The 120046-nt window shown below is 32.0% G+C and overlaps 5 protein-coding genes and 1 long non-coding RNA gene across 6 annotated transcripts; 3 read left to right on the forward strand and 3 right to left on the reverse strand.

Moving 5' to 3' along the window:
- Positions 1–2671: 2671 nt before the first annotated feature.
- Positions 2672–4468, reverse strand: LOC133193826 (uncharacterized). Its single transcript, XR_009722016.1, has 2 exons — positions 4376–4468; positions 2672–3560 (listed from the first exon to the last, which is right to left on the reverse strand). It is a non-coding gene; the product is annotated as an uncharacterized LOC133193826 (long non-coding RNA).
- Positions 4469–32798: 28330 nt separating this feature from the next.
- Positions 32799–54294, forward strand: LOC133193573 (uncharacterized). Its single transcript, XM_061329535.1, has 7 exons — positions 32799–33069; positions 40317–40386; positions 48472–48652; positions 49009–49226; positions 49578–49694; positions 52979–53047; positions 54016–54294. The coding sequence occupies exons 1-7, from the start codon at positions 33034–33036 to the stop codon at positions 54261–54263; spliced, it is 939 nt and encodes a 312-aa protein (XP_061185519.1). The 5' UTR covers positions 32799–33033; the 3' UTR covers positions 54264–54294.
- A 9036-nt stretch (positions 54295–63330) lies between these two features.
- On the forward strand, positions 63331–65386 carry LOC133193827 (uncharacterized). Its single transcript, XM_061329756.1, has 2 exons — positions 63331–63426; positions 64134–65386. Exons 1-2 carry the CDS (start codon positions 63375–63377, stop codon positions 65144–65146), a joined length of 1065 nt encoding a protein of 354 aa, XP_061185740.1. The 5' UTR covers positions 63331–63374; the 3' UTR covers positions 65147–65386.
- A 1750-nt stretch (positions 65387–67136) lies between these two features.
- LOC133193828 (uncharacterized) lies at positions 67137–77157 on the reverse strand. The gene is made up of 8 exons (XM_061329757.1): positions 77084–77157; positions 76617–76704; positions 74095–74370; positions 72976–73157; positions 72026–72172; positions 69128–69230; positions 68196–68530; positions 67137–67752 (listed from the first exon to the last, which is right to left on the reverse strand). Exons 1-8 carry the CDS (start codon positions 77147–77149, stop codon positions 67729–67731), a joined length of 1221 nt encoding a protein of 406 aa, XP_061185741.1. The 5' UTR covers positions 77150–77157; the 3' UTR covers positions 67137–67728.
- Positions 77158–77415: 258 nt separating this feature from the next.
- On the forward strand, positions 77416–95377 carry LOC133193829 (transmembrane channel-like protein 3). The gene is made up of 18 exons (XM_061329758.1): positions 77416–77558; positions 77987–78106; positions 79376–79563; positions 79705–79783; positions 80589–80661; positions 81887–82059; positions 82502–82638; positions 83091–83238; positions 83560–83654; positions 84042–84123; positions 86999–87085; positions 89729–89854; positions 90679–90753; positions 92183–92296; positions 93059–93264; positions 93774–93941; positions 94781–94859; positions 95035–95377. The coding sequence occupies exons 2-18, from the start codon at positions 78071–78073 to the stop codon at positions 95092–95094; spliced, it is 1926 nt and encodes a 641-aa protein (XP_061185742.1). The 5' UTR covers positions 77416–77558; positions 77987–78070; the 3' UTR covers positions 95095–95377.
- Positions 95378–95838: 461 nt separating this feature from the next.
- Positions 95839–99011, reverse strand: LOC133194188 (uncharacterized). Its single transcript, XM_061330190.1, has one exon. It carries the CDS (start codon positions 98797–98799, stop codon positions 96370–96372), a length of 2430 nt encoding a protein of 809 aa, XP_061186174.1. The 5' UTR covers positions 98800–99011; the 3' UTR covers positions 95839–96369.
- Between the last annotated feature and the right edge of the window lie 21035 nt (positions 99012–120046).

Below are 120046 nucleotides of genomic sequence, written 5' to 3' on the forward strand. Positions count from 1 at the left end.
CTCCCCCATGAATTAGAATCTGGCACTTCCTTTGATAGTTTTGTTGTTGTTTTCTGATTTCTTTTTTTTAAGAGTGAGAAAGAGAGAGAGAGAGAGAGCTGTTGCAGCTGGGAAAAACAACTACAAGAAATTATGTCTTGAAAATATATCTATAATTACTCATTCTCCTCGCTCTCCATATGTGGATGAAAAGTATTATATGTTATAGGTTAATATTATTGTTTATTCAAAAGAGAATACTATTGGTCTGAAAATGCTTTCAAAAAAGTTGTATATTTACAGATAATATTAGATTTGTTTTGTTCTGAGCATAATTATGAAATATTTAAATCATACTTTTGAAGTTCCCATTACATTAATCCGAAATATGATATCATTTTACAAAAAGAAATAAAAAACAATCAAATTCTCTACATATAAAATTGATCTGGAAATAGGAAATATGCGATTATAGAAATCATATTTTTAGCCCTCGCTGCTTTTTGATACTGTTATGTAAATAGAAAAGCGGAAATTCAATGTCAGCATGTGATGTCAACATGAGGTTTCCTAAAAGACTATCAAATCATGTAATTAAGGTCTATGCATTTGTTAAAAAGAAAAAAAAAACAAAACCAAAACAAACAAAGAGAACCAACTATATAAGTTGTTTTTTTTTTTTTTTTTTTTTTTTTTTTTTTTTTTTTTTTTTTTTTTTTAAAAGCAAACTTATAACAGTCTATTTTTTTCTATGACGTCATTGAAACAATGAGGAAACAGCAATATTTACTAGAATCCACTACTTCCACTTGGAGTACTTCCTGTTTATCTTAAACAATGCAAGCTGTGTAGAAAGTAGGAAATACTTCATGTATGTATATGAGAATTGAGTAATCCTCTTTCCCTCGAATCACATGCACATGTTCCATTTTCACACTCATAGTAAATTACTTATTTAAAATTTTATCTTTTAGTTTTGGCAAGAACACATGACTTCAACAACAACTTAAAAAATAGGAATGATAACTAGAAACTTTACTATTAGCATACATTATTAACATATGTATGTCAACCCGCACTGATTTTCTTCTGTTTATTCCAAAAATGACCCAAGCGGTTGCACAATTGGAAATGCAAGAGGCCAATGGGCCACAACACTCATCTGAGTCTATATATTCCAATGTAAAACTTTGATCCCCCATTAATTGTGGCCCCACCCTATGATTTGAACAAACTTGAACCTACACTACCTGAGGATACTTTCATATCAGTATGACTAATCATTGCTTTGCTGTTCTTGAGAAGACTATTTTTCCCATAAATGCCTTTGTTAAACTTTGATCCCCCATTGTAGCCTTTACTCCCGGGGGTCGTCATTTGAACAAACAAATTTGCATTACCTGAGGATGCTTCCATATCAGTGTGACTTATCATGGCTTTGCTGTTCTAGAGAAGATTTTTTTTTTATCGTACATATTCATAATTAAAACTTTGATCCACCATTCTGGCCCCTACATGTACCAACCCCCTGGGGTCATGATTTGAACAAACTTGAATCTGCACTACTTGAGGATGCCTATATATATCAATATATATCAATATGACTTACATGTATCATGATTTTGTTGTTTTTTTCTATATATTCCTATGTAAAATTTTGACCCCCTATTGGGTCCCATCCTACCCCCTTTAGGTTATAATTTGAACAAACTTGAATATAAACTATGCAAGGAAGGTTTCACGTAAATTTCAATTTTTTATTTCTTGAAAAGATGTTTTTAAAAGATGCTAACAATTCTCACTAATTCTTAATCTCTGTATCTCCCCTTGAAAGAGGGCGTTGCCCTTCATTTGAACAAACTTGAATCCCCTTCACCCAAAGATGCTTTTTGTTTAGAGGAATAAAGTTTTGTTGTAAATAATATATTTTTACAGTGATTCAAATAATTATAATTATTAGATCTGCGTGTGGTCTTCGTTTGATTGTGTGATTTTTAAGAGCTGTTTGTCAGAAGAGAAGAGCAAAAACTTAAGATTATATCAGTACATTTCGGAAATTTCCAAAATTCTATTATTACACACATGTAAAAGGAAAAGATAATGAACAGTGATCAATCTAAAAAAAATCAACAAACAATACAAATATGTGAAGAGGGAAAAACACGGACCTTTGGAAGTTCCAGAGGTAGGCTCAGGTGCCTAGAAGGAGTAAGCATCCTCTGTTGACCGGTCAAACCCGCCATGAGTCCTATGTATTGATCAGGTAGACGGAACTATCCGTAGTCAATTCAGTACAAAACAAAGACCTAACAATTGGTACGAAACAAGTCAGCCAAAATACCAACCAATGATAGGTTATATTTGCTAACAAGGGCATTACAACGACCATAAATTTACGAAATGCTGACTTTAAACGAGGCCTTTGAAATCCCTGTAGTATCAACTAATCAGAGAGTAACCTGCCTCGCTTTAAAAATTGATCGTACTCAGAGCAAGCTCTTGAGTAGGAACAAGTTGGTAGACATAAACACCATAAACAGTTGATAGTGGAACATTACTACATGTACTTAAATTAGGAACGTTGACGATGGAAAGGTACATGTATATACTCAGAAATCAACTCGTAAAAAAACTTAATTTAATAAAAACTGAAAGTTTAAACAATATTTTCATTAATTAACAAGTCAAAAAATGTGTTTTAAATATTTATTAGAATAAAATCTCTCCCAATGGCTTTCATGAAAGTTTCGAGATCACCATAGGAAATTCGGGTTGTGAATCGACCATCAAGAGGATGAAAGTTCAAGGAAGATTCTTGTCTCAGACTTTCCGCAAAGACGACCTTCACATTTTCTGTTGAATTAAAAAGCAAAGAAAAAGGGGTCACAAAATTGACTTTCAAAATGTTTTTCAATTCTCTTTGGCTGGCAAAAGAGAAATTGCGGTAGGCGTTAACTTGTTTCTTCAGAAGTTTTAAATCTAAAACTGAATCTTCTTTATAAATGACAAGATAGAACACCCCTTTTCTGTCCTTTAAGAAAAGATTTTTACAGTAAGTTGTAAAAAATTCATCATCTCTTTCCGCTTGTTCCCGATATCTCACAGTTTCAATGGTGATACCCAAACCTTCCAAAAAGCGAAGTAATTGCACAGCATGGGGATTTCTTATTTTCGGTGCTAATGTGAAACGTCCGTCTCGGACAAGATGTGAAAATGGCGTTACCCCGGGCACGAGAGCCCGGGAGTATGCCTTCAAGACCGGCGTCGCCATTTTTGCTGGTGTATGTTGGCAGGAAGTTAATTCCTGCCATATTGTGAGGAAAAAAAAAATCCGCTGATCAACGGGAATTTCGATCTTTTTCTGGGAATTCTCTCACATCCCCCTTCAGACGTTTCTTTTTCCTCCTCATATTTCTCTGGGAATATCTAGCCTTGAAGTAATAAGGTAATCACCTTCTCTCTGGTCTTCTCTTACTTTCATTACATACTCTTTACCAACATCTTCAAGGTTCCCCTATCCTTCTCTTCAAACTTTTCAAAGATCCCTATTCCATTTGGAAATTATTTATCTTTTAATATTCCTGAAAGCATAAAATAATACTCATATATCAAAAAATATTTTAAAAAGCCAGTTGATATATGCTGCTATGCATGTAGCCATAAACAAGATATAGGCCTATCACTTAAAAAATATGAAAGAAAAGTTACTCCACGATAAAATACAATAAATATGCTGAATTTAAGGGTCCTTGACTGTAACCCCCCCCCCCCCCCGCCTCCCAACTTGCGCACAAACAATCACTCTTTGTATAAACTTTACTTATACAACACCCTTGCTATAAATCAATAAAAATGTTAACTGACATAAAAAAAATAAGAAAACAGATATATATCCTTTTGATTCGGTAGAATTCGATCGATATGCTTTCTCTATATCTCTAGGGATTAACCTCATTAAAAAGGTTATATATATTTGTATAATAAATACATTATTTTATTCTTTCCACTTAGACTATATGATTTAAGGACCTCTATATATACATGTACTATTGAAAAAAAGTTTTTTTGGACACTGAGAAAATATATCGTTTAAAGGTGTAAATATTGGGTTTATCAATTTCATTTTCAACATATATACACACTTAGCAAAAAATGTTCAAAGAGAATGAAGCACTGCACTGTTGCTTATACTCAAATGGGGGAAAATACACGTTAATCAAAGCATACAATGAATTAATAAATGTTAAGAATGCTCGAGTTTGATTACAAATAAAATAATTTAGTACACATGATTCAAGATCTAAGGGTGTATCCTTCTAACACCACAAAAAGAAATCTGTAGTTTGTAGAGGGTCCTTAAATAATAAATCTATTGTACATTTAGTACATGCCTTACCTTTTAAAAACTTATACGTATACGTCTTGCGTGTATATGTTTATTTGGACATTTCTGGAGTGTTTATTCCATGACGCCCAGCAGTTCCCATGCACACTAGTATTTTTAATTTAATAATGAGCTATCCTGTTCTAGGGTATTAATATACTACAGTACACGTCATGTTTTATTTATAGATAATGCTTTCAAGCGATTGCATCAGAAAGTAGAACGGATTAAAAGAAAGACAACTCTAATTCAAAAACGGTACCCCCCAAAAAAATCAAAGTACTGAAAGTACTGATACGCGTTCTTAGCTAATGGGTATTGATTTAGTGGTGAATAAAATGAAATGTTTATTTAGAAACAGAAATTTAAATTTCCATTTGATTTCTGATGTCAATTTTATGACATGATGCAATGTATTTTAAATTAATTATTCCAATTAACAAATAATACTCCGTGATATTATAAGAAAACAATATCTCTTTCTATTTATTGTATAATTATACAAGTTATACATTTATTGAGCATTGTAGTCTTATTTGAACAAATGAAATGCACTTGCACAACTATCATATGTATATTAAAACCACAGTTTTTTTTTTATATTCCTTAGTGTGTATCACAGGCACTTGTTTCGGTAATAAATTTTTAACCCATAGTATAATAATAACACAAGGTATCTAACTCCGAATTACACGGAGTACCCCCCTCCCCTAGAATCGCACTCATTTACACTTTCAGAGGAAATACACTGACAAACTGTTTACACCTATGTTTTCTACGATAATTTATCTACACAACCATATATGACACGCTTGTCTTTATTTTCTTTAGTCTCCGTAAACAGCGTCAAAACTCTGCTCGTCGAGTGGAAAAGTCGAATTCAACCATGAAATGGTATGTGCTAATCCCGCACAGAGATGTTGATTGGCTAAAAATCTGTTTCTAAAATTACATCGGATATAAACATCGTAATGTTTTCAGGGAAAATCAGACGTAAACAAGTTCTATTTACTCATGCAATATTTAAACACTGGAATTGAATTTTTAAACCCACTCATTTTTTTGATTTTGTTCTCATGTGCGGGATTAGCACATACCATTTCATGGTTGAATTCGACTTTTCCACTCGACGAGTTTTGACGCTGTTTACGGAGACTAAAGAAAATAAAGACAAGCGTGTCATATATGGTTGTGTATATAAATTATCGTAGAAAACATAGGTATAAACAGTTTGTCAGTGTATTTCCTCTGAAAGTGTAAATGAGTGCGATTCTGGGGGAGGGGGGTACTCCGTGTAATTCGGAGTTAGATACCTTGTGTTATTATTATACTATGGGTTAAAAATTTATTACCGAAACAAGTGCCTGTGGTGTGTATGCAGCAAGTATTCCTTTTACAATTTTTTATGATCGATTACTAGTATTATTCCTCGTATAAAAATGTCAATTTTCAAATCATTATTCAGGTCCTCCAGTTTGAAGTGTAGTAAGCCAATAAACAGTACAAGAGAATGACTTTTTTGTCCGTAAATATTTCATAATTGATAGTAGCATTTTCAAATATAGAAACAAATTAAAACAAAAATGTAATCTTAACACCAGAAGTTTTACACAGGATCCAGGTTTCAGATTGACAAATACAGTGTAAATGCTACACTAATGAAAGTAATGATACAATCATGAAACACAGGGTCAAACTAATATAATCAACACAACTGTTGCAGATTTTAAAGTCCTGTGACATTAAAACATTATCAACTTCGTAGATTCAAAATCAGTTTAAGTTATAACAAATAGGTTATTCTAAAAGTCATTGTTATGGACCTTATACCATGGTTTAAAAGGACCAGGGAGCTAACTAATCTGACACCATTAGTAAAAGTAATCAAACGTTGGAGGTTAATGATTAAACCTGTATTTCTAAATGAGAAAGTGATGATGATAATCCTACAAATTCTAAACAGTCTATATCTGTTGATACATGTATTTTAAACCTCGAATATATCACACCGCCAAAACACTAAAATAGTGTCAAGTGATTTGAGATACGTGGCTGATGAGATTCATTTTCTTTCAATAGAAAAACACAATAAGCTGATATTAAATAAATTTTTACCAAAGAATATTTATATAAGAGAAAAATCCTTATTACAAAGATGGACATTCTTTATATCACATTTGAAATCAAGGGGTGGTTGTCCCCCAGCATATAAAACACTGACAGCTGAATCCTTCAATACATCTATGTTTGAAATTCCAGTACATCAACAAAAGGTTTTTACATATCAACATTGTCACTGAAACTTGTCAACATTTAATAGTAGGCAATTTTTTAACAAAGCCTCTTTTTTTTCATGTAAGCATTTTGCATAGACAAATATTAATTTATTTACTTTAAAATATATTCAAAGTTCATAATCATTTTAAATCATTTGTTACCAGTAGATTATGTATGCATGAAATAATTGTTTTACCAAAATGAACCAAACACTTTGAATTAGTTGCTAATTCTAAGAGAAAATTGAGTTATTCCCCTGTTAAATATGCCACTAACATTTAATACTGTGGTATGGACCATGTGGCAGTGCCTCTTCGGGTGTTAGTGATAAGATTAATTAATGTAAATATGTTGCTATTTAAACAATAAAATGATTTCTTTGGTTGTTTTTATGGGAAATAATGTCGCAGCTGTTGCAGAAAAAAAAATACGTAACCCGAGTAAGCGGGTTTATTTGAATTTTTTCTGCAATAGCTGCGACGTTAATTTCCGTACTAACAAACAAAGAAAGACATTATATTGTTTATATTTATAGCTTTAAAAAAACATTCAAAGTAAATTAGATAGGTTAAATATTGTATTATAGATGTGTATGTCATTGTATGCATAATTGATGGAACAGCCGTTGCTTAAGAAATCTATGCAGGTGACTTGCTAAGTGTTGTTTATGGACTGATTAACGGCAATGGTTTTTATAAGAAATAAAGGAAACAATATTCAGTGGATGTAAATATGTAGAAAATAAATAGATAAAATGTTTCTTTTTCAGAATATACTTTGTTGTCTTAAATTATAGTTTTAAACAATGTTCTCCAAAGAAAAAAAGACGATAACATAAAACTGCAAGTATTCTTTTTATGAGATTTACATTAATGGGTTTTTTTATGTTCGAGAATCTTATGTCTTGTGATTAATGTACATGTGTATATACAGCAGATCGAATTGTTTCAAAATTAATTGATGAATGATATAGATTCAAAGAGTGCGCAAGTATCAGTTGTACAATAAGTTTATTTAATGACGTACAAAATGGATTGGAATATTACTATGGGTAATTTGTAAAAAAAAAAAAGCTGACTTTGCTCAGTACAGTTCTTATAAGGTACACCGACAGTGATGGAAATAAGTTTTGCCTATTTTACCAGGTCAACCGGAACCACAGCCTTAATACATGTAGTAAGAGTGGAGTTCTTTAAATAAACAAATAGCTTTTTGGGTAAATAGACTCTGTATAGTCTTGGAGAGAAAATTTTGTACAAAGCCGAGCCATTAGCAGTGAGGAGAAGATGACGCTGTTATTGCTGTAACATGCAACACGTATACTCGATCAGTATAAGTATATCCATAAACTCACAGACTTAACTTAATTATCTATCAGAATTACATATAACTATGAATAAATGTAATTACCTTGATGTGTCTCCTTTATCTCTCCAAGTATGCTTCAGTTAAAGTCTTTTTCTTTTGAAATATTAGGCTGTCGATTTTCCGTGCCAATGTGCATTCATTGTTGTTTACAAACAAAACAGCGTGGTGCGTAGGAAGATGAAAAGTAGTTCAGTCTATTTGCAGATTTTAATCTCAAATCTTTTTCTTCAGCATATTTATGTGGTTCATTTAATAAATCATATGTATGAAAAAAAAATGAAATTTAAAAAAAAATTGACTCACATATGCGTATACAGAAATATGAGAAGTGACGAAATACACTTCTGTTTCTTCAGCGGTTTAAAGTGCACTATATTTTTTGTCGGATCGACATAATAAAGAAATTCGATAAAAATGATATTGTGTATACCTAATGTGAATTTCCTTTTTGAAAAGAAACGGTGTAATGTGTAGAAAAAATATATTCGTTTTCATTTATGTTGAATTTTTCAAACTCAAAGATAAATTATTGTAGAAGGAACTAAATAAATGAGCTGTGTTCTTTGGTTGCAATGCAGGAAAGGCTGAGTACATATGCAAGAGCGTGACTGAGTTGACGTTCCATCAACTCGTTAAAATCAGTGAATACTTAGTCCTGTACCAGTTCTAAATTATATATATATATATATATATATATATATATATATATATATATATATATATATATATATATATATATATATATATATATATATATATATATATATATATATAAAATCATAAAAGAAAAAGAAAATGCTCAGTTTCCAAATTTCACGTTATATATATACATGTATATATATATGTATATATATATATATATATATGCTAAGATATTCCTGAACTGCTACGCAAAATAAAAAATCAAACAGAAAGAAACATATTGTCATCTTGTCAAGTACGCATGTCTTTGTCGTTTTCCTGTTCTCATAAATGTTTTAATTGTCGAAGGACTACACATGCAGTCATTCTACGAAAACGAGACCAAATAACAATTCTTTTATACGTTGCACTAAAACATCGCATTTTTAATTCAAAAGATCGATTTCAACACTAAGACTAAACATACAAACAGTCATGGTTTTCTAAATACCTGACATGAACATAATACAATATTAAAATTTAAATCATAATGTCATTCTGGCATTTTTTCTACATCAAACAGAATTATTTTCCTTTAGTGGGGCTTCAGTTATCTAAAACGATGCTAGGCCATGGATTTACTTAGTTTAAAATTAAAACGCAAGATTATTTTCATTAGTATCGTTGGATACCCACGGCTGATCATCAACTGGGCGATGATTCGTAGGTGTTCGACGATGGTTTATCAGGTTAATCACTTATACAACACTTTTGGATGCAAAACGAGCTTATTTTAAAAATGAATTCTGTATAAAGTGGTTAATTGTAATTGATGACGAAAACAATACATGTATCTAACAGTGTATAAAAATGTAATTGTATTTGAGTATAGAGGTGTTTGAATAAAAGCACAATTCTTCCCCTGAAAGTCAAAAATGCTGTTTTATGTTAAATAACTAATTACTATGTATTAATATTTCAATAATTTATACAGAACTACCATAAAAGAGATAAATGGAAATTATCGATATCCTGTTTCCAAGTCCGACCTGTTTCAGTAGGATTGTACGATGTTTCATATGTTAAGCAGTTTCTATTTCAAAACAATCATCTCGAGGAAAATTCTCTAGTGTTCTAAAATAAAGATTTTAATCCTTCCCTCTTTTTCCTTTGCATTGAAAAATAGTGAGCAAGCTCTTTAGCTAGGAAGCTGACCATTACGAGTTTAATATCAAGTTTTTTCACAATGTCGTTTAAAAAAATATTTATAGATTGTTATTTTTCTAGTGACAGTTATTTTTAACATCCGGGGTTGGGGGCGATCAAGGAATGAAAAGAGACAGATTCAATAAAAACACTAACGTTACCCCTTTAGGCTGTGTTCATAGGCACTTGTTTCTGTAATAGATTTAATGAATTAGTACAGAAGCAAGTGTACATGTCTTTGACATATTTCTGGAAATGCTTCTATAGTGTGTCAAATATCACATGTGGTTCATAATTATTAATCATTTGCTTCAACAGTACCTCTTCTTTACTATTAATGATTTTCTATGCCCTTAATTGTAGAATTTCACACAATGCGAAAACTGTGTGATAACATCATATATTCTGTTTAAATGTAGTTTATCGTTCAATTGAAAAGAAACCGAAGTTGTTGAAGTACATTTTTGTTTTATTTTAATGTAGCATATTTATGTCATTTATTAGTCAACTTACTACAGCTTGAGTTACTCTGACGTTTTGTCAGTGTATATATAATTGTTTTTGTTTGTTTGTTTTTTTTTCAATGTTTTTTGTTCAATTAATTTGGCAAGTATAAAATTTTGTACTTTCACTTTGATTGTCTAGCAAATAAACTGATTACTTGCATTTTACTTGCATTTTGTGGAATTTTAATCCCCTTTGGCTGTAGGTGACCTGTTTATTAATATCGATCAATTTTTGTTTCAAATATCTTTTTTGAGATTCCAGAATTTTATTGTATTTTATTTTGATGTGGACAATTTTTGCTTCAAAAGGATAACCAGCCCACACACACATGCTTCATAGAATTCTGATCTAAAAGCATAAAATTCTTTCCGACATAATCTCTGTACAAAATATGTCTACAGATGGACAGACAGCTGGACAGATAGAACAACAGACGTCATATTAATTCTAATATACCCCCAAAATGAATATTTTGTCAAAAATAATTATATCAAAATAACAGGCTGTCATGGAAGTAGATGCATTAGATTATAATGGGGATACTGAATTTTATCCTCAAACATGGCTGTAATGGTAATATTCTCTATATAGTATTAGTTACCGGATTGGGAATTCCCTCGATTATCAGATAATTTCAAGAATTTTAACTTCTTGTTTGCAGGAAAAGATTTATTTGGTCAATTGAGGACATGTGTTGATCCAGGAATATTCTAAGTGATGCAGGCTACAGGGTGAATTAATTAACTAAAGTAGTTGATCAAATTTAAAAAAATGACTGACATCTTTATTATACTATTTGGATGCAGAGGTTAGTTTGATAATGAACAAGAAGTCTGTCAGCCAGTGTTCTCTAGTAAAATCCCCGCTCTAATGTGAATATACGCTCTCATGAATCCCACCATATGGCATGACTAATCAAAGAGTGTGTTAAAATTTCAAGAACCCGCAATGAGTAGTTGCTGAGAAAACTGCGACGAAAATTTGGTACGGACAGACGCATGGATAAATAGGAAGTTGATATAGGATTTGTAAAAAAAAAAAAATCCATGTCTAGACAAAGAGTGTGCTTAGATTTCAAGCATATGTGATGAGTAGTTGCTAAAAAAAAAACTGCGACGAAAATTAGTAACGGACAGACACACGGACAGTGAGACACACAGTCATACAAAACAATAGAAAAGGGTAAAACAGTACACCTCCCTCTCCTTCGGAGCGGGGGTATAAAAATAGACAAATAAGTGTAAAGTCTTCATAAAGATAAAACAAATACACAATATTGATCTATCCTCTGTCCGAATATAAGACATGCACGATTAAGATTACATACATGTACATGTAATTCCGTGAACATGATACTGATGCATGTATCGGCCTTTCAAAGATAAATTCTCAGAAAAAAAAAATATGGAGTGGAAAGTCCGACACTGTGCACATTGTACAGTTCTTGCTGAGATATTGATAATATCTCTTCAACTTAGATGAAACTGAAAATTTAATTCATTAATTATTTACAGTGTAGGTTGTAAAAAAAATATAAAACATGTATCGTCGGAATTAAGAGATTAACTTGCTGAATTTGATAATTTGTGACAGATGGTAAGCCGAAAAACACAATGTTTTAATTTTATATGAGAAACAAATATCATGGATACACAGATATCCCAATGACAGATACAATGTCATACTGCTTCTATTTATAATAATGACATTTGTACATTTCTGTATTTAAAAAAATCTCCATCCTTGACCCATATTAGTAGCAAAGCCTTCAATAACCGTTTTTATTGATCATTTGTAAATTAAACGCAATTTCCCCAATTGAAATGGTTGTCACAACAAATCTGACATGATAAATCGTCCACAATTTACTGTTGTTTAATAGTTTAGTCAATTTTTTAATTGACATTTTCCCTATAATTATAAATGAATATATATATATATATATGATGTGTTTGTGAAACAGTGATGTCCACGTATGGCAGCTTATGTCGAAGGTTAAAGTTTCTCAAATGCAAGTCAAACTCTAAGGTCAAGGTCAAGAGATCAAAAATGTTATTACCCCCCTAAAAAAGGACTTGTGTGTTATGGATATACCTGGTTAATATGAAAGCCCAAGCACCTACCATTCAAAAGTTATGGTCAAGGTTAATGTTTTCTGAAAGTGGGTCAAACTCCAAGGTCAAAGTCAAAGGGTCAAAATTGATGGTTCGCAGGGGAAGACCTTGACATAAGTAAAACTAGATGAAATCCCGCGCAAGCGCGGGGAATTGAATTTATACCACAACCGACAGAAAAAAATCTAATAATACATATATTGTAGTTTCTACTGACAGCCTACAGGCTTATAGTAGGAAGAAATACTTCGTTCAAAATCCCGCATGAAGTAGAAGTACGTCTCCAACACCCCCCCAACCCCCCAACCCCCCCTTGTAAAACTTAAATAACAATATCATTAATTGACGTTTATTGTGAAACCTGTTTTATACTACGTTATGGATATTGTATATACTATGTAATGGATATTGTACTTCAGATGTTCTTATTTCATTTCCGTCAAGAATAAAAGCAGTGAATATGCACATTTTACCGAGAAATAGATTTTTTTTTGTTTGGTAAATATTCACAGGTACTCAAGGGGCTTGGTTTATAAATACGTATGTACCTTATTGATATGTAAAAACTGCACCTTTCTTCTTTTTGTGTACATATCAATAAGGTACATACATATTTATAATCCAAGACCCAAGAACCTGTGTAAAAATTAGCTTTTATATAACGCCCTGTGAATGCACTGGCGGACTTAGAGGGGGCCCATCCCCCCTCCCGTTTTGTGTCCAAAATATACATAAAATTTAATAAATCAATTTTTTTGGTGTGTCCGTGGGCACCTACCCCAACCCCAAATTGCCCCCCCCCCCTTTCAAGATTCCAATATCCGCCACTGGAATAGGCCGAGTATTTGATACAAAAGACTGTATTAAAAAAAGAAATGTATTGATTAAAGCACAAAATTTTACAGCATAACTGTATTTGAATAATGCCTTATTCATTAATATTCTCTTTTCATGTAGGCAAGTTTATTACGTAGTACAGATTGTACTTCCGTTGTATCCGTTGCGACGATGCTCTCAGTGAGGAATATATACAAATTTTACCGATAAATTTATTAGGAAAACCTACTACATATATGTAATAGTCTTTCGATATATAAATATATTCGCAGCTTACAGTGTTATCAATGATTTACCACTGTTTCAATGACCATTCACACAAAAGTTTTTTTTATGTTAAAGCAGATATAATCGCCTCGTTTTTCTTTTAAACATCGGGCTCGATGCTATATGGTGTTCTAGAAGTTTCCGTCAATATTACGATCGGTGAATGACGAAAATAGTTTGCAGATTTTCCTTTTTAATCAGTTATCACAACTTATTTCTTTTATATCATTTAAATCAAGTTTTGACTGAATAATTAAGTAATGACTTTTAATGAAATAAATAAACGATTGCTTGTTGTCAGTTTCATTAAAAAATTGCCAGTAACTTAGATCCGCCAACCGGAAACGCCACCGTTCTCACGTTTTTGCTATTTCATGGCTGTTTATAGAAAATAAAAGTAGACTTTTAATTTAATGTACGATACTTACAATGCAAGTGAAATCTAAATATAGTTTACGGACATCATCTTGTATCGTGTGTATTCTTAGAGGAGTAAGTAAGAACTCTGGTTCACCCGTTTCGGAGTTTATTTGCAAAATTTATTAATTTATAAGTATAGATATGAAAGCCCTAGCACCAACTGCTCAAAAGTTATGGCGAAGGTTTAAGTTTTTCAAAAGTACGTCAAACTCCAAGGTCAAGGTCAAAAGTTAACAATTTTGGTATCTAAAGGAAGGTCTTTTCACAAGGAATATAGCTGTGAAATTTGAAAGTCCTAGTACTATTTGCTCAAAAGTTATGGCAAAGTTTATAGTTTTTTAACAGTGGATGGCTCTAAAACTCGGGTCAAGGTCAAAAATATTACACCCATGGAAAGGTCGTGTCACGATAAATTCACAGGTGAAATATGAAAGCCCTATTACTGTTCAAAAAGTGTGGCCAACGTTAAAGTAGGGTATTTTTTGCAAAAGTGGGTCAAACTCCCAGGTCAAGGTCAAGAGATCAAATATGTTGGTACCCAAAGGAAGGTCTTGTCACAAGGAAAACACATGTGAAATTATATGAAAGCCATAGCTCCAACCAATCAAAAGTTATAGGCAAGGTTAAAGTTTTTGCGGACAAACAGACAGCTAGACAGATGGACAGGCAAAAACTATATTCTTCCGAATCTTCGATTACAGGGGCATAAAAAAAAACTTGCTTGCTTTTACTTTCTTTCATGGTTTAATGTGAGCTCAATGTAAAATTCAAAGATGATAACAGACTGATAAATAGAAAACAGTTACTGTCGGAGAGTATAATGTCTCAACTTTTAACATTTCATCTCGTATAGCACAACATATCACAGATGACGCACAGTATTATACGGAAAGGAAAAAGACTTGATGTGATTTATTGATAATTTTTAAAATGTATTTTCCTAAATTTCAATGTGAACGAGTTTGATTGTATTTTATTTACACTAAGCATTTTTGATATGGACACAAAACAATACCCTGGACGATATTTGTTCATTCAGTGTTCAGAAAAAAAGTATTGATTTTATCATTGTCTATAAAGTTTAATAACTAGTTAATGGTACCTGGTAATTCATAATGTATGTTGTGAATAAAACACCAGTTGGAAAATAATTCAATCTTAAGATTCATCCATTGTCAGTTACTAAATATGATTATACCGTAGTTCTTTAATTTTGAAGAACTTAGCCTTATTGAGATTCATGACGTCTACGAGGTTTGTTGTTATTTTGCTATGGATTCATGCGAAGACAAATTTTATTTAATTATATCATAGATTTTTTAAGTAAAACATTGGTTTTTACTGGAATTCTGGGAATGAGATAATTAAATTACAGGAATAAATACCATATGAATAAAAATGATATAATTTTTCTACGTGACGGAATAGTTTTTCAGTGGAAGTAATAAATTGCAGAAATAGAAAAGTACCACCAGAAATCAGGAAGTTGTTTTTATTGATTTAGTGTGAAGAACCACATTTTCAATGTAACGAATTTGCAACGAGCTGCAACCATTCATCCATGTATTAGAAAAAAAAACTTTATTTGCTTTGATAAAAATGGATTGAAATCCTTTTTAATTTTTCTCTTGTTAACCAATTCAAACATGGACGAGTATACCAGAACTGATGGCAACAAAAATAAAATCATCACTAAAGGGAAAACCTAGAACTTCAAAGGCTCTTAGAAATGGAATCGTTGAAGAACTTTCACGGTTGCATGCAGTATCGAACGTAAAAAGCTCATCAATTGTCTTATATGTCTTTTGATATCTTTCCTCCCCTTTCTTGCATGGTTGTCAAAATATGTATGTTTCGCTCGATCTATGTTTGCAAAGAAGGAAGTAGAAAAAAACATTTCATTTCCCACAAAAATTGTGTGTGCGAGAGAGAGAGAGAGAGAGAGAGAGAGAGAGAGAGAGAGAGAGGAAATGGCGTGTCATGCGAGATTGAACTTGTATCAAGTTAAAGTTCACAATTTCAGCTTCAGATAACATCTAAGGTCTCGCATTATATTTTGTTTAGAACAATTTTCCGATAGTGTGCCTAGCTGAAGAGATGGGATATTTACGATTTTAATGTTAACATGCTCTAAAATGGACTACATGAACAACATACGTAACAGTGAAACAGTTCGACAAGTTACTATTCATCGATAGGATTAAAATATAGATCTGAGAGTAAACTGATACATTGTATAAGGTAATTCTAATTGATAAGTATTTACATCCACTGATTATTTTCTCCTTCATTTTTTTTAAAAAAAAGAAAATCATTGTTGTTTATCTTTGGCAAATCAAACGTTGCAATATTCGATCTTTTCCATTTGTATTGTAAAATTTTATATTTGTATTGTATAATTCTTATTTGTATTCTATAATTTTCCATTTGTATTCTATAATTTTTTCATTTGAATTATATATATATATATATATATATATATATATATATATATATATATATATATATATATATATATATATATATATATATATATATATATATATATATATATATATATTATATATATTATTTGTATTCTATACATGTATTTTCCCTTTATATCGTAAAAAAATTGTATAATTTCTTATTTGCAGTGTAAAATTTCTTATTTTTGTTTTGTTTTTTTTTTATTTCGTTACGAAGGATTTCATTGGTCAAGATTTAGCCTGTATTGTGTAGAAAATGAGCGAGATGTTCCGGGTGCTCAAAGCAAACTGGGCTTCTGTAACTGCGTGCATGTCAGAGGACGGCCATTTAGATGAAAAGACAACCTTGGCAGATGGCAAATAAATAATCTGCCCGTAGAAATGTTGTCTGAGAAAATAAATAAATTGAACTTGACTGGTGATACCTCATCCCCCCTATCCCCACCCCACCCTCCACCCCCTTGAGAAATTGAGTTTTCGGGTTTGGGCAGATATTCTTCTTCTTCTCCTTGTCTCTGATCATCTTGGCCATAAATATTCTCTCCTGCAAGAGCATGAAAATAGATAATCTGATTCGACAAATTTGAAAGCCCCCCTCCGAGAATTAAATGACCGCCCCTTAGCATCCACGCAAATAGAGAAGCCCAGTTCACCTGAAACATCTCTCTTGTTTTATCACTATACTACAAAAAGGCTAAAGCTTGACCAATGAAATCCTTCGAAACGAAAAAAATAAACAATCCCTCGGATACGATACAAATAAAAAAAATTATCGCATACAAATCATAAATTATACAATACAAATGAAAATTTTTACCTCACCTGAGCCAAAGACTCAAGTGAGCTTTTCTGATCGAAATTTGTCCGTTGTCTGTCTTCGTTGTTGTCGTCATCGTCGTTGTTGTCGTAAACTTTTCACAATTTCATCTACTCCAGAACTACTGGGCCAATTTCAACCAAATTGGCACATAGTATCCTTGGGTAAGGGGGATTCAAGTTTGTTCATATGAAGGGCCACACCCTCTTCCAAGGGGAGCTAATTATAAATTAGTGAAAAATTAACGGCATCTTTTAAAAATCTTCTTCTCAAGAACCACTGGGCCAGGAAAGATGAAACTCATGTGGAATCATCCTCAGGTAGTGTAGATTCAAATTTGTTCAATCATGGCCCCCGGGGGTAGGATGGGGCGATAATGGACGATCAAAGTTTTACATAGGAATATATAGCAAAAATCTTTAAAAATCTTCTCAAGAACCACTGGGCCAGGAAAGATGAAACTCAAGTTGAATTATCCTCTGGTAGTGTAGATTCAAGCTTAAGGTTCTTCAAATCATGACCCCCAGGGGTAGGGTGGGACCACAATAGACCACAATGGACGATCAAAGTTTTACATAGGAATATATAGCAAAAATCTGTAAAAATCTTCTTCTCAAGAACAGAAAAACCATGATTGGTTATATTTATATGGAAGCATCCTCAAGTGGTGTAGATTCAACTTTGTTCAAATCATGACCCTGGGGTTAGGATGGGGCTACAATGGAGGATCAAAGTTTTACATAGGAATATATAGAAAAAAATCTTCTCAAGAACAGCAAAGCCATGATTGGTCATTAAATATTCGGAGGTATCCTAAGGTAGTGTAGATTCATGTTTTAAAAAATCATGTGCCTCTGGGGATAGGGTGGGGCCACAATTGATGATTAAAGTTATGCATAGGAATAAATAGGATTAAAAAATCTTCTTGTCAAGAACAGCAAAGCTATGATTGTTCATAATTATATGGAAGCATCATCGCATAGTGTAGAGTGTAGATTCAAATTTGTTCAAACCATGACCCCCGGGGGTAGGGTGGGACCATAATGAAAGTTCAAACTTGTAGGAAAAAAGTAACAGACAAAGAAATATGTAAGCATCTTTAGTTAGTGTAGATTCAATTTTGTTCAAATCATACCCCCCGGTCAGTTTACAGGGGTAGGTCGGGAACATTTATGCATTAAAGCTTTTTAATACTGAACTGATTTTTGCTTTTTTCTTAGTGGCAGTGCTCAGGGGAGCGATATGACCCATGGACCTCTTGTTACAATACAAATAGAACATATAGAATAAATACAAAAAAATGTTATACAAAACAAATGGAAAACTACAACTCCAGTGAAAAATTATAGAATACAAATGGAAAATTATACAATACAAATGGAAAATTATACAATACAAATGGAAAAGATCGAATATTGCGACGTTTGACATGTCATGTTTATCAGCCAGTAAACACCACTAAGCATTTCACCCGTACAGATTTCATGAGCAGTGGCTCTTCCATCAATGAAACGTACAATGACGTTCTTATCAATAATACAATTATATTTAATCTACTTATAACTACTTTACATGATTATTTATACAGATATAAATATAAACAACAAAATGTCTTTCTTTAGTTGTTAATAGGGAAATTAACGTTGCAGCTGTTGCAGAGAAACATTACATATCCCTCCTACACGGATTATGCATTTTTTTCTGCAACAGCTGCGGCATTTATTCCCCTATTTACAGCCAAAGAAAGCATTTTATTGTTTAAAACGAGTAAATTAGTATTTCTAAAACTTTGGTCAGCTTGCACTTAATTGTTTCATGTTCAACATCTTTTTCCTTTTATAGTTCTGAGGAAATTGGTCGAAGAATAAATATATTAGGATATAGATAGCAACGTTCTGAAATGCCTCAGAAAACCAAACGTAGTTTAATTCTTTGTTGCTAAAGATTCAAATACTACATATTTCAAATTTTACCATTACAAGAAAGTTCTTTGCGTTCATCCAAAAAATGGTTCATTTGAGATAAAATGAATATGTTTAAAAATAACAAACTGCATCAAACTTTGTCAAGATATTTTCTTGTGTTGAGTTCGATTTCAGAATCGGCTAAATAAAAACAAAATATGTAGTGCAACTCTTATTAAAGCTCAAAAGTCCATTGGAACAATGTATATTTGGAGCAGAGGAAACACGAACCTCTAAAGCATCAAAGGTGGGATCAGATGCCAAAGAGGAGTAAACATCCCCTATCCACCGATCACACCCGCCGTGTGCTCCTTGTCATGATCGGGAAAACGGAAAAATCCGTATACAGCTCAATGATCAAAATGGAAATAAATGAAAAGAAAGTTATCGGAAATGGAGTAAGGATGTTGAAATGAAAAAAACTTACAACATATTATATGAAAAATGGTCTTTATTTTAAAGCCAAAAGCTTTATTAAATCAAATAATTACGTATATTGAACACCCAATTTTACGTTAACGCCCCCGAAATCTACCTGGTTCAAGATCAATAATATACCGCCTGTCAATCATAAATAAAACAATAGCTACTGATCTGATTGACAGGCCAGCTACTTGTGCTAACTGATGTTCTGAGATTGAATGTTTCAATAGCAATTACCTGACCACGCGACAATCTCTTTCATGTGCCCCGCTTGATTTGTCGCTTGGGTCCACAGAAACTCAATTCGCCGACATCTAGAAACAATATAACGCCCCTCCCCCCAAATGAATCAACAAAATGGAATAAAATAATTGAAAGAAGATAATTTAGACACTGATGGCATGAATCAAGTTTGAAAATTATGAAGATTCCTTTATCACAAGTTTTATCTGTGAATGCAGATGTTTAAAAAATCACAAATTATAGTACATACACATACGTAAATATTGTTTTCGTGTACAATAGATTGGGGTTTATTTTTTAAATTTAATCTTTGGATGGCATTTATTTTTAAAGAAATTTGGATTACAAAAATTTTCAATAATTCTTCACCACGTAGTGGAAAAAATGTCAAAATCATAGTTCGAATTTCTTCTAAATTCCTTATTGGTAAATGAACATCATGGGCACCAGTGTCGGCCAGGGAAATTAATAATTTCTAGATGAGAAATGGAACTTTTTAGTCAATATTTACACGTACAATGTACTTTGTAATTATTTTTCACTGTCAATTCAGAAAAAAGTCATTGGTATGATTGCTTTGTAGCTTACACTCGAGATATTTTTAAAAAAAAGGATATTTCTTTATAAATGATACTTTTTTTTTTATCAAGAAATAATATCGATAAAAATGTTGACATTATCAATTTTATGCAAAAGTATTATTTGGTTTCACCACTGTTTCACTCAGAATTAGACAAGAAACGTGTGTAATATTGACCATGATCCCCATAAACTGATAAAGACTTCCTGCCTGTATAATGCAATGTGTATATGAATTTTTGGCATCTTGAGTATTAGGGTACTCCAGGTAAATAACATCTGTAATAATAAGACCACTCCCTCTTCTCAGGTAACCGTACGGTAAAAAAATTGGGTCTTTAATGGAGGATTTTTATTGTAATACAAAATAAAAAAAAAAAAAAACTTTTACAAATATTACCTTGATTGAGCCCACATTTGTAAACGTATTAGCCAACAAAGTTCTTCAAAGTCGATTAATGGATCTTTTTAGCGCATATTTAAAACGAAAAATAGGGTTTTGCAGAAAATGCATATTGAATTTTACTTCAGATTTTAAATATCTTTCAGAGTTAATGATTAAGATGCTCTTTACACTATTTGTTGTACATCAACATAATTTTTATCATTTTTCACATGTTAATCAAAGAAAACTTACCCTTTTATGAAAATCATTTAAATCATTCAAATGAAAACAAATGAATAAAATTTATAATTAAAAAAATCTGCATTAAGCAACAAAATGAACTAAACTTTTCCAAAAAGATTTAAATAAATAAATAAATAATAAAAATAAACAAATAAATAAATGTAAATAAAATAGACTTTTTGACTGAATACGGATGTGTTTTTCTTTTTTCAGTCACATGTGTGTACATTTGTCAAGAAATGTACCGGTATGTTCGTGTCGTCATCCTTCTGATTCAGTATAAAACCAAACACCTGTAAGGCAACGAGTAAAATAGAGGATGTACGCTGTATGGCCGTAATCTCTTAGGTGTGACTTTGAGTCAAGGTCACATCTTTAGGTCAGTTCAAGATGTTAATATTTGTTGCGTTTCTTGGCAAATAACAGAGGGAGTGACAGACAGATTAACAAATACTGTATACAGGGAAATTTTCGCTGCTGTTTACTTTCGCCCTCCTTGCAACTGGGCGAATTTAGAACGGGGCGAATTTAAAGAAAACGGCATTATTTCTTGAACAGAACTGTGTCTGGGCGAATTCAAAACGGTGCAAATTTGTTTGCAGATGTGAAAGGGCGAAAATGGGGCGAAAATAGCCCTGTATACAATCTATGTTAAAACCAATATATCCCCTTTAGTTTGGCGAAACATGATGGAGGGTAAAAAAAATTATGGTTTTCGTTAAATTCACGAACAGCATATATGCAAAACAATGTTTTTATTGCAGATTGGGAGTACATTTGTTAAACAACAGTATTCTAATGTTTAATCGTTAGAGGATATCAGATTCATACAATAGAATCCATTTGCAAATTGTATTGATTTTTCACTATTTACGGTGAATTTAATGTTCTAACGATGACATCATAATATCACGTGACATAAATAATTGATATTATTGCGTCCTCGAACGCGGAACAATTAGAAACATGATGGTTATTTATTCAATTTCTCATTTGCAATCTGAACTTGTTTTCTAAGCCCAAACATAAATAAGTTTAAATAACAAAGGGATACTTTTTGCTTATCTTCTCTATAATCTATAATTCAAATTTAAATAATTTGATGAACTTGTCAGCAAATACAATCTATCATAAAGTCAAATGCTGTCCGAAGTTTTTCATACTAATTGTTAGGGCATTATTTATGCTCTGAATTTTCTACGGATTTTGCGCTATTTTTCCGAACATGACATGGAACACACGGCGGGTGTGAACGGTCGGCAGGGGATGATCACTCCTCCATGGCATCGGATCCCACCTTTGATGTTTTAAAGGTCCGTGTTTGTTCTGCTCTTGATTTGTATTGTTAAATGGACTTTTGAGTTTGAATATTGTTCGTTATTATCTCATATATTTCAATAAAGAGCACCCAATGTTTCAAAAGAAGCAAAATATATAATCCATAGAAATATAACTTGAAAGTGTTGTGACGTAGAAGAATTATGTAAATTATGATATCTCTTTTGTCCCCCGCTTTCGCGAAAGCGAGGGGACATTAAATCTCATTCGTCTGTCATTGTTTGTCTGTCAGTTTGTTCGTCTGTAACAAAAACTTAAACCTTGGTCATAACTTTTGAATGAAAAGAGATAGGGCTTTCATATTTCACACGTACATTACCTGTGACAAGACCTTTCTAAATATACTTTGATTTTTGACCCCTTGAGCTCTGACATAGAAGTTTGACCTACTCTTAAAAACCTTAACATTACTTTGAAATGGTCATAACTTTTGAATGAGGAAGGATTGGACTTTGATATTACATATGTATATTACCTGTGACAAGACCTTTCTAAATGTACTATGACTTTACCCCGTGACCTTTACCTAAAGTTTGACCTATTTTTCAAAAATTTAATCTTTGGTGGTAACTTGTGATTAAAATGAGATAGGGCTTTCATATTTGACATATACATTACCTGTGACAAGACCTTTCAAAATATGCTATGATTTTTGACCCCGTGACCTTGACCTTGAATATTGACCTACTTTAAAAAAAATAAACATTACTTTAAATTTGTTATAAAATTTGAATGAGAAAAGGTAGGGCTTTATATTACGCAAGTACATTGCCCGTGACAAGACCTTTCTAAATGTACTATGGTTTTTGACTTTGACCTTGAAGTTTGACCTTCTTTTTAAAGATTTAATCTTTCCTTATAACTTTTGATTAAGAAGAGATAGGACTTTCATATTTACTATGTATATTACCTGTGGCAAGACCTCTCCAAATACACTATGATATATGACCCCTTGACTTTGACCTTGAAGTTTGACCAAGACAGTAAATATATGCCATAAATAATGGCACTGGATCCACTAAGACACCGAAAATGGGGGGACCACAATCCTTTGAATTTGTATGTTAATTTAAAAAAAAATGACGATTGATAGCATAGCTGAATCAAAAGTTGATAAATGCCAGGACAAATATCTTCGGAAGAGATAAAGGTTTATTCTCCATTACTATTAGTGAAAATTATTGTAGAAATAATAATGTAAAATTGGTGCAAGTTTCGTTACCAGAACAATGAATACATAGTCTCGCGATTACCTCGAAGTTATCTTACTTACTGTCTCTGTTTTGCGACGGAGTCGAGGCTCTATATCTTGCAAGATAACCGGGGCATAATATTCTTTTTACAGTAGTAACAAACGATTGCTTCAAACAATAATTATGCCAGAAGTGCAATGTATTGCCGAGAGTTCGAGAGCTAAATGGGGGGGGGGGGTGTCTAATTCTGAATGGTTTTTTTTTTATCAGTTTCCAAAAGTAACGATTTTCAGGACGAAATGACTGAATTTAATTAAAAGAATCAGCTAAAGGTCAAGAACTAGTGAATGAAATGTGCCTACATATTTCTCAAATTAGAAAAACGAGTTTTATTAATATTTCCTACACATACAGCTTGGTAAATTAATGTGTATCGGGACATAATTTTTTTTAATTCAACGAAAAAACATATTTTAAGTTGTCATTTTCAATGAAAAATGAAGAAAGTAAGATATAAATTTCGGAGTTTTTTCCCATCTCAGAAAAGAGGAAATGTCTCAGAAAACTTTTGGTATCTTTTTGACCTCTACTTAAAAATGATATTAAACTGAATGAAAGTATCGGGATTACTTTTCACAAATTTCAAATTGAACTCTGTAAAAATGCTTCATTTTCTACAAAATTCTAACAGTAAAGTACAGGAAAAGGTAAGTTTAAATTGATTAATATGACGTCATAATGGATCTAGCACCAAAACGACAGTCTAAACTCATTTACAAGATCTTGACCTTAATGAAAAGTATCATAAAAAATACAACGCATGAGGACTAGCTCCTCTAAAAATTTATTAGCGTGGTTCGGCAAATATTCTGCAGGAGATTTCAGCAGGAATTCTTTCTTATTTGTCCTTATAAAATCTTCAATGATCGATTTCGCACTGTATTCAATAGCAAAATGCCCCCAGCCAACAGACGTTTCCTACATCCACCGCGAAAGAGTTCCGTTAAGTAATCATGATATCAAATATTAAAGGTTGGTCGAGTGAAAAAAAAATAAGACAAGTTCTATCAACATTATTAGATATTTTTGTCTACACTGTAAAAAAATTGCTTTTCATAAGAAAAAAAATCACTAGAAATCTTAACAAAACATTGACTTTTACAACGTCACCTAGGGTGTAAATGGTCGACAAGGGATGCTTACTACTCCTTTGCACCCTATTCCAACTCTTGTGTTTCAGGATTCGTGTTTGTTCTGTTTCAAATCTGTTTGTTTAATTTGATTTTTTGAGCTAGATGACTATTCATTGACATTATTTTCACGTTTTGTTCTGAAATGGATCTGTTCTACAAATGTCCGACTGATTATTTATCGAGGTAATGTAGGTCACATGCCAAGAACTACGTCACATGAATGATATCTCATCCAGATAATATAGGTCATGTTCTTTTTCAGTCATTCAGGTATTATAACTCACGTATAGAAACCTGACTGATAGTATAAAACCTTTTTTCTTAACCTCTGTGTAGGATATTACAGCTACTCGGTTAGGGACAAAACTCCTGAAGGACAAAATACTTTCATTTTGTTGGTAGATCCATTATACTATAACTTGCTTTTCTCATGTATTTCACAGCTATACATGTAATAAATCTGATTTAAATCAGAGTTTTGTTACACTCCAAAAATCTGATAGTACCTGTACAAAGTCGCTATTCATTTCATACAGAAACCTATCTGCATTTCACTCACTTCAACTTTCGCCATGTTCATAATATAACCAAACTCTTTATATATCGCGATTAGAAGAGGTAAATTTTCATTGGATTGCATAGGTCGTCAACTTCGTACAAATATCACTCTGACGTGACCATCAATGGGATGTCTTTAGATCTTTGTATGTACAGCGACTATCAGAATTTTGGAGTCTAACCAGATCTGATTTTAAACAGTTTGTACAGGTAACTGAATTATTTAGAAAATAATACATTTACAGGACATTTGTTTGAAATAATGTCAAAGGTAATCCCGAAAACCATTTTCAATATATTATTTGTAAAGAGCTCACTAAACATATAAATTACAGTTTTCTAAGAGACTGTAGGTATTCTGGACACATTTTCTTTATCTAATATGGAAAAGAATTCCTGAGTATATTTATTTTTCACCGAAAATGAGAGTTTTAAGTATGTTTTTTGTAGTGTTTGCCTTAATATCTTCCCCGATATACTATTTTATCAAGCTACAGTTATAAAACATCATTAAAGCAAATCATTTCTCAATTTTGAGAAATCTGTAGGCATCTTTAATTGAATTTATCTTAAGCTGAACTGTTTGAAGCTGATCATTCTTCTGGAAAATCTCAATTACTTGCAGCACACAATCTACCTTAGCATCAACAGTCAATACATTATTTAATTCTTTTTAATCACTTTTCAGTTTTAAATACTTTTAACATGCCAATCAATTTGACTTTAAGTTACTGATTCCAAAACTTCATAAAATTCCTTACAAACAAAGGTATATTGCAGGATCTAGTAAATGTTCATCCAAGCCGTTACTAATGTTCCTCAACAAAACATAAACTGTTGTGAAGAAGAAAGTTCAGAAGTGTTGTGCAACAACATATTGAAGTTTTGTAAATCAAATATGGCTTCTAAAGTAAACTAGACAAATCTTTTGAAAAATTTTGAAATCTCAGAACTTTTCAAACATCAATAGCGTCAAATTTTTTTTATCTTTCTACGTTTTATATCACCATTTTCACGACAAAAAAGAGCAGACTTTTTGACATCAAACACAACTGCTTCCTCAGTACAGATGGAACTCGTAAAGTGTCATACCTAGTGATTTCTCACAAAAACAAGTTGGTGAAACAAGTATATTAACAGTTTGGTTTAAAGTCATCATTTTGCAAGTTCTTTTGTCGATACAATGGCCCTTTCAGCAATTACGACCTATCATTTAGTCGAACGCTGACTTCGTTTTTCATACTAATTTTAGGCCATTATTTACACATTGAATTGTCTACGGATTTGCCCGTTTTCCCGATCATGATTAGGAGCAATCGGCGGGTGTGAGGGTTGGACAAGGTATGCTTGCTCCTCCAAGATACCTGATCCCAGCTCTGTTGTTGTTAGAGGTCCATGTTTGCTGTACTCCAAATGTTATTGTTTTAATGGGTTTTGAGCTTGATTACTCTTCGTTATTCTCGTAGTTCATAATAAATATGCTGGGATTCCTCATTGACAACATCTGTGTAGTATTTGGATTTGTTGAAATTTCAATGAGAACTTACTGTGCTCCTTTATTAGATGACCTGTTTTTATATTCCTGTGAAGCAGAATTTATTCTAAAATTTTTATATGAAAAGAAAAAAAATCCTCCTGCCTTGACCTTCAACTCGACATTCAGATGTATTGACGACGTTTTATCAGTTTACAATAATAATTACTTTCATTCATATGCCGACTCGATATATCCAAATGAACTCTAAAACTCCGCAGTTTTAGAATCTGTTTCATATTTGGATGTTTTACCTACTATAGACAATCATTACCAACTAATAACTAAATTGTACGACAAACTTATTTTTAATCAATGTTGCTACATGTAAATTTATTTACATAGCTGGGGCTTTGTTTTTCTTCACATTTGACATAATCTGAAATATATTTGTTATCCTCATAAAAGCTGATTAATTTACTAAACAGCAATTCGAACAGAGAGAGCACTGAGTGTATGACTTCTGCATGGCGACCATAATCTCATTTAAATAAAGGTTTCACAGAGCTCTCCTGAACAAACATTTTCTAGAATGGTTCTGTCATGCAAGATAAGGCGGTTCCTTCAGGATATATCATCCCTTTGCACAAACAAAAAGCAATGTTATGCATGTTCTCCGTTTTTATTACTAATATTGTAATCAATGAACCCTAATTTGTTTGAAATTTAGAGTACAAGATCAAACATATATAGACAGGTACTGATGGTGAATGAGTGCATATGACTACAAGTAATTATTTCTGTCTTTTATGTGGTATTTGTGGTTCTGCAAATTTGATTTAGACAAATTTGAATGGAAACGTAACAATGGAATGAACTTAAAGTCAATATATTAAGCGTAATTTACGTAGGAAGGAATATATTCTTTATTTTTAAAGTACTATGTTTAGTCTATAGAGTTATGTTTCTACTTCATATGCAGTCACCCGCTTGCCGCAGTGGTTAGAGCGTTTGCTCTAGAGTCACGGAGGATTTCATCCTTACTTACTTGTCTAAATTTGCAGCCCTTCACTGGCAAGTGGTGACGTCTCAATATGTAAGAAAAATTCTCAAACAAACAAACATACAAACAAAACAAACAAAAACTTCATCTGCAAATAGGCGTTCGGTTCGTGATCGGGAGCCTAGGGTTCGATTCTCTTTCGCCGCGCCGCGTCAAACCTAAGAAGTAAGCATAGTTTGTGGCTGTTCCTTTGCCAAGTGCCCGGGACTAGACGTGAAAGTCACGCGTCTTTCGGATGAGACCTTAAGGGATGAAGGACACATGGTCACATGACTTGGTTTTACTACGTCATAGTCTCTTGTAAACATTAACAAATAATGAAAAAGATTGATCCACTTCTCTGTTTCCCTACACTGAGCGTACAGCAAGTCGGTGACGTCATTCATTACACGATCTGATCATGGTCCTTCTTCCCCTTAAAAACCAAGGTCTTGTGTCTGGAAGGCCTTCACTGCTCAATGGCCCTGAGTGCCTGGTATAGGTCTCAATTTCAAGCCCTTCACTTGTACATGGTGACGTCTTTATATGAGTGAATGAGTTCTCGAATGGGAAGTAAAACAACATACAATCAATCATCTGCAAATATTTTCCAATATTTTAATATTTTAAACAGCAAAAAACTAAATTTGTTGAATTATAAATATTTACAGAAATATATTTCAACTCTTCATGACGTCTACATTTATCGATTTGACAGATTTGCCTCATTTCAGTCGTATTTGAATAGAAACCTATAGCCAATTCCAGAAAATTTAAAATGAGTTATAAATATAAATCCACACGTAGTCGTATATAAAAAAAAAATCACAACACCGAAATAAACTCTACCGGTTTCATTTTCAATCTTCAGGAGTTTGATCAAACTCCTGAAGATTGAAAATGAAACTGGTAGAGTTTATTTCGGTGTTGTGATTTTTTTAAAGATATATATAAATATATATTTCATTGTGATATAAAAAAAAAGGTTTTAATTTTTTTCAAAGAACAATTTTGCTCATTAATATCCATTTTATAACTCAGAAATTTTTAGAAATAGAAGTTTCAATAAATTTTCATCTTGCAACGAGGACTTGTGTCAAAACCGGCTATTGATAAAGCATACCCGTGGATAAAGCATAGGTTTTATAAATTTAAGTATTTTATTTATATACTTATATTATAAACAAAGTACCAGTTAGTGCAAGCATGAATTCTAAACATGAAAAGCTTTTTATCCTTGTTTGAAATTGGACATGGAAATTGCTCTAAACACAAGGTCAATCACAAGGTCAATTCATACTTGAGCTGAATCTACATTTTTTGTAGAAAAGTAAATCAGCTGACCAGGTTTCAATTAAGTCAAAGATAAGACACCGATCTCGTCATATATTGCTCACTCCTCCATGGCACCTGATCCCACCTCTGATGTTTTTGGAGGTCCATGTTTGCTCTGCTCCCGATTTATATTGTTTTAATGGACTTTGAGCTTGAATACAGTGCGTTATCTCCACATTTCATAATTTAAGAAACACCTGATATAAATCATTCTTAACCTTTCTATACCGTTGTATTTCCTTTAAACGTGGGGAATTTATTATCGTGTACACATAATTTTGCGAGAGGCACCACTACATGTAGTTTATAATGCTGAAATACATCTTGATCAACAGTCCACTCGCGAAATTATGTTTTTTGGAGTCATTTTGTAAAATAAAGTACTCACGTAAAATAAGGAATCTACAGTAGATATTAGAACATATAAAGCTGATGACGTCATGCAGGTCCGTTTTCTGATGACCATATACAGTAAAACACGCTTATAGCGAACACGCTTTAAATGAATTGATGCCAACAGCGAAGTGATTTTTATTCCCCCTTGCCCTTGGTACTTCTTTATAAACGCTTTTTACTGTAACGTGTTTTGGAGAGAATGTCTTGCTATATAATGGCAATGATATCAAAGTATGAGCCACTTAGGGTAACGTTTGTTACATGAGAATGATTATTTCGATTTCGCTGTTCGAGTACAATGAATCATGATATCTCTCGTAGACTTTTTAAATCGTTGCAGTTTTAATTTTTTTTAGGAATATTTTTATTTGGAGAATTATTAAGAATGAACCAGTTACACAATGTAATAACACTGAAAATATAAAAAAGAGAAAAAAACAACACTTTATCAATAACTAAGAATTAGAGAAAACATGTAAAAGTATTTAAATTTTATCTGAGGTCACAATGGCCTCTTAGTGTACGTTAGGAGCTGTTTTTGTTTCTATTATAAAGAAAAAACTATTCTATTTACATTCTAGGAGTGTATTTTGTTTTGAAACATTTGATCGAGAATGTCGTAACAGAAAACCAGAACCGTGAAATCAACATGCATTTGAAAGAGGTATCGATTTTTCAATGTTTCCTTCGCAATGTATATTCGTAATGATAATGGCTTGAATGAGGAATTAAATTTATTTTATTGAAGGCATAACAATAAAAGAAGTTGGTTATGGGCTATTGTTCTTCCAATATTGTGTGTTATACTGTCTTCTTTACATTCAGAACAATAGCATTGATGGCTATTTCGTAATATAGAAGGTTTGTTTTTTATACGATAAAATCGATCTTTCTAATCTTGAAATAGTAGTGTATTAATAGCCAAAAAAGTCATTGATAAAAGATGTCATTCAATCTCTTTTTATCACTTTAAATCACACTTAAACTTTTAAGCCCCTGGACTTTTTTCATCACATAAAATTTTATTATATGTTTTAAAGAAAAATAGGTAAAAGACACTTATAATGTTTAAGGTTATCACTAGTAATTGTAATATTGAGAGGTTTTAAGAATGACTTTTATCAATGAAATATGGAGATAACAAGCAGAATTTACGCTCAAAGTCTATTTAGACAATACAAATCGCGAACAGAGCAAACACGGACCTCGAAATACATCGGAGGTGGGATCAAGTGCCATGGAGGAGTGAGCATCCAATGCCAACCGGTCACACCCACCGTGTGCTCCTTCAAATGATTGGGAAAAAATGAAGTATCACGTTTATCATAAAGCTTTATTGTTAGGTTACCATTAATGTCTTTTTCTAACAAAATATCCAAATATCGAATGCATTTTTAATATGTTCAAATACAAAAAGGAAAGTGACCCAATACCCTTTGAAGATAATGCCATTTTGTGTATATTTAGTGACTGGAATAGGAAACTCCATACCTCTTCATAAAGAATCTTTCCAAATGTGCATTTTAGATGTAATGAACGTTAAGGGAATTGCTATCCTACACCTAAAGCAGAACACAAATGAAAGCAAGGCTCAATATAACAGAATATTTAAGAGATAGGAAATGTCACTATTGAATTATTTAAAAGTCAATATAAATGTTGCCCACGGGATTTCTTGTATTGAATTCGTATTAAACATTCAGCAGCATATATATCTCATATTCAACAAATGTCTGTTGCAGAAACGGTAAATCATGTAAAATTTAACTGATATTTTAGAAAAAAAAAGGTTAATAAAGAAACGCACATTAGGTCATCGCTGCCAAAGTTTGAACCCATGACCTTCTAATCAAGACGGAATGATTGTAATCGGTTAAAAATCTGTAGTCGATTAGCCGGAAAAATTAAAATATCTGTAAATTTGAACAATTCTGATTTTAAATAAATGAGTATTATGAAGTAATAATGCGCGCCTTAGCTATTCTCTTCTTTGCATTTATCTATTAAATTATATTATTTAGCAAACACTGTAAATTGAGCGACAATTTAGAATGACATCTGATATGATTTTTTGACTTTTTACACTGCAGGCATGTTTTATGAATTTCTCATTTTTGAAACTGAAATTATATATATATATATATATATATATATATATATATATATATATATATATATATATATATATATATATATATATATATATATATATATATATATATATATATATATATATATATATATATTAGTTAAACCCTATAGTTATATAGTTATATCCCCACTAATTATGTTAACTAAATGAAATGAGCAAAGCTCCAAACAATCACGTGATACATCCAAAATACAAGAATCAAATATGCATCAATCGTTCTTAATTTTCAAAGTTTAGATACTTTTATTATCATGTAAGAGATAAAGGTAATTCAAAACATAAAATATTTCACAGCAATCTTTATCTTAGACTTATTCAATAGAATACGTTAAAACAACCATCCTAACTAAATTTGTTTTTTTAATCAATGGCTAACATTTGTGTGCTATTTTTTCTGTTAAACAAACATGCAATGCGGAGAGACGCCCTTTTTCCATTAAAATTTCTATTCAATTTGAAATATCAAGAACTAAGTTTAACATTGATTTTTTGACAACTTCACAATCCATGCGATGCATTAACAGATGTTGACAAAATGAGAACTATTAGTTAAATAAGGTACACATAGAACTTTATTATAAATTTTCCAATAGATCATTCATATTCTTTTTTAAACAAATATTTCAAATACCGTAGCTTATGTACATTATTTTAATAGCGTTCGTGAGTAAAAACAAAGTTAAATACATTCCGAATAGAAAAACAGTTTTTTTAAGCTTAGGAGAAATATTGTTCAAAATATTTCAGTTTTTTAATCATATTTTTCGTTGCGGTGCTATAGTACATTTTTTTATTTTTAGCTTTGTTATCTTTTAAATTTAATATTTTATTATTCAGTGAAACATGAAACTTAATTCAAACTGCAAGCTTTACCAACTATTCATTGTTTGACAAATAACTAATTAACACAACAACATTTCATTGATTATCCGTAAGTAATGCATTTTATATTACATTACTAACCATTCTCAATCAAACTATTGGACATGCTGAAAGCAACTCGCTCATGTGAAAATTCACAGACGTATACAGACAGGAACTAAATGGGAATTATTTGAAATATCGACACTCGATGCATGAAATGGTGGTCTGTCTTGTATTTCTTGACGGTACAGACAAACAAATCAAATATTAAAATGCAGGATCAAGCACCGTTACAGTTTCCATTGGAGAAGTGGTGCAAAGGATGGGAACATCTTTTTTCCTAAAAAATACATTTCGTTTAAAGGGAAAAATATTCGTTTTTCTTAATGTATTATTTTGTAGCGGTTAGAACTTATGAGAAGGTAAGAGAAGATTAATTCGTTTATTATATAATAATATAATCATCTTTTAATATGTGTTGCTTTTTATAACTTCTAATTAAATACAAATGCCTGTAGAAAAAAATGAATGAAATCAGCAAACGTTACATTGGACATGCATTCAAAAGAATACTCATGGCACAATTATGTAGAATGTTGATATAATAAAAAAGAAGCAATTTACACAATATTATAAATCATTTCCTTGGCAAAATTAATCAGGAGTCAAAAAGGGAAGCGAGCATAGATATATATAGCTTGGTTAATTTTTATGATGAATTTTTTTAAAAAATAGGTCTAAATCCATATGTACATTTTAAAAAAAAAAATCAATAAAAGGGTTAACAACATCACTTGGAAATTAAGTGGGTTGGTCAAGTGATCAAATCCCGACTTCCTAAATAGACTAAATCATATACCATATCTACTCATTTCCTAGGAAAGTTTTTAATCCTATGGGTTTTCCTTTCAAATTTACTCCTGTGACTTACACAAATATTACAATATTGCAATCGTAAATAAAGATCGCTCTAATAGCCGTAATAAATTAAAACGAAAGGGTTGAAGATGCAAATCGGTTTGGAAAGGTGTTATTGATAACGCTTTGAAGTTTGAATGGATAATGATGTGCTGCAATGATATGGATATTTCGTGATGTTCAATGCTGATGAGAATGTTACTGAGTGACTGAGTTTCTTCCCGCGGGAAGCAGTGTTTATTGCACGAAAAGGCACAAAGTACATGAGATTGGAAGACCAAATAATTGGAGAATTTTTGTTGAGAAAGGTATGGAGACAAATGATTATCTTAATAAACATGACTAAATTTATGCATAACTTTGTTTCATTTAAAGCAATATGAGTTGCAACTTAGATATCAGAAATTGTTGTTGCAAAATTGTAATTAACTGTTTCCATGACAGAAAAAAAAGAATGTTTATGAACCTGTTGTTCATATCTTCGATAGAAGAACTGTTTATAAGCTTTGATTGAAGCAAAATTACATTATTGTCATCCTGTACAATATTGATTTCTTACGTAATACTATATAATTGATTGTACAAAATCCTTTATTCTAAAACAATTGTTACTTTATATCTGTCTTATTGATCAAAAACGTAAAAATTACATACAAATTTATCATAACAAATTCTAACAGCAAAACAAGATTCTCAAACATGCAGCTCATATTGCTTTAAAGATATTTATACCTTTGTTTCCAGTTAACCCTCAAGATCTGGACCCAAAACATGGAATAGGAATGGACTTTCGTCAATAGCCTGGTAGAAGTCAACTAGGTACATGGTGAATTCGTTTGGTACCTGAAAAAGGTGAACTCGGCATTCGGTTAACTCGGCATCTGATGAATAAGAATGTTTTTTTTATTCACACTTAAAAAAGGTTCAATGATAAAAGAAAGAATAAACAGAGTTATCAAATAAGTAAAATTAACCAGAAATGTACTCGGTAAAAATTATATTATATTATTATATTATATTATATTATATTATATTATATTATATTATATTATATTATATTATATTATATTATATTATATTATATTAGTGTTGTCATCGAGTACCCGGTTAACCGGTTAATCGTCGAACGAGGCGATTATCGGTCAGTAAAACTGCTTCTCGGTTACTCGGATATGTTGAATTTATAAAGTAAATCAGTAAAAATAATGTAGTTTTGTTTATTAAGTCCCCATTTTATTTACCGTTATTTAACGTTAGTCTCGACCTAGCGCTTTACAAATGCAATTGATTTGTTTTGATTAGTATTTTACAGTTTATCTAATTGATGGCTTTGATTGCCAAGGTGTTAACAAGAAGGCTTGATTTAATTATAATTACCTCACATTATCCTGTGCTGGTCTGCAGTATAAGATTAAAGAAAATGCCACCACAGGCATCGAAAGCATGGAAACATTTTTAATAGAATGGCTGAATTTAAATCTGTAAGGTGTAAATTATGTGATATGGAATTAACATACACGGGTGGGACAACTAAAGTGCTTAACCACCTCAGACCGAAGTTTAACCGTGAAACCAGCGATATATAAAAACAGTGCGACATTTAACTCCGAACACGACATTGTCCAGACATTTTACTACCATTTCTAATTGTGATGTCCAAAAATAAATTATAGCACTTGGCAGGATTTCTTAGCAGTATCTACGGGTCTCATGTTGAACACTCAAATATTTTTTTTTAAAAGATATGAAGTCCTAAAAGTCAGAATCCCATGGGAAAATGGTGGGATTTTTAGTCCTAACAACTATCCCACTTTCTCACTTGGGAGAAAAAGTGTCAGATGGGATATTTTCTCCCTTTGGGATTTTTTTCTCCCATAAATTTGCTCAAATGGGATAAATCCCACGAATTTTGACAATGAGTCATTTTCTCCAATACATTGTTAAACATGGGGTATATTCCGTATATTATGATGAGTGAGATATAATTTATTTTTTGAACATCACAATTAGAAATGGTAGTAAAAAGTGTCCGGAGTTCAATGTCGCACTGTTTAAAGCGCAAAGCAGCCAACGATTACGTGGTGTTCGAGGACAAATTTACTGAGAAGAGAGTGTGTATTCGTAATATTATAAATAAAGTTCATGTGCAGTGCATTTGTGGTTTGTATATTCTGATATACAAATGATAAGGTAACTATAGAAATCGTTACGACATTACATACAATATATATCACAACTGAGTATGTACCGCGAACAAGAATGCGAAAAACTATCCGAATAACTGGTTACTCGATCGGAAAAGTAAGCGAGTAACCGGTTACTAAAAATTGTCCGATTTGAGAAAGAAAAATAAAAATAGAGCCATTAAGTAAAATTAACTAAAAAGCGCGCAGTCTGCAAATTCCACTTTTCTACAGTAAATTGTATGTTTATACATTTACAATGCAATAGAAACAGGTTTTACCTCCGGTTGGGTTGAACCCCGGATCTCTGGCACCATGTAGTGTTCTGCCAATCGAGGTGAAGGGTTTATCCGCTAGATTTCTATATTGTTCCCCTCCATAAAAATGAAAGTCTTCATTCTTTTAGGAGTGAAAGCGCCTATAGGATGAAGTTCAGGGGACATTTACTTTCACTCCTCAGAGAATACCCGGTTCCCAAAGCAGGAGCCAATTGTAACCGTTATCGAAGTAAATTAGGGTCTAGAAAGATGTATCTGAAGTACACAAGTTAGGATGGTGTGACAGTTATGTAAAGGCTAAGGATGAGACTCCATTAACACTTAAGCAAATTAATTAAATTAATAAGAATAAATTATTTCCAACTCAAATTGTTTCATTGTATCAGTGATACTTGTTGTCAGTAAAGAATTGCGTATTGATACATGTATAAACAATGTATATACAAGACAACATTCAAAATGTTAAAAATTACAGTAAAACACGTTTAACGAAGTGGCGGGATGGACGATTTTGATTCCTTATAAAAGTAATTCGTTATATACGATAAGTTAACAATATATTTTAAAGATATGTTGAATGAAAATCACCTCGCTATAAGCGTCAAATTATTATAAGCGTGATCATTATAAGCGTGTTTTATTGTACTATAATTCAGTATTTTATTTTTTAATAAAATCCCCAGGATACATTTTTTAAAAAGCATGCAGGTTCCAGGGCCACAAAAGTAATACAAGCCTTTCTTTGATCGGAGTCTCAATTTTCGTATAATGTTCCTTTAGTCATTGTCATGTAGACAGAGTGAGCTTGTCCAAATTTGAAGATCAACTCCGGATCCGGAACGAAAACTAATAAGTTAAACACGAATAAAAGTGAAAGATAACAGTTAGAAGGATAAAAAATCTAAAATTCTTTTCATCTATAAAATTATTAATTATTTAATTAGTTTACGTGCCGAGTTAACGAGATGCTGAGTATAATAGGTACCGAGCTAATTAAATTAGCAATAAAATTCACTTTGCTGGTGTAATCATATGCCAACTGTTGTCTAATAATCCAATAGGCTAGATCATGTACTTTAAGAAATTTGTGGTTTTATGCATTATTATCTTCAAACAGAATTGTAAAAATTTGCTGTGAGGAATAAAAGAATATATATATATAAATACCATTCAGAAATTAGGATAACAAAGATAAAATAAGAAAACTTTGAAGCTTTTTATTGTCTTTGAACATACTATATGCACTTTCAAAATATGTGAAGCAAAGTTGTTTGAATACATGTAAACGTTGTTTAGTACCTAGTATATGCATATAAAATGTTCCTCAGATTTGACTTAATAAAGAAATCTGTGATTTCTTTAGAGTTTTATTTCCATGAATCATTTAAAAAACTCAGATGAAAGAAGTACATGTATCATCAAAAGTAGATGTATTCTTGCATTATTGGTTAACGCTAGATGGTACAATATGCAGTAGGCGAACACTAGAAATCTTTCCAAAGTGTGCGACTACGTAGGGTGAATATGTGCGGATTTATTCACTCGTACATGGAATATTCGACATGTGATAAAATATACGGAAATAAATGCCCATTGTAAATTACCAGTGAAATAAATATTATTTAAGAATATTTCATTTATTTCCGTATATTTCACAAGTCGTCACGGTAACCTATATGACGTGAACTATATGTCGTTCTTAACAACAAAGATGCAAACACTACTTTGACACAATTTTTGTTTCTATCGAAGGTTCTTATTCTTTAGTTCTTGGAAAGTGCTGCTAGAATCGTGTGGTAAACGTGAATTGCTGAAAATGTTTCGATCATATGTACAAAATGTAAAAAAAAAACTTGGTAAGGTTTCATCTGAAAGTGTGGAATAATTTTTTCTGTGATATGAGTATAGGATTCTAGCAGCACTTTTCGTAGTGTTGAACTTTTCACTTTTTCATTCAGCCATCTTTTTCTATTTTTAGACGTCACTTGATGACGTTGTAGTGGAGTGCCTCACTCATTGATGTCTATAAAATGGATAATGATAGTAAATGTTTCTCCGACTTTTCCGATTTAACAATATTACAATTGACAAAAAAGTGTAATAGGCGAATTCTGATCTGCGTGCTGCTTTAACATACCTGCTCGGGACCTCTTTTTTTTTTTTTTTTTTTTAGGTCTCATCAAAAAGACTCGTGACTTTTCACATGTTATGCCGCGCGCTTGGAGAAAGAACAGCCACTTCCTACTTTTATGTCTTTGGTTTGACGGTGCACGACGAACAAGAATCGAATCTGGGCCTTCTGATCTCAAAGCGAACGCCCATTAGAATCGAAGAAGAAAGCTCAGAAATAAAGTCTAATATCTCCAACTTTTAGTTTGTAAAAAAGTCAGGGTCGCTTCTCGCATTTTATATATATATTTTTTGCTATTATATACCCTTTTTCATGAAAACTTTGAAGAGTTACTAGTGTAATTTAAGCCCTTTCTGTTACAAGCCGTCAGGCTTTGCTATGATAACAATACTATACATGCTTTCTCGTTAAAAAAAAAATAAGAAGATAATATACGACCTTTTAGTAGAGGAAAGACAGATAAATTACTAAAAATAATAACTAAAAAAAATCCCAAGCAACTGTATAACTGCCAGTTGTAAAAGTTTGCTTTGAATGACGATAAAAAATTAGGTTTAGGAATGCTTAAAGAAAATGCTTACGTTTGGTATTTGTATTCATTTCATTTTTTACGGCTGTATTTCTCAAATAATTGTACTAATATTTCTACTGTTTTCAATAAGTGCTTAGAATGAAATGATACGAGGGCCCGGATTTGTTCGAAAGAGAATTAGTTTCATTAACAAATCAATGAATGATACCATATTGCCGTTTATCTGAAGCAGTTCCTAAATAATTTAAATCCATTATTTAAAGCCAACTGTAATCATATTAGTGTTAAAGTTTAACTGTTTCATGGTTTCTCCAACATTGTAATATACGGATCGATAAATACAGTACATTAAACATATATAATTACAAGCAATGACATGTCTATTTTGTAATACTATGTTTATCGGATACAATCATTGCAGATTAAAAATTAACAAAGTTCAGTCAATGGATTTTTCCTGCAATGTAACAGCAGTAAAAAGCGTTTTTATCGTTTGAAAATCCAAAACACAATTATATGAAATTTTTATTTACTGAAAGTATGAAGGTACAATTTGCTTCGTGCACGAATATGTATATAGGCACAAGGAAAAGATGACTAACTTCATAGGAGAAAACACAATGAGAACAAAAATCGAATCGCTTACGCAAACAGTTTTATTGTTCACAATTATTCGACAATGATTGAAATGCAATAAATTAACGCAATGATATAGTTAATTGCACATCCCTGTCAGTTTTTATAAAGATGCACTTAGCGAAAACATTATAATCGATTGCAGGTATTTGTTCAGTCAGATCTTCAATTTACAAAAAAAAGGGAAACCTTGACTTTAATCAATACTTATAGGGAAAAGAAAGAGAAAAAAAAATCATAAATTAGAAACATATAAATCGAGCACTTTGCATTTTGAAAATGTGTACAGTGAATTCATTTAAAGCTAAGTATATATCAGTTTTTAAAATTTGACATTCTCTTGGAGATAATTATATATGCTTGAAGGACATAAAGTGCAGAGCATATTAAAATGAAACAATGTTCATTATACTCTGTCTGACTCAATATATGAATTAATGCACTATTTCATCCATGAACAAACCGTTTATATAGCTATGAGTAGGGAATAGATAAATGTAATCCTACTTTTGCAATCTACTGTTTTATAAGACTGTCCTAAACTCATACTGTTAAGAATGATTTGTTCTCAAGAGATAAAGAACTAATCATGAATCATTTTAGAATTATAAAACACCCATAGCACTAATCATTCAAATCAGGTACAATTTGAAGACTCTCTCATTTTTGAGGAATGAAAAAGGTGAAGATAACTTTAAAACCAAAAATTAAAAAAAAAAAACAAAAAAAAAAACTCATAAGTACTTTAAACAAAAGGAATCATGAATAGGGCAAAAAGATATTCCTGGAAACACCAAAGGTGGGATCAGGTGCCTAGGAGGAGTAAGCATCCCCTATATGTACTGGTCAAACCCACAGTGAGCCTTCTGTAAGTTCAAATAAATGTTTCAAAATGAAACATGGAGATGAAGTTTTATTAAATAATCAACAATGCTTAAAATCTTCCTGTTTTAAACATATTAAATCATATCCATATTACTATTTTTTTCAGATGAGGAGTCTATTTTTTGTTTGGCTTTCAATTCTTATGTTCGGACCAATCCCATTATTCAGTTTACAAGGTGAGTCTGGGACAAAAGTTATAGATTATTTTTACTCCATGCTACTCTTTATAGTGTTATTTCAGAACAACTTTTGTTTTATATGAAAATGCTCAAATTCGAGGACTAAAATTATATGAGAAAGATTGACTTTATGTTATTGTTTTACGTCCAATTCGAATTTTTTTCGTTCAGAAATAAGCGTCACCATACACTGTTGAAAGGCTTAAAATTTAGACCTATACTCTGCACTCTGGGCCATTTATTTTTTTTATCTCGCCAACGCCTACCGTGTCAATGGGCTTAGATTTTTAAGGTCTCATTCGAAAGACCCGTGTCTTTCACTTCTTATGCCGGGCTCTTGGCGGAGAAACAGACACTACTTATGTTTACGTCTTACGTTTGACGAGGCGTTGCAATAAGGGAATAACCAGGGGCCCGTTTCATCAAAAGTCGTAAATTTAAGACCTAACATGGGTGTACTTCCGGGGCTTACGCCAAAATTTAGTCGGGCGTAATTTGCGTTTCACGAAGTAGCGTAAGACTAGTCGTAAACAATACGCTTAGTCTCAGGACTAAGTCCTTGACAACGCTGCATTGCACATGCGCAAAAAACATAAACGTACGCATTGTCTACAATTCAACATACAGTGTTGTTCTATATACATTGTACACAATACGGTCACATGTACATTAGCTTAAATGAAAAATTACATGAACTTTTAGGGACCTTATAGAAAACATGCATTTTAAATCTACTTATTATAAAATATTAACTATTTACAACATACCATGTATGATTAAACTCCAAAATTAAAGGTCTAAGGAACGAAATAATATATTTAAAATATTTATTTTGGAATATTTGCATCCCCCCCGGCTCATTCCTCGATTTTGATACAGGTAGAGAGAGAGCAAGAGAGATTCCGTTACAATTGTACGTACTTGTAAATATATGTAACTGGGCGTATGATTGAGAATCGATAGAATAATACAAATATGTATCATCAGGAAAAAATAAAGACTTTTTTAAAATTTCTTCTATGACATAACCCTGTACACCATTCCGTTTGTTCCTAAAAATAGTAGTATTTCTTTTTTAAAATGTAGATTCTTTTTATTTTTCCCGATAAAGAAAGGCAAGTACCATGGATATTCATTTTGAAATTTTCAGAAATTTATCATTCATTGTTTCAACATGAATATATTGTCATACATGGGAGTAATAATTGTAAAATTACAGTCACTTCCGAGTCAAGTTTCTCTGACAGCTGATTCTCAGAATCTACCGAGTGACTTTGTTGACCCCTAGTCCCTTAAGTAAAATCCTCTCTAATTTGTATTCAATATCAGGAAAAATTGACTTTCAAGCAACTGGAATCATTTTCGTCTTTTGAACGTTAACAACTTTTTCTGGACGCAGGTGCGGGTCCGTGATTTTTTTCGAAGGAGAGGGGGGAGGGGCACAGTCATCAGTAAACAGAAATTCCATCTGAGAAACTTGTTGACAAGCTAAATATCGTAATTTTCTTTCCCAAACCCGAAAATCTTATTGCGGGGGGGGGGGGGCTTCAATTCCTAAACTTCATGAATATGCCTGGTCTTCCTACCAATGTACGAACTAAAAATTAAACAGTGGTCCAAGGTCATTTCATTTCACACTTACATTACCTTAGATTTGTACGTATATAAATAACTCTGCAAATTGCCGCGAAGAGGACTGGACCCTCCCTGAACCCCCTCTTAATCCACGCGTGTAAACGTGGAGTAAATAAGATATGGAGTTTTCGAGCACGATAAGTTTTTTGAAAATTAAGCCTACTTGGTTTAAGATAAGTTAATAAATTGGGTTTTTTTTAATTATAGATATTAACCATGCAAAGCTATTATAGAAGATAACTGTGCCTTTGTGGTAAAATTACTTTTTTCCAAAAAAAAATATATGTTGGGAAAAATGGCTTTTTTTCAAAATAAACATTTTTAGGTTTCTTTTCAGTGAATGACACAAAATGTATACCGTGTAGTGGATTTACAATACATCCTCATACTCAAAATACAACAATCAAATGCGTATAAATGCAGGGTTGTCAAAACTTAAGAGATAGTTTAAAATAAATCCCTATCTTTTACGAAGAAATTTATTAAAGTAATCATGTAAATACTGGATGTCAACTACCTCCCCGAGTGGGTGTACCCCCCTCCCCCATTTCCGCTCCCCGAAATCTTCATAGTTTGTGATATTAAATTATGCGTCATTTGTATCAAAAAGACTTCTTAAAACGTTTTCAAATCAGTAAAGTCACAGATGTTGAAATACTCATAGATGTGGATATATAAGTTTTTATTTCAGTTTGGATAAATTTTGTAAAATTAATTGCTGATTCATTTAGTGAAAGTTTGTTGATGTATATCATTTGAAACTCACAATATACCATTTTTGGTGTATTTTGGTCTGTAAACATATGTCCCCTCCCCCTGAAACAGCAAAAACTTTTACATGAATTTACTAAATAACAATTTATAAAACCTGGAAAAAAATTGTTGTTTCATGGAGGAGGGGTATAAAAATGTTGGGGTTTTTTTTGTTTGTTTGTTTTTTTTTTTTTTGGTCCATTGATATCTACAGTGAAATTCTTTGAGTTTTACCAAAAATTTGTTTATCACCCTCTCTTTTGATAAATAATTTAAAATAAATTAATAAAAGTATCTAAAACATTCGTGAAATAGCATATCTTTTTGAACGCTGACCTTGAGGAAGGCGGCAAAACAATGCTTAAGAAAATGGTGATTATTCTGATGATTTTTTTTACAAACCATTCTCTACAAAAAAAAAATCATATTACTTTAAACAGTAATGAATGTGATAAGAAAACCTCAAATATATCCGTATTGTATTGAGTCAACCACATGTAGGATTTCTTTGAAAACCATACAATCAACATCTGACTAAAGTAAAACGTAAATAAAAAATGCCGAGTTTACCATGTAAGACGTGTGTAGTGGAAGAAGGTTGCTTTTTATTCACAGACAGTAATGCCTTTTAATTGATTTCCAATGTTTGCAGAACTAAATTAAATGTCAACAAATATCATAAAAGATTAATAATAAGAATAAAGTCTTAAGTGGATTATCGATTATTAATTAAAGATATCAAATCTTTGATACATAGACGTGAAATTGATTAGACCTCTATTTTACCAAGAAACACGATCCTTAAGATTAGACTACCACAGTCATTGTTTTAAAATAAATAAACATTTACAAACATACTAATAATGAAAAAACCGTCTATTCATTATAATTAAAACGTCTATAGAACTATGTATTATAAACACCTACTTGTCACAAATACTTCTTTAAGTCTGTATAATATATACGTCTATAAGGCGATTTGGTGTAAACTTCTAAAAGTTTATATATATTTTAACCTTCTTTAAGTCTATATACATTTATAAACAGCTATAAGTCTATAAATTATAAAATTCACAGTTGTTTACCTACTAGAAAATCTGTAAGAAATGTCAGTAATAGTGTTGAAAAAAATAAAACAATCATTTATCCTTTTCAATTTTTCACCTTGAAAACATGACACAGTTTTGCCAGGCAATATTAGAATATCAGTAACACTGGAATATCGATAGAAATGCAAATACAAAATTTATACTGAAGTTTTGTTCCTATTTACAAACAGATAAAGAAATGGACAATTTTCGTCATTAATATTCTGTATAATTTTGTTGTAATGGAAAACCACTACATAATTAAAACAAGTGAAAATGATGCAAAGCATCAATTCGGCCACAAACATGTTTATTTCCATATGATTCTTTTTGTTTGTTTGTATGTTGTTTAACGTCCCTCTCGAGAATTTTTCACTCATATGGAGACGCCACCACTTGCCGGTGGAGAGCTGTGCATTTTTAAATACTTTAATTTTCAATGAATTGTAAAAGTTCTATCAATCAAAAATAAATTAATTCATAGACATTGAAATCAGCGATTAAGAATAGGATTATATCATCATCAAATTATCTATTCCTAGATGAGTGTCTCAATGATTTCTGACAAAAAAGACGTGCTAAAATTTCACGTGTTGATTCAATCCCTGAATCTTTGTCACGTGATAATGTTCGTTGAAATAGGCATTTATAACAATAAATGCGAAGTGTAAAAATATATTGTGTCATTTGCAACTGTCGTGCACTTTCCTACTTTTTTCCAATATTTATTAATCAATTTGCCACCGTCAACTGATATCCGGAAAAAAGTATGTTCTTTGTTTATATCTTAAACACTCTCATGTTGGGGAGCAGTTCATGTAACAACTCTCTATAAAACTATAAATTAATAAATATCTGATGAGAAATGAAAAACCAATTGAAACATAAATACAACCATATAGAATTATTAATTTTTAGCAAATTTTAGAAACTTTTATTAATGATTTTTATGAAAGTTATTATTGAGAAATATTCCATCGAACAATGAAAAAAACAACGACTCATTTCTCCATGTGCACATTCTAACACAACCACAAATAGATCGGCCACTCCTGCAGCCGATAACAATCCATTTACATAATGAAGACGGAGAAGTCTTTATGGTCAATCTAGTTCATGCATCAAAGAATAATAAATTACATCAAACGGGTATCACAATACATTAATAAATATGATGTATTATTCTGCTTCAAAGATTTTTATAAGGGACATTTAATTCAAAATTTAATATGGTATAATTGCTAGTCTAACTTCATACATTGATCACACTGATTTTTGAACATTATCAGCTTATTGTTTTTAAACGGGTTAAGCTTAAACCTTCGTGTACTTTGACCGTCGTCTAAATTCCTTTGAAAGACCACCTGTAGGTTCATCGATTTGTTAAATTTGTTATTATATTTGTTATTATAATAACATTTCTGTACACTATGTAGAATGTCTTGATCCGATTGCTGAAGCAATATTGACTTTATTATTATCTCAAACTACCCCTTCCCATAAAACCTATTACTCGATAAACTATCCTTAAGTGTGCACTAAGCCAGAGGAATACCAATACTGTCATGTTGCTATCTTCTGCTCATCAAAAATTCAGTTTCAATTTCTCGGAGACTTCCCTATTATAAAGAAGTAGATTTCAGGCACGCGGAGCTAGAAGTGCATATCTACATATACATATAAATATATAAATAAAATTAATAAATAAAAAGCAAAAACTAATGTTTTTGAATTTTGAAATATTTGTAGGCCATATCGATTAATTATGCTCAGATACGTTCAGCTAGTATATCATTAAAGCAAGGTTAAAAAAATGTGGATGGTCTACTGTCTCTAACGGAAGACCCTTCAATTATTCTATTGTTTCTTTATTATATATATATATATATATATATATATATATATATATACACACACACACACACACACACACAATTAATGAACATTTCAATATCGTATTTAATCAAAAATTGGACGGAAGACCTACTCGTTGCCATTAACGAGATCTCAACTAGTCATTTTTTTTTGGATTTATTTACAAATTTTTTTGCAGGAAATTTCTCGAGATGGTTTTATTGATTTGCTTCAAATTTTCAGGGGCATTACATTATTATCTGCAGTTTGTACTGATATTTTAATTTTTGAAAATTCACTTCCAGTCGTAAATTATCTCCCTTTTATTGCTTTTCAGATGACCTTTTTGTCTGCACAAAACTGATAAAGATTGAGAACTGAATTTTCAGCAATGATAGAAGACATGTTGTTGTTGTACTTCTAGGTTTTCAAATTTTCCGGAAGTATCAAATATGGAAGCCTGATAGGGGTTGAAATTCATGACACGGGATATGAGTGAATTTTGAAAATATTTCTTATTAGAACTTTTCAATTACGAGTATTTTGTTAAAACATATTGAACAAATATTGTGCAAAATCACAAATTAAATCTTTCATGCGATATCTAGAAAAAGAGACTGAACCCTCAAATAAGGGATTCAGTGGGCCCAAAATATCTAAAACTCTTTAGCGCTCAATTTTTTGTAAGGAATTAAGAATCAAAAATGTTTATCTTTACAATCTGCAACTCTATATTATAATTTCTATCCTATGTTACTTAATTAGAGACCATAAGGGGCCAGAAAGCTAATCTTTGACATTTTACATCTCGAAAAGGGAAATATTTTGATTAACGACATTGAACAAATGATGTTTAAATTAAATAATGTTTTTATCAATATGCGGCCTCTTAAGTTTTGCAAAACGATCCCATTAAGGACTTAAAGGTCATGAACCTAAATATTTCTCTTCTACATATCTTGAAAACGAAGGGCCAAAAGACATAAAACTATACAGTACAGGGAATCAACTTTGTTAAATAAATCAGCATCAGCGTAAGAAAATAAGCATGAGCATCCAGCTAGCATCAGGATCAGTATTTAAAAAACATCAAGGATCAGCGTCAACAAGCAAAGGATAGAACTAGCATAACTAGCATTGGTCTACTTAAAATCAGTATTAGCCTACTAGCATCAGAAAAATCAATGTCTTTTTTGAAATGAAAACAGAGAAAGAAAACTTATATTTATTCAAAATATTGACATTTAATGAAATATCATGACAAAATAGTTATATAAAAGCATTTTTATTTATTTAAATTGCAATGCTGTAATTCAGTTCTCTACTTCCGATATGATGATACTACTTTCAGTGGCGTTGACGTAATTATAAAGCAGCAAAAAGGTAGCATCAGCATAATGATAAATAACATTTAACCAGCAAGCAAAGGAGGCATTAAAATCAGCAAGCAAAAGATTTTAAAATTACATTCCTGCACTGTAACTCTTTAAATCCCTGTAGCAAAAATGTTTATCGCAAGGATTTGCAATGATGCAGTATAGAATTTTTATCATGTGGTACGTAATTAGAGGTTAGAGGCCATAAGGGGCAATAATGCTAAATCTTGGACAATTATATATGGAAAAGGAGAATTATTTTGAGAAGCAATATTGAACAAAAGATGTACAAAATCATGTTCTTAGCAATAAAGCCTTTTATTTTTTTGAAAAAGGCCAGATTAAGGACTGGCCCCTAAATATTTATATTCTGTATATCTCGAAAACAAAAACAAATATCTGAATAGTTGTTGAACAGAAAATGTTTAAAATCTTGATACATTTCATTTGCTTTCAAGAAAGAGGGGATGATCCTTCACAATAAGGGCCCAGAGGGGTCGACAGAATCTAAGACTCTAGTTCTTTTGTAAAATAAACAGTGAGGAAGAAATGTTTATTTGAAAGATCTTTTATGCAACTATTGATAGTTTGAATTAATGTTACCTTATTACGTGTCTTCATGGGCCACAAATTAAGTCTAAACTAATATTTTTTATCCTTTAGTTCTCGTAAACTCGTAATATTTTGAAAAGCATATTTGTCATGAACCAAAAAAAGGACCAAAAATTGTTCAGAAAACACCGGACATTATTATTCATAAACAAATATCTCAGTCAAATTCATATCTAATTTTATCAAAATTGGAAGGAAGAACCACACGCAACGAGATCTTATCTAGTAATTATTTTTGTGTTTACTGTCTTCTTGTTACCATGAAAACTAAAGATATGAAAAAGAAATGAGCGTCATTAGTTGAAATATAACTATGTTTACCTTGGATTATAAAATAAGTCTATCTAAAAACAAAAAGAACAACCAAAACAACAACAACAACAAAAAGTATATATATATAGTATATATAACTTAAATGTAAATATAATGTCAACCCTGATTTGTATTGAATGCTTCAAAAATGTGATTTAATATTCAATTCTTATAAGTTCTATTTCTCGACAAATTGTATTCCATAATGAATTTAAAGTAGATAATTTCTTTATACACGAGGGAATACTTCATTCTTCATGTAATTTATCGACCGTATATTCAGCTGGAGTTTTCTTCCTTTCGTTTTGAGTTACAAATGTTTAACTTATAATATCATAGTCATTTTGTTTCATGAAAGAATTTTATGTATTCTATGAAATAAAATATTTTCTTTCCGGAACATGAGACGGGATCTTAACATTAGCTAAAGTTGATGTTGTGATTTTTTTTAGTCAAAGATCCGAAATGTAGATACAGAGTACAACTTCCGGTTGCATCCTGGCACACAGCATATGACGCATGCGCCAAAAATAACAGAACGTTAGTTACAATAACATCGTTAACTGAGATGTATCTGATGGACTTGGTCCTACAAGAGGTTGATTCATTGTTTGTAAATTCATTAAGTTACAGGTATGTTTATCTGTTAAAAATCTTGTGTAAATGAAGAATTTTTTAACTCAATATGCTTTATTTAAAGAATAAATCATTATGTCAGGCAATTATTTTCACATTGAATTATGTACGGATTTTCCGTTTACCTAATCTTGACAAGGAGCACACGGCATGTGTGGCTGGTCGACAGAGAATACTCACTCCTCCAAGACGCCTGATCCCACCTATGGTTCCTGAGGTCCATGTTGGCTTTCCTAGCAACATGTAGTGTTTAAATGGACTTCTGAGTTCGTTATCTTCAAATCCCACATGCTACAGTTTAAAACATTTTAATGTTGCTTAACAAAATATTAATGTACATGTTTTAATTTCAGCCACTCAACTGGAGTGTGGATTAAAGCATTCCTCAGGTCCTCAAACAATGAAAGCATGTTAGAAAATTGTAAATCTTTTGATCCTCAACTTCCCGTAAAGATAAGAGATTCAGGTCCGAATGACATGTTCTGTCTTTACTACAATAAAACAGAGCAGACCTTTATCACTGATGATTGTTCTGAAGAAAAGATGTTCATCTGCGAAAGCAATGATGAAGGTATGCTTAAGAAATCCTTTTATACACTACCACTAAAAGTTAAACTCTTTCAAGGTAAAAGAGTAAACCTAATACAACTGTTTTATATTTGACTTTTTAATTGGATAATACACCGATGTTTAAGACAGTTAAACGAGCATTAATGACAAATGCAAATGACAACGCAGACGCAAAACGCAAATGACAAATGAGAAGACAGCTATTCCCTCATTCCTTATATTGTAACAAATTTTTAATTATTCTCCTTTTTATCCATCTTCTATGTCACTCGGTGAAAGAGGTATTGAATCAAAATATAGCTGTTTTAGACTTTTCTTTTTTGATTTAGTTTATCCGCATTTTGTATTGTAGAAATTGAGGCATGTATGACGGAATCTGCAAAATCAACGCTGAAAGATGGAAGTCCATTTAATTTCTGCAATAATGGAATACATAATAGTGCAACTTCCGAACTTTGTGAATCAATATGTAGGGAGAATAAAGCATGCTACACGTTTACATATATTTCGAATACCTGCATAGTCTACCGTTTAATGGACGATGCATCTTGTTCGATGGGTCGACGTCCCCCTACAACACTCAAACATAAAAGTAAATGCTTTGGTGTTCTATCTATTAAAATGTTTGATTAATAATACTCTATTGTGTTAAATATTCTGCATGAGGCTTTTTCATTCATACAAGACAGGAATACATGTGCGACTTTGACACCCATCCCCATGAATTTATGAAATGTAACCAAGGTAATATTTTTTCATGTCAGATTCTGAAATGTCTCTCGCCTCAGTTTACAATCTGTTCACTTACAATAGCGAGTTATCGGCAAAGGAACAAAAGCTATTTATTTTAAGGATGTCCCTCTGCAGCCATGAATATTTTCTCTTGAAATGATTATTTATTTAAATATCTCAAAATAAAGCTTGAAATCCAAATCGTTACGTGCAACAAATCTCATTTCATGGTTCTCTCTATGACCCAGGGTAGTATAAAGAACTTCAATTTCTTAAAACTCTTTTTATTTACTAATGCCTACCAGGTATTTTACTGAAATAAAATTGGAAGTGTTCTGTGTTATCTTGCACTTATATCAAATGCTATTTACACAACGTATGATTTATAAAATGTAATAAATATTAGAACTTAAATTGAACATAATTATCAAAACATCCTTCTCTATAGATGCAGCGATAACTCTTGTTTTGTGTCAAGAAAGATAATTTTTGATTAACTTTCAACTCTTAAAAGCAAAATTGATATATCTGCTCACAGTTCCTCATAACATTTGGATAATGTAATTTCCCCTGTATAATATAATAAATTGGAATAAAGAACACTGAAAAAGAATTGCATGGTTAAAAACACATAGGCTGCGAATTTAACTAAATTTCTGTGAGTATTTTCGGTTAAAGTCGTACACAACGTACACGTACAAGTGCCTTGCAGCATAACTTACCCACTGATAATTTTTTGAGATATTCTTGATTCAATATTATGGTACCATTAGATGTTCTTATACAAAAAAATCAGCATTCATTACCATAGATTTTGAATAGATATTGAGTGATAAAATTCCTCGTGTTATTCAAAAAAAAATTAACAGAACTATAGTTTTAGCTGTTTTTTTCCCCTCACCATTTCATGCTAAATGGTGCATAGCATGATTAAGTACATGTACATGTATTATAAAATTTGCACTAAAGGTCCATAAATTATTGAAACTCTTAAGTCATACAGGTGATAAGTAAAAGAATGAGATTCAAAACAATGTACCATAGCTTTAACTGCTGTTTTTCTAATCCTGGGGGATGGAAAACCTCAGTGTCTTCAATAAAATGAATAATGAAATTTTCCGGTTAAGTAACCAGCCACATTTTTCAGAGAATGAAATTTATTCCATCTCAGTCTACAATAAATTTCAGTTTAATTCTTTTCTTTAAAAATTACCTAGAATTTTTCAACTGGACATACCACCGACCAGAATTCATTCATCCATGTAGAACCCTGTCTTTTTTTTTGGGGGGGGGGGGGTTGAGTCCAAATTATTTTGCATTCAAATGCTTAGTCTAAAATTCTTCAAAAAAGCCGCTAAATCCAAGATTGTGAAATTGTGCATGCTGTTGACATCATCACTGATGTATCTTGACATTATGTGTCAAAGGTCTTCACCACTGAGTCGAACTACTTGTTTTCTCGACAGAAGAATTTATCCAGTCAAGAATTTTCATCTTTAGGAAAACGCTTTTCACGTTAGACATTTTGGTGTCACTATAAAAGAATTATTAACTGCCATTAGCACCTCTATTTAAATAAGGGACACATTGTTCTAGTTTCTTAAAAGGAAAAAAAAGTTAAAGAAAACGAATGGCGATCAATTAAATAAGCAAACCGAGAACAGGGCAAAAATATGGACTCCCTGAAATATGGACCAGGAGCCTAGGAGGAGTAACCACCCTCCGTCGACGGATCTCACCAGCCGTGATCCCCCAGTGTTGATAACGTTAACTGAGTACACCTCAGTCACAACTAGTTTGAAAACAGTGCTTTAAAAATTGAAGCATTTTAGTAAAAATTGGCCCAACAATAATATGCAAATATGAGAAATACTGAATTTAAACGAAACTGTTGAAACCCCTGTAGCATCAAGGTACTTGGCAGTAGTCTATATTGTTTTAAGATTGATCGTACACAGAACATGCTTCTGCGCAACGAATTGGTTGGGAGATATAGAAATCAATAGCATATGATAATGTAATATTGGAACATAAATATAGGAAGTTAGCAATGGGAAACTTTATATATCCCGTTTAATTAGTCGTTAGTTTGTGTTATGTCTATATTTAGTAAAAATACATAAGTATGTAATAGCTGTAGCAAATTCTGTGGTGACTTTCATTTTGATTTCCCTGGGATAAATCGATATATGAATGGAAAGAATGTTGGTAATTGATATCCTCGATATACCTGTATCTAAATGTCGAATTTAGAAGCACACATGATATTTCTTTTCTCGTATAGGAATTTGTCAATAAATGCTGGGTCAAAAAAAAAAAAAAAAAAATAAATAAATAAAGAAAAACTATAAGGGATCGCAACTTTTGCTCTAAGAAATTCCAACAGCTTGTCGGAAGACATGGTCTCCAAAGAGTACCTTGTTATTGTAAATGAGGAATGTTTTTTTTAATATTTAAGTACTTATATGTAGAATTTTCTACAGTACCTTTATAAATGACTTATCACAACAAATGGAAATTTCCGAGTTCCATTTTCATTGAAGAAGCAGTTTGTATGATGTCAAAAGCCTAGTCTTGAATTTATCGAGGAATGGTTGTATGAAGTACAAAAAGTCATCTTTTGATGCTCTTGATATGGAGAAATATTACGACTGTAGATTTTTCTAAACGTTTTTTTTGGAGTTTTTGAGAATACCAATTGATTTACACAGATTTTTGAGTAGGGTATAGTTCAATATGTCTGCAGTTCCTCCTTCGCAGCAGTATTTTGATGAGGAGTAAATTTATGAGCTTTCTGCAATGCATCTCGTTTCTAATGGTTTTAATGAAGCCATGGAATCAGTATTCCTATCTTTAAAAATCAAATATCCTCAAGCATCCCCTCAAAATTTCAATTATATGTCTTAAATCCTAGATTCATCCTACATTCATTTAATTAAGCTTTTTTCTCACCATGTTTTTTTTCTCAAAACAGCAAAGCAGAATTATTTACCACAGTAATATTTTTATCAATAATTGCAGGTTTCTTTGTACATAGTGCTGACAGTTATACAGTATCATCCACAAAACCCCTCTCCGAATGGTGTCCAGGTAAGTATATATATCTCATGTTACAAGAGTTAAACATGTTAAAATAATCCCCAAACACCCTTGAATAAGAATATTCTTGTACCATTGTCTGTTCCTCTAACGCTGTTGATACAAAATATAAAAAACTATGCTTTTTAATGTAATGTTTGAATGAATAGTTCTTAAAAACAATGTATACAATAATACAATAAAACAACTTGAAAACATGCAGCTTAAAATAACATCCATATTCCATGTTAATATCGGAAAATTTCATTCTACACTAGGAAAAAATAAAAGCTTTTTCCTACTATGTATGTTCACCCCTAGCAATGTTTTATTTCAATGTCAATTTAAGATGTTAGCCAGTTCTATATCATATAAATATTTTTCATTTCCCTTAAGTCTGGAATCAAAGGGAATTTCTATCTTTGTCTGTTCTCAAATGGTGATCTTCGTTTTAAATGATATTGAAACTATTCTTAATTTAATCTCTTTCAAGCTGTAATGTTAAATAAACTATCATTAATTTTTAAAATGAAGGTACAAAGATTTAAACTTAAAATGTACGATGAATTATGGAGATAATGAACAGTATTCAAGCCCAGAGTCCATTAAAAATATACCAACCGGGAGCAGAGCAAACACGGACCCCCAAAAACATCGGAGGTAGGATCAGGTGCCATAGGGGAGTGAGCATCCCCTGCTGACCGGTAACACCACCACGTGCTACTTGTCATGGCATATTGGTCTCAAAGAAAAAAAAACTTTTAGAATAAATAATTATGATTTGTCAGACTCGCATATGTTTGCAGGCATCACGAAAAATGTAAAATAACAGTGTATAAGTGCTGTTGGGAGAGAACCACGAAATGGCTTCCATCCTGAATTCATTCACTTTTATAATAGAGACTCTAGCTAGTGTTGTGACGTATGGGTCATTTTTAACTATGAACTATAAGAATTTTTTCTTTATTGTATATCTACAGAATTGACTGAAGAAGTTATTCAAGAGAAAATTGGTAACATTCAAAAGAATCTTACAGTTAACCCGAAGGAAACCAATCAGTACATTCGCACATTGACCAGTGCCCCAGATGACAGACAATCGGCAAAAAACATAGGAATCGTTGGTGTCACAGTGATCAGTGTCGTGTTTGGAATTGTAATTCTCTCGGATTGTATCAACATTGTCAAAGGAGTCCAAAACAAATGCACACAAGTGAAAGATAAGTGAATTGCTTGCAAATTAATTAAAAGGGCGAGTCAACGACACTGAAATGCTTTCATTCTAAAGTAACAACCAATAAATAGTTTGCAAAACTTGATAATGTAAACACTTAAAGCTTCTGCTGATCGAGATGTATGTGAAACTGAAACGAAGAATTTTTCAAGTGCCATTGAAGACACTTCCAGATACAGTTCTTAAATATTTTCTTTGATCGTTAAATGTTAAATTGATGAAGAATGAAAATAGGAAATGTATGCCTAAATGCTGTTTATGAAAGGAACTGAAGCAAATGGTTTTTTTTTGCATGTTTCTTTGTGCTGTATATGAGTGACTTATATGAAGAAAAAATTCTTTCACCCACTCCTGACTTCCTTTGAGATTGATTGCAGCAAAGTAATCCAATATAGCTAATAAATAGTCTATAAAAATCTACTAAATTTACAGAATTTAGGGTTCAATATTGTGGCTTTTTATACAAAGCTGAGTGTCCACTACATATACGAATATGCCCCGAAAACATTTCGAATACGAGCATTCGTATCAAACGCGCCGATGTATGCATAAGTATGTCGATTGGATTGCTGTAGTATTGAACATTCCTGGACATATACTGATGTTTCACACTTTTAAATGTAGATATTCATATTGAATAATTTTCTAAAATTTGAGTTTTTCATTCAAAGAATTAATATTAATGAATGAAAAATTGTTTTAGCTATATAGCAAAGAAATTGAAGAACTTACATTTGTGAATATTGGCAAAAGTTAGGTGTACAAATGCACTCGCAAGCTCGAGCATTTGTACAGTCAACTCGTGCTAATATTCACCAATATAAGTTCAATAATCCTATTATATGATTGTGTTTCTTATCCAGGAATTAATTACATGCATTTGAACATGAAATGAACACTTTTTTGTCTAAATGTTGAAAAATTTGATCTATTTTCTGTATCTGTTCGTTTGTAATGTAGTTAGTACGAGGGTTGTCCGGTAAAATCGTTTACAAAGCGTTTTTGTCGAAAAATAATGGGCGCACTAAGCTGAAATTTTTAGCAAATGTTTATTTATCATATTTAAGTGCATCTTAATTTTTTGATAAAATAAAGACAAAACTAAAGATTTTATTATGCATGAATGTGCACAGGGTACGGTCCTACAACGCATGATCAAAAAACCATGGTTTCATTAGCGAATACACGAATATTATTTCGTAATAAAAGTATTAAATATTCAAGGTTGAGGTAAAAATAATCCTATTTTTAATCCACTATTTATTATGTCGTCTTTTGTAAAATTTCCAGGCATTTGCTTAATTTTTGGCAGTTTCCCAAGCATATGAAAAGGAGAAGGTAAACGCAACACACGGAAGATGGCGAAGTTTGGTGACGTTTCGGCGCACCGGAGAGCAGTTCGGTTTGATTTAGATGTAGTAATGACGCCCTAAGAAATTTTAAATGACAACAGAAGAAAAAATCTATATATATATATATCACTAGATCTTAAGTATGCAAGTGAAATGGGAGTTTTCTAAGCGGAAGCTTTTTGATCGGGTTCCCAGGTAGAACAAAACATACGGAGAAACTGCTTCTGGCTATAGCTTAAGACGCTGTAGACCGTAGATATAAGATAGTCTGTTTAGTTGACTGAAAGTGGGAGTACTGTCCATAACTTACCGATAAATCTTCAGAAGGTCGCATGTGAGTGCGAGATTAGTTCCTCGACTGTTTATGGAGGAAAAAAGGGAAAATCAAGTATGTACATCAATGAAATCCCCGAATTAAAGTGAGGCTTATCCAACTTTTTTGGCAAAGAGAAAACTTGACGCAGCTTTAGACACTTTGACGTTATCATCAGTGCGCTGTAAGGCGATACCACCCTCATATTTTGTTAATTTGAGCATATATCTATTTGAAATTTGCTATGTATATTGATGAAAAATGTACTAAAAAGTAGTGAAAAGTTTAGAACGCAGTGATGATTATTTTTTACACTTGACAACTTGTCCACGATTTTACCGGACAACCCTCGTACATGTTTGTGTGTACAATTCACAGATTTCTCCATTTGTGACTATAATCTATAGTTTCTTTAAATTTAACCACCAGTTCATCAAATAACCACTTTTAATTTTGTACAAAGCAAAATATTTATATAATCCAATGCCATGTCTCAAGTCACAGTGTTATTCTTATTTCGTCGAAATCTTTGTCTTCGTCAGAGTCTTTATTCTTTGTATACCCCAGCTGATACATTACAGTTGTGATTGAGTTTTTTTTTTTTTTTTTAGTTTTTTTTTTTTTTTTTTTTTGTCACGAGATAATGTCCCTGATAAATAAACGAAATTCTTCAATACAAATAAAGTATTCCTCCTCTTGGCTACTTGATTTTTTACACTTGATCATGTTAATAGCTTAAAATAATCATTAGTGAAGTTACAAAATACGATTCTTTTTTCTGTTTCATAACAATACACTTAAGAAATGTCTTCCTTGATTTTGTAACATTATTTGTTTATATTGTACTCCGTTTTTCTTGAATAAAAGGGGGAAAAGATGATTTCCAACTTTAAATGAAATAAATTTATATTTTGATATTTACACATGCAAATTATGTCTTTTCTTTAGAGATTCCCTCATAGTAATTAAAATTACGTTCTCGGGAAACAATTACCGATAATAGGGAAAAGATGAATTTTCCTTCAGCGTCACACACTCAAATGCTGACTGAAGTTTGTCATACAAATTGTTTGGCCATTATTTTCACATTGAAGTGTCTACGGAAAAATATTCCCTACTGACACCCTTAATCACTTTGCATGTTATTTTAAATTCCTTTCTATCTAGTTCAAAATATAAATAAAATATCCAAAGTCATTTTGACATGTGTAGAGGATTTTAAAAAAAAATCTCAATTTCATATTCTATGCATTGCCGTTGTAAATGAAATATTTAAATATACTTGTTAATTTACTATTTCAATCCAGAACCAGGAAGCTCCTTTCTGGATGTCTTATTATAAAAAATTGTTGGTGTGTATAATACTTTTATCATTGCACTGATTAATGACACTTAAATTTATATTTTTAAAATAAATGTTTTTAAAACTTCGACTAATTCTTTTGTTTACAAAGAGCTTTCCATATGTCTTTTGAAGTACTCAAGATATTTTAATTGATATAAAATATTTCAAAGATTGATTGATTCATTGTATGTTGTTTTACGTCCCATTCGAGAATTTTTCACTCATATAGAGACGTCACCACATACCGGTGAAGGGCTTCAAATTTTGACCTTTTCTCGGCACTTAGGGTCATTGAGCAGTGCGGGATCTTTATCGTGTTAACGCACGCCGTGACACGGGGCCTCGGATTTTAAGATCTCATCCGAAGGACCCGCAACTTTCACTTCTAATTGCCGAGCGCATGGCGAAGGAGCAGTTGCTACCCATTTTTATCGACTTAGGTCAGTCGCGGCCGAGATTCGAACTCACGACCCCCCGATCATAAAGCGAGCGCTCTACCGACTGAGCTACCGTGAACGGCCAATATTTTAATGAAAACAAAGACAAGAAACGAAGCAAGAAAAAAAAGAACGAGGGGGAGAGCGCATTGAAATGACGTTTTATTTTTTTAAATCTCGTCGGAAGAAAATTAAAGGTTTAGGAGAGATAGTAGCGCCTGGTTGTGTATATTCTCGTATTATATTATTCTTAACCCTTAAATCTAACTAGTATATAATTTCGCAGTACAGTTAAGGTGCGCAGTGGAAATATCGACAAATTTTTGTGATCAAGAATGCATTCATAATCAAGATGGCAATTATTTTTAGTACTTTATTTATATCGGACAAATGTAATTATGGTTATTATATTATTGCCCATTTAATACACAACCTACAATTTTGTCTTAATTCAGTTGAATTACAACAAAATTGTAGGTTGCGTATAAAATGGGCAATAATATGATATGATGATTAATACGAGAATATGCAAAAACCAGGTGCTCCTATCTCTCCTAAGTCTTTAATTTAAAATCTCATATGGCTCAACCAGGTTTTCCTAAGACAGCCATATGACCCTTTAAAAAACCTTTTCCATCCACTTGTTTCGACCTCAACCACTTCCATATTGTTCAGTGTAGTATTTACAAGTGAATGTATACAAGCTTATACCTGTATAAATGTGTAAGTATTGGCAAATTGTATTCGAGTAAAGATTTTTCTCCCTTTATCATCGAAACCTCCTTTAGAGTTGGAAACTTTAGGCGGTATACCAATCAGTCAAAAGAAACCATCGATAGCTAACAAACTATTTTTTCAATTTGTTAAATTTTAATTGCTTAACTTATTAAAGACTTATATTTTATCTCTGGCAGTGGGGAAACAATTGACAGTCAATTTTTTTTATTATGTTATGTCGGCATAGTGTTTCATCAGTATTCACGGTATACAGAAAATAAAATCGATTTTTACCAAAAAAATCGAGTCACGTTTTCATCAACTAAAGATGTTTAATTTACAGAAGGTACAATGTTTTATCAAACGATTAAAGCAGGTGCTATAAATCAAGATATTTAGATAAATTATTGCACTAACGAGTACAGTGATAGGTATGTTAACGTCATGTATTCTTGCAGGTTGCGTTTTATGACATTTACTATATTATAACATAGAAAAAAATAAACGTTATAGCTATTACATATTAATTTTGTGATTGAATCCTATTTTACATCCCTTCGAGATTTTTCATTCATATTGAGTCGTAACCATATACCGAAAAAGGGCTTTAAATTTAAACCTATACTCGGCACTCAGCGTCATCAAGTAGTTCGGGTTTCTATCGTGCCGACGCCTTTTCTGACATTCGAAAGACCAGTGACTTTCACATCCAGTGCCGAGCACTTGTCGAAGAAACAGTCACTACCTAAATTTACATCCCAGGTTTTAGCGGCGCGACGAACGAGGTTAATCGAACTCTGAATTCCCGAAGACGAAGCAAGCGCCCTATCACTCGGCTTCAGGAACCGATGAGTAGCGAAGAGGGCACAAAGTTATTCTAAATTGAATTTACACACTGAATTTTCTACGGATTTTTCCTTTTTTTTCGATCATGACAAGGAGCACACGGCGGGTGGACTGGTCGGCAGGGGATGCTCACTCCTCCATGGCACATGATCCCACCTCTGATGTTTTAGAGCCCGTGTTTTCTCTGCTCCTGATTTGTATTGTTTAAATGGACTTTTGAGCTTAAATACTATTCTTTATCTCCATGTATTTCATGTAAGGATTTCAAATAATAAATTAATTATGGTCTGAAATAAATGGGGTAAAAACTTTTTTTAAAAGAGGGAATTTCTTTTTTGTAAAAAAAAAAAAAAAAAAAGATGAAGAAATATATAGCCAAAAATTGAATTTGAAAACATCATTTTAAGACCTCCATTTGGTCACAAGGGCGAAAATGAAAATACCAAAACCTTACTTCATATATGCAGGGCACCTAAAATCATCCTGCAATAGATGAAATGGCTATTGAATAAAAAATAATCGTTGAAACCAGGTTTTTGTGAAATGAAAAACGTTAATTTTCGACCACAATTTGGCTCATTTGATGAAAATGAAAATTCCAGAACCTTATTGCACATCTATAAAACACCCTGATGATGATTTGCTACTGTGAAATATGTAAGAGGAGTTTTAGTAAAAGGTAAAACGTTCGATTTCCGACCCAATTTGACCTCCGAGGTGAAAATAAAAATTCCAAAACATTATTGCACATCTCAAAAACACACCAATCATGTACGGAAGATGTATGAAAAGTTCTTTGAACTAAATTTTTTAAATTAAAACGTCTTTTTCGATTTCCATTTGGGTCCCAGGGTGAAAATGAGAATTTTAAAACCGTATTGCACAACTACAGGACCTCACCAATTGCCTTCTAAAAGATGATTTGGCTACATGAAAAATGTATAAGATGTTCTTGGAACCATGTTTCTGTAAAAATAATATTTTTTCTATCCCCATTTTACCACCAGAGTGAAAATGAAATGAAATATGGAGATATCGAATAGTATTCAGGCTCAAAGTCCATTAAAACAATACAAATCGGAAGCAGAGCAAACACGGACCTCCAAAAAACATAAGAGTTGGGATAAGGTGCCATGGAGGAGTGAGCATCCCCAGTCGATCAGTCACACCCCCAGGGTGCTCCTTGTCATGATCGTTAAATAACGGGAAAATCCAAACAATTCAGTGTGCTAATAATGGCCTAACAATTTGTATGAAAAACGTCAGTCAGCGTATGACTTAATAATAGATTGTATTTGCTGACTAGGTCATTGTATCGACCATAGAACTTACGAAATAATGACTTTAAACGAGACTGTTAATATTCTTTTTTCATCAACTTGTTTTTCAATAACTTACCTCGTTTTAGAAATTGTTTGTTTATAGAGCATGCTCTTGCATATCGAATCAACTGAGATATACAAGGGGTGATCAAAAGGTTCGCGAACTATCACTTTATTTACAAAACCACAATTCAGATCAGAATGAAATTTGGCATACATATAGTCATACACATGTTATATAAATAGCAGATGTTATGCAATGTTTTGCTCCATGTTTGTGACGTCACAGTGTGAAAATGACGTCAGTATGTAGGTGACTTGTTACAAAAAATGATTGTTTCAGTCGTACTCGAGCAACGAACGGCTGTAAAGTTTAACGTGTATCAATGGAATTCCTTTGCAGTAGCGCCTCCTTAATTAAAATTCCAATGATTTTAACAAAATCAATAACATCAAAACGGACGATTTTTTTTTACACTTTATACAACCATTCCCCACGATTATTTAAAGTCCAAGCTTTTTGACATCATTTATAGCTGTTTTCCAATAAAAATGGAACTCGTAATATTACTTACCTTGTCACTGGTCAATTGCAACATCATTTTGTTAAAAAAAAAACCCATTCTGATTGTACACACAAGTACTCTAAAGTTGACACAAAATAGTGCTCGAGTTTCTGAATGACAGTATCTATGCAGATTTTGGAGACCAGGTCTTCCAACAATCTGAAGGATCCTCATGGGTACTAATCCCTCCCTCAAAAAAAATACATGTGCATGTAATTGTCAAGTTTAAAAGTGAATTCTGTTAGATGTCGCACCTAAGCATGTAAAGAACTAAAGATATACTAAAACAATTTGCATTTTCATGTTTAGATTAAAATTTAGATATCTTTTGCATGGAAAATTCAACGACATTTTCAATAACTTTTTTGTATTTACATCCACTGAATATTTTCTCCTTTATTTCTTAAGAAAACCATTGTTGTTTATCAGTCATTAACAACACTAAGCATATCACCTGCATATAGATTTCTTGAGCAGTAGCTCTTCCATCAATGAAATGTACAATGACGTACATATCAGTAGTATACTATTTCATCTAATAATTCCTACTTTGAATGATTATTTGTACAGATATAAATATAAACAATGAATTGTCTTCCTTTGTTTGTTAATATGGGAATTAATGTTGCAGCTGTTGCAGAAAAAAAATTACATAACCTGTTTAGGCGGGTTGTGCATTTTGTTCTGCAACAGCTGAAAATTAATTTCCATACTTACAAAGAAAGCATTTTATTGTTTAAATGAGTAAACAGAGGGTTTATTAACCTAAAATTGTATCAGTCAGTGAATTACAAAGATTTTAGCTCCTTAAGATCAGATTTATATCCTTTCGGTTTCACTTAGAACAAATAACTCAGGCTCCGGGGTTATAAAACGTAGATAAAACGTAGATGAGCTCAATTTCGATCTCAGTCTCAATTTTCTACTATATATTCCTATTGTAAAGCTGAGGCCAAGATTAAAAGTGAGCTCATTAGGCCTCGGAGCCTAATCTACACATGTACATGTACAAGATTGTTGCTTAGTAAGATACTTATAAATACCATATCTATCTTGTTCAGTACTTACCTCCCTTAGATCTGTGACACTGTTACAGTGTCACAGATCTAAGGGAGGTAAGTGTTGAATAATTTACGTTGATACGATTTATTGTCAGTTTATATGTCGTCCTTTAAAAAATGCATGCAAACGTGTAACGATTATTTTCCGTACTTTTAAAAACATCTCTTCAAGTATAAATAATTTTAAAACTCCACGAGTAAAAAGTTGTATAAAACAAGTGAACATGGACATATGCCATATTTTATGACGCAGCGAAAAAAATGTAGAAAAAATGCATTCATAAAAAAGCAAATTATTGATTAAAACTAACAAAATGAACTGAACAAGAACTTTTAAAATCATCTTTATAGCAAGTTGAAAAAAGATTCCTTAGGGCTTAATTATTGTTAAAGCACATATGTTTCATCGATTTTTTCCCTTTGAAGACATCTTCATTTTTATATAATTTGTAAATTTTCAATTTACTAGCTTGAGGCCAATGCAAATTTACATTATGACTGGTTACCATGTTGTAAATTTTGCATTTGCCTCCACCTAGTAAATAAATTACATTATATATACATGTATTTAAACCAAAAGCCTCAGATGAAGTGGGACTTTTTTCCTGCAAATACACTGAATTTCCTATTAAGTGGTCATAAAACTAATTTAATCAATCCTAAAAACGTGTTATACATCGATATCCAGAAAAAAACTTTAAGGGACTTTTTTTTGCATAGTACTTCAATATACACGTGGTACGTAGATAGTTGTGTTGGAAATCTCCGTGATTCGCATTTTGACAATAACAAAGCCCGCTCAAAGGGTTTTACAAGTATCTATAATACATTGTTTTAGTTTCATAATACCTAACAATGATTTTTTTCCTATAAAATATTCTTTTGTAGTACCTAATGTCCTTAAAATGAGATTTCAACGCCCAAATATGTCTAATTAATTAACCTATATTCTAGTAACTTCTGTGGCGTATAGTTCAGAAAAATGCATCTTTCATTTCTTTGCCTGGGGCTGTGCTTACATTGTAATAAAGTAAAAATATTCTAATAAACATCACGAAACAAATAGCGTACCTACATGTATGATTTACACAATAACACATTTGTTTTACAAATGGAAGCACGGTCCGTTATTACTGTTGTTCAAAAATGAGACCTGGGATATATATCATCATAGCGTGTTGGACTTTCTTTAACAGAGGTAAGATTTCAAAAGAAAGATGAAACTTTTCATCTAGATTTTTTTTTCCCGTTTCCTTTTTTTTTTGGGGGGGGGGGGGGTTATCAAGAAATCACCTGTTCAACGTACCAATTTAATGTTCACTTTTCAAAGAAATACGATGTTTTTCAAGATTCCAATACAACAGCGGTAGGATTTTCCAGATTTTCATAAATGATAATCCAGCATTAATATCGCTTTTCCGTACTTTTCCTACAGCTTTTCAAACATGAGTCGGTCATTTTTCAACCGGTCCCTGCAATTTTGAAACGTGCATATTTTTTTCTATACTTTTAATCTTAATAAGAAATTCAAACATCATTCAATTGTTCCACAAGGTACATTTTTCACACTTGTTGACAAAAACAACCGACAAAAGAACGAATAGAGAATTACTATACATAAAAATACTAGTAACTTATCAATGAAACTTCACGATATTGTCTAAATAATTCACAGGATGAAATTACACCATTCAGTCGACGGAATGGTAACTGAATGCCCACTGAAAGGTCATTGGAAAGATCCTTTCCCGTGACTTTTCAGTGGTCTTTCAATTACCATTCCGTCGACTGAATGGCAGATCCATTTCCGTGGCCTTTCAGTTATATCCTTCTATGTCCGTTAATTAAATTCTGATACGAATATTAGTAACTTATAAAATACTCTTTGTTGACAATTTATTGTAGCTGGGGGAAGGACAGCTTTATTACCCGAGTTCAATTTCAAAAAAGTCTCAAGGACAAACGATGGGAGATCACCAGTTTCATTTTCTGGGATAAAACTTCTAAATAGAGGGATTGAACGTCCCAAAGAAAAGACAAGAGAAAGTAGAGTTGAACTACCGGATGTAACAAAATCCAAACCTTTCAAGAATTTCAAACAAGTGACACGAGGACCAATCCGACATCAAGTGATTTCCACAAAACAAACTGCCATACCCCAGAAACTCCCAATAGTTCAGTCAACCTGGTTACAATTACCTACGAATAATGTGGGTAATAGTAAACTCCCCTTGCATGTTGACCGAACCCTCCCGTTACAAACTGATAAAACTTTCAAAGGCAAAAGTTCAACAAAAAATGTTCAGTTAACAAAAGTGTTACCGAGACAAAGCCAAAAATCGTCAAAATGGCATGTGTCACCTCAGAAGACGACAAATGCTGCGAGGGCAAATGCGCTAGAAATCACACTAGTTGGACAAAAAGTGTCTCATATTTTGCCAACAAAATCTGTTTCGTTTAAAAAAGATGTCAGTCCGTTTAAAAAAGATGTCACTGAAAATCCATTATCAAATTCTGAAGTTACGGTTGTAGTAAAATCAGAAGGAACTCCACGACCTGTTGAAGAATTACCGTACTGTTCCTGGATAGACCCATCTAATTGTCCAGACTTTAGCAAAGTTCGACCAAGTTGTATAGAGACATTATCCATATCCTCACTTAGAGGCGAGTGTAAAATGTGTCCATTTAACTGGTGTAAGGGACCTAATGACATGGCCGGAAGTGGTAAGCTACATGACCAGTCACCTTTAGATGTAGTACTAAATGCAGGCGGGAGAAACATGCCCTCAAAGTACGGATTGGCAGTCAATGTACCAGGATCAGGATCCAAACAGAGCGTCTCGAATTTTGTGAATAAACCTCCCTCGTCAACAACCACAGAGATTCCATTCTGGAACTTTGAAACCTTTGGACCGTGAAATTAATACATTTTTTGCATCATATTCAGCCTAATATGTGTGTCATTATTCTTAGCTGCTAATAACATAACTACAGATGACATCTTACTTAAGACACCTTGATATATAGTTTTTTTTTGATGTATGCATCTTGCCAACAATTTTATACGTCTTAATGACCAAGGGAATGCAAAGCGTCATGTTTACAGTTCAGAATTAATTTATTACCGGATACATGTATATATCATGACAGTTACCATTGTGGGTGAAACAGAAATGATTATTTTTCAAGCTTAAAAAATGTATTAACAATAAAATATGTTTTGTTTGAAAGACACTTACTCAAGTTAATTGTAATAATTTTTTTATATAATTGTATATATGTACATATATTTGAGGACGCCGTTTTAGAATTTCAAAATCATTTTTAGTGATGGGAATTTTTCTGAAATCAGGGCTTACTAGATTTTTTCATAAAAACGTAAATAAACGTAGATTTGTGATATCAAAAAACTATTTCCAGGCATAAAATATAAAAAATATATACATAACACATTTTGTGATATATGAAATTCAGCTGAATTTTTTGATTTCATAAAATCAATTTTATATTATACAATTTTATATACATATATGAGGAATTCGACAAATATTGAAGATTATATTAGATCCATGAAAAATAATTAATTCTCCCTGACAAGTAAAATATTTTACCAAAAATGTTTAAAACGCTTTTTTTTCGAGTTTTTATTCATGAACACATACAGTAATGAAGGTAAGGGTTACCAGTTTGGTTGCTGATGTTCAACAGATGAATAAAGGTTATATTTTCAGGGGACCTAGATTGAGGCTACGTACGTTACCGAATGCATTACGTGTGAATTATCTAAGATAATGTAATATACTTATTTGTCGATTTCTTAAGTTCCTCAAGGATTACAAATCTGTTACCATTGATTGTTAATCCAACTTCAAAAGGATTCTAGACTAATTATGAAATTAGAGACTTCAGATCTTTGTCAGCAATGTAAATGCATGTATCGAGAAATGTGCCCTGTTTTACTTCATACGAAAAAAATAATAATCTACAATGGTCTTAGGCTATTTATACCGCCAGTTACTGACTGAATTGTATATACATGTAAATGGATGATGAAATAATCCCAGGGATCATTAATCAATATTGATTTTATTACAATGTTATATTTTCTGATATAAAAAAAATCGATTTTTTTAAGTTTCAAAATTTAATTGAACACATTTATTGTATCTGATATCAGAAAATCCAATTGCTGATATCAGAAAATGACTTCTTTATATCAAAAATTCAATTTCAGAGAATCTTTTTAATTCCGATATTTGATTTGATTTTGATATGATTAGTTGATACCAAGAAATTATTTTCTGATAAGAAAATATATTTTTCATCTCAAAAAGAATGTGATGTTCTGATATTAAAAATCCACTCCTTTGATATGAAGAATCATTCTTTTATACAAAATGCTTTTTATATCAAGAATTCTTTTTTTCCATTTCTGAAAATACCTTAAAGATATTAATTAAATGCAGCACATATGTAAGGTGTATATAAATGTGTTTAATTTCAGACTAGGAAGTGAAACCTGATCACTTTAATTCCCTTTCCCCAGATAAATCTTTCAAAAACACAATCAAAAATGCTTAATTCATTCAAAGAATAGAATTTACATCAACTTTTCTTTTCAACAAGCCTTACAAGTATTTAAGAAAAATAGTTATTTTATCAAATATAAACATCTTATTCACATAGCTACATAATATGTATTTGCTAAAAATATCCACGTTGGTCTTTGCATGATACAGACAGAGGAAATTATTAAAACATTTGTTTGACCAGATAATCTCTACTGCTAATATCTGATCTTTATAAATTATCAACAGTTAATGATTGAAAAAGTATTTTTGGCATATTGTATATGTATACATTTGAATTATAAAATAAATATATAACTATATAGGATACATCTTCAAATATCCTGAGTGAAACCAAGTAGAATGAACTGACTGTCAATCAAAGAATTTTCTTCAATTAAGAAATGCTCTTCAGTATATACATGTATATGAAAAGACAATTGATATATTTTTTGAAAATGAAATAAACTAATAATGATACACTTGAAAAAAAATAAACAGAAACAACAACAACACATCGTGAGAATGCATGGGTAGATTTATTACTGATTTAGAAATCTACCTGTGCATTCTCATGATGTGCTGGTGAGTGGTGAGCTGGGTTTTTTTTCAAGTCTACAAATTTTGATACAGACCCTACTGAACACCTTTAGCTATCCACTTAATTGTGAGAATCTCTTCTACATTTTTAACCTAAAGTTTTGGTCTCCAATCTTGACTTCGTTTTGTAATAATAGTAGAACTTTATCTGAGGGAGTTATGGCCCTTTCTACAGAGGATTCCAGTACAATAATACATGTAGTTACAGCTGGAACTGTGTACATTTTTTTCCAATGGTGCAAAAATCTTCAGGATACCTGAAGAGGAAAACTGTCCAGAAATCTTAAGAAATTGGTCACTTTCATGTTCATTTTCCATTACCATTACCATGATTACTGTTCAGCCAATAACCTTGCCTGAAAAAAAAAAATTAATCTGTTCATCTTTGTTTGTCTTTCAAAATTTCCTTAAATATTTATTCAATTCATTCTAGCCAAACTTGAAATACAGACTTTAAACTCTATATGGTGAATGTTGTAATTCACAATATGTGTGTAATGTTCATGTTGTTCATAATTTTAAAAAAAAACATTGTTGGAGACAAAGCTTCAATGACATTCTTCTTTGATACTTAGTACTTTGGAATATCTAAACATATTTACTTCACAAAGCCTTTTGAATTCAATAATATTTTGACACTAATTTGCCATCTTCTGTACAAAGACTACATATCATTCTCATAAGTGTTCATAATCTCAATTAAGATGAGTTTGTAAACCTTAATAAGCAATAAGTTTGAGCACTAATAAACTGATTTATCAAGCATTTAACAGTATAAAATAGTAATTAAAGGTCTCACCTTTTCCATCTGTATCTCAACTGTCAATAATATGTCCTGAGTTTGATGAAGCTTCTCCCGAGCTTCTTTCTGAGCTTGTCGAGTACACTCACAATCTGTCTCATACTGAGCTCTGTGCTGTTCCAGGGCTCGAAGTTTTTCCTGTAGAGATTGAATTTGACCTATTACCTTTTCCTCTTCTCGTTTGACACTTAGAACCTGTTTTTCTCCGGCTGAAATTTCCTTCACATAGGAGTTTATTTGACCTTGAATGTCTTTAATTTCTACTTTTAGAACTTCCTGTCTCATTTTCAGATTTTCGTATTCTTCTCTATACTTTGTTTTATTGATTCCTCCTGTGGTGTTAAAAAAAAAAGTTATTTTTTAAGAAAAAACTCATTTGATTTAAAAAAAAAAACCCAGAGCATCCACTTTTAAATAAACAGATACATGTAAACAATGGCATCTGGAGCTTAGTTGGACTGGACAAATCGCTGAGATATGCTATTGTTCAAGATTAGAACATTTAAAACTTGAACTCAATCTAAAGTTGGAACCATGGATTCACTTCAACAAATCCTGGATTACTGACAAATTGTTCTCAAGATTTACATTAATCTGCCTGGGACATATATTTCTAATGATCCCAGTCCACAAAGTTGGACAGAAGCTATGTTTTAAAGCTTGTTTATACACGTACCCTAAGGTATCCCAGAACATACATGTATTAAAATATTTATTCTAAAAAGGTGTACTATATAAAATTGCTGTAATGCAAGAATTTAGATTCCAGGTTTTTGGTAGTAATTGCATAAGGATGGCACAAGGTGTGGGAAAAGATAATGTGAGGCTACAATATTTGGTCTAATGGAGATGCATCTTTGTGCTAAATCATGACCATTATAATTTTTCTCCCATTACACATTTAAACAAAGATCTAGAGGTCTACTTACTTTTTCTCCTTGGAGCTGTTTCAAGGCTTTGTGAGTTATATTCATTACTTTCAATTTTGCTATTTTGCTCCTCTTTGAATTTTTGCTTGTTTTTATGATATTCCTGAAAAAAAGAAGAAAAGTAGTATCTTATCTCCATGGAACAAATACCTGTTCAATATACAGGTACATAAAAGTATCCTACATAATTTATGAAAAATTTCAATAAATATGCATGAATTTATATACTAACATTGCAGGTCCATGACACATATACAATATTTATCATAGCTCTTGTCTTCAGGTGATAAATTTAGGTTATTATGATCTTAATGATTTCAAAAATCTGCAAAGTTTACAAGAAATTATCTGACAGACCGTATTCTAACTGATTTATCCTTCAGTACTGGAAATTCTGATATATTTTTTTTAAATTTAGTGTTCCATAAATAGAATGTACTTATCAGCGTCGTATCTACTGTAAATATTCATAAATTATGACACTCAAAATTTAACATAAATTTAACATAATCTTCCCCTTCAACTGATTAATGCAATAATAAAGAACTGCGAACGATAACATTGTTCTTCCGCCTACCTCCAAGTCAATTTTCAAAAGTAAACATATTTGAATGATTTTTCATACTTTATATAAATATTTATATGAATTTTCATAAAACATTATTTGTTTAGGAAAACAAGAAGAGATAACTCTATAATTTGGGTAAAACTTGTGTTTTTCACTATAGAAATCAACGGAAAATATTTTTAACCCCCCCTTCCCCCCGTGAAACAAAAATTCCTTTTTTACAGGTAATATGGATTGTCATTTCACAAATTTATACCAAAGCTTTTTGTGTTTCACGGGGGGAACATATGTTTACAGACAAAAAACTACAAAAATGCTTATTTTTTCACCAATTTCAAAAGGTTTTACAACTAAAATATTGTATTTTGTTAATAATATATGTTTAATTTTATATGCGTAAAACATAAGAAAAGATTTAAGGAACATTTATTCATATCCAAGAATATTTTAAAATGTGTTGGTGCTTTAAAGCCCAATTTCAATGGAAAATATCGTCTACCCCCCTTATTTAAAGAACTGGAATTATGGGTAATTAACCATTTAACACTTGCATAACTAGAAATATGTCCATAGGACATGAATGCCCCGCTGAGGGTATATTAGTAATGCAACATTTTAACACAAATTGAGAAAAGTGAGGTCAAGGTCAAAGGAAAGGTCAAGGTGAAAAAATACTGATGCAGTTGAACAACTTACATCATTATGTATCAGCATATGAAGTTTGACACTAATTTAAGAAAAGTGAGGTCAGGTCAAAGGAAAGGTCAAGGTCAAAAATTGTTGATGCAGTTGAAAAGGTAACATCAGTATGTATTAGCATATGAAGTTTGATAAAAATATTATGAATGGTTTCTTTAAAACTGAGCTAAACACTAATTTAAGAAAAGTGATGTCAAGGTCAAAGGATTGGTCAAGGTCAAAAAATATTGATGCAGTTGAATAGCTCTCGTCAGTATGTATCAGCATATGAAGTTTGACACTAATTTAAGAAAAGTGAGGTCAAGGTCAAAGGAAATGTCAAGGTCAAAAATTGATGATGCAGTTGAAAAGGTTACATCAGTATGTATTAGCATATGAAGTTCGATAAAAATATTGAATGGTTTCTTTAAAACTGAGCTAAACACTAATTTAAGAAAAGTGAGGTCAAGGTCAAAGGAAAGGTCAAGGTCAAAAAATATTGATGCACTTGAATTGCTCTCGTCAGTATGTATCAGCATATGAAATTTGACACTAATTTAAGAAAAGTGAGGTCAAGGTCAAAGGAAAGGTCATGGTAAAAAATATTGATGCAGTTGAATATTTCTCATCAGTATGTATCAGCATATGAAGTTTGTTAAAACTTAAAAATATCTTGAATTGTTTCATTAAAACTGAGCTAAACACTTATTTAAGAAAAGTGAGGTCAAGGTCAAAAGAAAGGTCAAGGTCAAAAAATGATGATGCAGTTGAATAGCTTACATCAGTATGTATCAACATCTGAAGTTTGATTACACTATCCTGAATGGTATCTTTAAAACTGTGCTAAATACTAATTTATGAAAAGTGAGGTCAAGGTCAAAAGAAAGGTCAAGGTCAAAAAATGTTGATGCAGTTGAATAGCTTACATCAGTATGTATCAACATATGAAGTTTGATTACACTATCTTGAATGGTATCTTTAAAACTGAGCTAAACACTAATTTAAGAAGAGTGAAGTCAAGGTCAAAGGAAAGGTCAAGGTCAAAAAATGTTGAAGCAGTTGCATAGCTCTCATCAATATCTATCAGCATCAGCATATGAAGTTTGATAAAAATATCTTGGATAGTTTCTTTGAAACTGAGCTTTGAACAGAGCTAAATGCAAAGTGTGACGGAAGGACAGACGGAAGGACGGAAGACGGACATGACAAACACTATATGCCCCGGCCATATTCATGGCGGGGCATTAAAATATCAGTCAATTACCATTGAACTATTCTTTGCATTCAACAAAGAGTTTACAGCCAAATTGCCATCAGTGTTAAATTAAATGGGTTTAAAATGTAGGCGGGAATCGAGAGTTAGCGTGCGTAGTTCTTAGTGCACTAGAGTCTTGAAAACGACATCTATTGGTTTACATCATATACTAATCATTCCTTAATATACATGAGGAATTTATTATCATGTAATTTCCTGAAAAGCACCATTCACTAAATAAAATTACTGACTGGCTTTTATCATTTAATTGCTGAGATACTTCATAAAACTCTAGATCAACAGTCCACTCATGAATTAGTATTCTTGCAAATTGAAGACTTCAAGTCTATCCGGGATATTAAAAACTTGTGAATTTAAAATCCCCCTTCCTGCTTACCTCTATAATCTGCATGAGCATGATATTCCTTGTTTTAGAGGAAGCCTGGGATCCACAACATGGACAGATTTGTCTACCCTTAGAACAGGAGACACAAGTGTTGTGACCACATGGAACATAGATCAGAGGTGAATGCTGGTCCCCCTTCTGGAAAAAAAATAATTCAGAGAATTTGAACAAACTTAAAATTAAATCCAAGTAACTGCCTTTAATACAGTGGAGCCCCATTTATCTGGATGCTGATGATCCATATGCTTCACTATGAAATTATGTCAATCATTTATGACTAAACAATGAATTTATGGTCAGGTGACAAACCTGTTTATAAAGACTTAAATGTGCCTTGCTCAAATAATGTAATATAAGGAAAAACATTTAACCCCACAGAAAAATGAAAAATTTAACTGTGGACCTCAAGAAATACTTTTGGAATATGATCATGATGATGAGAAAAAAGTTGAGAAATTTTCTACCAAAGTGGACCTGGGAGGGAATTTAATTGAAGCAAAACAACAGTTAAAAAGAGTTTTCTTTTCTTCCATGTAAGTGTTTTGTACCTTTCAATTAGAAATGTAGGTCCTAATATATTGATGTTGGTGAGTAAAACTTGTAAAATTTGGGGCTTGTATGGCCTCTCTAAAGTTTTAAATATTTTATTTCTAACCCATCATCAAATGTAATACATAGCATCAGAGGGATGAATTCCTCAAATTTTAACAAAATATACAAATACAGTGAAACTTGTCTAATCCGACATGAACTAATGGGAGATGAATTTTGTGTCAGAATACACAGGGTGTCAGATTTCACAGTGTCGAAAACATGGAAAATAGTAAAATGGGAACAAAATTTAATGTCGGAATTCACAGTGTGACAGATTGCACAGGTGTCGGATTAGACAGTTTTCACAGTATTATCAATATCATGTACCCTGCCATATGTTCACCTACCATTATATTTCTACAGATTGGACAGTAATGACTAGACAGGTCTGAGGTCCCTTTATTGTTATCATCTCCTGATCCATCCTGTTTGTCCAGTCCATATTTTACACGAGACAGAATATTGTCTGCCTTGGCATCAAAATCCTCCGCTGACATCATCTGACTCATGATCATAGATTGCTGGTAGTCTAATAAACAAACACATAATATCATTTAAACTCTAATGTTTTACAGAGTTGAACATTATAATTATTTACAAATAATTTAATTTTGGTTGTAAGACGTCATTTGATTGGATGAAAAAAATAGTTTATAATGTATAACCTGTGTTGCCTATGTCACAATGACTTTCGTCAAAAAAGTAACAATCCACTTGACATTATATCTAAAATATGTACAATTTGAAGGCATTTTTGAAGGAGAAACAGTTTACGCATTTTTATAAACCGCTTTATGGTTTATGAAGTGTAAATTGTCCCAACACAGGTTATACGGTATAACTTGGATAGCTATTAAATTCATTCATTAATTATTTAAAATAAAACATATAACTAACAGTAATTCATTTTAGGTATTACAATGCACTGAAGTATATTATAGACATATTCTGATCTTATAATTAGAGTATTTGCACAACTCCATATACCAAAAAGTCAAATTTATCTCTTCCTCTAGCAATTAAAAACAAAAATGTCAAATCTTAATTATTTTTGCTTTAATCTTGGATTTAGAATGTTCAAAAGTCTTTTAGAATATTTTTTTTAAAAGAAATTTTGACATCTAAATTTTCCTTCCCTAAAATCAAGAAGCTAATAAATGTAAAAACTTGATATTTCAATTATGACAAATATTGCATATATAATTTTTCTAAATATCATGATACATAATGATACTTTTTTCCCCTCAAGATGCACAGCCCTATAATTCATATTGACTTCATACAAGTCTGAACAAAAGCAAGTTTACTTGTAATATGTATCTAAAGTAAAAGAGAATATATATTTACAGCATATCTGAACATAACATTTTGAAAATGCTGCAGTTTGTCATTTAAAGATGAAAAATGAGTGCAGTTCACTTTATCAGTATATCAGTATTGTTTTGTTTATTATACACTGTATGTACCTTTATAATTCCCTGATGTCTCCTCCCATCCTGGCTCTGGACTGGCATACCCAGGTGTCCTGGCACTGGAGACTCTAAGTATATCGACATCCTCCTCCCTTAGATCCTCCTCTCGTTCTCTTAGATCCTCCTCTTCTCTCCTCTCTCTACTGGCCAGCCAAGACTTAAACCTCTCTTTATGCATTTGATTGTTGGAGGAGGATCCTAAATTTTCTGTCAGAGAGGGTTTGTTTTCTTTGGTGGATGTTCTATTTTTGGATGGAGCTATTTTTTCTGCTGTTGAAAAATATCAATGAGAGAAAATTAACTTTAAATCATCTTAATCATGAGGATCTTCAATAATTAGAAGAAACAAATATAAATATATGCAAAAACTTCAACAAGCATTTTCTGAGTGATATTTAATTCCATACCAGCTCATTTAAAGCTAATACAGTCAATTCATATCTTGTTATATGTTTTCATAAATCAAAAGTAAGGGTTTTTTTTTTACATTTGAAGTCATAAATCGCTATATTTTCCTTAATAAGAAACCTGTTGCTCTTTACCCATGTGGCACATTTATGTGAAACACCATGAAATCAGGCAGGTTTCAATTTATGTGGAAACTTTCAGAATTTGTGATGATTTTTCGAACATTCACAACATAGTTTTGAACTTTATTTACTTATTCTCATATAAATTTAAGAGTTTCAAAAACTGAAGGACCTTTGTGTGACTTTTATAATGCCTCACAATGCTGCACCTCTTCAAATTCAAATTCTGAGGAAATACCAGCTTTATTTCTGTCATTTCTTCTTCAAATACTACAAGAATTTTCATTATTTGATAACTGTTTAAAACACCTGGTAATGAATGATGACTTTAATTTTTACCATGATGGTACATGTATTATGACTTTAAATTATCTTGAAAAAGTAGTTGTAGCTAAGGTACACTGTATAAGGTACATGAATCCTGTGCCCGAATCCAAGTGGTTTCGCCCGATTACCTGTTCGCACTAAGAGGTTTCGTGCTGTTTCCCCGTTCGCCCTGAGTTGATTCGCCCTGCATGCTTTTCTTCAAACATGCAGTATACTTGATGTTTAATTAAAGCAAAAGTCATTTGATCAGTGGGTGTTTAGATTAATATAATTAATGAGCACTTTAATTAAATTCAATTAACCCATAAATTGCCAATCAATACTAATAATGATTATTTCCGATATTAATACAGATATACATGATACAAACTTTTATTTCAAAACTCAAGAACACAGGAAAATAACAACTCCATCTATGTTTAAATTGTAAAATAAATAGGTTTTGTTTAAGTGTTTCAATTTTATTCCAAAAATCTCTGTCTTTTTCTGAAATTTTAAACAAACAAGATTTACTTTATTTAAAACACCAGCATGTGTACTCTGTAGATCGTTTTTACAGTTTAGGCCTAAATAGATATGTAATTAATTGCACACATGCAAAAACCACAAATATAGAACTTTTGGCGATTTATCATAGCAAACTGCCAAAATCCAAATGTGCAAAAATTTGACACCTTTAATTACAGGTAACAGGTATATAAATTGGGGTGAAACCACTCGAGGTGCAAACCCACCCGTTACCCTGTGCCCTATCACATGCTCTAAGCAGGGTTCTCACTAGGATTTTGCTAACTTGAGTCCCAGGACTCAAGATTTTTGAGAAGGTTGCGTCCCAGCTAAATTTGATGCGTCCCAGAAAAATTATGTTGAGTCCCAACTAAATTATTGCAGTATCCTTCCATCTAAACATCAATAAAAATCTTTATCATTTTATCAGTTTGTTTACGCAATATTAACATATTCAAGTATATAAACTAGAAATGCATTCAAGCCATATTCTAAAATACACACGTAATCGATTGCCATAAAAATAACTTGGTGTTTATAAAGCTAAAATTAACTGTTGCATAATCAACTAGTACCCAAAAGTTTACTGTATACAATCACAGGTGTCAAGTGCAATGAGGCGTAACTAATCCTGTCGGTCGTCTGCACTGGGTGAAATTCACGAGATAATCAAGCCGCATTGTGTATACAAGCAGTAATTATGGTTTCTACATGTAGATAACACTCAGATTCAAAAGTGGTTTTACAAAGAAAGCTGCAGTGTGTTTACAGCTGTCGGAGTTTGGCATGCGACACTATTATGACTATGGACTAATAAACATGAAATATCTTAATTATGATCAATCCCTGTTTAAAAAAAAAAGAAGAAGAGAAATAAGTACAAGAAAAGTTGTTTCTTGGATAAACTTTATGATAGTTACAGGAAGGTTTCGATTAAATATTTCTTTGACAAATCCTAAATCTAAATTCCCCGTTTTCTAGATCACCCGAATTTTCTCGCTAACGAGGACGCGTCCGACCATGAGTCCGCGGACGCATCGTTTTTAAAAACCTTGCGTCCCAAGTAATTTTGCTGCGTCTAGGACGCAGATTCTTGCGTTAATGAGAACCCTGCTAAGTATGACCTTAATGCTTAGGGCATCTCCCTCTTACCTGATTTTGTTGCAGATGTTGGTTTTTGTTTTAAGGCTGCCTCTCTCTGTTCCATCCAATTCTTCTGTCTCATCTGGATCTCCTGAACCTATGTTATAAAAATATTTATCTCATAGCTGTCAACAGATCAGACCATTTAGTTTGTTCTTTCTTCTTGCTAACAAACAGATTTACAAAATAAAGTAAAAATTTTCAGATTTTAGTATAGAAAATATTGATGTCAATATTTTTTTTTCTTCCAAAACAGATATCGGAATCTGTGAGATCTTCTACAGTGTTCTACTTCAGTTTAAAAGAGAGAGTTCTTAAAATTAAAACTCATATACATGATCTATGACCTGTAGTCTGCAGAGCATATAATTTACCAAACACCCAGATATACTTTATAAATAACAACACTTTAAATTAGTCTGATACAAAAAAACATAGTAAACATAGTTAACAGGTTAAAAAAGAAGAATACACACCTTTCCCGCTATTTCTTGTTTCGTGGCGTGTTTTGTTCTTGTTTTTCCCCTTCCAAATGAGGCCATTTCTATTGATATCGTTATTGTACTATAGTGACTGTCTCAGTTTGCAGAATAAAAGCACTGGAAAGGATTCAAAATGCGTGACACAATCCGAACGGCTCGCTCGTACTCGTTGTCAATAAAACATTCCAAAAGAGTTCACAACGGGAGACAATTAGGGGGATATCGAACCCGATGTGATTTGAAAACGGTACAAGATTTCTTTGGGTTTTTTTAAACAATATTCAGACTGAAATTTTGCAAAGTTCATCTCAGTTTTGATTGAGTTTTCCAAATATGAACTGAAATGTTTGCATTGGTATGATTTGTCACGTCTCTCGGACAATACTGGACTGCTGATCTCTTTTTGACTTTGCAGACGACGCCGACGCTCATATTGTGACTTAATAGATTGTGACCAATATTGATTTTAGTAAGTTAAGTTCAAATTAACATTGTATACTACTTTATACTACTAATAGTACCATAATAGATTTATTAAAGGGGGGGTTAAAGGGGGGACTTCAGTGTTCCCATACGTCCTAGAACATTAGGGTCTACAACACACAGAGGTCATAATCTGTACATGGAAGAGTAGGTTTCCGCAAGAATTTTCAAAATTGTTACAATTACATGATAACGTATGCTGAAATAAGATACTAACCTTTAGATTTAAGATGTGAAATGCAAATGACATGGTCAACCCTGTATTAATATTTTATCCCATATTGAAATACTTTTAGAACGTCTGTTTTACATACAATATAGACCCCAGTCAATCCTTGATTTTTCCTTATTGTTTTTTGCATTGTATTAAGATCATATACAGTTTTATTAAAGTTGTGTTTTCGTTTTTTATAGTCTTTGAAGGAACATAACATGTCATCTCATTGAACAAAGAATCATCTACAAATCGTAAATCTAAGAGGACAGGGATCACTATTCATGATGCACAATTATCACTCCAGAACAAGCCTTGGGGTAAGTAAATAAATAAATAATTAAAAAAAGATAGGGTGGGAATCCAAACACATGTGAAATGTTTTTTCTGTTGGTTCTCCAGGCACTCTATGTCCTTTTCGTCTCTTTTTCTTTCTTCTGACAAATACTGCATGTAGTTGAGAGTAACGTTGAAAATTTTCATCCCAAGAAAACCGTTGTCAATCTCGGCTGCGCCTCGGTTTTCGACGGGTGAAAATTTTTATTGTTATCCTTAACTAAATGCAGTATTTATTATGTTAGAAATACTAAATGTTTTATACAAATAAAGGTGAAGCACACACACTTACATTCCGCGCAGTCAACATTTTTTTTTTTTAGAATATCATCCGTCGTCCACCTAGTAAAGTTTACGTTGATTGTAGCTAAGGTCTACATCGTGTACATGTATCGAGCTGGAAAGGGTGGTTTCAACATACAAAGGGACTTTTAGACTTTTCAGTACTTCTCAACAAATGTTTCTCGACGAATCAATTTCAGGTAATATAAATGGAAGTATAAAGTCCTGATAATGTCATCCTCGTTTATCCTTTTTTTCAGAAAAGTAATCTTTTATAGATATTCGAATCATGCAGATAGAGATGTACACTGTGAAACCTTTTCTTCAAAATTCACAACAGATAAGTTATTTCAGGTACTAAGCAGGCCCGTAACAACGGGGGCAACCCCCCCCCCCCCCAACCCCCCCAAAAAAATAATCTGACAAGCAAAAAAAAAAAAACAAAACAAAACAAAACAAACAAAAACAAACAAACAAACCTAAACTGACCACAAAATTGGATGGGGCCAACCAGCATTAAAGGAAAATTTTATGCTATTATAAAAATATTACACGTTTATTAGAGTAACATCTGAAATTGTTATCCCGCGCAAACCAATGTGTTGACCGGGGAGCAGCCGAGGTCAACAATGGTTTTCAAGGGATAACAATTTCACACATTACCCTAAAGAAAATTTGAAATTTTTTTTGTTACGGTGAATTGATTAAAAATGCATTTAAAGGAAAATGTCATAAAGAACCGTATGCACACACGTTTTTACACATTTAACAGTTTTTATACAGTCACTCTGTACTGTTAACCATGCATTTAATATGGATGTCATGCATTTTCAATCGTTGCTACGTGGGGCGTGCTTTATGCACGCAGTAGGGTAATTATTGTACTTTTTTACAAATGTTTTTAAATCAACCAAATTTGACTAATTAACATGAAAATATAACGATGATAATAACTTAATTTATTGTTTAAGGGGATAGCTAGAAAGAGATCATCGATGGCCCAAATTGTGTCCAACACGCTAATAAAGGGCCAGCCAGAAAAGCCCTCAAATACGTCATTACTAAGAGGTCAAGGACATCTTATAAAATCTCAGTCACCTGAAGGAGAGGTCATTGAAGATATGTACCTTGAAGAAATACTGCATTCCGGAGAAAAAGAGTAAAATTGACATGTTTTCTTTATCTACATGTATAATGCACTTAAATCTAATAAAATTTAATGATATTTATAATGTTTAAAATGATTTATCTTGGATAGAGAGAGATGGGGGTAGATTAAGTTTATTTGAATTTCTTTCAGTGAAGTCGACGGTGCATCTAAAAAGAACAACATCAGAGCGAAGCTAGGATTTTTCAGACTTCTCATTCACGATTTCAAGGTACATGCATAGGTGTGTTACTCTGAAAGGAATCCGCATTCACTAAAGGTTTATTACCGTTATCTCAATTATTAAATACTATATAAGCTGTATTTCCGAGAATTTTATTTTCCATTAAAATGTACTGTAATGATTATTCTGCATGTGAAAAAATAAACCTTTATGATCAGTACGACTTAAAAACTAAGCATTTTATTTTATCAGAAGAAAGACTTTTGCAACAGAGTGTATCTATAAGTATGATATAAGAAATTAATTTTTATACTGGATAGCAATAATATAACTGTTTCATTCATGCGCTCCAAATTCTGTTATGAATAACAAACTTTATAAGACTTCATTTTTTTCTTTCATTGAAATAATAAACTATAAGTTTACAGCAAAATATTCCAACATCGTAAAAGCAGTTCATTGCTTTAAGAATCAATTCAAATTGAAGGTATAGAGTCATATGATCTAATTATCCATTCCAGTTTTTTTCTTTTTCTTCCCGACTGCCCCCCCCCCCCCCCTCTTTAAAAAATGCAAATTAACATCCACCGCAAAAAAATTCATTTGATTGTCATGCAGTGTAACTACTTGAGTACATATATTGTAACTACATTGTAAAAGAGAGTTTCATGTACACATATAATTAATATATATTCAAATTTAACGCAAACTTTAAAAAAAATCACATACTTTTACATCGCGGAAGCCTGCTCACAATGGGAAACACATATATATCGTCAGTGAAAAAAAATTACGCAATTAAAAGTTACTGTACAAATTTTATTTGATTTTAAAACCTTTTTATTAACTCTAGATATGGAAAAAGCGTTGGAAAAACAAACAGATTGAACAACCATTCTTTAGAAAACAGATCAAGGAAATAGAAAGTATGTTTATTCTTGACTTTGGTTTTTATTCTTTCAGCATTACTTTTTTTTTTATTCTTTCAACATAACTCTGAAAAACAATATAAACTCTTTTATATGTACTGTGTGTTTAATTACTACATTTGCTCTAAACTTGTGTTAAACAAGACCTGTTGGTAATTTTACTTATAGCATAAAAAGTATTGCATAATATATACTTTACCTGTGGCTGTATCTGTATCTAAAGTGCAACTTTGAACCGAATCAGAATTGCTTCTTTAGAACCCTTTAATATGTTTATCATGGTTGTTCCTCTGAATTTATGAAGCTGGTTTTGATATTCCTGCTTTGTACATGCTTAGTACTCACAATTGTATTTGTTGCTTTGACTCAATATACATGTATATTACTTGGTTACAGTATTAGTGTTCATATATTACAGGTACCATAGCTTATTTTGTTTGCAGATAACATTTTGGGTTTAATATAATGGTGCTACATGTATGTTCCTTTCGCGAGAGTATATTTACCTTTTAAATTACTTTGGTTCTAATATTGATGCCTTGTATACGTATTTACCATTTATTAACTTTTTTCAGGGAATCTTTTAGTCATAATCTACTACTTTCGATGTATTTATCTTTATTTATTTCGTCCTCAGACACAGTGTATCTTTAGTCACAGACCAAGTGCTCTGTTCATACGTTTATCATTGTCTATCTTGATTTTAGTTAAGTTTGTGTGTTTTTAGTGTATGCATGTTTTGCCATTTTTTCTGTTCATTCCAGATAACTCTGGTTCCAGTATCAATGCTATATTGTGTTCAATCATTTTTCTGTTATTTGTACGTATCTTTGGTTCCAGTTTCGTGCTATTTTGTGTTTAAACAATTTCCTGTTATATTTAGGTAACCTTGGTTTCAGTGTTGTTGCTGTCTTTGTGTTTAACCATTTGTCTGTTATTTGTAGGTAACTTTAGTTCCAGTTTTAGTGCTATTTTGTGTTTAAATCTTTCTTGTGTTATTTGTAGGCGATTCTGGTTCCAATTTCGTGTTTTTTTGTGCTTAACCATTTTCTGTTATTTGGCGCTCTCTTTGTGTTTAACCATTTTTCTGTTATTTGAAAGTAACTTTGGTTCCAGTTTTAGTGCTCTCTTTGTGTTTAACCATTTTTCTGTTTTTTGTAGGTAACTTTGGTTCCAGTATTGGCGCTCTATTTGTGTTTAACGATTTTTCTGTTACTTGTAGGTAACTTTGGTTCCAGTATTGGTGCTCTCTTTGTGTTTACCCGATGGGTTCTGATGACGAATCTTGTTCTATCCTTTTTCTGGCTCAGTATTGTTGTGGTTCCCATGGCAATAACCTTCCCCTATGGCAATGTTACACACGGGTTCACACTTAGAAACTTAATTGACGGACAGGTATTGTTACACAATAAAGTCAACTATTATAGAATTATAACAATTTAATAGTATTGCTTGTTATTGTATAAATGATCATTTGTGCATTTGTTTGAAAATTGAAATACAAATTAGAAATATTTCGGTGAATGCTCACTAAATCTTGCAACAAATTGATTATTCTTATCCATGTCTTATAACATTTAAACATAATATAACATTGTCTATCGAAACACCAACAATGTACATATCAATAACCTACAGAACAAGTTATATGATTTATTGTCAAAATATTAAGAACAAATGGAGTTTCCAGCTAAACTGAAGTTTTACAGAATCTACAATGTCAACTAGTTATGGAACGCAAGAATAAACCCCAAACTGTGTAACTCCATGCACATGTACTTTCAGGAATTGCCCTGTGAAAAGAGCAATAACTCTATTGGCTTTAACGTCTTTTCAGGGAGTGTTGGGGGAGGTTTGGGTTTTCTATGGAGGATACCAGCCATGGACCCTAGGTGACAACTACTACCTGGCCCTTGCATACCTATCTTTGATCATCATAACATATTTTGGGACGCTCTTTGTTATACTGAAAAGGTACAGTGGCATGTCACAAGAGAAGAAATAGAGGAAAAGAAAGGAAAAGAAAAAAAAACAACAAAAGTTATCTTAATATCTTAGAATGTTTGAAGGAAACAAAAATAACTATATCTTTAATAATATGTACTGTGGAATCATAGTATTTTGATTTTTGCATGCTTGGTGCAAATCTAGTGGGTATTCTGACTATCCATCTATCACTTTATAGCAACCATAATTATTAATCTTTCATAACGAGACCTCGGCCTAGAAAATAACGTTCAAACAATTTTAAGCAATCTAAAAATAAAATTACCCCACCAATTGAAATGATTTTACAGTAATCCAGAGTGCAATAGTAGAAGAATTGAGGAAGCCTAATTTTAAAGGCTTTTAGTTTTAATATTGTTTCCTTAGTCTTTTGTGGATTTCTGAAAGGTAACTCTAGGTACACTTGTTTTGGTCCCCAGCATAGGAAAAGCAGCCTCGCCGAGATCGACCTCGGCAGCTGAAAGTCGATTCAGATTTTCTCTTATGCTCCTGTCCTCCTGGGACTACTCTGTGACGTCACCAGCGGCCAGCAAAAATTTGTCTAAATGCATAGTAAGCATGCTGAAGGTATGTGTAATGTTTAAAAAGATGCTTTGAAAAATCTGACAAGGTCAGAATCAGTCGAATTATTTTTCCTTGTCTAGTGTGTTAAATAAAAATGTGTACAGAGGCATATTTTTTAACATTTAGGTAAGATTTATGCAAACTGACTTGAAAATAAAATAATAAATTGTTTATTAATCAAATAAAAAGGGCAACAATAAAGTTTTTATTTTTGTTATGGTATATTTTATCTCAATTTTCCTTTTTGCTGCTAATATTGCCATTTTAAATCTATCAAAAAGCACTCCTTATTATAAAATGCCAGGTAGAAGGTCTCTTTTTCAGGATCATATATACGAAGCCAGAGCTAAAGATGCTGCATACACTATGAACAAAAGACAAATTATTGGTCTCAGAATTCTAGCTTGGTTCATTACAGTGTAAGTAATAGTATACTAGAATGAAGATGGTTGGTTTTAGAATCCTAGTCTGGTTCAAAGCAATTTAAAAAGCAAAACGTTATTATTTGCTGATATCTTACTTTGTTTTTTCACAATATAAGAAAAGATATGTAAGCTAAAATATAACTACTCACGCCTTAAGTGCAAAATTATAGTAATTTATGATATTCAAATTAAACTCAGATTTATTAGCATTCTTAGAATTCTATTTTGTTTGATGTGTAAAATATGTAAAATATATGTTGATTATATTGCTATGAATCCCACTATTTCGAGGATACATTACAAAGTACTTAATTAAGTGTTTAAGATTCCAATGTTATTTATGATATTGATATGTCGGGTAAATAACCTTTTTATTTTCAGACTTATCATTGGTGGCGCTTGTGTTACCATTGTATTCCTCGTTATTTATGTGAATTTTACAGACCAGACTTCAGATACCAAAGTAAGAGCTGTATTAGGCTATTTTAACTGAAATTTAATCACTGGATATTAATGTAAACTAAAATTATGTTTCAGAAATGTTTATGGCTAATGTATCATATTTTATTTTCCTATTAAAGATAGTACTCTAGAAATTGGAACAAACGTGCTTGTGGACTCCAACCCCCTTCCCCAGTATGTAAATCCTGTCTCAGGTATTGTTTTGCTTTGTTTGTTTGGATACGCGGAAGGGGGTTGGGTGTACTGACCACAAGCACCTGCGAACTTAAGTTGTAAAAATGGCATTACCCTAGTAGTTGACTAAAGTGATACTTTCTATAGTGAACTATAGTGATAACTTTGACACTTTGATTTACTATAGTGATCACTTTAACACTTTGAATAACATGTACGTCATTTTTGAGAAATTTTCACTCATATTAGATGTTTCTATATAACGATGAAGAACTTTAGAATTAGACCTTTACTTAGCACTCAGGGCATAAAGAAGAGTTCAATTGATTTTATACTACACTGTTCATGTAAGCTCAAAACTTTTTAAACTATATACTTTTGTGAACTTATTTAATACACATTTAGGAACTAAATATTTATTGCAAAGCAATTTTTAGCTCACCTGAGCTGAAGGCTCAAGTGAGCTTTTCTGATCACATATTGTCCATCGTCGTCTGTCTGTCTGTATGTCCATCCGTCTGGAAACTTTTAACATTTTTGACTTCTTCTCAAGAACCACAGGGCTTATTTCAACCAAACTTGCCACAAAGTATTCTTGGATATAGGGGATTAAAGTTTGTTCAAATGAAGGGTCTCCTTCTTTCAACGGGAGATAATTACAAATTAGTGAAAAATTTATGGCATCTTTTAAAAATCTTCTTCTCAAGAATCATTGGGCCAGGAAAAATGAAACTTACATAAACGTCCTCAGGTAGTGTAGATTCAAGTTTGTTAAAATCATGATCCTCGGGGATAGGGTGGGGCCGCAATGGACGATCAAATTTTTACATAAGAATATATAGGGAAAATCTTTAAAATCTTCTTCTCCAGAACCCCTGGGCCTGGAAAGATGAAACTTATCTGGACACATCCTCAGGTAGTGTAGATTTAAATTTGTTCAAATCATAACACCCGGGGGTAGGGCGGTGCCACAATGGACGATCAAAGATTTACTTAGGAATACATAGGAAAAATCTTTAAAAATCTTCTTCTCAAGAACAATAAAGCCATGTATGAAAGCATCCTCAGGTAGTGTAGATTCAAGTTTGTTCAAATCATGACCCCTGGGGAAAGGGAAGGCCACAGTGGATGATCAAAATTTTACAATGGAATACATAGGTAAAACCTTCTTCTCTCCTCCAGAACCCCTGAGCCAGGAAAGATGAAATTTATGTGGAAACATCCTCAGGTTGTGTAGATTAAAGGTTGTTCAAATCATGACCCCCAGGGAAAGGACAGGGCCACAATGGATGATCAAATCTTTACATAGGAATACATAGGAAAAACCTTCTTCTCTAAAACCACTGGGTCAGGAAAGATGAAACTAAATATGTGGAAACATCCTCAGATTGTGTAGATTGAAGTTTGTTCATTCATAACCCCCGGGGTAGGGTGGGGCCACAATGAACCATCAAAGTTTTCCATAGGAATACATAGGAAACATCTTTAAAAATCTTCTTCTCTAGAACAGCAAAGCCATGATTGGTCATATTTATGTGGAAGCATCCTCAGGTCGTGTAGATTTAAGTTTGTACAAATCATGACCCCTGGCTATAGGTGGGGTCACGATGGATGATCAAAGGTTGACATAGATATACATAGAAAAATCTTAAAATCTTCAAAATCTTCTTCTCAAGAACAGCAAAGCCATGATTGGTCATATTTATATGAAAGCATCCTCAGGTAGTGTAAATTCGATTTTGTTCAAATTATGACCTCTGGAGGTAGGCAGGGCCACAATAGAAGATAGAACTTATAGGAAAAAAATCTTTTTAAAATCTTCTTAAGTCATGATTTGTCAAAGAAATTGGTAGCATCCTCAGTTAGGGTAGATTCTAGTTTGTTCAAATCATGCCCCCTTAGGGATAGGTTGATACCACTCATAAAAATACTGAATTTTTAGCCAAAGTCTCAGGTGAGTGATGTGGCCCATGGGCCTCTTGTTAAACTAAGGTGACCGGAAAATAGTCCCTATTGCAGCTCATGATCAGTTTAGTTAGGATAGAATTTAAAGTGGAATAGAGATCATGGTCAATACATGCCAACGGCTAAAAAAAAGATATGCAGCTTATTCGTGCGAAAGAGGAAGTAACTAACTACAAAGGAAAAAATATCAATCATGAATATGAAAACTATGGTGTAATTGTAAACTTCGTCATATCCTTTGCTTGCATGTTTTCTTAGTATTTAGTAGCAATACTTCCAAATTATGCATTGAATTTGTACACAGAAGCATATTAGTTTAAAAAAAATAGAGCTGTATAAATATATGCAGTCTTGCTTGCAATGAGAAAAAGAAAAAGGAAAATGTGTGTTAATTTTACAAGCTATGTATTTTTACAAGAGAGAGAGAGAGGGGGGGGGGGGCTGATTTTATATATGTATGTGGTACAATTTAATGCACACCTTTTGCATGATATGAATATTAACAGTTTATTTGTGATTATCAGTTCTTTTATTTACGGGAAAGTAAGACTGATTTTGTACAATTATATGGTACATTTATCGCATTCAATCTCATTTATGATAAAGATGAGAAAGATAATGTGTGATAATCAGTATTTTTGTAAAGGAACTGGCTGATTTTATAAATATAGTGCATTTTTCACGTTCAGTCTCATTGATAAAATAATATAAGTACTTGTCGGAATTTTATTTTTCAGGAGAGTAAGACTGATTTTATACATGTATATGGTACACCTATTGTATTTAGTCTCATTAATATGCTGGTCCCTGCAATAATAACCAAGGTAAAAAGATTTGATTAATTTATAAAGATTAAAAGTAAAGAAATTAGGTTTCTGTTTCTTACAATTAGTTGGTTTTTCATTTTATCCATTGTTGCCGTCTTTTTATTGAAATTTTTAAAATAAAGTTGTGCAGTGAATACAGCGGAAAATTCAAATATATTAAGTAAAGGCTCAAAAATTTATGCAAAAAATCGAAAACTGATTAAAACTGAATAATTAAACAACTTTTATTTTAATTTATTTTTTGGAGTTCCTGGCGTTAAAATTTTAAAGAAAGAATTTAACATTATGACCATGTGAGTACTCTGCCTTGATATACAAGCATATATTACTATTATTCTCACGATGAGAAAAAAAAATACTTTGTATTTTCACATTTTAAAAATATAAATAAAAATGGCACCTGTAGAAAAAAAAAATAATGTGTATCTTTTTGTAGAAGGGTACCTGCAGAAATATAAGGCATCTTTCAACTTCCATTCTTAGAATAAATTGGTGATTTTTTCTGCCAGGCATTATGATACATACATGTAAATGAAGTGGTAATCGTCAAATTTTCTGTCGTTTTCAGGTAGATGCCCTACAATTATATAACTTTTGGTGCATTGATGTGAACTGTTGTAATCGTGTTAATAATGCATATTTTATACATCATTAGTCATAATGAGGACAAAAATTACCCTAGGATATATTATCAGTTTCCGTCATTGGCGAGTTTTTGCAGAACAAAGTTGTCATTTGGTGTGTTATACCGGGAAAGCTCCATAAAAATTTGAATAAATCTATGATGGTGGTTAAATGTAGGTTGCAGAAAAAATGACTTCTGAATAGACAAAGACTCATCCCGTCGATACAAAGCAAACTAAGGATACTACTGGCAAAAATTCACAATTGATCCATTGTATACAGATTTTATACATACAGAATCGAAATTAAATCCTTTTTGGAGTAAAGACATCTTAGAAGCAGGAAATCATGAGTTGTTTGCGATTCCGATTTCTTAAAATGCGGCAAATACAGTTTACATCCCTTGATATCGGAATTATAAAAAATTAAATACAAAATCACACAAAGCAAATGATAAATTCCTGTAGTCTTTGAAATATTCTTAAGATAAGGCAAACATATACTATATATTGCTTTTATCGTCAGCAGTCAGAAATCAAGAAGATTCGTAGCATTTAATTTTTTATGTTGTTAGAGAATTGCACTGACTCTGTTAGTGTTTACTCTTACAGATGTCAAAAATCAATAAAATTTTATAAAAACATATTTCATTAAGATAGATTCTTGTAAAAGGTTGGTATTTTGTTCGATAATTATTAATTTCTCCTTAAAATATTGCTTTCTTATGTCCGAGGGTGATCAGACAGTACGGAGCACGGCAAACATTTTTGAAAACAAAAGTTTACCGAATCAAAAATTTCATGCATTTTTCTCTCTTACAATTCACGATATCACCTGACAATTTTTTTCCTAAAGTTTCTTTTTATGCATTTTAGAAATAAGACGTAATATTTTAAGTATTGGCTGAAATTGTAATTTTTCTCCCATTTTCCTCCTTATAACAACACTGCAAAATGAGGCCAAAGTATTTGCAGCGCGCTTTTATCAAATCGCAAGTAGTGTTCGAGAAAATGCCAATAGATACTCAAAATATGCTTAATGAAACATTTAGTAAAGTGGAAGTATACCAGACATCTGTCTGTTGCGAACAGTCGCAATTTCAAGAACATTTATAGAAATTTAATGAATTGATTTAATTATGTGAAATCTAGAATGTTCTACATATTACTTGAATGAATAATCAAGAATTCTCTAGAATATGTGAGAATATGATGACCTAGAATTTTACAGAACTTTCTATTTCTAGATGTTTCCTTCATAGTATATAAGTGACAGTTTTTGTGATCATTGATTAGATTGAGAAAAAGATTGAGATTAGATTGAAACAAAAGATTAAGTATATATTAGAAAACATTCCGAATATCTTAGCCAATGTGGTATTGTGATTGTTAACCGTTGTGGATTTGTTATTTGCCTTTAATCGCCATAATAAATGATAAAAAGGATTTCCGTGTGATTGTGATTTGCCACACTGTCTACAAATAGCACAATAGCATTCCAGACGGTAGGACCTCAGTTAAAGGCAATCCAGGAGGAAAGGAAATGTTAATATAAGAAAATTTAATTCTTCTTGAGAGCGGCCGACTTCACACAATTATTTCAGAAATATCTGCAGTAATTAGGTTAAAAAACAAATTGTATGTGAATGTTTAATATATTGAGTGGATAAGGTAAAACAAATCTGTTTCAAACACAGGGGAAAATACGATGAGAAAATGAGAAGCGCAAATATTTTAAGATGCCATTTACGTTGCAAATTTTAATTCACATTTGCCGTGACTTAATGATAGGTCCTAATTAGTCATTGAAAATTTATAACAAATGAAATTTTGTTGACCACTCAATACTTGTGCCTTTATCTGTGTTTGTCATCAATTATTTTTGCTGAAATCGCTTTGTATCAAGTCCGCGCAATTTTTGAACGACCCTCTTAAAAACAGAAAAGCAAAATTAAAACTAGATTCATTCAAATCCTCGAAAATTCTTTGTTATTTTCTTTTTATTTGTATATCTCAGTTACCAATGATTGAGAAGTATTCAAATGGGAAGGTGGAGTTGAGTATCACTCTAGCCCGAGTGTTTTGTCTGCGGATGGCCAATCTCTTTGCTCTCATAGTGACCTTATATAGTCGGCTTACTAAGGTATGTAAAATCAGCAGTGTTCTATCTAAGGATAAAAAAATATTTACTTTACACGGCGGGTGTGACCGGTCGGCAGGGGATGCTCACTCCTCCATGGCATCTGATCCCACCTCTAAATTTTGAGGTCCGTGTTAGCTGTGCTCCAAATTTGTACCGTTTCATTTGACTTTCGAGATTGAGTACTGTTCATTATCTTAATATTTCACTCCTTAGCACTCCATAGTCTCAGTCTGTTTAGGCATAAAATGTAATGATAGCTCATGCGTTCTGCTTAGGACTGGGAGTGCTTAAAGTCTTAAGCTAAGCGATATGTATTTACATAAACTGTTTACACTAATAGATGATCAGTTATTTTGTTTAGAAATATATAATTATGCATGTCAATATTTGACTACTTCCGGCCGAGGTAAAATAGACCAAAATGGTGTAAGTCGCAGGTCTTGCTATGTTTATAGTATAATTAATATATATGTATATTTTAACCAAAGAAGCTGGGGAGTACCTTTAGTCACTCCGTCTAAAGTGATTTGTATGCATCCAAAGGATGCTAAATTTCTTAGCTATCAATGTTGCATTCTATAGTCGGCTTACTAAGGTTTTTCATGGTACTCAAGCCCGAGTTTTCTTTCTCAGAGAGTCCAACTTTAGCTCTAACTGTAACCCGCTAAGAGAATTCTATGGTATAGGTATTAAACTGTCTATTAGATGCAAAAAGAACACATTAATATTCTAATGGTATAATTTGTTGATGTTTTTTTTAAAAAGAACTTATTATCGTCTTAATTTCAAATGGTAAAGTACACATATTTATTTTCTTTTTCCAGTTAACATATGATTGTACTGGAACAGTTATAGGACAAGAACTGTACAAACTGGTTGTCATGGATACATTTGTACACGTAGGTGTTGCATTTGCTTGTTTAGTCAATATAAATGAGAGAGATCTTTGTACAAAACGATATACAGTTGAACATCGGTATCTCAAACACGGTTATCTCGAATGCAATGGATATGTCGGAGTGATTTAGAAGTCACAACCACTCATTTTTTAAGTTTTTTACCCTCAATATAGTCAACACTGCTTTCTAAAATTTTCCCTACTCTTAAGTACATTTTTCATCAATATTCATGTATTCTTAATAGATAAGATTAAATTAAAAATATTAAAAATATTAATTAAAAACTACTAAAAATAATTTATATTTTGAATATATTTCCGGTATAAAAATACTCTGAATACCAACTGTAAAATAACTATTAGTCGGAACAATTTTTGGTCAGGTCAACAAGTCAAAAGCAAAATATCAATTGGTTTGGGCATTTTATTCTATGTACATTTATATCAATCTTTCAGCTAACTGGCTAACAGTTAGTATTTTATTAATTTCGAAAATGTAAAACTATCCTTAGTAATGTATACTTGTTTTTTTTTTTGAAAAAAAAATCTGCAAGTTTTGTTAGCAGCTTCACTTTGTTCCCTGTACATTTGACTTTCTCAAATCAATTGTAATTAACTGCAATTCTTGTGCTTATTGTCCCCTCGCAACCAAGTTAGATGGGATAAAGTAAAGGGTGAGTGAGAGAGTGCGTAACTGAAATTACTAAAGTAATAATTTATATTGGGATTTTTTTTTTGGGGGGGGGGGGGGATGTGATCTGCTCTGCGGTGCGCTTTGTTTTGTGATCGAAAAATGTAGATGAAACGATAAATGTTCAGAAAAGTGATGCTAGGGATTGGTAATAGCATATACAAAACACATATGAAATGAAACAAAGTTCAATTTTGTCGCCTTTGTATAATTCAAATAAGTATAATTATATTTGATAAAAGAAAATATAATCATAAAAGGGATATTTTTATTGTTCACACAAGAACTTAGTACCGTAACTGCGATGTGTTAAGAAATAAATGTATGTAGAAACATGCCTATGTATGTATTTTATCAGAAACAGAAGTATTTTAATTATCAGATACATGTATTTTTAGAAAAAAAATATTATTGCATACCACTGTACAAAGAGTTAGATTTTGGTTGATATCCAATTTCTTTTTCATGTTGCAGCGAAAAAACCAAAATTAAAAGAAGAAACATTCTATCTTTGACACAAAGGATATTATGTAACTCTACCACTATAGAAATAAAAAGAAAATCATTTTTATCGAAGAAGATATAAATCGGAAAGAAAACGTTCAGCAGAAATAACGAGACATTTGTCAAATTCATAAAGAAGATGTGGCTTTAAAAGTTACCATACATCATGTTATTATATATATTATCTTAGATAAAGATAAAAAAGTTTTCCATTTTCCTCTCTGAATTGTTGTAGTTATTCGGACAGCTAGCAGTGAACTACATTCGATATTTCTGGACGCAGGAAAAGTCAGAATTTGTTATATCAGGACAAGCATTAGTTTTGATTTACCGACAAGGACTTATATGGGTATGTATGAAAGTATATCAAGTTTTATATTGTATTAGTATTAATTGGTTTTGATTATTGTAGTTACCCTTACTGGATTGATTAATTGATTGTATGTTGTTGTACGTCCCTTTCGAGAATTTTTCACTCATATAGGGACGTCACCATATACCTGTGAAGGGCTTCAAATTTAGACCTTAACTCGGCACTCAAGACCATTAAGCAGTGAGGGTTCTTTATCGTGCCAACGCCTACCGTGTTACGGGGCCTCGGTTTTTAAGGTCTCATTTAAAAGACCCGCAACTTTCACTCCAAAATGCCGAGAGCTTGTCCTGTCCGACGAGTGAAATAAATTCCGCATCCAACTGCAAAAAATGAATTTTCGGTTTATTACATTTTCCTTGCTTTTCCTTTGCCTCTGTCTTTTTTTAACACTGTGTTTTAGCTAGGCTGTGATTTCATAGTCAAGCGGTTGACACGTCATGAATAGCTTAGCGGTTGTGAGATTGAAAATATTGTAACATGGATTTCAGGAGCATATTGGGGAAGAAATTGGCATTTTTAGCCTCTTTCAAGATAGTTTAGTTACAATCTCTATCTTATGACAAGCCAGAAATTATTTTTTACTTACTTTGATATCCTTTCACACTGAGACTGAATATCACTTTTATTCAATAGATAAATTACAGTATTTCACTGTTGAAAAATGTAATGAATATGTTCATTAAAGATTATTATATAAGGTGTTATCTATATAGAAAGAGACTGTGTTTACTATTTCAGGTTGGTACCCTGGCCTGTCCTTTACTTCCGCTGATCGGTGTCTTCTCTGACGTCATATTCTTCTATGTGAACTACTACATTGTTAGGGACACCTGCAAACCCCCTCTGAAGCGGTGGAGTCAGTCAAGAAACACGGGTTTTCTCACGGCATTTTTACTGGTCACACTTATCCTGATTATTATTCCAATTTCCATTGTCATTGGCAGGTATGCTGCTTTACATGAAGAAATAAAACTTCTTTATCAAAATTAAAAACTTTAAAGTCTTTGACTGTGTTATCTGAATTATCCCACAGAATTATTGTAGCAATTAAAAAAAATCTTCTGTTTGAAACTTGGTAGATTTGGCAAAATGTACACGATTTTTTAATAGTGATATACTGTATATTGATTCAATATAATTTCACAAAATCTATAGATGACTCTTTTTACGTAAGTACGATATACATGAATTGTTTCTTTAACATCAAATAATTAGTTTAGATATCTTTTCTGAATAGTTAAGATAGTTTGCACAGATAACCTCAAATGCTTTGTTTAAGTAATTTATACCTTCGTTTAGAGTAATTGCCGCTGAATGAAAAATTATTGTATTGCAATATTTCTTCAGCTAAAGGGTTTTAGATGTTGTATTTGATCACAATCGTAATCTTTTTGAGTGTGAAAGAAGAAAGCCATATGTAGTAGTTAAATATATCTTCTTCATTCTTTCATAGTCAGCAGGTTATCAACCTTGGACATTCTTCTAGCTGTGGGCCCTTCGGTCAAGAGAAGCCTACATCAGTGTATACGAAGTTCCAGCTACAACAGTCTCCTCTGTTCCAGAGAATCATGCAGTGGGCTGTGTCAGACAGCGTGGTGCTACCCTTGTTTCTTCTGCTGTTGTAAGATACTGACATTTGGGTATCATAATTACTAATCCTAGTAGTTGGTTGTTTTTCGACATGGCAAAAAATAGTCACAAAAAATATGATATAAAATATAAAGTGTTCATAAACACTAAAAGTGTTACATTATTTTCAGTTATAACATACTTAGTAATAAATACAGGTTTTTGCATACAATATGATGTCACAAAAGGTGAACAGCGCCCATGTATTACGGATCCCTAATGCATGGTTCAGCTATATATAATGTACCTGTAATGCATAGATCCTGATACAGCTATTGTGATGCCACAGTTAACTCTTTCTTTAATATATATGAGGTACATGTCTATATTTTCTTTCTGTTGAATGTACCTTAAAAATTAAAATTACTTAAATCGATTTTAATTTCTAACTACATGTAAGCTAAAACAGAGAAAAAAATGAATTAAATTAGGAATTAACATTACCTTATGATAAAATATAGTAATTATTTTCTTTTTTTTCAATCAAATATTTTATAACAAGTGTTGTTAGAAAAGATTTACATATAAATTTATAGAATACCCGAATTATTGCATTGTATGTTATTATAAGAATGTAATAAATACATGTATTATAAAACATACCCTTTTCCATATCACACCCTGCATCAGCCCTCAACCATACAATATCAGTCCTCAGGCTCCTATGTTCTGCTGGTGTCTCGGGCTGAAAGGGGGTGTGATATGGAAAAAGAGTATGAATTATTCTCCTGATAGGTGTCAATTTTCAAAAGTAACTTTTCTGTGATCAAAATTTTCTTCTGACTTTTGCAATGTGTTTACAGGTTTTAAAAATTTCGAAGATCTTTTCAGGGCATATATATTTTACCAAAGAGTGTTAATATCAGGGGAGAAAAGACATCGCCTGATACTTCAAGCAGAGCTATTACAGGTAACGCCACCTTACAAACATCTCTCTTGAAAGGTACCGTTACCTTCACTGCAGTTCAATAAAGATTTTTTTCGTTTTATCACCAAACACCTACGGGTGAAATATTAGACAATCACGTGAGATCAAGGTTTTATCTTATTTATTGTGAATTATTATTTTAGTTCATTTTTTTTAGGAATCTGAAGACAATGCAGATTTACTTGGTAAATTACAGGGTATACCCAGTTATTCCTGATAAACTGGAATGATAACTTTATCACATACTAGCATACTCTTAGGTCTTTTTCATGGCGTTTTAATTCTTAGAACATATTTTTCATTCAACATTGATACAATTAATCACAAACATAGATGTAACTATACAAAATGCATATTGTACATTGTGACAATACATTGTTACATTTTACTGTGTATTTGGTACACTTAGTGCAAATCAAATATAGTCACGGTGTACAACATAAAAATACTACATTATTCATTTACTTTATTTTGAAAAGATGTATAAAGAATGTTTTCATTTTGTTAGTCTATCTTATGTATTATTATTATTTTGTAATATATATATATATATATATATATATATATATATATATATATATATATATATAGATAGATAGATAGATAGATAGATAGATAGATAGATAGATAGATAGATATAGATATATATGATATAAGTTAGTTTACAATTTAATAACACCCTTGAGAGAACTGTAAATGTCCTTTTTATGTTGACTTTATAAAAAAAATAGTATTTTTTCTTTGTTCAAAGTGACAATGCCAACATAGATCAGATGACATGAATTTATGTCAAGGATTCTTTCTTTCCACGAGATCTAAACATGATCGATATAAGAATTTGTCAGTCACTGCCTCATTGTGAACCTTCTAGAATGTTACTTTAATAAGGTATTTCGTTTAAGAAAGTATTTCCCTTATTGAAAATAAAGAAGAATTTACAAAATGAATGATTTTGGGGGGGTTTTCATGCCTGGTCGTACATTTTTATGCGTTCTGCATAAATTATGCTGCAATATCTGTCACAGGGCATGACCCGACAGAAAATGTACTATAGGTAAAAACATGAGGAAAATATTTGCTTTGTACATGCATACATTAATATTTTAATGCTGATTGTATATACATAAATTATATTGACTAAGTAAATTAACTAACAGCGGAATGGTTTACAAAATGATGTGACATGAAAATAACACTGCAAACTTTTAAGCGCTTCAAAATCAATAGTAACGAGGCGATATGGTTTATAAATGTCTATGAATTTTCTCGAGATAGTGTCTTTATGTTTCTAAATGCTTTCATACATTTCATTTCAATACTCTCTGAAATTATTAAGGTAACAAAAAACGATTAACGACAAATTCACATGATGTAAAGTATTTACTTGTTTGTTTTAAAGTACTTTTCTGACAAGTCTCAATGTCTTTTATTGTTCTACACTCATCGGCAGCCGCCAACAATGTATAACTCGTGTCACTTCAAGTTAAATCGTTTAGAAAATTCGGGAGTAAAATAGCAGTGGCAGGCAAACAATTAAGACTCCTATAAATGAAGTGTTCGACAAACTGGTCCCTGTTGATGTGCTTTTCTTTACTAGTCCGGAAAGATAACTTTTATCTCCGACATTCGATTTCCATGTAAAGAAGTTGAACGTTCCAGTGGTAGTGGAATTCCCCAGAAATGCTTGAACGTTGCGAGATGTAAACCACAAAAGTCCTTTCTCATCCACAAAAGGACTTTCTAACCATTGAGACAGACAGTTTTTAGTCACTAAAGTTTGGTTTGGAGTAAGATTGGGTGTGAACGTTCCTGATGTTGAAAAATGCCATTTGTAGACGGATCCACTGCTGAGATCTGTGAGGTATAAACCAGTTTTACTACTATAAAGACCCGTGCTCGAGAAAGCCTTGTTTCCAACCATTTGTACAGAGTTCTCTATATCTGTACTAGAGCTGCTCTCATTCCTTAAAACAGAAGTCTTAATTTGATAAAGTTTTCTTCCGGCCAAAGGTGTGTAGTAAACGTATTGAAAATTTGGAGAAATAGCGATACCTTTGATGCCTTTTCTGTAAGGTCCGTGTGTTATACCTGCTATTGTTATATTCTCGTATTGTTTCTCAAAATTCATTGACGGATGCGTTATATGTCGAGCTGTTCTATTTTTGATGTCGAATATGATAAGACTGTGACCCAGAGAGTTTGAAATATATGCAAATGCAGCAGTATCGCTGACATAATCTAAGACCAGATCTTCAAGAAAGTATTCCTGATCCAACACACTTTCCGGAAACTCATACCGAAACGCTTCCGAGTCTTTGTATAAATCGTAAACAACTAGTTTAGGCCTGCATGAGTGGGCGATGGCAGTGTCCAGAATCCACATATGACCCGTATTCATGTCGATTTCAATGCTTTGAACAAGTTGCAAAGCGTTACAATCGCCAAACGTATTCATGGCAGCTGACGGAAAGGGCTTGATAAAGTGGTCGTTCAAAATACCAAGCGTGGCAACGACGCCATCTTTTGTTCTGGGTATTGTGACATAGATTTTGCCGCCATGCACCCTAATTCCACTGATTTCATTATTTTCAAAAATGAATTTGTTTGAATTTACTGCTTCTTTTCTCTGTTCGCATGTTGGCCACTCGTATTCCAATGACACCCACTTGTTTGCGATGTTTGCAGGGTGTGTTCCTGTTGAGGTTGACGCCGAGCACGTGTGTCTAGGGCTGCCTTTAGGAGCAGCTAGGTATCCTTTTTCGCCAACATACACTTTCCATACGTAATAATTTGTTTTGCCAGGTGAGGTGCTATTACCAAAGAACGTATGTAAATTGTTAGAGGTAAACCAAAGGTAACCGTTTTCGTCCATACCTAAGGAATCTACCCATTCTATTGCAGAGTTTTGAACCAATACTTCTTTATTGTTTTTTACAATGTCCCAACGGTACACCCCATTTTGACCTAAAGTAGAGTAGTACAAATATCTTCCCTTACCGTAATAAAGTCCATCCGATTGTATATCTTTGCTTCCGAGAGTTTTTACGGCGACGTTTATGTTGGAATTGTTGTTTCGGAGAGCAGACGTTGGAACACTGTACAGTGTTTGAGAAGCAAGTGGACAGTAATAAACTTCATTGAAATCAGAGGACATAGCAATTCCATTTACTCCTAGTGGAGCCATAGTACTTTGGCCATTTATCAAAATACTAGCATATGCAGGATCTCTTTCAAAACTGGAATGAAGAAAACTGTAAGACCTTTTCTCTTTGTGATCATACACGACCATCTTCCATCCTAGAGTGTCACTAATGTAGACATATCTCACCTCGTTCTCAGATCCGTAATCCAAAACGAGATCATTAAGATAGAAACGCTGTAACACAACACTTTCAGGGAAAACATACCGGTCTACCTCAATGTTAAGATTTATGTCCCATATCACTATCTTTGGTGAGCAATACTCAGCGACTTCCGTAGGTGAGCGAGGGACGTAAGCTGTATCCAAGATCCACATAAGCCCTGTCTCAGGATCTATCTCCATGCTCTGTACCAACTGAAGTTTATTGCAGTCCCCTTGAGTATGCATCTCCCAGCTGGGGTAGGCATTTAGTTTAGGCGACTCTTCATTCACTTGACTTTTGTCCACCTTTACCAGAGAAGCAGCTACACCATCTTTAAGTCTGGGTATAGTGAGATACACATCATCATTATACAACTTTATCCCGTTTATTGCATTATTTTCAGGAATATATTTCCCAGAGTCTATGTATTCCTGCTTCATCGTGTCGTTCGGCCAATTGAATTCCACTGATATCCAATGATACACTAGCATTTCATCGTGGCTCATACATTTGCTTGAAATCTGTTTTAATAAGCCTAAAATTATAGTCATTAAAATCACTTTACTACTCTGCGCCATCTTGCACTGTTGCACTGTTTTCGCCCAAAACTTCAGAAATTCATACCCATTTGTATGGTCCACTTATTGGTCCACTTATTGCCCTTTTGTTAATGCATGAGTGGTCCAATTGAAACATCGTAAATAAACCCCATGAATTTTAAACTGTTTTCTCTAATAAAGGAAAACTTTGGAGGATTTTAAATATCTCATGATCCCTGGGCTGTAAAAATTAAAAAAAGATATTGCGATCTAGTCAACATATTGTCTGGTCGGGAAGTTATCAATGACTTTTGCATTTGTGATGTGGGACAAAGTGATGTATAAGGCATAGTCTAAAATCTGACAAGAACGATGAATCGGAATAGTCTTACTCTTCTCTACCAAAATTGGCTTAAATATATTTTCACTTTAAGGATAATCAGCAGTGATAGGTCTACATTTTTCAAACCTAGCCTATGCTAGATATAGCAAACCATGGTTGTAGAGAAGTACCAGGTATAAATAATTTTAATTCGTCCTAAACGTTAAAACTACAGCTACAGAGATTGAAAATTACTTTGTATATGAGTGAATTCATTTTAAGCGTGTTTGCTGTATTGTATACATACGTGTTGAAAACTTTCTTTAACTTCTTTAAACAAAAAATAAAAATAGTAATTGATCAGACAAACGGTACCTGGTACCTGAACGGTACAGATAGTTACTTGTAACAAGTATGTTGATTTGTGAGATTTCTTATCCAAAGTACTTCTAAACAAATACTTATTTCAATGTAATCAAATTTTCATGATGTTTTTAAAATGTAAATTTTTTAAATGATTTAATGTTTGTAAAATTCAAAGTAGAATAATTTTTTTTTCAAAGTCAGAATATAGAGAAAATAAAATTCTATATTTGATGAAAGAGATCCAATTTCTGAGATCGTTCATTTACACTATATTGTGCCAAAATTTTGAAAAAGCTTAATCCAAGTTTTAAACTATACCGTGGAACTATTATGTTGTAAATCTAACGAATAAAAGTGCTAACTTCGACCATTAACCGCATTTACCCAGCACTTCTCTCCATATAACGTTTTACAATCGATAACATCCACTGCCATAGACATCACCCTTTAGCATTTTTCTGGATGAAAAACTTTTTTTCAGAATGTAAAACACATTTTGGAAAAGAATTTGGTCTACATAGTGAAAGAAACTTGAAACGTTATTACGATGACTGTTTTATTTTTTGGACGAAATCTCTACAAGATCTACAACATTTTAACAGCATTTTAAATAAGCTTCACGAAAGTATACATGCATTTCGGTTTCACGAAAGTATGCATTTTACAATGGACATCAACGACAACAAATTGTCATTTTTAGACATTCTTATTATAAAAAAGGGAAGAAAAATCATAACGGATCTTTATTACTAAATCACAGATTCCCATCAGTAATGGATCATTATTACAAGATCACAGATTCCCATATTTGATATTCAACTCATGCCATCCCTGCCATACCAAACGAAATATCTCATTTAATATGACCAAGAGAATTTGTACTATCGTTGTAGATGAGGATCGCAGAAATACAAGACTATTTGAACTTAGAATATTTCTTTCCAGATAAAAATACCAATCAAACTTAATTGAAGCTGCTTTAGAAAAGGCAAAGGAAACACTCATAAATGAATTACGAACTATAGTCAGCACGAGGAGGAAAGCAACGAAAAGATCCTTTTTCTTCTTACTCACAACCCAATCTTATATTTATATACATATATTACATTTTTGCAAATTTACCCTGGCAAACATTATTTTAAGTAATCTATATGAACACAAATCTTTTAGATATTTTGCTGATTTCTGACAAAATTTTGTGCACATGTGTGTTTATCCTTAATGTTGAAAGTTATATATATATATATATATATATATATATATATATATATATATATATATATATATATATATATATATATATATATATATATATATAAAAGACACCTCTGTGCCACCTATTTCAAGGAAACAGAGGAAATGGGAGAGATCATCCTTCGAACAAAATGTTTTTGCTGATACTAAATAATTTGATACACTCCAAATACACTTCAAGACCAAGCCTCTTGGTTGACTATTTGACATATTGTGCATAATTATTAAGACTATCATTATAAATGATACAGTGAAGGTTATTATGGATGGAAATTCGCTCACAAAACAATGACGTACAGGTCTGAGATACTCGACCCCAAATTTCATAGTACAAAAAGTGTTTACCAACAAATACGTGGTATATATTACACTGGAGATTACCTGATAAGTAGGTCAATAGTCCTTTAAATAACCTGTGTGATCTATAAATTTACCTGTGAAAAGAAATTCTTAAGATTGTTAGCTAACACCTTCAAATCTGAAATTCAAAAAATAAATTAAGGCATTCTTTGGCCACAATAGAATAATATTCATATATCTACCATCAGAGAAAAAACTATGCTTAAGTAGTCTAGATAAGTCAATGACATTATATAAGTTACTTAACAAGAATATATTATATCTACATTTTGAAAAGGTAACTTACATTGATTGTCAGTGCAGATCGAAATTCAACAGATTATAATTAAACTTCATTGCTTGATCGGGCGCCCAAGATTACGTAATTATTCCAACTGTCCCATTTTCTTTATCCATGGAATAATCATACAAAAGCAGACTTCTTCCTTAACTATTATTTAGGATTATTTACTAAAGACAATTAAGCTAATTGAGGAAGGAAGAATTAATCCCTAGTTAAGATATTTAGGGGAAAGGCATCACTGTGGTGCAGTAGTAGAACTTAAATAGACTATAGATCGGCTGGGTCTGTTAAAACGCACTATTTGAAAAATTACACAATGTGAAAAAAAATCAAAGTGCGATAAAATTTGGGACCAAGATAACACACTTTGAAAAATAATCTTTTCGAAGTGTGTTAATATCGACCACATTAATGTTCTTTTGAAAAATATGCACGGCTTGGTCAATATTCTTGAAAATTTTAGTGTAGTATATAATCATTTTAACCTGATTGGATAACTTCGAATTCGATGATGACATCACGTCAGGATCTTAGATGAAGACGTTTTAAAGATTTTAAGGTGTTTTCTTTTTTTCAAAGGTTCTCGTAAATGTTAGAGCAGGGAATTGGGTCTTTTAGAAATAATAGTGAATGATTTTTAATAGCACACTTTCGTTTCTTTTTTTCATTTTATCCAGTCTGTATTAAGTTCGGTAGATGTAGGTGTCGATAAGTGACTAAAAGCATCGCATTTTTCTTATGGAAAAGGTACCAATTATGATTTTTCCCTTGAAAATAATTTTCCCGCACAATATGATGGTCTTTTAAAAGTTATTTGATAAGTATTTAGAAGTATGAAAAAATTAATTGGTCATTCCCACCCAATATGTTGGACTTTTCTACAGTTATTTGATTAGTATTAAGCGGTATTAAATTATTTATGCATTTTATGTTGTTTTTTTCATGTTGTACTCTGATTTTGTAAAGCTTTGGCCAAAGTATAGTCAGTTGGCTGTTGTTGCCTAGATCAGCGTTATGACCCCCGAGCCTCTTCTTGATGAGGGTAGATCAATTAATCAGTTTTTTGAAAGAAATATAACAAATTAATGCTGTCTATTACTAAAATCTAAGTCCCGAATTTTTTTTGTTTTAATGCATATTTTTGTCAAAGTGCGTTAAGTGTCTCCATGGTTGATGTACCCTCTTAACGCACTTTAAAAAAATTCAAAGTGCGTTCATTATGTCCCAAATTTAACGCACTTTGAATTTATTTTTTTTCAAAGTGCGTTAATTTTGTTCAAATATGAACGCACTTAAGTGCGTAATTTTTTTCAAAGAGGGTTGCCACATAGGTCATCCACCAGATATACAAATACAGATGAATGCCTAAGAGATTTCGTACAGTATAACAGATAACAGTACGTAAAAGTCATGTAAAGCAGGTCGTATCTCCTAGTTAAAAGGTAAAACAGCAAGAAAAATAAAAGAAACAAAGCAGAGTTTAAGGAAATCAATTTATCATTTTTTTACAGAAACAAATGAAAAATAAACCCATCATTGTAACTGTATTTATATCTTTAAATTAAAAATTACAATATAAGATACAATTATTTGTATAAACATTTCACCCATATGATTTCGGATTGTTCTAAACTTTTATTTAGTGAATTATTTTTCAAATATTTCTTCATGTATGTGTTCACGATTTTTTTGACCTCTTAGAAGTCATGAAACAATGAAGAGTTTCTTGAAGCATTTCTTTGGTTTGCTGTATAGCATAGTTAAAAGGGGGGGGGGAACTTTGCAAAGAAATATAATGTGTGACCTCTTTTCAAGAAATAAAGTTTATTTATAGTAGTACTGACTATCAATTTTACTTTTTCAGAATATTGTGTATTATTTAAGGAATAACTGTCTTATTTTTTGGATTCATGATGTGATCAATCGAGTAGCTTGCGTGATAATTTGCATAAACGCCTTCGGCGTTTATGCATAAAATTATCACGCAAGCCAATCGATTGATCATCGTCATTCCATCTAATTCCATCTAAAATTCCATCTAATTCTAAAATTACATTGACATATTTTATGAAGAAAGCTATAAATAGATTATATTCGCATCCAGAACGTGAACAGGTCAGTCATACTACAGCCTAAGTTCCACATGATGACATAGGGCTAGAGAGATTGAGATAAGTCCAGTTTCTAACATCTAACATAAGGACACTCTATACACTAAAGGAAAAGTTTCTTTTTTATGACAGTGAGAAACAGGCTCTTAACAGCGGTTTCAAAAGTTGGGGGGATGGAAACATCCCTCAAAAAACAAGCAAAAGAAAAAAAAATCCTCATGAAGTGTCCAAAACCTAGAATTTGCCACCTCGACCTACAGCAACAAAAAAGGGGGGACAATCAGCATGTAATCAGAAATTTACTTTAGCAGGATACTATACTCATAAAAAGTGGCCCCCTGACACCCCCCACCCCCCCCCCCCCAACCACCACCACCATCACCTGCATTCTTCGGGCCTGAGAAAATTAAAGTGAGTAAAGTTGTAGATATTAAGCTTATCTATTACATTTTCAACATAGGGTACATGTACCTTGTATTTACCCTTGGGAAAAATGTGCAAAGACAATGTAGTACTGAAGAGCAGGAATCACTGTAGTTGTCAAAATATCTGTAAATAAAGAGTTCAATCAATTCCTCTTGGTCTGTTTAAATGTTATGAATGCTTGATTTGATAACAAATTAAGTAATTTTTACACTGTAAAGATCAAAGGGCAAATTAATCTTTCTGTATAAAAATACCAAAGAATCAGAACTCTTCACTGTGCAGTGTTTAGGGGGCTCAACATAAAAGTGTTTGTTTGTTACGGAGGATAATTATTACATGATGACATGACATCTATCGAGTTATCTTTCTTTATATTTGTTTATAACGTACATTTCTTTTTAATTATAGCAGTCGAGATCATCTATACGGATACTCAAGACATGGTCTATTCGTCTAAGTCCCAGTGCACTTCCTTTCCTAAATTTCAATAAAATTAAATTTCCAAAAAATATTGTTCTTTGATGATTATTCAATATAGGAACAGCTCTTGGTTCCTAAGTTTACAGAGTGCCATCATTTATTCAAGGCAACGTATTGAACCCATTTGTCAGATATGATATTATGTTCATTACAATATGACATGCAACATTATATGAGAGAATTCAATTAAAAATGCTTTTACTTTAAAAACATATCAGACATTAGACATCTGTCATGTTCAAAATAAAAGCAAGATTAAAGCATGATTGTTTTTGTAATTAATGGACCATAATGTAACTATTTCTGTGTATTATCGAGTTTACATAATTATAGACTCTTTCAGGTTAAAAAAAAATAGAGAAAAAAAACCTTAATCATTATCATACATAAGAAAAATAGGATACATGTACATTTAATTATTATAAAAATACGGTTATTGATTTAGCCAGCATATTTCTTATATTTAATCCTACAGATTAACATAGATAATACCGACCAGTTACATTCAAATCAAATTGCGTTGATAAAAAGTGTATCTCTCTTAGAAAACACAACTTTCATAATTTCAATTTACTTACCTTGTCATTGGTCCTTTGCAAAAATATTTTTTTAAAACATTCTGATTGTGCACACAAGAACTCTGAAGTTGGTATTAAAGAGATGCTTGAGTTTCTGATTGACAATATCTATATAGTCCAACAATCTGCCGAAATCCCCATGGACCCGTACTTACGGCACCCGGTTATTAGCAAACTTATTCTTGTATTCATATAAAACATAATTTATCCAAAAGCTTTTACATGAAAAGAAGTTTTCGCTGTGGCCTTTGATTCAAAAGTTAGATATAACATTTACGATTTATCAATTAACAATATTCACTTCCATTCCTACAGAGAATAGATATATCCCACTGAACTCGAAATAAAAGAAATCACAGAGTCTGACACATCTGTTTCAGATTTGAATATTTTACTAGAAAAAGATATTAATGATTATATAACAAAACTTTCTGATAAGCGGAATGACTTTAAATTTTCTTTTGTCAAATTCCCTTGTTTATGTAGCAACATACCATCTTCTCATGCATATGGAGTTTGTCTCCCAGTTGATTTGATAAGCAAGAGCATGCTTTACCAACGAACAATTTCTAAAACGAGGCAAGCTATCGACAAATAATTTGATGATACAAGAATATCTACAGTCTTGTTTAAATTTCGTAGATTTTATGGTCGACACAATGATCATGTAAGCAAATACAACTTTATAAACCATGACTTTGTGTTTGTTTGAAATTTAGTTCGATAAAATGTAGGAATATAAAACATTAGTTATATTCTTCAATGTGATTTCAAAAATAAACTCTATTTTACATGCATGTATTGAAATAATTGAAAACGATGCAGGAAGTTTTTGAACATATGTCAAGCACAAAAAGTACATTCCCCTTTTCATAATCAAATCTGCATACACTTGGAACTTAAAAAAAGAAAACTCGGTGCATTACAAAACATTCTTATTTTATTACAAAAATTTAATCAGACAAAATTATGCTTCTCTGCATGATTTACATGTCCCTGATTGATGGGGGAAATTTGTCATGGAATTCCCATTTTCTGTGCATTTCTTAAATTTCCAAATTATAATTCAGTCATTCCTTTTCCATGCAATTCGTCAATAGAAATTTGGAAAAACAGCATATTTTCTTTAACATAATTCTTCATTCTTGGAGTTTTAAAAATGACAATATCTACTATATTATATCTATACCAAAAAATCATGCGAAAAAAAATTCTATTTGCTTTATCAATTTAAAGTGCTGTATGTGCCTGGAATTGTTATTTCTGAAAGGCGTAATCGGAAGGTCGCGGGTTCAAACCCCGGTGGCGACTGACTTAAGTCAATAAAAAATATGTAGCAACTGTTCTTTCGCCAAGCGCTCGGCATATTGAAGTGAATGTTTCTGGTCTCTGATGAGACCTCAAAGAACTAAGCCTCCGTGTCACGATAGGCGTTGGCACGATAAAGATCCCTCACTGCTCGATGGCCTTGAGTACAGTGTATGAATTTGAAGCCCTTCATGATCATCGGTATATGGTGAAGTCTCTATTTGAGTGAACAATTCTCGTCCCGTAAAACAAAACAATCAATAAATCAAACAGGTCAGGCAGATCAAGAACATAGGTAAGCATGGGTTGAATGTGTGACCACAAGTATCAATTTCACTGAAATTAATACATGTAAATGCAGCAATATAAGAATTTATTATACGTCTATAAAACTTTACGATCAGCGAATGCAGATTAAGTAAAACAATTAACATTGTGTGATCCTTGTTTATTAAGCATAACTTTCATTTAAATGACAAATACTTGACAAAAGCAAAATCGATAAAATGGAACATCTGGAATCTAAGCAAGGAATTTATCCCACAACATTAATGAAAAAAAGAAAAAAATGGATCATATATGGTGCTGTGTTTTAGAATGATTTAACATTTTGGCTCATTTTAGACTAATTTTAGACTCAAGTGCTAATTTAGAAGTACTGCAAATATATGGTGATAAATATATTTATATGACATAGAAATACTGAAAGCACTAACTAATTCAAGACTATGTCAAGTGATTCTTACAAGAAGTACTCGTACAGTTTGTATTGCTATGACAAGGAAGTATGAATAAATATGATCAACTTGTATTCATAAAGTTAGTATACTTTCTAAAAAAAAAAGAACAGATATATACCTGAATTTATTTGCAAAAATTTGTTCATTTTCACTCAAATACAATAAAGGCAAGTTTTCATTCATTATTACACGAATAAGATAAATTAATTTATTGACTTATGTGACGGTAAATTTTATCTGTCTGTTCAAATTGTCGCCGGCGAAAATTAATGTCTCCGACCCTCATTGCACTACACTGCATATCGTCCATCGATACATACTGACACCCGTGAGGATATGTATAAACTTTAAACAAGTCTTATTTCCTGGGCGTCAAAACTTTCGGCAGGGGATGCCTACTCCTCCATGGTATCTGATGTTTTAAGAGGTCCGTGTTTGCTCTGCTCCTGTTTTATACTTTTGAACTTTAGATCTTGATAACTGTTCGTTATCTCCATATTTGATCCTTACACATCGGCACATATTGTCGCAAGAGATTCTTTGTATTCTGAACAATCGCATATTTCAATGGCATTCATATTGTTTTCAAGAAGAATTTGCTGGCCTGAAGAGAGAGAGAGAGGGAGAGAGAAAGAATTTTTTTTTGTTTTTTCTATGAATTTATTTGATCATGCTGTTTGCACCTTTTCTCCCTTTTCACAGTGTCAAATGTATATGAAATAAAGAATATTATTGCACACTAGATGACAATTGTACATACAGAAAAGCATTGATTTGTTCTTTAATGCACATTCCATGTCATGAAAACTGTAAACATGATTTTCGATATCTTCGCCATCATCATCAATTATTAATATTACTAACGGATGGGGGGGGGGGCAATATATGCAGTGAGGGTAGGTACATATTGTCCCCGGCGAAAATATGTGCCGATAAACAACAATATGTGCAATGAGGGTAGAAGAGGCAGAGGAGGGGTCATGATATGAACAAATTTGAATGAAATTGTACACAATCTGATGAAGCTTCAATAAAAATATTACTAGTTATGGCTTTCTTGTTCTTGAAAAGATTTTTGATGATTCTTCCTATAAATTCCTGTGTAAAAGTTTGATTGCCAATTGTAGACCCACTTTACTCCCGGGGATCAAATTTTGGAGAAGAAAATGAATCTACACTAAAATTAAATGAGGATGCGTCCATATAAACAGAAATAAACATGACTCTGTTGTTTTAAGAAGAATATTTTTAAGATTTTCCTATGTTAAACTTTGATCCCCCATTTAGTGCCTTCCTACCCTTGGGTGTCATAATTTGAACAAAATTAAATTTACACTACCTGAGTATGCTTCCATATATAAAAACGAATATTCATGAAATTGCTGTTCTTGAAAAGAATTTCAAGATTTTTCCAATATATTCCTATATAGAATTTTGATCACCCTATCCCCTGGGCTCATTATTTAAACAAACTTGAATAACTATAATACCTGAAAATGTTTCCATATAAATATGACTTATCATGACTTTCCTGTTCTTGAGAAGATTTTGAAAGATTCCTCCTTTATACTTGTATTTCTATGTAAAACTTGCCCACTGTGGCCCCGCTTATCCCTGGGTATCATGATTAAAACAAATAGAATCTACACTATGTAATAAAGCTTTCACAATTGTTTCATCTTTTCTTGCCCAGTGGTTAATGACAAGAATTTTCTTTTAAAAATGGCATTAAATGTTCACTAAGTGTTAATTATGTCCCCTTGAAAAGCACCCACATCTGAAAAACTTAAATTCCTTTCACTCTAGGATGCCTTATGGCAAGTTTTGTTGAAATTGGCCCAGTAGTTCTTGAGAAGAAATCTGACTTGATGACAGAATACGACAGACACAATACAGACGCATGCCGGACACCCTTCTATCAAAAAAGCTCATTTGAGCCTTCGGCTTAGGTGAGCTAAGGAGTGAATACACAAATGACATAAACTATAGCTTTTAAAATCTTTTGAATGTTCTTCGTAATTAACAGATCAATGAATAAAGAAAATATATCATTTTCATTTTTATATAAATAAGATCTCTTTGATACAGTACTTGTTTGATATATCTGTTGCGAAACTTTCCTTATTTTAGATAACTTTTAAGGTGACATAATTCTCTCATTTTCTTTCACATTACCAGAAGTTCACAAATCTAGGGAATTTTGCTCAAGTTTCAAAATCGAGACAAATGACAGAAGAAGAAAATTAATTTTAAAAATCACCACTAACAAGTGATTAAGTACATATCGTGGTTTTAATCCGTATTTTTTGGCATCATTCTTGATCGTCACATGATGAGAAGAATATCTGAAAAAAGAGAAAATTAATTATCAATATCTCTTTTTCAATAATTGTGAGTTCGAATTCAACAATTCATGTACTTGTAATTTATATATATTTACTTTAGGTATAAATATTCTAAAATACATGTATAGAAGATTTTCATAAGGGACATAAATCTCCTATGAGAAATTTTATCATAATCTAATGAAATTCTTTTCTTGCTATTAAAATGTAAATTAAGAGTGCATGTAGAACCCGAAAACGTGATGTAAACATCACGCATGTTCAAGATATATATATATATATATATATATATATATATATATATATATATATATATATATATATATATATATATATATATATATATATATATATATATATATATATATATATATCATATGGATGATGATTTTAAAGAAATTTTTATTATGGGGGTATCCCCCACCAATTTCGCTATTTCGAATAATTTGTTGCATATTTCTTCTAGTGATTTCTTTTTAATAAAAATAAAATGATTAGAAGAGAAATTGACTTTTACTCAACAACTAATTAGAAAATTAATTCCACTTAAAATACAAAAGTGTCCGAAAATTTACACTGCCGTCTTAACATGTAGAAGGGTTATCATGGGAATTATACATGTTTGCCTTTTCCGCTTGATCATTAATTAAAAGCAGATTTTGCTTGAGAAATCTGCTTTATGTAAAAACTTGTTTTGAATCAGGCGTTTAAGAAGATTTTTTCTTGAAATCTTAACCAACAAAGAAAAAAGTAAAAGTAATGGTCCCAGTCAGTTATAAATAACGACACTCATTTTTCTCCCTCACTCAAAAAACTGGATAATGTATTAATGATTGAGCAAGTTAGCTCTAATTTTAAATATTACTTTTGTAATGACTCTGATGCTTTTTTGACCTAAACAGAATCAAGTGAGTGCTTTAATGTCTAAATTTAATGTAAATCTTTCTATCATTACCTACAAAATATTATCATTTATTTGATATTACAAAAAAGGGTCAATATATTGTGCGATTTATTCTATTGATCAAATATAAGATGGAAAGCCGTACGCGTATTGTTGCATAATTACGAAAGTCGGGAAACACGACGTCAATTTAATATTAGAAAAGTTGACATAATAGATTATCCTTATGTACAAGAAAAGTATTTTTGCTGATCATATGCATCTGCTAGCTAATACAGGTTGCTTTATTTGATGACATTCACGTTTGCTGGCTGATACATACTGATGTTAAAGTTGTATTTTTAATGTTGATTGTTAATTTTAAAATTTGTCACTGTACTGTACTGTTCTATTCAAATAAACAACTCAACACAATGTCATTTTATGTTCTTACCTATATTTTAGAAGATCGGCTACTTTTTTCCTCTGTAAAATAGGTCAGGTAAATTATACAGCGAATCCACAGTCCCCAGGTTTCTTTTGTGTGTCTCATGAGATCGGGAGAATTGTTGATTTAAAAGTCTTAGAAGATGCACTGCAGACAGCACAATACGTTCCTGGAAAATGAAACATACATCGTTTATACAATTAATATGGACGTTCAATATTAATTCATGATGTAATATTATTATCAAAGCCAAGAAATATCGTCATATACAACTAACGCCACATCTGTGAATTTTGGGGAAAAAGATATTTTATAGAAAGTTTTCACTTCCCTCATTTTCACCATGAATAAAATATAGAAATATGCTATATACATGTATTTACCTCTTGTTCTGTTGCCTCTGTCTCTTTATCATATGACACAGGCAGACAGACAGACGAAGTGAATAGACATAAGCTACAGATAATCCACGTAATCTGGCTAACAGTTGCCATTCTTCTCCCTAAAAAAAGGAAAGAGTTCTAGAATACGAGGTTTCATATTAACAAAATACATGTGTAGTATGAATTCTTGTAAAGTTTCGAAAAATATGTAGTCTGGCAAGGTATCGGAAAAATATGCAGTCTGATAAGGTGTCAGACGTGTCGGGAAAATATGTTTAGTCTAATACGTTCCCATCGGTATTTTAATATACTGTTCTGGGGAGAAGATTGCCGAAGGTTTCGGAACTTGTGTCTAATTCCTATGACAAATTGTCAATAAAGTAAATGAAAAAAAACACACCCCAAAATGGGATCATTTTTATTCATGGGGGTCAGTGTTCGTGGGAAATCAAATTTTCTACTGTCTTATCGGGACGTAATTTAGAGGGTAACTCGTATATACAGAGCATTCAATGAGCAAATATGTTTAGAAAGCTATGGTTCGTGGTGTGTAAATTCGTGGGTAAGGGTGACCAACGGAATTTACGAATATTGGTCCCCTACGAATAATGAAGATTCCACAGTTTCCCAACCTTCTCTACGCAGTCTCATAAAAAACAATAGAATTAAGTAATCTCAAAGATTTAAAAATTCATTTTACATCAACTTAAATGCCTCTTAATTTAATGTTTCCGACAGATTATTTTTGGTTAATGTCTTCCAGTTCATTCGAGACACAAGAGCATTTCTACTTACAAGCAATATCTAAAACGAAGCAGACTATTGACAAATACGTTGATGATTCAAGGATATCAACAACCTTTTTTCAAAAAATATTGCAAACATTTGGAAAAGGGACAGAAAACAGTTTTATGGCACCAAAATAAAATCGATTTTGTCAAATTACAGGATAATTCCATTTTTGCAGTAAAATCAGTTTGTATATTTCTGAGCTTTCTTCTGAGCATTCTTTACGGCTTTAGTCTTTTTTCTCATTAACAAATATTATTTAAAAAATATGTGATTTTCCTATTAGATTAAATCATTCTTTTCTAACTTGGCAATGGATTATAAATGTATACTTGCAAAATGTTTTAAATATGATAGGGCAACAGTAAAGATTGAACTTAGCATAAGCATGTCAAGCAAATTCATTTTTTCTCTTCTTAAGTTTTATCACAATATTCAAAATAAAGTTTGTTTCATAATGGATGGGATTGAATGCCGATCTGAAATTTATGCCAGCCACTTTTCCCTGGACATATCATATCAGTATTTATTCAATTTTTTGCAAAAATATCAATTTTTAATTTAGCAGTTATGATTTCAGATTTTTTCCATGAGAATCGATGAAGATAATAAAAACGGACACTCAAAATTCAGCATAATCTTTAATGTAAACGTTAATTGGCGAAATGGAGCAACGCATGTGTATTTGTTTTAATCCTTGACATAAGTTAGAAACAAGAAACAGCACCAAAGGCAGCGAAAGGACGTTATAAGTACGAAAATGAAAATAGATGGTAATCCACACTAAATGTGTTAGAGAATCTTATTACATGTAACAACAACGTTCAGTATTGAAAATTCTAGTCAAAAACAGTATTTTGCTGCTTCTTTTTCTAACACATGTTTTGACGTCTTTGGTTGAAAAAACATTGAAATATTTTATTTAAAGATAATTAAGAAACTTACAACATATTCTTTCTGACTTGTAAAGTGCTAAAGTAAATTTTCGTATTCTTAGAACATTCTTTGCCGAAGTACAAAGCGTTATGAAAGAGGTTAATATGTAGGAATTGGCTTATTGTTCACACAATTACTTTTGATAGATTTTGGAAGTAAACTACTTAAAATAGGAGTTGGGATTTTTTTTAAAAAGATTTTTTCCCTACAGCTGGAATCGTCACAGATATATTAACAGCAATTTTTATTCACTATATAATTTACATATAATAAAACACGCTTTTGTCTGTAACCAACACTAAGTGATTAGGATAGTCACGAACCTTGCACTAAAATATAAAAATCATGGTAGTGAATGAGTCTTTATGAGATTAAGTCGCAACGTAAAAAAAATTATCATTATCCTACTTCAAATAGACCTTTTTAACAATTACGCCTTTACCATGTAGCATCCCCAAAAAACTCTCTTTTATCTTGAGTAAAAACCATGTTTAGGTATTCATTTAAACAGATTAACAAGATAAACCAAAAGATTTTACAATATTTTCACGGAAACCTAATGCTTTTAAGCCGCTTTTTAGACATTAAAGATGGTACAAACAAACAGCTAGATGCATATATTGGAATATATTTTAATTCTTATATTACACTTATTTTTTATTGGTGATGATTGTCATAAAAACAGTTGGATAAACTTTTTCACACAACTGGCAAATTAACAAAGAGATTGGATTATTTCTTTCGGGAAGTGGACAAATTGCCGTCACCTGATCAATATGTATTGACACCGTTCGGCACGATATGTATTATTGCTTGCAATAGCAAACATTTCAGTTTTCATTTTTATCTGAAATAGTTATAATATTATCACAAATGTCTTTAAGAAAGTAGCAAAACCTTAGTCTGTTTAATATAGCATTTACTATTGTAATTTTAAGAATGATTTTCAGTTAAAACATTTCTTAAGGATTTATTAGTCGACGGAATTGTTTATCTTATTTTTTCTCATCAGTTTATTTATCTTTTTAAAAATAATAATAATAATAATAATAATTTCAAGAGTTTTTTAAAAGTCTATTGCAATCAATAGAACAAATAAAATTATACAGTAACCAACATGAAAATGCAACAATGCAACAAAAACTGTTTTATAAATGATGTTGCTAGGCTTGTAAAGAACCTACCTGAGACCGGTCTGTTTACAGTCGTGTTGATTACCTTCTAGTGCTACACTGCAGTGCTTGTAACCGGTAAATAAACAACCGCCTCTAGAATGCACCTGCTAAGGTCATCAATCCGATATATTGATTGACAGCATCTCTACTCAGAATAAATTATCATCATTTAGACTGTATAACCATGATTTTGTATCATAATGAGCATTGTTTCGTCATCGACTGTGTTGATTGCGATAATTATATAATTGGATTCCCCTGCAAATTAACAAGCATCAAATGCCCACCTATAGAGCGTTTAATAACTTTTATTTAAATATTGAAACTGGCGTCATTAGAAGAAAAACATGCAAACATTATTGATTTGGTCATTATGATAAATACAATATTGTTTTTATTTTATAATAACACTTAGAGAAAAATGAGCTTTCACTTTAATTTGAAAAATAATAGTAAAACATGGCAAATAAACACTCATAATAATAAACATTAGAATTACAGTGAAATGTTTGGCATAAAATTTCAAAGCCAAAAGGTGAACATAAAGTACTTGGCATTAACAATTTCAATCAAACAGTATATGTTTTACCATAAATGATTTTTATCATCTATTTTAATTTAATTTTGTTATGTATCAATTCCTTTAATTTCAAAAAGAAATAATTTTTATACAGTGTATTACGTGTTTTTTTTTTAAATCTGAAATAAGAATTCTATAATATGCATATTTCAAAAGCAATAATTGCAGAATTTATTTGATTAATTACATTATATATGCGAATTCTCCGATAAATATCATATTGAGCAATTTTAATAATTATCTTACCAAATAAATAAAGAAAGAAAGAAAGAAAGAAAGAAAAGAAAAGAAAAGAAAAAATATCGATTAATAAATAATTCTGTTCGATTTGTTCTCACACACCAGCCGTGGATCAAGGAAATTTTTTTCCAAAGAGGTCCACCCAAGTCAAAATTTCGACCTTAGAAATGCAATTATTTTATAGCATTCCATAGCTCTCAAATAGCTTTTCTGTATTTGGCATTAATTTACATTCTTAACCCTTTAACTACCAGAGATTTTGCATTTATTCTGCAAAACTGACTAAAAAATTTGAAATAGAAATTTAGACATTTTCTAGTCACCTTTACAGAAAGCAACCTATGTATTTTCTAAAAGGTAAAATCTTAAAATATTTAATTATGCAGAGTAAAATGACGTCACGGTTGTCATGCGAACGAAAGAGACCCATAATTGCCAAAACGTTTTTTTTCCCTCTTTTTTTCTTCCCAGAAATAAAAACAAATTACAAATAATAATAATAATCAATAGAGGATTTATTGATACTATTAAAACAGAGCATGCAGTCAATTAGTTTTTAGTTTTACTGGTCAATTTTATTTGATGTAAAGAGTTTATACAGTTACCTAATATCCATCATCCGTACATTTTTGGCTTTACAGCTTTCTGATTGTCGTAAGCAATTTTCAAATCGCTTTCGCTCCTATAGTTTTTGCCTGATTTCAATAAAATTTGGTACACATGTAAAGTACACAAAGATTCACAATTCTTTGTTTTAGTATTTCTATTTCAACGAACAGTGTCGCCATGGTTACAAAAATAGGAATTTTGAGAAAGCGACTTCTTAATGAAACACGGGTATGCTATATTCAACACCATGGTACGCATTTAAATTACAAATATCAACGTTGCAAAATTGACATCTATAAAACGTTGGTCGAAGGGAGAGGAGGAAGGGTACCTGTTATGTATTCGAACATACAATATCACTAGCTTATCATAAAGTTTTAAAGACGGTCAAGGGGAGAGTGTGGCAAAGAACTATGCACACTAACTCTCGATTCCAGCCTTCATTTTATACCCCTTTAGTTCAATAAAAATGACAATTTTGCTATTTCATTTTTTAAACGCAAACAAAAGTTCAATGGTGATTGAAGTATAATATCAATATCAGTGTCAAATTGTCAATTGCTCTTAAGGTCAAGATCTATTGAATGAAAGGTGCCCACATATTTTTCAAATTTGAGATACACATTCTTTTAATGATCCTTTACGAATAGAGCTTGGTAAAATAAGGTGTATCCGGACATAATTTTGGGGTAAACTCATCGGAAAAACATATTATAAACTGCCCATTTTCAATGAAAAATGAAGAAAGTCTGGTATAAATATGGGAGTTTTTTCCATCTCAGACAAAGGAAATGTATCAATATTGCCTACAGTCTCTCAGAAAACGGTTTTTCATATCTTCTTGATCTCTACTTTAAAATGATATTAAACGGGATAAGGGTTTCGGAGTTACATTTGACGTGATTTCAAATTGAATTCCATGAAAGTGCTTATTTTTCTACATAATTCTATTGAAGCCGTAAAGTACAGGAAAAATCAAGTTTAAATCAATTATGACGTCATAATGAATCTAGCACCAAGAAGAAAGTCTAAACTCATTTACTAGATCTTGACCTTAATTACAACTAATTACAATAACGAGGCTAGAATATAATATACATAGAAATTAGACTTTAAAACATCACCAGATTTTAAAATAGTACTCGGATTTTAAAATACTTATGGATATGGATAAATGAGCCTTCATTTTTTCCATATGATTAACTCATGTAAAATTAAACATATTTTTGTCTTTAAATAACGGTTATCCCCCACCCCCCACCCCACCCCACCCCCCATGTTGTTGCCATGTTGTGAAACAACAAAAGCTTTGATATGAATTTGTTAATTAACAATCCATAATCGCTGTAACAAGGAAATTTTGTTGCACGGGGGATGTTTTAAAAATATTTTCCGTTTTCCGTTGATTTCTAAAGTGAAAAACACAAGTTTTACCAAAATTATTTACCTTAGGTATAGTTTCCGGATACTTCGGATTGTACTTTCATTTATATTTCTCCATAGCAATAAAAAAAATTAGTATAATGGCGACTTTTATATTCAGTAATGCATTAATACGTACAACTTAATAGCGATTACATGTAACTGTAAAGTCTATGTCTACCCTGATCATCTGCACATGGGGTTAACGTCTCCCAGTTGATTCGATACCCAAGAGCATGCTCTAGGTACAAACAATTTCTAAAACGAGGCACGCTACTGACAAATAAGTTGATGAAACAAGATTATCAACAGCTAGTCTCGTTTAAAGTCATCATTTTACAAGTTCAATGTTCGATACAACGACTTTGTCAGCAAATACAATCTATCATTAAGTCGAATACTGACACGTTTTTCATACTAATTGTTAGGCCATTATTTAGACATTGAATTATCAACGGATTTTCCCGTTTTCCCGATCATGACAAGGAGCACTTCGCGGGTGTGACTTTGGCAGAGGATGCCTACTCCACCATGACACCTGATCCCACCTCTGATGATTTTAGAGGTCGGTGTTTGATTTGCTCCCGAATTGTATTTTTTCTATGAACTTTTGAGCTTGATCACACTTCGTTATCTCCATATTTGATTTTTTAGAAGATTAAGTCATTCTTCATGCGAAATACCCTTACAATAAAACCAAACATTTTGTACATATTAATTGTATAACCAAAATTATTTCTGTAAGCAAACGATTGATAGAACCACTGACATTTTCTTTGTACGAAATATTTTTTAACAGATGCAGTTCCAGAGTCTGCAAAGTTTTAATAAAAGTCCGTCGTTATCGTTGCATGAAATATGAAGATAACGAACATTACTCAATCTCAAAAGTCCAATAGAGCGATACAAATTTGGAGCAGAGCAAACACGGACCTAAAATATAGAGGTGGGATCCGGTGCCGTGGAGGAGTGAGCATCCCCTGCCGACAGGTCAGACCCGCCGTGTATTCCTTGTCATGATCGGAAAAACCCCCCGGAAAAACCCGTTGACAGTTCAGTGTATAAATAATGGCCTAACAATAAGTACAAAAAAGTCAGTCAGCATTTGACTCAATGATAGGTTATATGTGCTGACAAGGTCATTGTATCGACCGTAAAACTTGCCAAATGATGACTTCAAACGAGACTGTTGATATCCTTGTTTCATCAACTTGTTTGTCAAACGCTTGTCTCGTTTTAGAAATTGTTCATTCCTACAGCATGCTCTTGCGTATCGAATTATTTGAGAGACATAAACCCCATATGCAGGTGATAAAAGTATATTGCTACATAAGTATGGAAGTTGACGATTGAAAAGTTGAAGTCATCACGTTTATCATAAAGCTTTGTTGTTAGGTTACCATTACGTCTTTTTCTAGTTTAGTAAAGAACTTGAGAAGTGTTGTGGTACTACTTTTCGAATTCGAGAAGTAGCGTTAATTACATGTGATTTCTAAATAATCATTCTGCTAAATAAATTGAACGAAAAATTCTTTCATATTGTAAAAACAAGTCTTCAACAAAGAATTACCTCAGAATTATACATCTTTTGATTAGTATTCTAAAAGATTATAATTCTTATTAAAACCATTTTGATCCCTTGCATGATAGATTGCTGAAGATAATAAAATATTCCTTATTTATAATTGCAAACCACATCTTCCAAAAACCTTGTGGAAATATCGTAGTAATACATACCCCTTTATTACCCAATATCTTTTCTTTTCCTGCATAGCAGAATTTAATATAAACTTAAATATGAAAAGAAGAAAGCCCCTTGCTGTGATTTTCAAATCGACACTTAAATATATCATCGACATCTTATAAACTAACAATGGACATTTTCATTCATACTTTGATTCGATTAAACTCGATATTAAAGGCACCACATAGTCAGAATCGTGTTTTATACTGAGATATTTTCCTACATATAGACATTGATTTCAACAACTAATCTTTATGTCAAGCGATTTCACTTTCATTATTTATTTAGCAATATACCATTTTCACTTCTATATGGTGTTTATTTCTCACATTTGACACAATACACACAAGAACATGTTCTATGTACTATCAATTTCTGAAACAAGGCGGCTCATGACAAAAAAGCTGATGTTAGAGGTATTCACATTCTCATTAAAAGTCAATATTTTGCATATTCTTTGGGCTTTACAAGGACATTGTTAGAAAATCACCATCACTCTTTCGGTCGAATGTTGATTGACATCTTTCATACCAATTGTAAGGCCATTTTCATTTTGATTTGTCGAATGGTTAATCTATTTACGAGGGTCGTTCAATAAGTAATTCAAAAGGTCATCAAAAAAATATTTGTAAAAAAGCATAAATATCATTTATATTTCTAACCCTTCAAAGTACTCCCAGTTAAGTTAAAAGACAACCAGATTCCGATCTGAAGAACCGTATTTCATTTGAAATAGGATAAGACATAACTTTAGTACATCAAATTAAAACCATAAAAGGATAACATAAGTTATTTTAATATATATGTATATGTGTATAACAATATAGTACATGTACATTTTAAAATTCACATTCTTCCCCTTTGCATTAAAAAAATGCTATGTGGACTTCTACTATTTTAGTACTGTACATTAATTCGATTTGTCAATAACAACGGGGTTTTCTCGCCCTAATGACAGGATGCAGAATTTTCTTATACGTTTTGACAGGAAACATGGTGCTGATTCATCAAATGGAAACATAATTACAAAAACTAATTACCATAAGAAAATATTTTCATAGATTTCGAAAGAAAAACCATTCCTGCATATAAACAGATAATAATTAGTAAAAGCATTAAGAACAAACACAATCAAAAAGTGACAGAGTTACTTTTTTATATCGTAGAGAATGAAAGTAAATAAAGTATATAAATAGGGGCAGTGTGGGTTTTTTTTTGGTCTATAGTCTGCTACCACATAAACAGTAAATAGAGAAGTGCTTTGTGTAAGGTCATCTGAAGGCCATTCATATATCATAAAAAGTTACTGTGTAGAGCTTGTAGAGACTGTAAGACTCTTGTTCAGATCCTGAAGGATTTCTAAGATGAACTGTTTCGAGTGTGCCGAGGTTGTCCAAAGGGAGATATCATGTTTGGTAACAAAGGAAATGCTCCACTTTTCCTAATGTTACAGATCTATATTTGAACAAAGCGACCTCATTTAGGATAAAAAAGATCTTCTTTG

Source organism: Saccostrea echinata, unplaced genomic scaffold (genome assembly GCF_033153115.1).
Source record: "Saccostrea echinata isolate AGI-Se365-2 ecotype Australia unplaced genomic scaffold, CSIRO_AGI_Sech_v1 ptg000028l, whole genome shotgun sequence".
NCBI classification, from domain to species: Eukaryota; Metazoa; Mollusca; class Bivalvia; order Ostreida; family Ostreidae; genus Saccostrea; species Saccostrea echinata.

Excerpts from the sequence above, each read along its gene's own strand:
- LOC133193573 (XM_061329535.1), top strand. The coding sequence starts at position 33,034 with ATGTATTATTTTGTAGCGGTTAGAACTTATGAGAAG. Across the intron at positions 33,070-40,316 it reads CGGTTAGAACTTATGAGAAG|ATGAGGAGTCTATTTTTTGT; the intron begins GTAAGAGAAGAT and ends TATTTTTTTCAG. Across the intron at positions 48,653-49,008 it reads GTAAATTCATTAAGTTACAG|CCACTCAACTGGAGTGTGGA; the intron begins GTATGTTTATCT and ends TTTTAATTTCAG.
- LOC133193827 (XM_061329756.1), top strand. The coding sequence starts at position 63,375 with ATGAGACCTGGGATATATATCATCATAGCGTGTTGGACTTTCTTTAAC. Across the intron at positions 63,427-64,133 it reads TTGGACTTTCTTTAACAGAG|CTGGGGGAAGGACAGCTTTA; the intron begins GTAAGATTTCAA and ends AATTTATTGTAG.
- LOC133193828 (XM_061329757.1), bottom strand. The coding sequence starts at position 77,149 with ATGGCCTCATTTGGAAGGGGAAAAACAAGAACAAAACACGCCACGAAA. Across the intron at positions 74,371-76,616 it reads AACATCTGCAACAAAATCAG|CAGAAAAAATAGCTCCATCC; the intron begins GTAAGAGGGAGA and ends ATTTTTCAACAG. Across the intron at positions 72,173-72,975 it reads CAATCTGTAGAAATATAATG|AAGGGGGACCAGCATTCACC; the intron begins GTAGGTGAACAT and ends TTTTTTTTCCAG.
- LOC133193829 (XM_061329758.1), top strand. The coding sequence starts at position 78,071 with ATGATGCACAATTATCACTCCAGAACAAGCCTTGGG. Across the intron at positions 79,784-80,588 it reads TTCTCATTCACGATTTCAAG|ATATGGAAAAAGCGTTGGAA; the intron begins GTACATGCATAG and ends TATTAACTCTAG. Across the intron at positions 92,297-93,058 it reads ACCGACAAGGACTTATATGG|GTTGGTACCCTGGCCTGTCC; the intron begins GTATGTATGAAA and ends TTACTATTTCAG.
- LOC133194188 (XM_061330190.1), bottom strand. The coding sequence starts at position 98,799 with ATGGCGCAGAGTAGTAAAGTGATTTTAATGACTATAATTTTAGGCTTA.